Genomic DNA, 116,633 nt, shown 5'->3' on the forward strand with positions numbered 1-116,633 from the left:
CCACCTCCCTCAACAACAACAACAATAATAAATACAAAGTGAAATTTAAAGCACTCTAAAACATGTGTAGGGGGAATAAAGAAATAGAGTAAGTGCAGAACTACAAAAGTAGTTGGTAAAATTGCTTAAATGTCCTCGCAAGAAGGAAAAACAATAAACAATTCACAGTTTCACATAAATACAGATGCGTGCACACAAATGCCAGAAGGTAAATCACCTTTAAAGACAGAATACAACTGAAATCCAGAATTATTTGCTCTAGGTACATTGTTAACCAAGTCGTATGTGCTACATGAGCATAGAAATATATCTTTCTTAAATGCGAAATACTTTACAGAGAATTTTTGTCACTTATTACACCAACTCAAGATTTTTCCTAACACATTTCCCCAGCTCTTCACAGTCGATGGCTTCTGGCAGGGGTGTGGGGAAAGACTCAATTACCTTAAGGGCTTCATTCACCATACCCTGACAAGTGCATACATGGCACAGATTGGACTTGGTGTATTTTGGATGGGGGATTATGCTGGAGTGAAAGGGTGAACCTGGGAAGAGTGGGAGGTGAGTGTGATAGCAGGGCCTTTCATGAAATTCCCAATTAATCAATAAAAATATTACATTGGAAAAATCTGTATCACCTGACATATTTTTGTTTAGAAAAATGGAAGCCTTATTACCACATGATGGATTGACTGTACTTTTTATTGAATAATTCCGTGCAATTGGACAATATGAAAATGCACAATGGAAGATGAACTGCTTAGCTCAGCAATAGCTGAGAATCCATACTTAATTAAGTCTGCTTAGTGGTACAGTACATTTCCCTCCTATAGCAATAAGGCAACCTGTACCTTCCCTTTATTCATCTGGCTAGTCATTTCTAACTTCTTTGCAACCTAGCACAATTGTGTGAATAACACAAACTTAGAGTACATTTTTACTTATTTTCATTAGCAACATATAAAGTAATAATTGAAGAAGGAATAAATAGTCAAGATTGAATGAAAATTTTGGTGTCATATCACAGTATCTATGCTAGAGAAAGTAGTTTAAACAGCAAAAGGTTCTCAAGATTTGACCTTCTATAACTACAACTAGAATTTTCATTCTCATAGCATAGTCCGCAAAGTAGAACATGGGAAAGAAAGAATCCAACAGAACAGTATTTCTTTTGCTCAATACTCAGATTATAAAGTTGGATGGGAGATTTAATTATCAGGTTTGATATATGAAAAAGATTTCTACGGTGCTCTACAATGTAAAACTTGAGAATTATTAAAAAATATACCAACTTGATAATAATGCACAGGAAGTAAGAAAGGATTTTTTTATTTTTAAAGCAATCTTTTTTATTTTATTTTTCTTGTTTTTTTTCTTTTTTGTTAAATTATATGATTTTACAAATTTTCACCTCCTCCCCTCCTCCCATTTTCCTTCCCCTTCTCCTTCCCCCTCCTCCTCCCCAGCTCTTTCCAGTCCAAGGAGCAGTCAGGGTTCCCTGCCCTGTGGGAAGTCCAAGTTCCTCCCTGATCCATCCAGGTCTAGAAAGGTGAGGATCCAAACAGACTAGGTTCCCATAAAGCCAGTACATATAGTAGAATCAACACCCAGTGCCATTATCCTTGGCTTCTCAGTCAGCCCTCCTCATCAGCCACGTTCAGAGAGTCTGGCTTGATCACATGCTCCATCAGTCCTAGTCCAGTTGGCCTTGGTGAGCTCCCATTAGATCAGTCCCATTGTCTCAGTGAGTGGACGCACCCCTCGTGGTCCTGACTTCCTTGCTCATGTTCTCCCTCCTTTTGCTCCTCATTTGGCCCTTGGGAGCTCAGTCCAGTGCTCCAATGTGAGTCTCTGTCTCTATCTCCATCCAAGGTCAGATGAAGGTTCTATGGTGATATACAAGATAATCATCAGTGTGGCTATAGTAAATGGACAGTTCAGGCCCCCTCTCATCAGCTGCTCAAGGAGCAAGCTAGGGACATCTCCTTGGACACCTGGGAACCCCTCTTGAGTCCAATCTCTTGCCTACCTTCAAATGTCTCCCTTAATTAAGATATATACTTCCCTGATTCCATATCCATTCTTCCTCTATCCCTACTGTCCTATTCCCCCAAGCTCTCCCCATCCTCCCCTTCTCACTTCTCTCTCCCCATCTCCCCCTATCCCTATCCTGCCCCCACCCCCAAGCTCTCAATTTTTGCCTTGCAATCTTGTCTACTTCCAATATCTGGGAGGATAACTACATGTTTTTCTTTGGGTTTACCTTCCTATCTAGCTTCTCTAGGATCATGAAATATAGGCTCAGTTCTATGGCTAGATTCCACTAATGAGTGAGTACATACAATATTCATCTTTTTGGGTCTGGGTTACCTCACTCAGGATGGTGTTTTTTATTTCCATCCATTTGCATGCAAAATTCAAGATGTCATTGTTTTTTACCGCTGAGTAGTACTCTAATGCATATATATTCCACACTTTCTTTATCCATTCTTCCACTGAGGGGCATCTAGGTTTTTTACAGGATCTGGCTATTACAAATAATGCTGCTATGAACATAGCTGAACAATTGCTTTTGTAGTATGACAGGGCATCTCTTGGGTCTATTCCCAGGAGTAATATTGCAGGATCCTGAGGTAGGTTGATCCCAAATTTCCTGAGAAACTGCCACACTGATTTCCAAAGTGTTTGCACAAGTTTGCATTCCCAACAGCAATGAATGAGTGTTCCCCTTACTCCACATACCCTCCAGCAAAGGCTATCGTTGGTGTTTTTTATTTTAGCCATTCTGACAGGTGTAAGATGGTATCTCAAAGTTGTTTTGATTTGCATTTCCCTGATCGCTAAGGAGGTTGAGCATGACCTTAAGTGTCTTTTGGCCATTTGAACTTCAGTTGAGAATTCTCTGTTCAGATCAGTACCCCATTTTTAATTGGGTTAATTAGCATTTTAAAGTCTAGTTTCTTGAGCTCTTTATATATTTTGGAGATCAGACCTTTGTCTGTTGTGGGGTTGGTGAAGATCTTCTCCCAATCAGTAGGTTGCCTTTTTGTCTTTTTATTTTATATACCAATCTCAGATCCCTCTCTCTCCCCTCTTCCTGTTACCCCTATTTTCCCTCAGTCCCACCCCAACCACTGCTCAGAGCAAGTGAGGTCTCCCATGGGAAGTCAACAAACTCTGTCACATCAATTGAGGCAGAACCAATGCCATCTCCCCTCCCCAGTATCTAGGCTGAGCAATGTGTCCCTCTATAGGGAATGGGCTCCAGAAAGCCAGTTCATGCACTAGGGATAAATACTGAATCTACTGCCAGTGGCAGCACAAACTTCCCAAGGCACACAAATGACCTCAAAATATAAGAAAATCAATTACATACAACCTTCTTGTAATCGCTGTGAAAAATAAAAGTTGAAGGAAAATCAATATTTACAGGGCAAATTAAAGTTAAATGGTGCTCTTTGCCATTGCTTTGAGAAAGAGACAGAGCATGGAAATCTCTGCTTACAGCAGTCCATAATAATCTTTGTTCCACATGTTTTATAATTCACCTCAACCTTCCCAATGCTATGACCCTTTAATACAGTTTTTATGTTGTAGCGACTACAACCGTAATTCATGCTACTCATTAACTGTAATTTTGCTACTGTTATTAGTCATAATGTAAATATCTGATGGAGGAGAGTTATCTGTCTATGTTACTTTCATTGGTTAATTAATAAAGAAAACTGCCTTGGCCCTTTAAGAGACAGAAAATTAGGTAGGTGGAGTAGACAGAACAGAATTCTGGGAAAGAGAGGGGAGAAGCTTCAGGCAGTCACCATGATTCTCCTCTCTGAGATGGATGCAGGTTAAGATCTCTCCTGGTAAGCCACACCTCGTGGTGCTACATGGATTACTAAATATGGGTTAAAGGAAGATGTGAGAATTAACCAATAAGAGGCTACAGATAATGGGCCAGGCAGTGTTTAAAAGAATACAGTTTCCGTGTAATTATTTTGGGTAAAGCTAGGCGGGTGACGGGACACAGACTGCCGCTTCCTTCACCGATTGGCGCTCCAACGTGATGGACTAAATCCACTTAAAAACCTGAAAAAGCTTTAAATAAAGGAGAGAGAGAGTTTAACACAGCTTTTTGCTGTTTGCCTGGACATGCTGTAGAGAGATTTCCTGTTTCGGCAATAGCGGCAGAGATAAAGCTGAGTCATTTTAAAACGTGGTTTCCTGGTGCTGTGCCGCCAGTGCAAACTCTGGCTATAAAGCATTTCAATGGCTTTTATGGACTGGATGTTTGTGTGCCTGCTCGGGATCGGAAAGAAAGTACTCTGAGACTGGGCCAATGGCTCACTGCTCCCTGCCTGCACCTGGGCTAATGGCGGAATCAGGCTTAGGCGAGGGAAAGAGCATGGCAGATTTCTACCGCCATACAGAGAGATATTTTCAGACTGCACCGTTCTCTGCGGGCGTCAGATTTGGCTGTAACTTGGATGAAAAGAGTTTCTGTGCTGCACGCTCAGTCTCAGAATTAAACTGCTGAGTGCGGCTCCAATGTGGACTGCTGTGTGCCTGGAACTGTGTGCGGCTCAGGGGCACCAAATGACTGAGGCAGGAGCGGCTCTGGCTCTGCTCTGCCATGCTGAACTGTGCTGACCTCAGGCAGGAACTATCGGAATTACCATAATAACAGAGCAGTTAAGGTTTAGACTGGGCAGGACACAGACGGTACCGTATTACCTCTACGTGGCGCAACTTAAGTTTTTAAGAAATGCTTAACCTTTTAAGAAGTGCTCTGGATAGTAAAAAAATTACAGATTCACAATAGGAAAGATTCAGACATAGAAGGCCTTTAAATGGCTCACAATGTTGGATGAATATACGTAGGCTTGAGAGAGAGAAGAAAAAATATAGAGAATAAAGTTAATGCTTTAAAAAAAAGGTAAAGTCTTTAAAGAGACAGAATAAAGTAAACTGATAAGAGTAAAAATAATCCACGTAAAAATGGAAAATTCACAGAGTCTGGATTATGTATTTTATTGTGTTTTCTTTGAAATTTTTGACTGTAAAGGAGCTAAATACAGAGAGACATTTCATTATATGGGCTGCCAGTCTAGACCAGAATGGACATCTTAACGGTATGACTTCAGTATTTTGATCTAAGAACATGATGCTTTGGAAAAGAGTTTCTTCTTTTGTTTTCACAGAGGACAAGACTCTGTGGATTGCTTCTATCCCAATATGGTATGATAGACCACGCCCTCCTGAAAGGTTGCTGTGAACATCTTCAAAAAATTACTTCACTCAACTGCCAACTGAGAAGAACCTAGCACACAGGTTACACCATGAAAGACCTAAATAACAGCGCCCCCATTCAGCAGGAAGCAGTTTGGAGAGAAATAACTGCACCCATTTTCCCAAATATTGTTTATAAATGTTCTTTTACATTTAAAGGGGGATATGATATAGAGATGAATAATTTGCAATGGTATGGATTTTAAGGTCAATTTGTTATATGTATATGTATTTCTGATCTTGATTAAGGTATTGTGATTGTGTAGTTCATTTAAAAATGTAATGTATAATTAGGAAATATAGGTTGTTAGTGGATAATCATTGATAATAGTTAAGCTTGTAGTCATGTTATTAGATTTTCTAGATATGTAGAGATATATTTCAGTTAGATAGACATTCTTCATATCTTTCAAAGACTGCAGAATATGGCATTTAATGTTTTAATAACTTAGGGTTTTTCATGACAATGAGACACGTCTGCTCCTGGCAGCACCAATCTACTTCTCATTTTCTGTGGAAACAAAAGCAAAACCTCTTCTCCAAAGTAAAATATCTTTTGAAGTCAACGTATTTTGAAAATACCTATCTTGGATTAATTTATAAACAAATATCTTTTAGCGGCTCTTGATTCTTCCTCAGCATTCAAACAATTCAAAGAGAGCATAATAACACACAGTATCCAGATTCTCTGTGTATTTTTCATTTTTATGTGGCTTTATTTTAACCTCTATTTCTTTAATTTTTACTTTTAATTTTTGGCTTTTTGGGACAGGTTCTCTGTGTATCTTTGGCTGTCCTGAAACTCCCTCTGTATACCAGGCAGTCCTTGAGCTCATGGAGATCTACCTGCCTCTGCCTCCCAAGGGCTGGTATTAAAGGTGTGTGCCACCACACCTTGAATTCACAGAGATCTGCCTGCCTCTGTCTCTCAAGTATAGGATTAAAGACATTTGCCACCACATCTTGAACTCACAGAGGCCTGATTGCCTCTGTCTCCCAAGTGTTGGGAATAAGGCATGTACCACCAAACCCAATTACTTTCTTTCTTTTTTATTTTAAGGACTTTAACCTCTTTCTCTATTTTCCCAAGCTTGCATATATTTTTTAATATTTTTTATTAAAGATTTCCATCTCCTTCCCTCCTCCTCCCCCTTCCCTCTCCTCCCCTCCACCCATACCCTCACTCCACCCCTCTCCAAGACAAAGAGCTGAGGAGAGGGTGCCAGAAATGTACAGATCCTATTGCCATACTCATGAATATCTTGCATATCACCATAGAACCTTCACCTGGCATTAGATGGAGAAAATGACAGAGCCCCACATAGGAGCACCGGACTGAGCTCCCAAGGTCCCGATGAGGAGCAAAAGGAGGGAGATCATGAGCAAGGAAGTCAGGACCGTGAGGAGTGCATTTACCCATTGAGACGGTGGGACAGATCTAACGGGAAACCACCAAGTCCAGTTGGAATGGGACTGATGGAACAGGGGACCAAACCGGACTCTCTGAATGTGGCTTGCATATATTTTTAAAAACACTGTAAACCATTTAAAGGTTTCCTTCATCTTTGAATCTCTCTTTACTGTATCTCTCTCTCTTTTTCTGACATGAGTCTTTTATTTGCTAAGCAATATGGGTATGATTAAAGCCATGGCTTTGACAGCTGGATTAAAGCTGAATTAGGAAGCTTCACTTAAATGAAAGCACTTGCCTCATGCAAGCAGAGTCCATCTGAGAAAAGGTTGCTATCAATAAGCCATGCTTATATCTATTCTTTTCATCTAGAATTACTTCCCAAGCTCTGTCAGGTTTTATGTGGATGCAGTTGTCCACGTTGTCACCATTTGTTGTCTGAGGTTTTCTGTCCTGCCCGGTTCCCACAATTGCTAAGTCCCAAAGAAATCACACAGAGTTCTACATTAGTTATAAACTGATTGGCCCATTAGCTCAGGCTTCCTAATAACTCTTATAATGTATATTAGCCCATATTTCTTATGTTTTAGCCACGTGGCTTGGTACCTTTTTCAGCAAGGAAGTCACATCTTGCTTCTTCTGTGGCTGGGCCGGACTTCCAAAGAATGGCCTTCCTTCTTCCCAGAATTCTCCTGTCCTCATTGACCTGCCTCTACTTCCTGTCTGGTTGTCCTGCCTATACTTCCTGTCTAAATAATGGCAAATCAGCATTTATTTAATTTATAATTGACTGAATATAGATGATTCTTCACACCAAGGTGCTCCTTACTCCAGATTCTGATGAAAAAGACTTCTGAATAGGACACAGAGTTGGATAAATGTACATGGGCTTGAGAGAGAAGAAAAGTACAGATAGTCATAGATTAAATGAGTAAATATAATAAAAAATAAATATTAAGAGGTAATAGAGTATAAAAGCCATGTAAAGATGGAGTATACACAGAGAATCTGGATTATGTATATTATTATATTTCCTTTGAATTTTTTGACTGCAGAGAGATATTTGATGGGGTCTGCTAAGTTAAACCAACATAAATGTATCTTGCCTTCAAAATTTGGTTCCAAGGATATACAGCTTTGGAAAAGAGGTTCTGCTTTTGTTTCCACAGACACAAGAACCTGCGGATTCTTTTCAGGCTAATGTAGTTTAATGGGACAAAATCCTTTGAAAGGACTCTGTGAACCCTAAAAATACTTTACCCAACAAACAGCAGCAAACATTTTAGAGAAAACTATGCCTAAATTCCCAAAATATAGTTTATAAATATTTGTTTTCATTTAAAGGAGGTTGATTATAAATTGTTACTGGTCATAGTCAATCTCTTTTTAAAATAAATACGGGGATATAATATAGATATGAATACTTTGTGTTGGTATGGATTTTGGTCTATTGATACAAATTTAAGGTCGATTTTGTTACACTTTGTATGTGTATTCCTTTTCTTGTTTAAGGTATTGTGTTTGTGCAAAACATTTAAAAAATGTAATGTAGTCCAAATTTCCTGCTTCATAGAAAAATCTGCCATATACTATAGGCATATAGGCTGAGGATAGATGCACCAATGTTACAGAAGAACTTTGGGTGACTGTCTAGGCAGCAATATGTCTCTGTCAATTCTAGAACTTTGGAAGTTGCTTACAATACACTTCCTGTTTACTGAGGTATATCCTTCTGAGGTCAGAGAGATATTATATAGCAGCCAAAGGAGACAGATGCTAGAACTAGAAACTTACCCAGTAAGCCACAGTTTCATGGTGATACACAGATTAATAGAAATGGGTTAATTTAACATGTAAGAGATAGTTAATGAGAAGCCTGAACTAATAAGTCAATCAGTGCTCTAATTAATATAGTTTCTATGTTATTATTCATGTCTGGGTGGCCAGGAAATGAAGGAGCAGTCTCTGTTCATAAGCATAAATTTACTAAGAGTCATTCTCTTGATACTGTTTTGTCTTTAGAAAATACCTATTTGGTTTTACTCTAGGTCTCTGGGCTATCAAGACTCTTGTTCTTGGTCACCAAAAAGTGTTGGGTATGGTTTCTGTCCTGTGGAATGGACCTTAAGTCAAATAAAACATTAGTTGGCTACTCCACATGTTGTGTGCTACTTTACTAGGAGAAGTAGGTCTATCTACTTCTTGCTTGTCTGATTTTGATGTAAGTTTGCTGAGTACCTATCAAGAAAGTTATCCATTTCTTTAAAATTTTCCAATTTGGTAGAGTCATAGTGCATTTTGTTTAATTGGTTAGTTTGGTTTGTTTTTTGGGGAGGTTGGAAGGGGTGGGGTGTATTTATGTATTTTTGTATTTATTTATTTATTTATTTATTTTTTATTTATTATTTTCCTCTCATACAGTACATCTCAAGCACAGTTTCTCATTCCACCGCACCTTCCAGTTTGTTTTTAAAGTATATACTTATGATTCTCTGCATTTTCTCAGTGTCTGTTGTTATGTTGTTGGAAGTTTTGATTGGTATAACAGTCTGGGATGCCAGCTTTGATCTCTTAGAACCTGTAGCACATGAGGTCAGGCCTTTTTGGCCTTCAGACAATAATCATCGTTATTAATTAATCATTCCCAGGTTTCACCATATAAGACCAAAAATTTGTAGTTAATTATTACCCTTTTATCAACTGCTAAAAGACCTCATTTCTCTGAGTGTGACGATGAATAGTGTCATCATGATTCAGCAGTTTGAGAAAAGCCAAGGTTCTTCTAATTTCACTAAAAGAGATCCAACAGAAAAATCCCACAGAATGTGAGTGCAGGATGTAAACAGAGTACATGAAGGTATCGTACACTTAGAGTGATGATTATCCAGATTATTAAATATTGATATTCACTTAAATCTCTGAAAGATTTTTATAAGTCTTGTATTTAGAAAAATAGATACTATAGCAGAGGCAGCTAATATTTGGCCACCAAAGTAATGGCTTGTGAGTATACACAGAAAATTACTTTTTCCTTCATAGCTACAAGAAGCCAAAGTTCAAAGTTCTATTATGCTTTGTTCTTTCTGGTCATTATTAAAAGCAGAAAATCACAGTACTATATGAATAAATACATTTATACCTCTACCCTTAAAGTCCATTGATCATTTAGATTCTAAGAAAAACCCATTTTTAATAATACAATCACAGAATACTCTAGCATGCTAAGAACCAGTAGATATTACCTGTTCCTTATAGAGCTGAGTGAGTGTGTTGGTCATTGTGGATTCCCCTCAGGATGTGCATGTGTTTGCAGAAGTGGGAAAGGGTGGCAGCCATCTTGACCATCTCACTCTATTACACCAATGAGGCTGCAAATAATGTGTTTAGAATAAGTGGGAATCCCTATATTTTTCTCATCAATCTCTTGATTTCATTTCCCTACAGATTTATATCATGCAAGCATTTGTCATGATTTCTTCTATAATCTTTCCAGAGGCTAATTAAGCAAAATATATCATGTGCCCCTGAAATTATGCATGTACTCCCATACATTCCTCTGTATCTTTGACAGACAAATTGTGCTCCTTGGGTTTAATGTACTTAAGTCAAATTACCCACTTTTGCCTAAATGGCATAAAATTACAGCTATTTTCTGCTTTTATTTTAATCAACATCTCATGGAATGTATATGAGATTAGAATTTCAGCCACATCAATCTTATTATTGCACTGAGATATGAAAAGACTTTGTTTTCACTAATTGATCTTCTATTTCAACACAGCCTTTGAAAATGTTATTCAGTTCATTTTATACATTTGGAGACTGCATCTCAGTCTGTAACTCAGTCTACAGGCACAAGCATGAAAGATCTACTGATTCACACAACCACAAGTTGTATAAAAATACAAATGTGAAATTATAATGTATGTGGAAAGGAAGTGATTCAGATCTGTATTGGCCCTGTGTTTGGCGCTTCACTCTCTGTGAATTGATATCATCGTTGTTCAGTTGATTCAGAGGGCCTTGCTCTCCTAGTGTCCTCCATTCTCTCTGATTGTTACACTCTTTCCTCCTTTTCTTCCTTTGAGTCTCCTCAGCTCTAAGGGGAAGTATGTATTGGAGGCATCCTCTTTAGAACTGTCTGTTTCAAGGACTCTCTCTCTCTCTCTCTCTCTCTCTCTCTCTCTCTCTCTCTCTCTCCCCTCTATACCCCATCTCTCTGCATAATGTCTGGCTGTGAGTCTGTTCCTATCTGCTGCAGAAAGAAGCATCTCTGACAATGACTAAATAGGCACTGACCTATGAATACAGAAAAATATTACTGCGAGTCATTGTGTTTCTCTAGACAGTGCTATTGGGTTTTACCCTAGCTCTCTGGGCTATCAAGTTTCTGGTTCTTGCTCACCAAAGAGTGTTGGGTATGATTTCTGTCTTGGTGGATGGACCTTTTTATTGGCATTTCAATTACATATTAATAAATAAAGACTGCCTGAAGATCTGAGAATAAAATAGTCCCACTGATCAGCCTTATAGACTAGGTTATGATAACACCTTCAATCCCAGTAGCCTCAATGACATGCATCTTTAATTCCAGTAGTCACAATGACATGCACCTTTAATTCCAGTAGTCACAATGGCTCTCACTTTTAATCACAGTAGCCACACTAGTTGCCATAGAAATCGGGGGGTATATGCCTTTAATCCCAGTGGTGCACACCTTTAATCCCAGCCCTATAGAAGAATATAAAACATGGAGACACAGTTCACAGACACAGTCTTATTCTGTGATTCCTGAATGCAGGATTGCCATTTCAGGCTGATTTCAGGCTGAGATCAAGATAAGAGGCAGTGGCTGGCTGTTTTGCTTTTTGGATCTTTAGGTTGAACCCCAATTTCTGACCCTGAGCTTTTATTAATAGTGCTTCAGACCTTAAGTTAAATAAAACATTGGCTGGCTACGCCCACAGGTTATGTGCCACCAATGCCCTGGCATATCATGCAGGAAGGACAGATAGTTGGTCAAATGTTTTGTAGCTATGTTAGTATTTATATTTCTCTTTTGGCATCATGCATAATATTTCCCATACCATCCCATACCAAAGCCATTACAATGTAGGGATGAATGATCCATGTAAGCACTATCTTGACTACTCCAGTTCAATGAGTTGTGTGGGTGTTGTTCTCAGCTATGGAGCCAGGCAGTCAGTTTGCAAAGAACAGAACATTGTCCAAGCAATGGTCTGGGTTGTTTTGGCATTTCGATGGGACCCCTACCTTCTTCCAACAACTCAATTTAATGCAACCCAGTTCAGATACTGTAAGCTTCTTTTGGTGACAAGAGATGGCCAGGTTGGACTATGTCACACTCATTAGGAGACCTCATTAGGAACACCTTCATATTAGAAGTTTGGGGGTGGAGTGGGACTTGTAGCTTTCAGGGTTTGATCAATGGAGTGGGGGTATTGGAGCAGCCTACCTCTTGGTCCTCTCTGAATCTGCAGCCTGTTTTCAGAGTTCTGCTGCAGTGAAGGGGGATATGAGGGTTTGGTGGCAGAGTGGGATTTGTATCTTACAGGATCTGATTGATGGAATGGAGTATTGGAGCAGTCTAGCTGCAAAAAAAAAATATGCCTGCTGGATAGCTAGAGGAGCTGATGCAGGTGAGGGAGGGGCCCGGGGTTTTGCTATGGTATAGAGGGCCTAAATAGTAGGGTTTCCCACCTGGTGAATGGTCACTCACCTCTTCATCTTCTCTGTGAATTTGCAGCCTGTCCAGCATTTGCTTCTTCAAAGCCAGGAAAAAAAAATATTATTACCAGGAAACATGAGTAAAGGCCAAATCACTACCCCCCTGATGCCTGATGGGTAGTAAATCAAACTGAAATTCATATTGTACTTTGTTTCACAATCAGCATAGGTAGAATGGTATTGTTAGTCCCAAGGAACCATCTCTTCTAGCTACTCCTGTGGGCTAATGCTCTTGTACATTGTAAAGATTTATCACTCGCATTGGTTTAATAAAACACTGATTGGGTAGTAGTCAGGCAGGAACTATAGGTGGGCCACCCAGACTAGGAGAATTATGGGAAGAGGAGAGGCTGAGATGTAATCATCAGTCAGATGCATAGGAAGCAAGATGAGAATGCTTTACTGGGAAAAGGTACCAAGCCACATGGCTAAATATAGATAAGAATGATGGTCTAATTTAAGTTGTAAGAGGTAGTTAGTAATAAGCCTGAACAATAGACCAAACATTTTATAATTAATATAAGTCTCTGTTTATTGGGGACTGAACAGCTGTGGGACTGGGTGGGACAAACACTTTCACCTACAAGCTCCCTACGAAGGACGATGTCCACCAAATAATAGGCTGCTATCAGGCATGGGGTTACACACTTTTTTTAAAAAAAATACCCAATCAACCTCTATGTTTCAATTAGCTTCAAATTGGGTTTCTAATTAACCTTAGGAAATTTTCATTATGAACCAAATAGGACAAATTCTAAATTTCAATACAGATTTTTATTAGGTTATAACAATTAAGATTAGAGAAGCAAATATTTTACGTTGGTTCCTGACTACAAGGAGTAGAGGAAAGGATTGAGGTGCCCTGAGTCTCTTACTTCAGTGGCTATTATATATTGCTACACCCACGGCTGTCACGCCCGTGTAGCTGAAAAATGCCGCTAAGGTGGAACGACACTGAAGGGCTGGGGTCTGTGCTCCCAGGAGCTGAGCCCCAGGCGGTTCCCTGGCAATCAGCCACAGTCATGATTCCGGATCAGCAAACTCGCCTTCGCTGGCCCTGGCGCTGTATTGAGCTTTCTGTTCTTTGTTTCTGTATTCTGTGTAGTCCTTTTATCTTGCCAGCAGATCAAGATGTCTTAAGACATTACCAATAATAACCAAACTACTGAGGACATATTGGACTCTGGCTCGCTCTCTAGGGGAACTTATGGATACCCTAGAACAGAAAGAGCTCATGATAGGAGAAGATGAGTAAATGATGAAGGAAAACGTATGGAGTGACATGAGTTACCATCTATGGAGAGGCTAGCCAGAATGAGAAACCCCTGGTGCATTTTAGATAGGAAAGAAAGGCAGGCTATTCTTGACAATATGAAACCAGCCATTCTTTATTGAAGCAAGCCTTGGGAGTGAAATCCTAAAGAATGGTGTTTGGGTTACCATGGGAACAGATATGATTTAGGGCCATGAGAAAGCAGTTGGTTAATGGTGTGAGATGAGTTTCAAAGGAAAACTCTGCCCATCTGGTCCTAAACACAGAACATACTGAAAACAATCAATTGCCTGTAATCATTCTTTTCATGAAAAGAATTTTGTTTGCCAACTTCCTTCTGTAATCCCATAAAAGCGATGCTTGAATTTTAGTAAATTTGCAGCAGCATATTCAACATTATTGAGTGTGTCTGTCTGTCATTTCCTCGCCGATTCCTGATTTCTCCTAGCCTTCATCCCTGTTCTCCCTCAGTCTGTGGTCTCCACGAGAGACAGTCCGCGGCAATATATAGCCTTTTACTTTTTTTATTTTGAGGTTAGGCAGGTGGTGGTGTCTTCCTTTAATACCAGCAATAGGAGGCAGAGGGAGCTTCTCTGTGAGTCTGCGGACAACCTGGCCTACAAAGTGAGTTCCAGGCCAACCAGAGGTACAAAGACGGACCCTGTTAATGAGCCCACCATCCTTTAAGTTCATGAGGCAGTCTTTTCTTTTTCAGCGGCTACACTGACCTCTTGTGGACAGTTTGTGCTAGTGTCCCAGGTCAGAATAAAACCAACTTGGCTCCCCAGCAATGATAGATGAGACTCAGAGAAACTGACAAATGAAGGAACGAATCAATCAATGACATAAAAAGATAATAATTAACTAACAATTCTAGGTATAAACAGCAAAATTTATAAGTCAAAATCCAATCGTAAGTACATGCAAAAGTAATGATATGATATCAAAATGGACATAAACATGGTGAATCACAATATTTTTTTAAAAAACAAGATCAGAAACAAGCTGTTAGAGTATAAATCGTGGATGAAGACGGACCTAAAATAAGGTGATATCAATCCTTTGTGTCTGTTTACTGACAATTCAGGGCCACTTAGCTCACTATTGGAAGCTGTGAAAGTTGAAGATCAGCGAGGTAGAGAATTAGTATTCTACTAATGATCGTCATTCTTTTCCTTTAAGTTTTATTTTATTTTAAATTATGTGTTTGGGTTTGTAAGTGCATGTGAATACAGGCATCCAGAGAGGCCAGAGGCATCAGGTTCCCTGAAGCCAGAGTTACAGGCAGTTATAAACAGCTCAGTGTGGGTATGGGAATCAAACTTGGTCCATGCAATGAGTGCATGCTCTTGATTACTAAGATATCTTTCCAGCCCTTGTTTATTGTCTTTTATTATTCTTTCTCTTACTTTTAAATTCATATCATTAGCTATATTCCCAGCAAATAGTGAATGCACTTCTATAGTAATTTCTTTTACCATTTATTTAAAAATAGAACTAGGGGGTAGATATTAAAGATAAAAACCTGAGATAACTGTGAGACTGCAACTCACCACGTCCACCTACTTCTCAGCACAAAAAGCTGTGCAAACCGAAGACCCTGCCTTTTTCTCTTCTGAGAAACTTTCTTTCACTTGTCCAGCATCTGCCAGGGAACTCCATGATAAATTTTGGCCAGCTGAATATGAACCCCACATCTCAACCCAATGCTCTACTCTAATTGGACACCAGAACCCAACATAGACAAAATTCCCATAACATTACCCTTTTCTGTCAAAGGAAAAAGGCACAGTTATAACACAGAAAAACTATATACAATAAGCATGATTATCAGGTAAAGTCTAAATAGAAAGAAAGGCTATTAACCTTAACAAAAATGAAACTACATACAACAAGAACAATTATCATGTAAGAAATATATTCAAAATGTCCAGTCCATTTGTAATTGGCAAATTGAGAGAAATTACTCCATTAGCTGTCCTCTCCTAAAGAATCCAAAGATTCTGACCTAAATACCTTCAGACATTATTAAGAAAAATGGTAACTGCAGCAATCCAGCCTTCAGCCTCATCACAGACCTGAGAAGGATAGAATCTTACTGAGTAACCAGAAGTGCAGAGCAAGCAACTTCCAACAATGCAAGAAATGACAGAAACAGCTGGCTGCCTGGACAGTCATCCAAGTTTTCCTTTGCAACGTCGGGGCATCCAGCTTTGAACTAAAAGCCTAGAATATCTGACAGACTTTTCTAAGGAGTAGGAAATTTTAAAGACTGTACTAGCCTGTCCTAGCAGTCACTTTTTTTGTATTCAACTTTGACAGTTTGGACACCATATTATCATCAGTCGAGGCAAAAAATATGGCTATATTTTTCCACAAATAAACAAACTTCAATATGGAAGTTCTTTGATGCCCATCATATTTTCTGATGTAGATCAGTCCTGCCAGGAGCAGACATATCTCATTGTCATGAAAATCCTTAGGCTATTAAAGCATCTGTAGATCTCTGAAGTGTTGGATGATCACCTATCAATCTAAAATATATCTCTGTATGATCTTGAAAAACATATCCAAAATGACTATAAATTTGATAGTTATGAGTTATTAAGTATTAACCTATATTTATTTATTATCCTAAATAGCTTTCAAGGACTAAACATTTTAATTTCATAATTATATGAGCTGCATAGGTACAATACTTTAAACAAAAATAAAGACATATGTACAGTATAACAAAAATAATCTTAAATTTATATCAGTATACAAAAATATATCAAACAAAATCAGAAACAGATACACAGTTAACAAAAATAATTTTAAATTTGTATCAATATACAAAAATCCATACCATTGTAGGGTTTTTTTAGATTAATAGTTATTTGGGAATTAAATTAGATTCAATAATTTGCAAAAATTTTCCTACCATTCCTATTCCCCCTTTTTCTTTTGGAAAGAGATCTCTGAGTCTAACCTTCTTTGAATAGTATTTTCTTGACCATGACCAGTAACAACCTGCAACCAACCCCTCTAAACAATGACAAACATTAATAATCCATTGAATGACCAAAACCATCCACCACACCTTTTGGAAATGTGTCATGTTTTCTGAACTGTTTCCTACTGGCATGGGGTACTGGCATCTTAGGGGACCCTGAGAAAATTGAGGTAATGGTCAATGTTGCACAAGGAGGGGGGCCTTTTGTTTGTCCTAGCCGCCCAGCTAGCTTACACCCAAAATAAAAACACAGAAACTGTATTCATTAAATCGGTGCTTGGCCAATAGCTCTAACTTCTCATTGGCTAACTCTTACATCTTAATTTATCCCATTTCTATTTTTCTGTGTAACGCCACATGACTGTGAACCTGCCTCTGTCTCAGACAGGAGATCCATGGCACCTCTCACTCTGCCCTTCTTCCCAGCATTCAGTTATGTCTACAACTTTTATACACATACAGTCAAAAAGTCTTTGGCAACAAAAAGGTTGCCAGGCAATTTTCTCATGTTCACAAAACATTCCTAGCAGACGGGTAAGAGCCAGGCAGCAACTTGACAGTTACTTTTATGGCTCAGGGAGGCTGCTGTGGCTGTGGGTTATCTCTTAGAGGAAAGTGGTCATAAAAAGGAAAAACTAACCAAGGAGAAAACTAAGGATTTAAGAGAATTTCGTATACTAGTCTATGTTTAAACAGATTGGTTAAATATATAAACTAAAAGTCTCTGATTAATAAAACGCAAATAAAGCAAGATGCAGGAGCACCTTTTGACTCCCAGCACTTCTGTGGAGCCCTACAGTGAGTAACCATAGCAACCCGAGGACGGTAGGAGGAAACACACAGTGCTGATTCGTATCAACACATTCGCCAAACGTAAACCGGCAATAAAACCGTTTTAAGTTTAAAGATGTGTCTTCTACCCTATGTAGTTAGACCAAAGGAAATATCCTGTAATTATTTGTACAAAATATAGGTCCTGACACCTCCTAGCAATTCTGGCCCCTGGCAGCACTCACTTCCCACCAAGCTTATGTGAGAAAACCATGCCAGCTCCTAGACATGTTAAATCACTTAATAACCTCTATCTGTTAGTTACACAAATCTTAGGGGTAAAGCATAAACAGTCTCCTAAGCTAAGATCTACTATCATTAAACTGAGGTGGACGTATATAGGAGGTGGTACTAGCCTTCCAGGTGGGAGCAGCAGAGTGCAGCATCTCCCACAAGGACAGGCAGGACAAGTTCAGGGCCCTTCTTGGACTCTTTAATCTCAGGAAGGCTTTGATACAACAAATCCAGATGTGCTGCAGTTTTGTCCTTGAGTATTATCTGTGGAAGTCCCGCTAGTCTATGTATACAGAGGCACCTTCTCTGCCCAAATCATCCTGTCTGTGAGTTAATTGTAGCAAACAGGCTTTGAAGTATTTTTATTGCATTGTAGGACAAAGGGTTTGACTGTTTTGAAAATTACTTCACCCAACTGATGACTGAGATGAATCTGGCACACAGGTTACACCATGAACGATCTGATTAACAGCGTCCCCATTCAGCAGGAAGCAGTTTGGAGAGAAATAACTACGTCCATATTCCCAGATATTGTTTATAAATGTTCTTTTACATTTAAAGGGGGAGATGATATAGATATGAATAATTTGCATTGGTATAGATTTTAAGGTCAATTTTGTTATATGTATATGTATTTCTGATCTTTAAGGTATTGTGATTGTGTAGTTCATTTGAAAATGTAATGTATAATTAGGAAATATAGGTTGTTAATGGATAATCATTGATAATAGTTAAGCTTGTAGTCATGTTATTAGATTTTCTAGATATGTAGAGATATATTTCAGTTAGATAGACATTCTTCATATCTTTCAAAGACTGCAGAATATGGCATTTAATGTTTTAATAACTTAGGGTTTTTCATGACAATGAGACACGTCTGCTCCTGGCAGCACCAATCTACTTCAAGAGGAAGATGGGCATCAAAGAGGCTCCTTATGGAGTTTGATAGCAATTTGCGCAAGACACTGCTCTTGCCGGGACTGTTGCAGAAACTGGACACAAAGAACCCACAGAGAGAGGACTGTTGAACTTGCCTAAATGTGAGATGATTCTTTGGGGTTCCTGATTCAAGAAAGAGTCTGCGAGACATTCTGAAGGACACAGCAGATAGTGACTGAACTGCCTTTGAAATTTCCTGCTGCATAGAAATGTCTCTGGATACTATGGGCCTGAAGGCTGAAGATGGATGCCCCAATGGTACAGAGGAACTTTGGGTGACTGTCCAGGCAGTGAGTTGTCTCTGTTATTTCTAGAGTTTGGAAGTTGTTTATTTCTTGTTTACTTAGGTAGTATTATATCCTTCTGGAGTCTTTGATGGAGTTGAAGAATAGATAGTTATAGTTTTCCTTAGTTATGATAAAAGATAAAGTAGATATAAATATTGTAACTGTAATTCTTACTTGATAACTGTTTTGTTATATGTAATTTTACTATGTTAAAGTTAAAGCCTTTCTTTTTTGTTTAAACAGAAAAGGGAGAAATGATGGAGGATTCTTATTGGCTAATAAACAAACTGCCTTGGCATTTTGATAGGGCAAGATTTAGATAGGTGGAGTAGACAGAACAGGAAGAAGGAAGTGAGGTAGATGGCCCAGTCAGATGCCACGCCTCTCCTAAGTTAGTCAGACTGCTGTGCCTCTCCCCAGGGAGAGAGATGCAATGAAGCCAGCCACCAGGTCAGACGTGCTGAATCTTTCCCGGTAAGACACCGCTCATGGTGTTACATAGATTATTAGATATGGGTTAGTCAAGATGTGAGTAAGAGGCTGAACCTAATGGGCCAGGCAGTATTTAAAAGAATACAGTTTCCGTGTAATTATTTCGGGTGTAAAGCTAGCTGTGCAGGAGCTGGGCGGCCAGGAGCCGGGCGGTGGGAAGCGGCCCGCAGCTCCTTGCTACAGTCCAGGAAGGTGATCAACCAAGCTGACAAGGCTCCCACAGAGCTTGTCCATGCAGAAGAATCAAAGCCCAGCGCCATTGTCCTTGGCTTCTCAGTCAGCCTCCACTGTGGCCACTTTCAGAGAGTCGGGTTTGGTCGCATGTTCCATCAGTCCCATTCCAACTGGAGTTGGTGATCTCCTGTTAGTTCTGTCCCACCCTCTCCATGGGTGAACGCACCTTTCACGGTCCTGACTTTCTTTCTCATGTTCTCCCTCCTTCTGCTTCTCATCAGGACCTTGGGAGCTCAGTCCGGTGCTCCAGTGTGGGGCTCAGTCATTTTCTTCATCTATCGCCAGGTAGAGGTTCTATGGTGATATGCAAGAAATTCATCAGTATGGCTATAAGAACTGGCCTTTTCGGGCTCCCTCTCCTCAGCTGCCCAAGGAACTAGCTGGGGGCATCTCCCTGGAAGCCCGGGAACCCCTCTAGAGTTTAACACCACCATTCTACATAGGCCTAGAGATAATTCAATTTTTATTCTCATCATTTTTATGAATGTTTCATAAGTGGTTATTCTATAACTGTATTTTGTCATGAAGCAAATTCTTTTCACAGAAAAAGAAAGACTTTGTCCAGACCTCTAGAAAGCATAGTGTCATAGTGTTTTCTCTGTGTTCAATGGTCAGCAACATGTCAGAAGACAAAGCCAATGCAATCGCATGGGCCCTTGCCCAGATTCCACAAAAGGTGAGGGAAAGCATTCCATGGGAGGTGACTATATACGAAGTCTGTGAACGTCCTTGAAAGGTCTGATTCTAAAAATGATGGCATGAAAGTTAAAGCTTTAAGGAAGCTCTAACTTTCCTTAGTCAAACAGATATTAAAAATTTATATTCACAAAAAATGTTTCAATACTACAGAAGGTGTTCTTGACTGAGAGTGACTTGGATATAAACACAGTGACCACCGTGGGCACATTCTCAAATGCTGGCATGATGATAACATTGCTATCAAGAGTATGTAGACATAGCCAAATTCTTCAGAGTCACTTGTTCTATTTGTAGATTACTTAAAATCACTGTATACATTAGATTTTCAGGGGTGAGTGAATTTGTATTTAGTATTTCTATCAGAATAACAGTAAGCAGTTTTTGAAAAAGTTTGAAATGCAACATGACTTTGCATCCTAATTTTGGAATAGACTGGTTCAGTGTGCTTTTGACAGGGCCAATAAAATGAAGGGAGTCCAAGGTTCACCAAGTCTCAATCAAAATATACTATGGGATAATTGAGAGAAAAAGCATTGAAAAAAAACCTATGCTCTTGACTGGACTGCCAGTATTTGTAGGAGAAATATCCAAGGGAAAGGTAGAGACAGGTGCTTCCCTCACAATGATGTCTGCATCATAAAAAAATGGAACTCACGACTCTGCTCTTAACCCATTAGAGTGATAGTATTAATATTCAGGGAAGAAAGGGGGGAAAAAAGAAAGAGTCCAAAGGAACATAAGGTAAAAAATAATGTTTCAGATGACTCACTTCATAAAGCATACTACAAAGTAATTTTCTACAGTTCAAATTTGAATGTTTATGAGCATTTTAAATTTGTAGTGGAACAGTCACCCTTTATTCACCTACATTAATTTTTGATGTTATCCTGTATTTGATTTTATGAGTCACATAGCAAATCCATGTTAACCTTCAGGCTAATGCTCCATTTTATAAGCTCTGTATGAGAATTTCAACATTAGCACCTATTGTAGGCCTCAGATGGGGACTGATTTTTCTGTCACGGAACATTCTGACCTCTTCAGTAAAATCTTTTCAGTTTATTATAAGCACTGCATCCCTACCAGTATGCACAAGTCAGTAGGACATAATCAGTGTCATTAGATTTGGGAATATTTTTTAATAATAACACTTGTGAATAGCAAATTATATAGAAGAGACTGCTAATAATCTTTACAAAGTTTAATATGGTCAGCAATACCCAAATCCATTCTAATTCAAGCCCCAAATAAGTTCATAATTTTAAAACTCCCCAACAAACCTCATAAAATGGAGCCTTTACTGCTTCTTTAACATCTATTTTTTACATTTAATAAATTTCTGAGGAAGAGAAGTAACTCAGTATGTTAACTCTTTTTGGTGCAGAGTGATCAGCTCAGTCTGAATTCCCTAAACCCACATCAAGTCAGGCACAGTATTGTATGTGTCTGTAATGCCAACATTCCTATCAAAGACAGAAGGCAGAAACAGGAGAATTCCTGTGAACCAGTAGCAAAAAAAAAGTCAAATAAGATATTCTGTCATTAACAGGAGAGAAACCAGAAGGAATATTTGAAGAAGTCTTCTTCATTCCACATTCAGATTCATGTTGAATGAGGTTTTGTTCCTCCAGGTCCCACATCTGTTTAGTCCTTGGTCTGGGGCTTCTGTTCTGCCTGGTTCCTTTTCCAGCAAGGCAGTCACATCTTGTTCCCTCTGTGTCCTGATCACTGTATCTGCAGACTGAGAAGTTCCTCTTCCCAGAATTCTCATTGCCCTGCCTCTGCTTCCTGCCTGATTGCCAATGTTCTGCCTAGCTACTGGTCATTCCGAATTTTATTAAAATTAATACAAGTAACAGGATAAAAGACCATTGTTCCACAGTATTCTCCCCCTTTTTTAAAAAAAACCAAGAACTCTGAATCTAATATCCTTTGTTGAGCTTTTCTCCTGACCATTATCTATAAAAACTTGTAACCAACATTCTAAACAAAGAAAAATATACACAGTCCATTTTGGGGGGAGTATGAGTGTAGTTTTCCAGGCTATTTCCTGGTACTGATAATATTATGACTGGAGTATACTGTGAGGCTCGACTGTCTCAGCCAGCAGTCTTGAATGTGTTCTGGATGTAGAACTCAAACATCTGGGCCATCTGCTCCTATCAGAGATTTCTCAGGGGGTCTTCCTTGTTCATACATGATTTTTCTAAACCCAGAATGAATCCACAGCCTCTCATTTCCTGTGGAAACATAAGCAAAACCTCTTCTCCTAAGTAACATACTTTTTTACTTCAATTTTGAAGTCAAGGTATTTTCAAAATATCTATCTTGTTTTATTTCAGCAACATTTATAAAGAAATACCTTTTAGCAGCTGTTGCTTCTTCCCCAGCATTCAAACATTTCAAAAACATAATGACATACAGAACACCCAGGGAAGAAAAAAGAGAATGAGATACAGACAGGAAAGAATTTTCCAATCTCAGTGGCAATCTAAGAATGTTGATTCATGATCAGAACTCTTCATGAAATTTTTCCTGTCATTGGTATTTACACTAACATTCTTAGAGTCCTAAAGTAAAATTGATTTATTCTTAAAAGACAATGATTTCATAGATTTGAACTCATGTGAATCAAAAACAAGGACAATAACTGAACAACCAAAAACAGACCAAACCTGAGCATGCAGAGGGAAGATGGGTACATTATCCTACCCAAAACCATGGAACTATGGACAATTATTAGCTTGTGAGAGTGGAAGAGTATAAGCTCTGGTGAGTCAACATTTCTCTACCAGAAGAGCACATTCAAGAATATTTGTAGAGCACGAATTGGTCTTGAGAGATTCTTTTCTTAAGGACACTGACTAGAGTGAATAGAGAAGAGGTGATTTAAGTAAGATTGGGGTATGGGAATGAATATTACAAAAGTATATTATATAACCTCCCAAAGGAATAAAGAAAAAAATGTCTGTTTCACATCATGTGGTCATAGCCATTGTTTGGGCAACAGATGGAGTTCCAGTGTGCAAATATTGCAGGCATATTCTGATCCACTTAGTCTACAACAATAGCTCTACAAAGAACACAAGTCTTTTGGTGAATTGATACAGAGGGTTGAATATTTTATTTTAAAACCTATACTGTCACTGCTTCAGATGCAGTGATACTTGGGAGAATGGGCCAGAAAAAGAGGCAGAATAAAGGATCAAGCAATAGCCAACTTTATTCAGAGAATCAGACAATGTCTACTGTGAAGGTTAGGAAAGGATATATGAACAAATATCACAATAGTTGAAGCTATGTACAATCATAACAAGAAGCCCTGTGGAGCAAAAATATGTTTTTCCACAGAGTACCACAAAGGACAGTTTAAATATTACCTGGATAACAACAGCAAGCAGTAGTGGTTACTCTGAAGTAGATCCACTCTTATTTACTACATCTGGGAGAAGAACAAAAACACATTCCAAGAAATAATAGGATATTAAGATAAATGTAATAGGATATTAAGATAAATGAAAGCAGTTTTCTATCCTCCATAGTAATATATGAATAAAATTTGAAAATTCATACATTTCTGTAACTCTCTTTAAATCTGATTGTTAGTAAGGGGTAATATAGTACAGCAAAAATCAAAGTCATATGATTGTTGACATTGGGCCCTCTCCTGATTTACTGATTGAGCATGAAAAGGAAGTTAGTAAGCAGTTAGTATTTTATTGCCCTTATGGGGTAAATAAATCCATTCTAAAGTTGTATTCTTTGTTCTACACTACCTCTAGGAGACAATTAAGTGGTGAAAATAAGTTTAAAGGCAGCAAAGGATACACACTGTGGAGGCCACAGAAGTGGTTCCAGTCCACCTTGAGCAAAGTCAGAGAATTGAAGCCTATTTCTGCTCCTCCAAGGATAAGACAGGAGGTTTGACTCAGGGAATGGCTGCTTACAGGATACATAGTTAAGGTGTAGTCACTGCATGTCCTGCCTAAAACATCAGAATGCTTAACTCAGGAAATAGTGACTTGACATCTCAAGTATTGAAGCAAGTTATTGCTCTATTTGTTCTTTGTGTCATGTTAAATCGTTTTTTGCCTTCTTACCCCTTTTTTTGGATTAAGGTATTTAAGCATATGGAAAATAAACACAGACATATTCAGTATTCGCTGGATAACCCTCCTGTTTCTATCCTCTGTCTCTGAATTTCTTTCATATCTCTGTTCTTCCTGCTTACTTTTTCTAATTTACATGCTGCCCACTACCCTGAAACATGCAAGTTCCATCAAGGCTGAACCCCAAAAGATGCCATCCCAACAGATGTCACCCCAACTTGTGGCTATGACACCATACAATATACAAATGCATCTTTAAGTTTAAAATTAAATAGCTATAATTCTTCCTTTAAACTTAAGATAAAATTAAGAACTATATAATGTTGTCTTTCCTTTCAGAGTTTTAGATAAATTGGTTAGGTCATAATTAGGCATTCATAAAGTGGTATAATTATTTGTGAAAGGCATTGAATGTTTTTAAATTGTCTAATGGACATTTGTGTGGGAGGTGGGATGTTGCTTAGCAGTTGTTCTAGTAACTAGTTGCTATTACACAGTGTCTCATCTCTGTACTTTTTCAGGTGTAATAGTAAGCCCATATTTATGTAGTACATCCTGAGTCATGGCACTAGGATTTTTATAATTTTTGAATCATATTTAAAACCTCATTCATGTTCATTGCCGTTGTCCTTGGTTTCTCAGTCCTCCTCCACCGTCAGCCACAGTCAGAGAGTCCGGTTTGGTCCCCTGTTCCATCAGTCCCATTCCAACTGGGCTTGGTGGTCTCCCATTAGATCTGTCCCACCCTCTCAATGGGTAAACGCACTCCTCACGGTCCTGACTTCCTTGCTCATGATCTCCCTCCTTTTGCTCCTCATCGGGACCTTGGGAGCTCAGTCCGGTGCTCCTATGTGGGGCTCTGTCATTTTCGTGAACTCTACAGCATGGACGGGCTCACTGTGAGCCTTGTCAGTTTGGTTGCTCACCTTCCTGGACTTAGGGGGAGCTGGGAGGACCTTGGACTTAACATAGTGAAGGGAACCCTGATGGCTCTTTGTCTTGGAGAAGGGTGGAGTGGGGGTATGGGTGGAAGGGAGGGGAGGGAAGGGGGAGGAGGAGGGAAGGAGATGGAAATCTTTAATAAAAAAATGAGGAAAAAAAAGAATAAAAAAAAAACCTCATTCATACTTATGTACTTTTTCACATGGGAATATAGGTCTCATAATCCCTTGAAACTATTTTCCTAGTCCTTTTCCTTCTTGATAACCCAACCTTTCTATTATAATTTTGATTCTGATGAGTGGATATCATTAGATGTGGGAATATAGATCTCTGCGTGAGTCCATTGTAAAACGTCTTTCTATCAAAATTAATCACAACATGAGTAACATAAGGCTGGCGGATTTCCATTATGTCTTCTGGGCCTATGCATTGTAATTTTGTAGCATTTTGTTTAATCTTTTAGAACTCATAGTTCCCAACCCCATCAGGGTTGAATTTACCTCCCATAATAAACAATTTAGGTGGCCATTATTCCATGATTATAAGAGAAACATCAGTCCCATAATAACTAATTAATACTGTAAATATTTTCCCTTTATTTTAAAATCCAATAATGGTTTATCATTGTCCTTTTGTAGGGTGCCTAACTCTATATAGTATTTCTTGTATTGAGTCCTTACTCACAAAGCATGACTCTTTGTGAAGGGCTATATAGACAATACTAATAACTGCAATTTTTCTTCTGTCTTAAATGACCAATTTGTAGGCACTACAATGTCCCCTGTTTAATCTCCATCAATATCTCCTGCATGAACTATGATTGCGTTCATAGATAAACTATTGCAACCCCACAAATGTCCAACTGTTTGAGGCAGTATAAGTCCCCAGTATTGACACTGAAGAGAGGAAACAGCAATACTTTAGGGCAAGGACTACCAATAAATGACATCTTGTAAGAAAAGACTAGCTTGATTACAATCTGAAGTCTGACATCAATGTTGTTATTTCCACATCCAAAGCCTTTTATTTTGGAGGGCCTAAAGGGAACCCCTCAACATGTGTTCCTATTGTTGACTGGCATTTTTATTGTTGCCAGGCAATACATTTCCATTCTGATAATATTTAGTGCAACATTTATTAACCCAGTGTTTTCCTTCCTTGTATATAGGGCATAAACCTGGAGGTCATTGATTTTAAACTTTCAGTTTTAGGGGCCATTTACATTGCTTCTTCAAGTGACCACTTTGCTAACATGTTTTTGTATTGCATAGATTTCTATACCAGCTAATTTTGCTCTGTTTGTAGATCCATACATTTGTAATGAACTTCAGAAAATCCATCACCTACCAATACCTCCTCAGGTAGGCATGGGCACTATCCATTCTTGGATTATGGCTTGTTTAATCTTATGTAGGTCTTCTGAATCCAGCCACAGCCACTGCATGTCCAGAGAATATTGTTCTACACCAGCCGTCCACTAGTTCTGGCCTTTACACCTATGTTGTGCAATCTCGCCATGTCCTTTTATACCTAGTCCTTTCTGGAACACGGCAGTGGAATGGCTGGTTTCACTTTCCCAGGTTTTTTTGCTTTCCCAAATAAGAACTAAATAAGGATACTACATCTCATGACAACGCTTCCAAACTGGTAATCAAAGCGCTTATCCCTTATTACAAATATACTATAAAAATTTGGCACAGAGTTTAAGGTGGTGAATTTTATGCACATGAGAACATCAACATTATTACAAATATCTTTGATTTTTACTATGTGAGAAATAATGATCGGTTGTGTAAATTAATATGCTTTCAATTATGTTGAGAGGAAAATTCAGAGAGCAGCCACATGATTTCTCTCACTAAAATGTTTGGTGAAATATTTTAGACTATTCTAGTATCTATGTAGCATAGATGGTTGAACACACAGTCATCACCTCCTGGCTTTCTGAAAACACTTCGTCATAAAAGAGGCTTTAAACATACTCGTGTAAAAAAATAGCAATTAAATTAGCCTTCCCTCCTTTGTCCTTCCACATATTGATAGTGGTTCAATAACAGGTTTGAGCAATCCAAGTTATATTTTAACTTCTTGGCTAATTCCTTCTTAGTTAAAAGCACAAATAGTGACAGAAAGGGACACACTAAGAACAGAAGGACTTTGATCTCCGGGATGCCTGTGAAGTGGATGTCTGTTCTGCTGCTCCTGCAGATGAGTTGCTACTTCAGATCTGGGAGCTGTGGGAAGGTGTTGGTATGGCCATTGGAATACAGTCACTGGATGAATCTAAAGATAATTCTGGATGAACTTGTACAACGTGGCCATGAAGTGACAGTTCTGAGATCTTCATCTTATGTCTTTCTTGATCCCAAAAAACCATCTGGTCTTAAATATGAGACATTTCTGACAACCACCAATAATGACAAAGTAGAAAAGTTTTTTACTGAATGGGTCAATAGGTGGATATATGATGTTCCAAAAGATTCGTGTTGGAGATATTACCCATCGTTTAACATACTATTTGGGCAATTTTCTGATTTTATTTTAAACCTTTGTAGACAAGCAGTTTCAAACAAACAACTTATGGCAAAACTACGGGAATCCAAGTTTGATGTTGTTTTTTCAGATGCTATTGGTCCCTGTGGTGAGCTGATAGCTGAGGTACTGCAAGTACCCTTTATGTATAGTCTTCGCCATGCTGGTGGCTACGGATTAGAAAAGTTTAGTGCGGGACTTTCATTCCCTCCCTCTTATGTCCCTATAATTATGTCAAAGTTAAGTGGTCAAATGTCCTTCATGGAGAGAGTAGAAAATATGATATGTTTGTTATATTTTGACTTTTTCTTTGAGTCATTTCCTGCTAAGGATTGGGATCCATTTTTCAGCGAAATTTTAGGTAAGTTGTATTTTTCATCACAAGAGTGAGGGCCTAAATATCATTGCTCTGAAAAGTAATCTGAGGTACAAATATGTCTTTCATGCTGAAATTGTTAACTGAAATATGATATTGTGTAACAATCTCACTACAGCATCATTTCCAAACCTTCATTTTAAGAACTACCCAAATATGTTTGTTCTGTGTTGTTGGCAGTCATGGTCTCCTGATTTAAATAAGTTAAGTCACAATGAAGCAAGAGCAAAAATTGCTATTCTCAAACTTTCTGAGAACATTCCAGATAGAATTTGTAAATATTTCTACAAAGAAATACATATCATTGCACTGCTAATCCAAATGAGAAATAGAGACAGATGCAAGAAATTTGAACAGACATAACCCTCATAATTCTCTTAGAAAACCAAGAGTCAAGGAATAGCTTGTTTGTTGTAGAAACTAACATATGACTTCTGCAAAAGTTGTATCCATAATTATACTGGAATAGCTTGACTCTAGATATAGTGTTCCTTTATATATGAATGTGCTTTCTGAATCTTCAAAGAAGAACAAGATGCCTAGCAGGACATAGTGGTTTTATGGCTTCTATAATGAATAAAACTGCTAAATCATCTAGGTGGCACTAGCATGTCATCTCAACTGAACTTTAACATACATATATTTTGTAAACCACAGATAAATTACACTTTAATTGCAATTATGCAAAACTTAATGTATTTGTTTCATGAATATCTACTTTGATTTTTTGAGTATAATTACTACAATATTTTCAGACAATATTATTTTATTCATGTGACAACACTTTCATGATCATTGTGCTCTTCCATCCACAACCCTCATTTCTCCATTTAGGAAGACCTACGACTATGGTTGACACAATGAAGAAAGCAGAAATGTGGCTCATTCGCTCCTACTGGGATTTAGAGTTTCCTCATCCAACCTTACCAAACATTGAGTTTGTTGGAGGACTCCACTGCAAACCTGCCAAACCCTTGCCTGAGGTAAATGAATCCTTTTGGTTTAGTTTTGTTTTATTTTACTTCATTTCATTAAAAAATGGTTATGCTTCTTTTTTTAGTTTTATTCCAGTGTATAAAAAGTAGGGAAAAAGAAAATCTTGCCAAAAGATATTCAAGGTTAAAGCAGTCACAAATCTACACATTTCTTTCATTTATAGGCTGACATGAGAACCTTGGGGAAACATAATTCAATGCTATAATAAGGGATGCTTATTCATGCAAAATTTGTCAAGTGACTAACACACAGCTGAATAAGTTGTTTTGTTTTTAAGTAAATACATATTGCAGTGTGTGTGTGTGTATATATATATATACATATTAAAATTTGTAAGTATACCATTTGTAAGTACATGATGCAGCTTAAAATTTTTCAGAAGATAATACTTGGTGTATTTGTTGCTCAAATATATGAATATACATAATGCAGATCCCACGAGTACTGGGTGATTAAGATAGCAATGAGTGTCTTATGTGTGTTTGAACACATAACATTCTTTCCTATAATGCTGCATTTTTCTCCTATTTTAGTAACAATTTGAATAGCATTTCATCTGCTATTGATTTTCAATAATAAAATTATTCCTGTATCCACAGGAAATGGAAGAGTTTGCACAGAGCTCTGGGGAACATGGTGTTGTGGTGTTTTCTCTGGGATCAATGATCAAAAACACAACACGAGAAAGGGCCAACACAATTGCATCAGCACTTGCTCAGATTCCACAAAAGGTAAATCCCCATGGATTTTACAGACTTAGTTTACTAAAGTCTGGAAAGGGGTGACACTGGAAGGTCCCTTTATGTAAAATCAAGTATTATGATTGCCCTCAGTCAGTTTAGAAACAAAGATAAAGATGGCAGATGCTACAGAATGTGTTTTTGATGACAATAACCGTGACATGAACATTGTGATCACTGGGAAGCATGGTGAGTGATTGCAATCTAAACTTTTCTAGTCTGATGATACTAGGAACAAAACTACCCAAGAATAACTAAATTCTCAGAGGTCACTTAAACCTTTTTCTAAAGCCTTGTTTGAATATAGATATTCAGGGAAAAAATGAAGTTTTATTTAAAAACTTTCTTAGCAGATATTGAAAAATGTTCACAGTATAACGTTAGTAGACTTCGAGACCTGCTGTAGCCATCTAGACTTCCCAGGTTGCCCTTCGCTTTTTATGAGAATGCCAGACTAGGTTTCATTAGTTATCACTCAGGAGACTTTTCAAAAAAGGGAGAAAACCATTCACCATCTCAGTGTTTTTTTTACCATGTTCATTGAGAAAAAAAGAAGGAAGGATCGGCCATTCTAGAATCTGCCAAACCTAAAAGAGGACGATATAAAGGAGAAGGTGGAATGGTCCCTGTCCTTCTGGTGAACCACACACAGTCACACATTGTCTATGACACTTTGTCTCTAACGCAGAAGAGTAAAGTGAGTTTCATTTAGGAAGAAGTGGGAACTAAGAGATAATCCAGTAGAAATAGGACTGATGCCAGAAAAGGTCCAGCTGACTCTCTTCATAAGGTATTTGAAGATATTTTATCACATCTGAACATTAATCTGGAGTATGTAGGAACTAATTTCAATTTCCTATCCCATGATGTCTTCCTATAATAACTCATGCTGGTTTTCCCTGATATCCTGAAGAAAAGTTTAAATTTATTGTGGCAAACAGATATTGAACATGTAGGAGAAGCTCACATTTAGAAGGATGGTTTGTTATTTCAAAATGAGCACCATTTGTGTGGTCTGGCTGTGGAACTGCTTGGCATTTCACAAAGTATATTAACTCTGAAGTGTTTTGCATTCTATAATATGGGTCAGATGCAGCACCATTAGGATTTTGAATGCTTTCTACAGCTACTAGCACTTATGAGCAGCCCAGCAGGTTCCTTTCCCACATGAAAGGGATAGCCAGTCTCAGCGACAGAGATATGACTCGTGTGATGAAGTGCTCTGCATTCCTGTGATTCCTAAGTAAAACTGGTGCCTCAACCAAAGATGAGCAGTATTAGACTTAATTTTATTCATTCAAGAAATTGTGTCAGTCGCTGCCTGTGGTTGTTATTTCCATGGTGGAAGCAGCATGCAGAAGGGTGCAAGCAAGCATGGGGAGCTTTATGCCAGCAACCAAGTCACTGGTAGTGAAAAACATACACACATGCACTCTGTGAGATTATGGCCAGGATGGAATTGACTGATAACTCATTCTCTGATTATCCGTGGTGGTGCCTTTCCCAAAGAAGTAGTAAACAGAGAAAATTGTAAATATGAAATATTTGCTAAAAATAAATAATGAATAACAAAAATTAGTGTCAAACTCTTTAAGAACATAGGACAAATGAATATAAGTAAGATCTGCAATTGTTTTAAAGTGGCATAAAATTAAGAATGGAAAATTAGAAGTATAGTAAATATACATAAGTTTAATCATTCTTCCTTGCAGCTGATTTATGAACATAAAAACTTTTCTTAAATATATTCATATTTCATTAACTCTCTCATGTGTGCACATAACTACACATGGAAAGTCATGAGGTTTGACATGATTAAATATAAAGAGAAACATACATGGTGTTACATACTCTGCTTCATGTTTTGATAGTTCTTATTGCCTAATGTCGTTTACCTGGTTTCCACACCAGAGATAAGAATGGCATTTAGCTAAGCACTGTCTAATTTCTAAAATATTATATTTTAAGTTTTAAAATCTGGTATAAATTATTGTCTAACCTCTAACAGGTGTTTTGGAGATATGATGGTATGAAACCAGATACCTTAGGTCCCAATACCAGGATTTTCAAGTGGATCCCCCAGAATGACCTTCTAGGTGAGACACTGGGAAAAAAAGCACTGAAATATGAGTCACATGCTGAAGTGCAATAGGAAGCAAACTGATTCATTTTATAAAAATCAAAAAGAAAACCAATTTTTAAATATGTATTGCTTGAAAGAGGTTGGAATGTGAGCTGGCGTTGTATTTTGTATTGCAGGAACAAAGTGTGCATTGTGAAAGAAGCTGCCTCTCACAGGGAGTGTTCTGTACTTACCTTGGCTTTTACAAATTCAATTTTATACCTGTTACCTTTTCTAAAGTAGGAATTTTTCAAAAATAACTAAGAAACATTAATTATCAATGGCAAGATTGCCCATCACCAAAAATTTACACTGTTTATAATGCAAAAATACCACATTCTTTTTTTGGTTTTTTGAGACCAGGTTTCTCTGTAGATTTGGAGCATGTTATGTACACCAGGCTGGCCCTGAAGTCACAGGGATCCTCCTGCCTCTGCCTCCTGAGTGTGTGATTAAAGGTGTGGACAACCACTGCCTGGCTGCAATACAGTACTCTGATTGCCATGGTATTCCTGGATCAATACAGCACTCTGGTTGTCATGATTGTCCTGAATGCCCTAAAAAGCTTTGTATCAGATGTAGTACATGTGTTAGTTATCATTTTCTTTTGTGAAATAAATCATTTCTGAGAAAATCATATGTACTATATTATCATCATTTTCAACCTTCTTGCTCTTTTTGCTCTCTACCATTTTATTATCCTTCTAAGTCCATTTTTGTTGATTGTTATATACACATGTTTAGGGCTGACAATGGAATATTGGATAATAGATCAGGGAGGTCATACTGGAGAAACCTGGCTCTCCCCATCTTAACAGCCATTGATTTTCCACAGTTTTCCCTATAGGAATAGGACTTTGTGAAATTTTATCCATCTATGTTGGCAGGTCAACAGGAGATGTCATGATGTAGGTCTTATTTAGGCAATCACACTGGTGATATTTCATGGATGCAATATCCCCAGAATATATATGAAGTACCATCTTCCATCAGGCATCCTGGTCCCCTGCTCTTATGCTTTTCTGATATCTTTTCCAAAATATTTCCATAGCCTTTGATTTAGAAGTTGTGCTGCTCTAAGTGTACTTATTGGCCTTGGGCATCCAATGATCATTTATTCTCTTCCTTTTCTACCAGCTGTGGATCTCTGCAATATTCTCCACTTGCTATAATGGAAGATTTTTTGATGACTTGTGAGAGCTACAGTTACCTGTAGTTACAAGGATAAATGCTAATAATGTAGTTAGAAATTATACTTGTTTTAAATAGTTGACTTGCTTTTCAGTACCACACATGAATTTCTTACCACTGAGTTGGCCTCAAATCCAAGTAGACTTGGATTTATCTTGGTTATTCCCAAGATAAAAGTGCCACCATTTTGCTATTATGGAAATCTTGCCATGCCAGTCATTGTTATAAGCCATAGGTCTGACAGCTAATAGGACTATTGGTTACATTTCTCCCTAGAAATCTTATGTAGCCTCTTCCAATACTATGAAAATCCTTGGAGAGAAAATTTCCAAATCAATTGCTTCTCAATTGCTCCAGCTCCTATGTCTCGAGTGTATAATGTCTTCAGACATCTTATCTTCAAGTTCTGAGAAGCAATCACGGACAATGGCTAGAGTATGTGTTCTTTGAAAAGAGTCAAGGACACCCCATCCTCACCAAACCAACAACCAAAAGTGAAGTTTTCCATTCTTTACTGGATATATTGTTAACAGTCTATGATTCATGAACCTAACATCATTACATTTGGCAAAACTCTTTCAACCCCCAAGACATACACATGGACATATTACTATGCATCTACCAATAAGCAAGCCTGTATGACAGTGTTTCCCTGGAGATTCCTCAAGTGCCTTTGGTAGCATTTATTACACTGGGGAAGAGGATAATTAAGGAAAAAAGAAGCGAGAAAGAAATGGATGGTACTAACATATGATCTCTTTAAGTTGATGAGTTAAAACAAACACATGATATTCTTAGACATTCAATTTCTTTTATCCAGTATATGCTCTATGTGTTCAATTGAAAACCCCTTCTCATTGTTCCAGCGTCATCACAGGCCACACCTGTCATTCATCCATCACTGAACTAATTCTCCTTTAAACCCTAGCATCACCTTTAAAAGAAAACTAAAGGTGCAGCTCTCAGTTACACTTGGAGGATTCTTGCTGTGAGACCTAAGGCAATTTAACTAATTCAATTTAATTTTTCTTTTTTGTTAATAGAATTTTCTTTTTTATTGATTTGTATTGAGCTCTACATTTTTCTCTGCTCCCCTCCGTGCCTCCCCTCTCCCTTTCAATCCTCAACCAAGGTCCCCATGTTCCCAATTTACTCAGGAGATCTTGTCTTTTTCTACTTTCTACTTCCCATGCAGATTAGATTTATGTCTCTCTTAATGTCCTCACTGTTGGCTAAGTTCTCTGGGACTATGGTTTTTAGGCTGTTTTTTTTTTTTTGCTTTATGTTTAAAAACCACCTATGAGTGAATACATGTGATAATTGACTTTCTGGGTCTGTGTTACCTCTCTCAAAATAATATGTTCTAGCTATATCCATTTTCCTGCAAAATTCAAGATGTTATTTTTTCCTGCTATGTAGTATTCCATTGTGCAAATGTACCACATTTTGCTTATCCATTCTTAGGTCAAGGGGCATTTAGGTGGTTTCCAGGTTCTGGTTATGACAAACAAAGCTTCTATGAACATATATAAGCACATGTCCTTGTTGCACAATTGAGCATTCTTTGGATATATACCCCAAAGTGGTATTGTTCAATGTTAAGATACACTGACCCTTTGATCACTTGATTGCAGGTTTTTACTTATATCTAGGAGCTCTAATTAGTATATTTTCTGTTGTTCTTCTGATTCTAGGTCATCCAAAAACTAAAGTTTTTGTAACTCATGGTGGAGCTAATGGCATTTATGAGTCAATTCATCATGGGATCCCCATGGTTGGCATCCCTCTGTTTGCAGAACAATATGATAATATTGCTCACATGGTTGCCAAAGGAGCAGCTGTTGCAGTAGATTTTCATACAATGACAAGTTCAGATTTGCTTAATGCCATGAAGGAAGTCATTAACAATCCATCGTGAGTATAAACATATATTTATTTATTTTTGTTGTATTGGATCCTAGAACTTTACACATGCATGCTGAGCAAGTATTCTATCAGTGAGCTCTGTCACTGGTCTATTTATTAGGAATAATTTCTCACTAGAAGCTCCAGAGAGCAGCAATTATCCTAGACAAAGAAATGATGATAAGTACAAAGAGCTGCATTAGACAGTGAGGGAATATCAATGTGCTTCCTCATTATTTTTGTTTTAGACAATGTCTGAGTTTAACTTGACATCCTCCTCTTTCATCATAGAAAGCTGTAGAATAGAAAACATGTGCCAACACCCAAGACCAAAGTACTTTGGAGCTGTTTTAGTAAAACAAAAATTATCGGAGGTTTAATTTTAGAGTAAATACAGTTTTGTTCAAATAACTACTGATAATTGAAATTGTAGTTTAGTGAAGCAAATGAACATGTCCACCATTTTTTTCCTTTTACTTTAAAAAACAAAAACATCTCAAAATGGCTTTCTGTAAACCAGCAAGATAAAAATTAATCACTACTTCTTTTTTTTTTTTTTTTTGGTTTTTTCGAGACAGGGTTTCTCTGCAGCTTTAGAGCCTGTCCTGGAGCTAGCTCTTGTAGACCAGGCTGGTCTCGAACTTCCAGAGATCCGCCTGCCTCTGCATCCCAAGTGCTGGGATTAAAGGCGTGCGCCACCACCGCCCGGCTTTCACTACTTCTAATTATATTTAATCTTACAAATTTGTGCTTGGCAATATTTTGATCCATAGGTGATACATTTTGAAGGCTTATGACACACACAGAATTAGTCTTCAGTAAACTGTACAACAGCCATATTACAGGTCTCATCTCCTGCATAACAACTATATTACTACTTCTACCTTTGGCTGAAAAGCTCTTACTTCTCTCTGCTTTCTGGCTGGTATTCTCCAGGATATTATGAATTATAAAAAAGGGTTACCTCTATCGCCGTTGGTACTCGGTTATGATTCAGCATGCTAAACTGTACACTTGATGATCAATGTTCATATCTAGATTCCTTTCCCATATATTTTTGTCTGTAATCATATCACCACTAGAATCAAATATATCTTCAATGTTTCAGTGTAAAAATTGAATAGTATCAACATTAAAATAACACCTAAAAGAAAAACATAAACAGCAATTGCAAGAATTTACTCTAATTCGTGTTTACAGTAAGAATAATTCATAGTATTCCAAGTGTCAAAAGAATAATACATAGATCTAATCTACATGAGAAGTAGAAAAAGGCAAGATCTCCTTAGTAAAATGGGACTACTGGGACCTTGAGGGAGGGTTGAACAGGAGGGAAGAAGCAGTCAGCCTAGCAGAGAAAAATGTAGACCTCAATAAAAATCAATAAAAAATTATTTTCACCTGAATAAAGGAAATTTTTATTTTATTATTTCCAATTAACAGTTAAAAACTAGAAGGAGAAATTTATGAAAAGGCCAAGAATCCATTAAATGAACAATTACTATACAATCTACATTTATAACCCATAAGCACCAATAAGTGGTCAATACAAATTCCTCATTAATCCCAACTTCTTAACAGCATTGCCCAGATATGGACCACAGTGAAAATGACAGGCATCGTTGTGCATTTCCAAATTGTTCTACTGTTCTGTATCAGCTACACTAGCAATTGCTTTCTCAATTACTCCTGTTTCAAGACCCCAAAGGCTAGCTTCTTTTGACTTTGTTTATTTGGCTTTGGGGTCTTGAGTCTGATCTCTTATTTATGAATATTTGTCTTTTCCTAGCGTTTCTTATGATACACATAAATTTATACACATGTTTCTTCTTTCTGTAAATTAATGCCCATCGTATTTTCCTTTAGCTATAAAAAGAATGTCATGTGGTTATCAACCATTCACCATGACCAGCCCATGAAGCCCCTGGACAGAGCCGTCTTCTGGGTTGAGTATGTCATGCGCCACAAAGGGGCCAAGCACCTGAAGCCTCTTGCCTTTAACCTCACCTGGTACCAGTACTACTCTCTGGATGTGATTGGATTCCTACTGGCCTGTGTGGCAGCTATGATTTTCCTCATTATAAAATGTTGCTTGTTTGTTTACCGATTCTTTGTAAAGAAGGAAAAGAATAAAAAGGAATAGGACTCTTTAAGAAAGACAAGAATATTTCATTGAATTCTAGCACTGTGTACCAAGTGTTTGAACAGATATAGGATACTTGGTTGTCTATATATTTTCCTACTTAAAATTTAAAAATTAACCATTTTAAATATTGATTTCTTGATATAACTAATTTTTTACTGATTTATGGATATAATCATCCAGAGAACAGTGATAACTACTGAAATATCATCTTGTTTATGGGAGAAAAATAGGAAGCCTGAAGTTTCTACAGCGAATTTTTTTAGAGAGATCATCTTTAAAATCAAATGAACTATCACTGTCTGTCAAAAAAAATGACAAGGCAGATTTTATTCAAACTACCATGGTAGAGGAAAGATATTTCAGGATACAATGAACACAACTATATATGAAAAAGATGATTGTATTTTTTATAGAAAAAAATATGAAGGGTAGCAGGATATTTCAGCTGATAGAGGCAAGGTTTGCACAAGCCTGAGTACCCGAGTTCAAATGCCAGAGCCCACAGATTGTGAAAGGAGAGAATCAACATTACATAATTGTCCCGTGCCTACAACCTGTGTCTCTCCACCCACAAACACCCATATACACACAGCATACACATACATACACATGCATACCCCACCACCTCCCTCAACAACAACAACAATATTAACAAATACAAAATGAAGTTAAAAGCAGACCAAACCATGTGAAGGGGGAATAAAGAAATAGAGTAAGTGCAGAACTACAAATGTAGTTGGTGAAATTGCTTAAATGTCCTCGCAAGAAGGAAAAACAATAAACAATTCACAGTTTCACATAAATACAGATGCGTGCACACAAATGCCAGAAGGTAAATCACCTTTAAAGACAGAATACAACTGAAATCCAGAATTATTTGCTCTAGGTACATTGTTAACCAAGTCGTATGTGCTACATGAGCATAGAAATACATCTTTCTTAAATGCGAAATACTTCACAGAAATTTTTGTCACTTATTACACCAACTCAAGATTTTTCCTAACACATTTCCCCAGCTCTTCACAGTTGATGGTTTCTGACAGGGGTGTGGGGAAAGATTCAGTTACCTTAAGGGCTTCATTCACCATACCCTGACAAGTGCATACATGGCACAGATTGGACTTGTATTTTGGATGGGGGATTACGCTGGAGTGGAAGGGTGAACCTGGGAGGGGTGGGAGGTGAGTGTGATAGCAGGGCCTTTAGGGAAATTCCCAATTAATCAATAAAAATATTACGTTGGAAAAATCTGTATCACCTGACATATTTTTGGTTAGAAAAATGGAATCCTTATTATCACATGATGCATTGACTATACTTTTTATTGAATAATTCTGTGCAATTGGACATTATGAAAATGCACAATGGAAGATGGACTGCTTAGCCCAGAGCAATAGCTGAGAATCCATACTTAAGTCTGCTTAGTGGTACAGTACATTTCCCTTCTGTGGCAATAAGGCGACCTGTACCCTTTCCTTTATTCATCTGGCTAGTCATTTCTAACTGCTTTGCAACCCAGGACAATTGTGTGAAAAACACAAACTTAGAGTACACTTTTACTTATTTTCATTAGCAACATATAAAATAATAACTGAAGAAGGAATAGTCAAGATTGAATGAAAATTTTGGTGTCATATCACAATATCTATGCTAGAGAAAGTAGTTTAAACAGCAAAAGGTTCTCAAGATCTGACCTTCTATATCTACAATTAGAATTTTCATTCTCATAGCATAGTCTGCAAAATATAATACGGGGAAGAATGAATTCAACCGAACAGCGTTTCTTTTGCTCAATAAACATATTATAAAGTTGGATGGGAGATTTAATTATCACTTTTGATGTATAAAAAAGATTTCTACAGTGCTGTACAATGTAAAACTTGAGAATTATTAAAAATAGACCAACTGTGATAATAATGCACAGGAAGTAAAAAGAGATTTTATTTTATTTTTAAGGCAATCTTTTTTATTTTACATACCAATCCCAGATGCCTCTCCACCCCTTCCTGCTACCCTTATTTTCTCCCAGTCCCACCCCCACCCACTCCTCAGAGCAAGTGAGGTCTCCCATGGGAAGTCACCAAACCCTGTCACATAACTTGAGGCAGAACCAAGGAGCTCTCCCTTCCCCGGTGTCTAGGCTGAGCAAGGTGGCCCTCTATAGGGAATGGACTCCAGAAAGCCAGTTGATGCACTAGGGATAAATACTAGATCTACTGCCAGTGGCACCACAAACTCCCCAAGGCACACAAGTGACCTCAAAAAATAAGAGAATCAATTACATACAACCTTCTTGTAATCGCTGTGAAAAATAAAAGTTGAAGGAAAATCAATATTTACAGGGCAAATTAAAGTTAAATGGTGCTCTTTGCCATTGCTTTTAGAAAGAGACAGAGCATGGAAATCTTTGCTTATAGCAGTCCATAATAATCTTTGTTCCACATGTTTTATAATTCACCTCATCCTTCCCAATGCTGTGACCCTTTAATACAGGTTTTATGTTGTAGCAACCATAGCATAATTCATGCTACTCATTAACTGTAATTTTGCTACTGTTACAAGTCATAATGTAAATATCTGATATGCGGGATATTTAATATGCGATTGTGTGAAAGGGTCGGTTGATCCTCCGCACAAGTTGAAAACTGCCTCTGTAGACAAATAAACAGCAGTTAAATAACCCTTCACAACTCCTCATTTTGGATGCTTTTCAACAGCATAAATATTACCCACCAGCAGCTACTACCTTTTTCATCTATATCTCTACTATTAGAAAAATACTCAGTCTTGATTGCCTTTGGTAGTATTGCCATTTTTAATATGTTGATCCTCCCAGTCCAAGAGCAAGGGAGATCCTTCCATTTTCTGGTATCCTCTTCAATTTCTTTCTTCAAAGACTTAAAGTTCTTGTCAAATAGGTCTTTCACTTCCTTGGTTAGAGTTATCCCAAGATATTTTATGCTATTTGTGGCTATCGTGAAAGGTGACGCTTTTCTGATTTCTTTCTCTGCTTCCTTATCCTTTGTATATAGGAGGGCGACTGATTTTTTGGAGTTGATCTTGTAGCCTGCCACGATACTAAAGGAGTTTATCAGCTGTAGGAGTTCTTTGGTGGAGTTTTTCTGGTCGCTTATGTACACTATCATATCATCTGCAAATAATAAAAGTTTAACTTCTTCCTTTCCAATTTGAATACCCTTGATCCCCTTGTTTTGTCTTATTGCTATTGCTAGAACTTCAAACACTATATTGAAGAGATAAGGAGAGAGTGGACAGCCTAGTCGCGTTCCTGAATTTAGTGGGATGGCCTTGAGTTTCTCTCCATTTAATTTGATGTTAGCTGTCGGCTTGCTGTAAATAGCCTTTATTATATTTAGGAATGACCCCTGTATCCCTAATCTCTCCAAGACCTTTATCATAAAGGGGTGCTGAATTTTGTCAAATGCGTTTTCTGCATCTAATGAGATGATCATATGGTTTTTATCCTTCAGTTTATTTATATGATGGATTACATTGATAGATTTTCGTATGTTGAACCAGCCCTGCATCTCTGGGATGAAGCCTACTTGATCATAGTGGATAATTTTTCTAATGTGTTCTTGGATTCGGTTTGCCAGTATTTTATTGAGAATTTTTGCATCGATGTTCATAAGTGAGATTGGCCTGTAATTCTCTTTCTTCGTTGAGTCTTTGTGTGGTTTAGGTATCAGGGTAATTGTAGCTTCATAAAAGGAATTTGGCAATGGCTGTTCTGTTTCTATATTATGAAATACCTTAAGGAGTATAGGTATTAGGTCTTCTTGGAAGTTCTGGTAGAATTCTGCATTGAAACCATCAGGTCCTGGGCTCTTTTTGGTAGGGAGGTTTCTGATAACAGTTTCTAATTCTTCGCGACTAACAGGACTATTTAGAGCATTTACCTGGTCCTGGTTTAACTTTGGTATATGGTACTTATCTAAAAAAGTGTCCATTTCTTTTACATTTTCCAATTTTGTGGCATGCAGGCTTTTGTAGTAAGATCTAATGATTCTCTGAATTTCTTCTGTGTCTGTGGTTATGTCCCCTTTTTCATTTCTGATCTTATTAATTTGTGTGTTCTCTTTCTGCCGTTTGATTAGTTTGGCTAGGGGTTTGTAAATCTTGTTGATTTTCTCCAAGAACCAGCTTTTTGTTTCATTGATTCTTTGGATTGTTTTCTGTGTTTCTATTTTGTTGATTTCTGCCCTCAGTTTGATAATTTCCAGTCTTCTACTTCTCCTAAGTGAGTCTGCTTCTTTCTTTTCTAAAGCTTTCAGGTGTGCTGTTAAGTCTGCAATGTGTGCTTTCTCTGTTTTTTTTTTTTAAGTGGGCACTTAGTGCTATGAATTTTCCTCTTAGCACTGTTTTCATAGTGTCCCATAAGTTTGAGTATGTTGTGTCTTTATTTTCATTAAATTCAAGAAAGACTTAAATTTCTTTCTTTATTTCTTCCTTGACCCAGGTGTGGTTCAGTAGTTGACTGTTCAATTTCCATGAGTTTGTAGGCTTTCTGGGGGTAGCATTGTTGTTGAATTATAATTTTAATCCTTGGTGATCCGATAAGATACAGGTGGTTACTAATATGTTTTTGTAACTGTGGAAGTTTGCTTTGTTACCGAGTATGTGGTCAATTTTCGAAAAGGTTCCATGAGCCGCAGAGAAGAAGGTATATTCTTTCCTGCTAGGTCCTTGGGCAGATGAGGAGAGGGTGCCAGAAATGTCCAGATCCTATTGCCATACTCATGAATATCTTGATTATCACCATAGAACCTTCACCTGGCATTGGATGGAGAAAATGACAGAGCCCCACATGGGAGCACCGGACTGAGCTCACAAGGTCCTGATGAGGAGCAAAAGGAGGGAGATCATGAGCAAGGAAGTCAGGACCGTGAGGAGTGCGTGTACCCATTGAGACAGTGGGACAGATCTAACGGGAGACCACCAAGTCCAGTTGGAATGGGACTGATGGAACAGGGGACCAAACCGGACTCTCTGAATGTGGCTGACGGTGGAGGAGGACTGAGAAACCAAGGACAACGGCGATGAGCATGAAATATACAGCATGGACGGGCTCACTGTGAGCCTTGTCGGTTTGGTTGCTCACCTTCCTGGACTTGGGGGGAGCTGGGAGGACCTTGGACTTGGCATGCTGAGGGGAGCCCTGATGACTCTTTGTCTTGGAGACGGGTGGAGTGGGGGTATGGGTGGAGGGGAGGGGAGGAAGGGGGGAGGAGGGGGGGAGGAGATGGAAATTTTTAATAAAAAAAATGAGAGGAAAAATAATAATAATAATAATAATAATTAATAATAAAGGTAGTCATCAATCTGACTACAGGGCAAGGCCAGTTCAGACACCTTCCCCACTACTGCTTAGAGTCTTAGCTGGAATCATCCTTGTGGAGTCCTAGGAATTTCCCTATCGCAGCAAAAGTACGATGGCAGACTACAGACCAATGACTGACGAGAGTAAGGGCACAAGGAGAGGGCAATGGGATGACACTGCCTAGGTGTATCCCCTACAACATCTTGATTGCTGTGGCAGTTACATAAATCTATATATGTAAAATGAAGTGTTCAAACACATGTAAAATAAACATGTAAAACTGATAAAAAATAAAAATAAACCATTACCCCTTAAAAAAAAAAAAAGAAAAAAAGAAAAATAATCAGTCTTGCAAGCTACAAAGAAACTTTTCTAACTCGGTACACTTACAGGTAGAACAGTGTACCAGTTGTTAACATGTGCGATTACTGCCTCATGCAGGGTGAGAGACAGTTGTCTCTTGTGGTTAATATTTACATCTGATAGAGTCTGGGATCTCATGATTAATTCACCAGTCAAAGCTGGATCAATCCTTTCTACACTTTGTACTACTCTATCTCCTCTGGGGGAATACCAGGATTTTTCATTAATCCTGTAGGTAACACAACTTGGAAACTTACACTTAATAGTTGGCACTGTGTGTCCCTTGTTCTATCTCCATAACTTCTTGAGATACTGGCATAGGTAACTGTAATTTTCTATGTTTCTCGTCAATCCGTGTTCCTTGGATGTTCCCATTAACTCTTAATATGATCTATTTAAGAACAGTTTTCAAAAACTATTGTGGTTAAAATTATTCTTTCCAGTATAGTACAGCAAATATATAGTTTAAACTTTATGACCTACTGTGACTCTTTCAGACAGCAGTATGGCTAGCATGGTGAAAACAAGGAAATCACATGGTGCACACATTTCCAGGGTCATACCTGATGTGGAAGGTCCTTCCGTCTATGTGTTCCTTTATTGGTTAATGAATAAAGAATTGTTTTGAGCCTATAGCAGGAAAGAACAGAGCTAGGTGGGAAAAGCTAGGCTGTATGCTGGGAAGAAGAAGGATGGAGTCAGAAAGAAGCCATGTATCTGCCAGAAATGGACATGCTAAAACTTTGCTGGTAGTCTACGACCTCATGGTGATGCACAGATTACTTGAAATGGGTTAAATTAAGATGTAAGAGTTAGCCAATTAGAAGTTAGAGCTAATGGGCCAAGAAGTGTTTTAATTAGTACAGTTTGTGGGATTATTTCAGGTCTAAGCTAGCTGGGCAGCTGGAAAGAACAAGCACCCTCCTCCTACATATGCCCAGAATAATTCAGGAAGCTGTCCAGAGCTCTTCCCAACTGGGTCAGGGCCTCCAGAGTCTTAGCACAAGGAGGCCCATTCATGCTATTCTCAGGCCTTGCTCCCCAAGAAGTCACATGGCTCCTGACAATCTTGAGTTCATTTTTTTTTTTTTTGAGACTGTTTAGGTTTATTAGCAAAAGGAATAACCCCACACATACATTCACAAATACATTTAGGAAACTTAGAACTGACAATACTTATCTCTCCCAATACCCCCTTCTCTAGGACCCAGCCAGATGATGCATGAAGCTGAGACATCAATGTGAGGGTATATAACTGTTAAGTAAGAGCTTCCTGCACTAAGTTATAGACTGAATGTAATATGAATTAAAGAATGGATAATACAAATGTCCTAACTAGACATCTGCTTCCTAATACTCTTTAAGGACAAAAGCCAGCATTAAGCATATACCATAGAAAGCATATTTTGAAAACCAACAATAACTAGAAACACTACTGCAGAGCAATAAAGATTGATTATAACAATACATCTTCCACAGAGTCACTGGATGTCTCCTAGTGATGAAGCATTCAGTGACCAGAAAAAAAGATAAATGTCTGCATACCCAATTCAGTTCAACAAAATGGTACCCAGGACTAGAAGATGATACATGAAATATCATTATTTTACCTGTTAACTCCTTGGGTATTTGGGGATGTATATATATATATATATATATATATATATATATATATATATATATGTGTGTGTGTGTGTGTGTGTGTGTGTGTGTGTGTGTGTATGTATATGTATATTAGTGTGTATGTATTATATATATGTAATAATTATTATAATTGGGGGTAGTGTGTTCTTTGAAGATGAAGTCACAGATCAAGGGATCAAAGAGAGAATCTGTCAGAGGTGAGTTTAGTCAGCCATTGGTTCTGCATTTCTAATGGTGGTCCCTGAAGTCTTCACCTTATGCCCTTAGATCAACTGTAATGTTTGTCGGCAGATTTCATTGAAATTTGGCTCCAGTAGAAGTTGCCTCCAATGTGCTTAGAAAGGGACAATGCACATGAGCTCGTTTGTATCCTTTATGTATATCGATTCTCTGTGTACACTCTCAAGCCATCACTTTGGTGGCCAAGTATTAGCTACGTCTCCCATGCCATTTATTTTTCTAATTATAAGACTTATGAAAACCTTTCAGATATTTAAGTAGAAAATCTCTAGTTAATGATCTGAATAATCATTGTCCTAAGTTTATACTTTCATGTACTTTTGTTTACATTTAATACTCATAGTCTGTGGGACTTTACTGTTGGATCTGTTTGGGTGTGAAATTAGAATAACCTTGGCTTTGTTCAAGCTGCTGAGTCACAGTGACACTACTCATGGTCACACCCTGAGAGTGAGGTCAGTTAAGGTTTGATTTAAAAAAAAGGGCAATGTTTAAGTACAATCTTAGTCAGATAAGAGACCTAATTAGTGAGCCTAAATTCTATTATGCTCTGTTCTTTCTGATCATTGTTAAAAGCAGAAATCCACTTCCCTGTATGAGTAAGTACATTCATATCTCTGCTCTTAAAGTCCATCAATCATTTGGATTCCAAGCAAAATGCACTTTTTTAATAAAACAATCAAAGAATACTCTAATATGCTAAGAACTAGTATATAATCAGGTTGTATTACCCTTTTGCCTAAATGACATAAAATGACTATTTCTTCCCTCTTTCATTCTAATGAACATCTAGCAGAATGTATATGAAATTAGAATTACTGTCACTTTATTGCACTGAGCTATTATGAAAAGACTTTGTTAACACTAACTGGTTACTATTTCTCCACAGCCTTTGAAAATATTCTCCAGTCATTTTATACATTTGCTGGCAGCATCTCAGTCAGGAACTCAATCTACTGGGTCAAGAATCAAAGACCTACTCATCCACACAACCACAAGTCATATAAAAATACTCATCTGAAAGTTCTAATACATATGCAGAGGAAGTTGTGTAAGTCCATGTTGGCCCTGTGCTTGCTGCTTCACTCTCTTTGAATTCATATCATCCTTGATCAGTTTATTCAGAGGGCCTTGTTCTCCTGGTCTCCTCCATCCTCTCTGACTCTTACAGTCTTTTCTCCTCCTCTTCCTTAGAGGTCCCTGAGCTCTAAGTGGAGAGATGTAATGACGGCATCTTATTTAGAACTGTTTCAAAGTTTCAAGGACCTGCTGTCTCTCTGTCTCTCTCTCTGTCTCTCTCTGTCTCTCTCTGTCTCTGTCTCTCTGTCTGTCTCTGTCTCTCTCTCTCTCTCCTCTCTCTCTCTCTCTCTCTCTCTCTCTCTCTCTCTCTCTCTCTCTCTCTCTCCCAATCCCCCTTCTCTGAATCTTATCAGCCTATTCCTATATGCTGCAGAAGGAAGCATGTCTGATGATGACTGAATAGACACAGACCCATGAGTACAGCAGATGATGTGGGATTCCCCTCTGTATGCTATGAATATGCTTTGTTACCATTTGTTAATAAAGATTCTGCTTGGGCCTATGGGAGGGCAGAATAGTGAATGGTGGAAAATCCAAACAGAGATACATAGAGCGAGTAGGTAGAGCCAGAGAGATGCCATGTAACTGCCAAGGAAGACAGATGCTGGAGCCGAAATTTTACCCGGTAAGTCACAGCCTCATGGTGATACACATATTAATAGAAATTGGCTAATTTAAGATGTAAAAGATAAATATGGAAGCCTGAGCGAATAGGCCAAGCAGTGTAGCAATTAATATAGTTTCTGTGTGATTATTTGTGTCTGGATATCTGGGAAACAAACAAACAGTCTCTGTTTATATAACGATGCCCATGCTGGCCAACTTCATCCGCATAAAGCCTAAGAAATCTAACAAGTACAGCTTCTTGGCAGCCATATATTTTCAGATAGATTCTGTTTGGTGTCCATGAGCAGAGGACAGCTCCTTTAAGAGAAGGCTTCCTGACTCAGCATTAGTAGCAAAAAGCATGGCTTCATTAAGAGACAACTTCCTGGCTTATGCTGGTAGCAAGAACTCTGGCTCTTTCAGGAGAACCTACACTGAAATAGAGACTGTGAGCATTGTGTTACAAATTACTTAGTAGCAACATAGATCTGCTGCATCCTGGAGCTGGGGCAGTAAACATGGCTTACAGAGGCAGCGAACATACCTCCACCATGTTGGACAGGGGGAGCAAATAGGCAGTGCTGCAGAGTTGGCCCTAGCCAAGACCACTTAGCATTAAAAAAATAAGGTGCTCCTTACTCCAGATTCTGATGAAAAAGACCCCTGAATAGGTCACAGAGTTGGATAAATGTACATGGGCTTGAGAGAGAAGAAAGAGTACATACACTCATAGGTTAAATGAATGAAAATAATTAAATATTAAAAAGTAATAGAGTAAAAAAACCCATGTAAAGATGGATTATACAGAGAGAGTCTTGATTGTGTATATTATTATATTTTCTTTGAAATTTTTGACTACAGAGAGACATTTGATGGGGTCTGCTAAGTTAAACCAACATAAATGTATCTAGGCTTCACAATTTGGTTCCAAGCATAAATAGCTTTGGAAAAGAGGTTCTACTTTTGTTTCCACAGATGCAAAACCCTGCGGATTCCTTATATGCTAATGGGGTTAAATGGGACAAATCCTTTGAAAGGTCTCTCTGTGAACCCTAAAAATACTTTACCCAACAAACAGCAGGAAACAGTTTGGAGAAAACTATGCCCAGATTCCCTAAATATTGTTTAGAAATATTTGTTTTCCTTACTATGAAAAATGGTAAATTAGATATAGAACTTTAGACTCACAAAGATAAGATAGATTATAGAGCATTTTCCTTAATTTGCCAAATGTGAATGGACCAAATATTGTAACTGTAATTCTTGTTTGATACCTATTTTTCTATACATAATTTTACTATGTTAAACTTAAAACCCTATTTTTTAATTGGACAGAAAAAGGGAGATTATGTGGGATTCCCCCCTGTATGCTATGAATATGCTTTATTACCATTGCTTAATAAAGATGCCACTTGGACCTATGGAAGGACAGAATAGACCAAGGCAGGAAATACCAACAGTGAAAGAGAGAGAGAGAGAGAGAGAGAGAGAGAGAGAGAGAGAGAGAGAGAGAGAGAGAGAATGCTGAATCAGAGAGACATTATGTAGCTGCCAAAGGAGACAGATGCCAGAGCCAGAAACTTACCCAGTAAACCACAGTTTCATGGTGATACACAGATTAATAGAAATGGGTGATTATGTAAGAGATAGTGAAAAGCCTGAGCGAATAAGTCAATCAGTGTTCTAATTAATATAGTTTCTGTGTTATTATTCATGTCTGGGTGGCCAGGAAATGAAGGAGCAGTCTCTGTTCATAAGCATAAACTTACTAAGAGTCATTCTATTGATACAGTTTTGTCTTTAGACAATACTTGTTTGATTTTACTCTAGATCTCTGGGCTATCAAGTTTCTGGTTCTTGGTCACCAAAAAGTGTTAGGTATGGTTTCTGTCTTGTAGAATGGACCTTAAGTCAAATAAAATATTAGTTGGCTACTCCACAGGTTGTGTGCTACTTCACTAAGAGAAGTAGGTCTATCTAAATTGCTTGTCTGATTTTGATGTCCGTTTGGTGAGTACCTATCAAAAAAATTACCCATTTCTTTAAAACTTTCCAATTTGGTAGAGTCATAAGGCATTTTGTTTAATTGGTTGGTTTGGTTTGGTTTTTGGGGAGATTGGCTGGGGGTGCATGTATTTATTCATTCATTCATTCATTCATTCATTCATTTTCTTCTCATACAATATATCTCAAGCACAGTTTCTCCTCCCTCCACACCTTCTAGTTGGTTTTAAAGAATATACTTATGATTCTCTGAATTTTCTCAGTGTCTGTTGTTATGTAATTGAAAGGTATAAACAGTCTGTGCTGCCAGCTTTGATCTCTTAGAATATGCAGTACATTAGTTCAGGCCTTTTTGGCCTTTAGACAATATTTATTGTTATTAATTAATCATTCTCAGGTTTCACCTTATTTGACCCAGACTTTGTAGTTAATGATTACCCTTTTATCAACCGCTAAAAGACCTCATTTCTCCGAGTGTAATGATGAATAGTGTCATTGTGATTCAGCAATTTGAGAAAAACCAAGATTATTCTAACTTTACCAAAACAGATCCAACAGAAAAATCTCACAGATATAAGTGCAGGATGTAAACAAAGTACATGAAGGTATCATACACTTAGGGTGATGATTATCCAGATTATTAAGTAATGATTTTCACTTAAATCTCTGAAAGATTTTTATAAGTCTTATATTTAGAAAAATAGATACTATAGCAGAGGCAGCTAATATTTGGCCACCAAAGTAATGGCTTGTGAGTATACACAGAAAATCACTTTTTCCTTCATTGCTACAAGAAGCCAAAGTTCAAAGTTCTATTATGCTTTGTTCTTTCTGGTCATTGTTAAAAGCAGAAAATCACAGTACTATATGAATAAATACATTTATACCTCTACCCTTAAAGTCCATTGATCATTGAGATTCTAAGAAAAACCCACTTTTTAATAATACCATCATAGAATATTCTAGCATGCTAAGAACCAGTAGATATTACCTGTTCCTTATAGAGTTGAGTGAGTGTGTTGGTCATTGTTGATTCCCCTCAGGATGTGCATGTGTTTGCAGAAGTGGGAAAGGGTGGCAGCCATCTTGACCATCTCACTCTATCACACCAATGAGGCTGCAAAATATGTGTTTAGAATAAGTTGTAATCCCTATATTTTCTCATCAATCTCTTGATTTTATTCCCCTGCAGATTTATATCATGTAAATATATTAATATTTGCCATCTATAATCTTTCCAGAGGCTAATTAAGCAAAATATATCATGTGCCCCTAAAATGATGCATGTACTCCCATACATTCCTCTGTATCTTTGACAGACAAATTGTGCTCCTTGGGTTTAATGTACTTAAGTCATATTACCCACTTTTGCCTAAGTGGCATAAAATTACAGCTATTTTCTGCTTTCATTTTAATCAACATCTCATAGAATATATATGAGATTAGAATTACAGCCATATCAATCTTATTATTGCACTGAGATATGAAAAGACTTTGTTTTTACTAATTGGTCTTCTATTTCAGCACAGCCTTTGAAAATATTATTCAGTTCATTTTATACATTTGGAGACTGCATCTCAGTCTGTAACTCAGTCTACAGGCACAAGCATGAAAGACCTACTGATTCACACAACCACAATCTTATAAAAATACTAGTCTGAGCCGGGCAGCGGTGGCGCACGCCTTTAATCCCAGCACTCGGGAGGCAGAGGCAAGCAGATCTCTGTGAGTTCGAGACCAGCCTGGTCGACAAGAGCTAGTTCCAGGACAGGCTCCAAAGCTACAGAGAAACCCTGTCTCGAAAAACAAACAAACAAACAAACAAAAACTAGTCTGAAAATTATAATGTATGTGCAAAGTAAGTGTTTCAGATCTCTATTGACCCTGTGCTTGCTCCTTTACTCTCTGCGAATTGATATCATCCTTGCTCAATTGATTCAGGGGGCCTTGCTCTCCTAGTATCCCCCATTCTCTCTGACTCTTATACTCTTTCCTCCTCCTCTACCTTCAAGTTCCCTGAGCTCTAAGGGGAAGCATGTATTGGAGGCATCCTCTAGAACTGTCTGTTTCAAGAACTCTCTCTCTCTCTCTCTCTCTCTCTCTCTCTCTCTCTCTCTCTCTCTCTCTCTCTCTCTCTCTCTCTCTCTCTCTCTCTCTCTCCCATCTCTACAACCATACCCCATCTCTCTGCATAATGTCTGGCTGTGGGTCTGTTCCTATCTGCTGCATAAAGAAGCATCTCTGATGATGACTAAATAGGCACTGACCTATGAGTACGGCAGAATATTACTGAGAGTCATTGTGTTTCTCTAGACAGTGCTATTGGGTTTTACCCTAGCTTCTCTGTGAGTTTGAGGACAACCTGGCCTTCAAAGTGAGTTCCAGGCCAACCAGAGATGCAAAGACGGACCCTGTTGATGAGCCAGCCATCCTTTAAGTTCATGAGGCAGTCTTTTCTTTTTCAGCGGCTACACTGACCTCTTGTGGACAGTTTGTGCTAATGTCCCAGGTCAGAGAAAAACCAACTTGGTTCCCCAGCAATGATAGATGTGACTCAGAGAAACTGAAAAACGAAGGAACTGAATCAATCAATGAAATAAAAAGATAATAATTATCTAGCAATTCTAGGTATAAACAGCAAAATTCATAAGTCAAAAGCCAATCATAACTATATGCATTGTGCAAAAGTAATGATATGATATCAAAATGGACACAAACATGGTGAATCACAATATTTTAAAAAACAAGATAGGTGATTATGACTAGAAAATCATCAAAACAAAGGAATTAGAGTATAAATCGTGGATGAAGATGGGCCTAAAGTAAGGTGGTATCAATCCCTTGAGAACGTTTATTGACAGTTTGGGGCCACTTAGCTGACTATTGTGAGCTGTGGAAGTTGAAGATCAGGGAGGTAGAGAATTAGTATTTCCGACTATGATAGTCATTCTTTTCCTTTACGATTTATTTTATTTTAAATTATGTGTTTGGGTTTGTAAGTGCATTTGAATGCAGGCATCCAGAGAGGCCAGAGGCATCAGGCTCCCTGAAGACAGAGTTACAGGCAGTTATAAATAGCTCAATGTAGGTATGGGAATCAAACTTGGTCCATGCAATAAGTGCATGCTCTTAATTACTAAGATATCTTTCAGGCCTTGTTTATTATGTATTATTATTCTTTCTCTTCCTTTTAAATTCATATTATTAGTTATATTTCCTGCAACTAGTGGATGCACTTCTATAGTAATCTTTTACCATTTATTAAAAAAAAAAAGTAAGGGATATATATTAAAGATTAAAACCGGACATGACTGTGAGACTGCAACTCACGACCTCCACCTACTTCTCAGCCCAAAAAGCTGCGCAAACCCAAGGCCCTGCCTTTTTCTCTTCTAAGGGCCTTTCTTTCCTTGTCTAGTATCTGCCAGGGAACTCCATGATAAATTTTGGCCATGTGAATATGAACCCCACATCTCAACTCAATGCTCTACTCCAATTGGACACCAGACCCCAACATAGTCAAAATTTTCATAACCTTTCTCCCTTCCTGTCTTAAAAAAAGGCATGGCTATAACATAGAAAAACTATATACAATAAGCATGATTATGAAGTAAAGTCTAAATAGAAAGGAAGGCTATTAACATTAATAAAAATGAAACTACATAGAATAAGAACAATTATTGAGTAAGAAATATATTCAAAATGTCTAGTCCATTTGTAATTGGCAAATTGAGAGAAATTGTTCCATTAGCTGTCCTCTCCTAAAGAATCCAAAGTTTCTAACCTAAATACCTTCAGACATTATTAAGAAAAATAGTAACTGCAGCAATCCAGCCTTCAGTCTCAACAAAGACCTGAGAAGAATACAATCTTACCTGAGTAAGCAGGAAGTGCAGAGCAAGCAACTTCCAACAATGCAAGAAATGACAGAAACAGCTGGCTGCCTGGACAGTCATCCAGGTTTCCTTTGTAACGTCGGGCATCCAGCTTTGACCTAAAAGCCTAGAATATCTGACACACTTTTCTAAGAAGCAGGAAATTTTAAAGACTGTCCCAGCCTGTCATGGCAGTCACTTTTTTGTGTCCTACCCTGCCAATTTGGACATCATATTATCAGCAGTCAGGGCAATGTCAATTTCTTGCTTAAATGGCTAGATTTTGCCACAAAGAAACAAACTTCAATATGGAGGTTCTTTGATGCCCATCATATTTTCTGAAGTAGATCAGTCCTGCCAGGAGCAGATGTCTCATTGTCATGAAAATCTTTAGGCTATTAAAGCATCTTAAATGCCATATTCTGTAGCTTTCTGAAGTGTTTGATTATCACCTATCAATCTAAAATATATCTGTATGATCTTGAAAACATTCCTAATATGACTATAAATTTGATAGTTATGAGTGATTAACTATTAACCTATATTTATTATCGTAAATAGCTTTCAAGGACTAAACCTTTTAATTACATAATTAATTGAACTGCATAGGTTCAATACTTTAAACAAAAATAGAAACATATGTACAGTATAACAAAAATAACCTTAAATTTGTATCAATGTATCAAAATATATCAAACAAAAGCAGAAGCAGTTAACAAAAATCACTTAAATTTGTATCAGTATACAAAACTCCATACCAATGTAAAATTTTTTGAGATTAATAGTTATGTTGGGAATTAAATTAGATCCAATAATCTGCATTTTTCCCACCGTTCCTATCACTCCTTTTTCTTTTGGAAAGAGATCCCTGAGTCTAACCTCCTTTGAATTCTACATTCTTGACCATGACCAGTAACAAACATTAATCCATTGAATGACCAAAAACTATCCACCACTCCTTTTGGGAATGTGGGTGTCATGTTTTCTAAACTGTTTCCTACTAACATGGGTACTGGCATTGAAAAGACCCTCGTTTTCAAGGGTGGCGATTTCCCCCTTAACTCGATGACCCGAACCAACAGATGCAATTAGCATGAGGTTATTTTATTAATTTCACAGGCGTCTGTGGGTGAATCAGCAGGTCTCGCCAACTGATCACACCGATCCGACTTTTTGTTCAGCTTTTATAGGTTTACAGGTTACATGTGCGGGGGGCTTAGTAACAGTAATTCTATTGGTAGGGGCTTGGGTCATCTTGGGGACAGTCCCATTTGTCTGTTCCCAGGTTTTCTCACAAGGTATACTTCATCAATTTGACAGCTGTGATAAGGAGGTCTGAGATCTTAGTCCCGTCAGCTAGTCTCTTGACCAGATGTATCCCATAAAATACCCTGCTGTGGTGCCAGTTGTCCATAACAGAGACAGTATCTGACCCAAAGGTCACCTTATCTCTGTCTCCTAAAGGTTGCTCAATTCACCTCTGTCATTTATCAGGACTGGCCAGGACACCATTCTAAATTTATAGGGGGGGCGTTCTGGTCTTAATGAAACAGCCAGTCGTAAAATGACCTAAGCTTCCCAAACATCTGAGAAAACAGCTCCCTGTGAGTGAATGATCCTTGATCTGCTGGAAAAGCTGCTGATGGTCTGTTCTCATTCTCCCAGACTTGCAACTATATATATATATATATATATATATATATATATATATATATATATTCCTCATTTTTGGAATCCATATTTATTTCTTGGACTCTTCAGCATCTTTAAGGGACCCTGAGAAAACTGAGATAATGGTCAAGTCCCAGGGAGTCCAGCTGTTGTTCAGTTTTGGTATTATGGGACAATGCAAGGTGATGTGGGATTCCCCTCTCTATGCTATGAGTATTTTTTATTGCCATTGGTTAACAAAGAAGCTGCTTTTGGCCAGTGGCTTCACAGAATTTAGTCAGGCTGGAAAATATAGAGAGAGTGTAGGCAGTTTCAGAGAGACACCATGTAGCCACAGGCAGAGAAAGACACCCATGCTCCAGTACTGGTAAACCACCAGCCTTGTAATAAAATATGAAATAATAGAAATGGGTTAATTTTAGATGTAAGAACTAGGTAGTGTCGGGGACGGTAGGCCCCAACATAGAAACTATCTTTTCCTGTCTGGACTGGTATGGAGGCGCGAGAAATAACCAGACACAGTTTACACAGTCATCATGGAAGGGCATCTTAGGCTTCTCTACAGCTGAAGATCTACCCGCATTTATTATGCAAAACTTCTTTTATCCCCCTGGTGAACCAAGGTGGAAGCTCATTAATATTCTCTTTCCGGGAGCCTTGGGGCTATGGAAACACCTGCAACTTAGTCACTGGCTTTAGCAAACACCTCTCCCCAGGCGATCTACATTTTTAACAAAGGAGAAAGGAGCGATACATCCTGGCTTTTGTTAGTTGGCTGTCTTACTTGTTTGGCAGGGTTTTATCTGCTTAGTGGCCAGTGTGCCTGCCTGTAAATTATTTTATATAAAATATGGGCCCACAAGATAGAAATACACTTAAGCTATTGACCAAATAATATTGAAATTAACATAGATCCTGTGATATTTAAATATTTAATTATTAAAACCTTTTCGCAACAAAAAGAGACAGGTTGGCTCCTAGCGGCAGACTCTTATTCCCTCCAAAGAAGACAGAAGACAGACAGGTGCAGAACAACGTCCCTCTGCGGTTCGCTTCGACTGCTGAGTGCTGACCATTGGACCTAAAGACCTCCAGACGTGGACAGAATCGCTGGAATTGAGAGCCTGGCTGCTCAAGTCAAGGTAGGCCTGTCTTCCTACAGATTTCTTAGCCCACAGGGTCTTCTGGAGCCTGGCAGGCCTGGCGCTAACCAGCAAAGGTCAAGTGCAAACTTCAGTGACCATGGAAGACCCAAAAAGAGTAGCTCTGGGTGCCAACCAAGTAAGTTCTCTGTCATTTTTTTAATCAGAAACTTAAGTAAAATCTTATCCTTCTCAAAGATCTCTGAGCAGTTGAGGGCTGTTTATCAGGTATAACTATAGTACTGAATCTGTTTGGAGAGCTGGGTCTGAGCTTGACCGCACTGGCTCTCAACTTCATAGGTAAGATTTACACTTGTAAAAAGGCAGAAAGCAGAAAAAAAACCTGCTTGTAATATAAGATTAGTGGCAGAACTGACAATGGCTAGGATTAAAGCTGTACCTTGATGACTGGATCCAGGCCTTTTCTTAGCTTTCTGAAATTCCAGCCTCATGGCAGAGGTACCATCTGGAGTTATGCTTATTGCCACAACTCTATGGCATTTCAAGTTCCCTGCCATGACCAAAAAGCATGCAGTCAGCTTTTCATCAACACCGTTTAAGTGTTTTGTGGCAGAACCTCTTAAAAGAGCTGCAAGATTTTGCAGCCAAAGCTGAGTAAGGAAGCCTCTCTTAAATGTGACACATTTGCCTCTAACAATCAGAGCCCACCTGAGAAAATGCTGCTGTCAATAAGCTGTGCTTAACTCTATTCTTTTCTTCCTAGAATTACTTCCAAAGCTCTCTCAGGCTTTCAGTGGATGCAGTTGTCTGCACGTTTGGCACCATTTGTTGACTGTGGTTTTTGTTCCAACAGGTCCCACATCTGTTTGGTCCTTGTTCTGGGGTTTTTGTTCTGCCTGGTTCCTTTTCCAGTGAGGCAGTCACATCTTGCTTCCTTTTTGTCTGGATCACAACTACAGACTGAAACTGCCCTCTTCCCAGAGTACTCATTGGCCTGCCTATTAACTGCCTGGTTGCCATCACCTCGCCCATACTTCCTGCCTGGATACTGGTCAATCAGCATTTTATTAAAAATAATACAAGTAACAGGATAAAAGACCATTGGCCCAGAGCACCTTGGAATGTTTAAACATATATCTTTACACATGAATTGGCTCAAATATACTCCATCACATACAGAACACCCAGGGAGGAAAAGAGGGAATGAGATACAGACAAGAAAGAATTTTCCAATCTCAGTGACAATCCAAGAATGTAGATTCATGTTCAGAACTCTACATGCAATTTTTCCTGCCATCGGTGTTTAATATTACATTAAGATTCTTACATTACATTAAGATTCTTAGAGTCCTAAAGTAAAATTGACTTATCATTAAAAGACAATGATTGCATAGATTTGAACTCATGTGAATCAAAAACAAGAACAATAACTGAACAACCAAAAACAGACAAAACCTGAGCATGCAGTGGGAAGGTAGGTACATTATACTACCCAAAGCCATGGAACTATGGACAATTATTGGCTTGTGAGAGAGAAAGGCCCAGGTAAGTCTACCTTTCTTTACCGGAAGACCATATATTCAAGAATATTTGTAGAGCACAAATTGGTCTTGAAAGATTCTTTTTTAAGGACACTGATTAGAGTGAATAGAGAAGGGCATGATTTATGCAAGATTGGGGTATAGGAATGAATATTACAAAAGTATATTATATGACCCCACAAAGGAATAAAGAAAAAAATGTCTGTTTCAATTGGTGTGGTCATAGTCATCATTTGGGCAACAGATGGAGTTCCAATGTGCAAATATTGCAGGCATATTCTGATCTACTTAGTCTACAACAATAGCTCTACAAAGAACACAAGTCTTTTTGTGAGTTGATACAGCAGGTTGAGTATTTTATTTTAAAACCTATACTGTCACTGCTTCAGATGCAGTGATACTTGGGAGAATGGGCCAGAAAATGAGGCAGAATAAAGGATCAAGCAATAGCCAACTTTATTCAGAGAATCAGACAACGTCTACTGTAAAGGTTAGGAAAGGTCATATGAGCAAATATCACAATAGTTGAAGCTAAGTACAATCATAACAAGAAGCTGTGGGGCAAAAATATGTTTTTCCACAGAGTACCACAAAGGACAGTTTAAATATTACCTGGATAACAACAACAAGCAGTAGTGGTTACTCTGAAGTAGATTCACTCCTATTTACCACACCTGAGAGAAGGGCAAAAACACATTCCAAGAAATAATAGGATATTAAGATAAATGTATTAGGATATTAAGATAAATGTAAAGCAGTTTTCTATCCTCCATAGTAATTTATTAATAAAATTTGAAAATCCATACAGTTCTGTAACTCTCTTTAAAACTGATTGTTAGTCAGAGATAATATACAGCAAGGATCAAAGCCATCTGATTTTTGACATTGAGCATGAAAAGGAAGGTAAGCAGTTAGTATTTTATGGCCCTTATGGGGTAAATAAATCCATTCTAAAGGTGTATTCTTTGTGCTACACTACATCTAGGAGACAATTAAGTGGTGAAAATAAGTTTAAAGGCAGCAAAGGATACACACTGTGGAGGCCACAGAAGTGGTTCCACTCCACCTTGAGCAAAGTCAGAGAATTCAAGCCTAGGATAAGACAGGAGGTTTGACCCAGGGAGTGGCTGCTTACAGGATACTTGGTCTAAGGTGTAGTCACTGCATGCCCTACCTAAAATATCTGAATGCTTAACTCAGGAAATAGTGTCTTGACATGCGACATACTGAAGCAAGTAATTCTTATAGTTGCTCTTTGTGTCATATTAAATCAGTCTTTTGCCTTCTTCCCCCTTTTTTGGCTTAAGGTATATAAGCATATGGAAAATAAACATGTACATATTCAGTATTCACTGGATAACCCTCCTGCTTCTATCCCCCATCTCTGTATTTCTTTCATATCTCTGTTCCTCCTGCCTAATTTTTCTAATCCACATACTGCTCACTACCCTGGAACATGCAAGTTCCATCCAGGCTGAACCCCAAAAGATGTCACCCCAACAAATGTCACCCCAACTTGTGGCTATGACACCACACAATATACAATACATCTTTAAGTTTAAAATTAAATAGCTATAATTCTTCCTTTAAACTTAGGATAAAATTAAGAAATATATAATGTTGTCTCTCCTTACAGAGTTTTAGATAGATTGGTTAGATCCTAATTAGGCATTTATAAGTTGGTATATAGAAAATTAACATGCCCTAATAATTTGTGAAAGGCATTGAATGTTTTTATTTTTTGATGAATATGTATAACCATTTATTAGGATGTATCTAACATTAAATGGAGTTGAATTTTCCTCACGTATGAAGAGGCTATGTCAGTAGGACTGGTAATCCACTCCTGGAATACTACAACATAGTATACACTTCACTAGTGAATTTCTCATATGCTTTCCCGGGTGTCTCTGTTAAGTTTTTTTTTTATTTTATTTAATATTTTAAAAATTTCCATCTCCTCCCCTCCTCTTCCCCCTTCCCTCCCCTCCCTTCCACCCATACCCCCACTCCTTCCCTCTCCAGGCCAAAGAGCAAACAGGGTTCCCTACCCTATGTTAAGTCCAAGTTCCTCCCAACTCCCCCCAGGTCCAGGAAGGTGCTCAACCAAACTGACAAGGCTCACACAGAGCCCATCCATGCCGTAGAGTTCAAGCCCATCGCCATTGTCCTTGGTTTCTCAGTCAGCCTCCACTGTCTAATGGACATTTGTGTGGGAGGTGGGATGTTGCTTAGCAGTTGTTCTAGTAACTAGTTGCCCCAGATATTACACAGTGTCTCATTGCTGTACTTTTTCAGGTGTAATAGTAAGCCCATATTTATGTAGTACATCCTGAGTCATGGCACTAGGATTTTATTTAATTTTTGAATTTTATTTAAAACCTAATTCATACTTATGTACTTTTCCACATGGGAATATAGGTCTCATAATCCCTTGCAACTATTTTCCTAGTCCTTTTCCTTCTTGATAACCCAACCTTTCTATTATAATTTTGATTCTGAAAAATGGGTATCATTAGATTTGGGACTATAGATCACTGCATGAGTTCATTGTAGGAAGTCTTTCCATCAGAATTAATCACAACATGAGTAACATAAGTCTGTAGGATTTCTTCTGGGCCTATACATTGTAATTTTGTAACATTCTGTTTAACCTTTTAGAACTCATAGTTCCCAACCCTATCAGGGTTGAATTTACTCCCCATAACAAGCCACTTAGGTGCCCATTATTCCATGGTTATAATAGAAACATCAGTCCCATCATAACTAATTAATACTGTAAACATTTTTCCTTTATTTTAAAATCCAATAATGGTTTATCATTTTCCTTTTGTAGAGTGCTTAACTCTATAGTATTACTTGTACTGAGTCCTTGCTCAAAAAGCATATCTCTTTGTGAAGGGCTATATAGACAATACTAATAACTGCAATTTTTCTTCTGTCTTAAATGACCAATTTGTAGGCACTGCAATGTCCCCTGTTTAATCTCCATCAATAATTCCTGCACGAACTATTATTGCATTCATGGATAAACTGCTGCAACTCCATAAAAGTCCATCTGTTTGAGGTAGTATAAGTCCCCAGTATTCTGGGTGTAACCTAAAAGGACACTGAAGAGAGGAAACAGCAATACTTTAGTGCAAGGACTACAAATAGCAGCACTTCCTTGAATGACATCTTGTGACAAAAGACTAGATTGATTACAATCTGAAGTCTGACATCAATGTTGTTATTTCCGCATCCAAAGCCTTTTATTTTGGGGGTCTTTAAGGAACCCCTCAACATATTTCCCTATTGTTGACTGGTATTTTTATTGTTTCCAGGCAATACATTTTCATTATGATAATAATTAGTGCAACATTTCTTAACCCAGTGTTTTCCTTTCTTGTATAAAGAGCATAAGTCTGGAGCTCATTGATTCTAAACTTTCAATTGTAGGGGCAATTTACATTGCTTCTTCAAGTGACCACTTTGCTAACATATGTTTTGTATTGCATAGATTTCTATACCAGCTAATTTTCTCTGTTCATAGATCCATACATTTCTAATGAGCTTGAGAAAATCCATAACATTTTATATCTCTCTTTGAGGTTTGATTAATCCTTGGCAATCTTCATCACCATTATCAAAAGCTTAGTGTGTTAATAATAACTCTTGAATTTGTTCCCCTTTGCTTGATTTTCAAAAGCATCTTTGAGTCTCTCTATGAAATAAACATAACGCTCAGAGGAACTTTGCATATTTTTTATCTACCTAGACCTAAAGTCAGATTCCGTATCACTTTTCATTCTGGCAGCCATGAGGAGAGCTGCCAGAGACATATGATACAGCTGCTAATCTGTTGATACCCATTTACCACTCCCTGTCAGCATTTCATATGAAACATTTAGGATTAACCCTCAGTCCTAGCTGTGGAATTACTCATGGGCTTTATCTGCAAACCATACTTGCCACTGAAGAAGTTTGAAAGGGCTTAGAAGTTTTTTAGCAATTATATGAAAATCATACAGCAACCACTGTGCACTATTGTTCAAACCAAAAGAATTCATAACTACATGGAGCAGTAGATCCACAGGAAGCAAAAGCCTTCCTAAAATCTTTCATTTCATCCATGACTAGTCCCTGATAAACATTTGGATTTTTTTAAATTTCACTGGAAACACCACGCTGAGCTCATGAGGCCAGGGAGGAATTGGTAAATTAACTCTTTCTTCTTGCCATGCCCAAGCTCTTCTAGATTGAAAAGTTAGATTTTTGATAGGCTCTCTGAAATCCTTGTCAAAAAGTAGAAAGAATGCAAGATTCAGTTGATTATCAGATTCCTTACCCCATGCTTCAGGATCGTCTTTAGGCAATACAGGAAACATTTTTTTTTTTTTGTTTTTGTTTTTTTTTTTTTTTGGTTTTTCGAGACAGGGTTTCCCTGTAGTTTCTAGAGCCTGTTCTGGAACTAGCTCTTGTAGACCAGGCTGGCCTCGAACTCAGAGATCTGCCTGCCTCTGCCACCCGAGTGCTGGGATTAAAGGCGTGCGCCACTACCACCCGGCTAGGAAGCGTTTTTAAAGGAGACTCCAAAAAGTGAGCTGAGAGAGCCATCACCAGGATCGTTAACAGTGGTGTCATATTTACTTTTGATTTTACCCACACTGGGAATTTTTTCTCTTTTTACCTCCTTTACTAATTTTAAGATGTTATCATCCAGTTTATATTCATGCAAGGAATTAGCCATCTCTTCCTCATGATTAATAACCTCCTTATCTTCCTTTAGTATTTTAATAATAGTCCAAATCAATCCCTAACTGACCCCCAAATTGAATGGGGATCTCTTCCCATTATTTATATGCCTTTCCAATTTTCATTCAAACAGATTCTTCTTCATCTAAAGTGCCTTCTCTTGGAAACTTGTGGTTATAATCACAAGTAATAGTCAACTCTATTCAGAGAATCAGACAATGTATACTCTGAGGGTTTAGAAAGGTCATATGAGTAAAGATCACATGAGTTGAAGTTGTATATGATCACTACGACAAGTCATATGTGATGAAAATAAATGTTTTTCCATAGAGTCTTACTTTGGTTTTTATTGTTGTGAAGAGTCATTTTGACCATGGCAGCTCTTATAAAAAATACATGTAATTGTGATAGCTCACTTAACCATTATCGTTATGAAGGGTTGTGTGGCCCTGTGCAGATAAACATGGTGCTGGAGCTGAGAATATTACATTTTGCAGGAAACAGGAAGTCCCAGGATTGAATTTTACAAATATAGGCCTGAGGAAAGCCATTCCTCACAGGCTCTAAAATGTTTCCTGCATACTATTGACACATAATAGGGGATTTTGTCATGCCTTGAAGGTAATACAGTTCATTGATAGCAGAGTTGAGGTCCTTAATGGTTGAATGAAAGAACAGAAAACCTAAAATACACCTTATTGTCGAAATGAATATGTAAAATATAAAAGCAATCTTTTAAATGTAAAACTCTTAAAGGCCAATCTTTAACAATTGCTGTCTGTAGGTAAACACAGAAAGGAGAGTTTAACATTATCTGGAAAACAATAGCAAGCAGTAATGGTTAACTTGAAATAGATCCACTCATATCTGTTACACCTGGGTTGAAGATGAAAAACACATACCGAGAACAAACTTTCATTTCCAAGAAATTGAGGTCACAAGACACTTTTCCTGTTTTCTTAGAGAGTTCTCTCAAGCACTCAGAATTCTTTTCATGTGACTACATTCCTGGATCATGTTCCAAAAACTACTCATTTTCTCTTATCTACCATGTACTGCATGTGTTCAACTGGAAATCAGTATTTCATAGTTCAAGTCTCAAGTCAAAACGAATCTAAAAAATATCTCTCTGTGAATTTAGTTTCTTCTTGCTCTGAGACAGGAAAATATTTTACCAAGGTTATGACTATAAGAATCTTCACATAGGTTTTCTTGGAATGAGGAGGGAGGGGAAACGGCACTGTGATGTAAACTAAACTAATAAATTTAATTAAGTAAAAAAGAATCTTCATGTAGAAAATCTCCTTTCAGTTCCTTATAGTTCATGTCTAAGACTGCTAATTAATGTCAACCTGCATTCTAGGTCATCCAAAAACCAATGCCTTTGAAACTCATGGCGGAGCCAATGAAATCTATGAGGCGATCCATTTTGGAATCCCTATGATTGGTATTCCTTTGTTTGTAGAGCAGCATGATAACATTGCCTACATAGTAGCCAAAGGAGCAGCTGTTTCATTAGATTTCAGAACACTGTCAAGTTCAGATTTGCTCAATGCACTGGAGGCCATCATAGATATTCCTTCATGAGTATGACCTTTTAAAAATGTGTATATGTTATTTATTTATCATTTATTGTGCTTTTTTTACTGAAGGCCAAAGGAGCAAAAATTATCCTGAAGGCAAAAATAATGGACGATACAGAGACAAATTAGGGTATGATTCAAAGCCATAGGATTTTCCCTCTTTTTGTTATTACTTTTTATTTCCATGTTGTGCCATATATTTTTTCCTATGTAAATCAGACGGGTCCTAATTGTGTAATCCTTCTACTTCATCCTTCAAACTGCTTGGCCAATAGGCATACGCCACTAGCTCTGGCCAATTTTTATTTTCAATTCTTTTAGTAAAGTAATTGGTCAGAGTTTTAAGAATAGCATAAAATTTAAATAGCCAATAAGTGAAGTGAAATGAAATGTTAGGGGTGGTGCCAGATGTATTACACCTAGAAGCCATAGGAAAATATTGCAACAGAGAAGCTTGAATATTATAAAAGAGATATGTAGCTTTTATGGAAGTTGAAACTTTCTACATCGAAATAACATAGGTATTAACATAAAAGTAAATGTATGGTTAAATATTTAAATATGCAACCTGTTTTAGGATAAATCAAATAATGAAAACATTATTGTGAAGCAAATTAACATGTTGATCATTATTTTTGTTTGACTAACAAAACCCATTTGGAAGCTATTTCCTGGAAAAAGGCTGTATCTCTCCAACGTTCAGCATTACTTCAGTGCCTATAAAAATGTTGGGTGGATTTAGAACCAGAGTGAAATCTACCTGTTTTCATGTTAGCATGGCTACTGGTGTCATCCTTATTCAGATCTTTTGGAAGAAGCTGCTTGTTTATTCCCAGTCACTCCGACTCGAAATAACCAATCAGAAACTATATTAATTACAACACGGCTTAGCCTATTTATGTATGCATATTTCTTGCTAGCTCTTATATCTTAAATTAACCCATTTCTATTAATCTGTGTATCACCAAATGATTTTGACCTACCAGTAAGGGTCTGCCATCTATCTTCTCTGGGGGCTGCATGACTTCTCTCTGACTCCACCTTCTTTTGCCCAGAATTCAGTTTAGTTTTTCCTGCCTAATTCAGTTCAGCCCTGTCATAGGCCCAAAATACTTCTTTATTAACTAATCTTATTGGCAGAATACTGTGGGTAATCCCATATCAAGATCTATTTTAGGGACCCATGTTGTTGAGAATGACTATTGATGCCATACTTATTCAGATTTTGTTAGGGACCTATGGTGTAGGAGGTCCTTCTGTTTTTGCTTGCTTTCATTGGTTAATAAAGAAACTGCTTTGGGCCCTTGATAGGGCAGAACTTAAGTAGGCAGAGAAGACAGAACTGAATTCTGGGAGGAAGAAAGCAGAGTCAGGAGAGACACCATGGAGCTGCCAGAATCAGACATGCCGAATTCCTGGTAAGCAACTGCCATGTGGCGATACATAGATTAATAGAAATGGGCTAAATCAAGGTGTAAGAGTTAGCCAATAAGATGTTAGAGCTAATAAGCCAAGCAGTGATTTAATTAATACAATTTCTGTGTGGTTATTTCTAGGCTAAGCTAGCTGTGCAGCTGGGACAAACAAGTGGCTCTTCCTCACTACAACAGGCCTATGTTGTTAAAAAATGACTGTTGGTGTCACCATTATTCGGATCTTGTTTAAGTACTCATGTTGTTGAGACTTCATGAGTGTAGTTTATCAAAGAAGCAACTTGACAGCAGTTATCTTGTCCCTTGGGTTTTTTTTTTTTTACAATTGCACTGCTTTTATTATTATTATATTATAAATAATACCAATCAAAATTCCCACTTCCTCTCCCTCCCACTCCCCCACACACCCTCCTCTCCACCTCCCTCCAGTCCTAAAAGAGGGCAAGGCACCCTGCCCTGTGGGAAGTCCAAGGCCCTCCCCGCTACATCCAGTCTTAGGAAGGTATGCATCCAAAAAGAATAGGATCCCAAAAAGCCACTACATGAAGTAGAGACACATCCCAGTGCCATTATAATTGGCCCCTCAGTCTGCCCCAATTGTCAACCACATTCTGAGAGTCCAGTTTGATCTCATGTTCATTCATTCCCAGTCCAGCTGGAGTTGGTGAGCTCCCATTAGCTCAGGCACACTGTCTCAGTGGGTGGACCAACCCCTCATGATCCTGACTTCCTTGATCATATTCTCCCCCCTTCTGCTCTTCATCTGGACCTTGGGAGTTCAGTCCAGTGCTCCGATGTGGGTCTCTGTCTCTGTCTCCATCTGTCCCTGGACGAAGTTTCCATGGTGATAGATAGTCATCAGTCTGACTACGGGATCAGGTCAATTCAGGCACCCTCTCCACTACTGCCCAGGGTCCTAGCTGGGGTCATCCCTGTGGTCTCCTGGGCATAGAAGAAGGAGAAGAACTTCAGCGCAAAAGTCCCTTTGGTTTTTAAAACCACTTGCACACAACCTTACCTCGTACCAGTGCCACTCTCTGGATGTGATTGGATTCCTCCTGGCCTATGTGGCAGCCATAGCTTTTCTTTCCATAAAATCCTTCTTATTCATTTATAGAAAGTTTGTAAAGATCGGAAAGAAAACAAAGAGTGAGTAGAGAAGGCACAGGAACTACATTGTGAAGGCGTAAATCACAAACAATCCCACACCAGTTTGGAATTATGATTAATAGAATGGTTATTTATTTAAAGGGGAAACACTTACAGATCACTGTCCCAGACAACAGCCCTCTGTGCAATCAGGAAGGGAGCCTAGTCGCTGGAAGCAGAGCCAGAAGCCAGAGAGCAAGTGGAGGGAAATGGCTGCATTTTTAAAGAGAGAGACCATGCCCCAATGGGCTGGTATCTCAGCAGCTATTTGCTGAAAGAGCAGAAGGAGCTCCCGCAACAACATTTCAACATCGTTCTAGTTTATGAACAGCCTTCTGAACATTCAGTGATTACTCTGTCAAGGCATATCTTCATTAGAAGGGCTGGGAAGGGAAGGGACAAATAGTGAAACTATATTAATCTTACAAAATAAAATACATAATGAAAAGAAAAAGTTGATCAAATGATAAAAAACAACTTAGTAAGCAGATTTCCTCCATGGTATCTGCTTCAGTTCTGCTTCCTGAGTCCTGCCTTTAACCCCTGGCCTACTTTTCCTCAGTAATGGATAGGGACCAATGAAATAAATCCTCTTCTTCAACAAATAACAATGAAAAATTTAAAAATTCAAACAAAGGAGAAGCCTGGGACAGGGACAGACCAGACACCACTATGATGAGCAAATATGTGGTGGAGAGGTGAGACAGAAAGGGAAGTGGGAGCAGTTTGTTCTCTGAAGTGAGGTGGAATTGTAGATGTGAAGAGAGCAAGGAATGGCCAAACGATGGCCCTGTTCCTTTCCTGGGCAGTGTGGGAGACCTGGCCCCAACGATGTGGGAATAGGAGAGCTAACCCCACTAATTGCTGGCCACACGACTAGGGTGAGCTCACCCTGAATGAAGGTGTGGATAAGCATGGCTTACTGTGGGAGAGTTGTTCCTGCCTGCTCATCTTGGCAGTGCCAGAAAGTTGGCACTAGTGGCATGGGTGTGGAACAGCTAGCCCTGATTGTGTGGGTACAGGAAACTCAGCCTCACCCCTCCCCTGGGCATCATGTGAGAGGTAGCCTTGGTGACCAACTCAGCTAACACTCAAGCCCAAATCCAGGGATTTGAGCTGGTCCCTCCAGCACCTGCCACATCTATGAACTATTGGAGTTCAAGGGGCAGGTCTTGTAGAACCAAAATTGCAGGATCTCCATGACACAGAGCAGCAATAAAGTAGCTCAGGGAAGTCTCAGTGAGGATCCAGGCCTGATAGTGAAGCAGAACCCAGAGGTTTTGAACCAGTCCAATGACTCATTGCAGTGAACATTCACAAGTAAAGCTGTTTGTTTAAAGAGTACACCATGTGACACACCATGAGACAATGCACATCTATCAGGAGACTTGTAATTTTTATTTTCTATTGTCTTTTGGGGAGGGAAGTTACAAGGGCAGAAGGCAGATATGAAGGACTGGAAAATGAGTAGGATTGGAATATATAATGAAATTCACAAACAATCAATAAAAATGTGGGAAATATATTTACAAATAAATAACCTTTATTCTTTTATAAAATATTAATGTGAAAAAACTTTACACAAGGAATGATCACATCCTGAAAGCCCTTCTCATAGTCATACAAGTAGTGATTACAGCTTGGTGTTGTGTAATTAAGTGTATATGAAGGAGTTAGTTCAATAATTAATTAAAACAAAATCTGAAAAAATTAATGCATCTTATCATAATATACTACTGGTGAATACCTCAGAACAGGAAAGACAGACAATATTAAGAGGAGTTGAAGTAAAAAAAATGAAATTGTTTTGTAAATGATGGTATGGGAAGTCCTTCTGTCTATGTGTTGCTTTTATTGGTAAATAAAGAAACTGCCTTGGCCTTTTGATAGGGCAGAACTTAGGTAGGTGGGGAAAACTGGATTAAATGCTGGTAGAAGGAAGGGAGAGACAGAGGAACCACCACCAGAGTAAGAAATGCCAAAACTTTGCTAGTAAGGCACTGCCACCTGGCGATTCACAGATTAATGGAGATGGAATAAATTAAGATGGAAGAGTTACCCAATAAAAAGCTAGAGATAATTGGCCAAACAGTGATATAATTAATACAGTTTGTGTGTGAGTATTTTGGGTCTAAGCTAGCCAGGCAGCCAGGATGAACAACTCCTCCTACAAAAGGTGGTAAAAGATGTAAATGTAGCCTTTTATTTTTGTTTTACCTGTTAATTTTACTCTAATTTTTGTTTGCTTTTATTAATTTTTTTCATTTATTTTCCATACAAACCACAGTTTCCCCTCACTCCTGTTGTCCCATTTCCTCTATTCACCTCCCAATGACCATCCATCTGTGCCTCCTTCCATTAAAAGTGGCAGGTCCCCCATGGGAATCAACATAGCATGGCATGTCAAGTTGAAACAGGACCAACATTCTCCCCTGACATCAAAGCTGGGCAAGGCATTCCAATTAGGAAATAGGTTTCAACAAGACAGCTCATGCATCAGGGACAGGTCCTTGTCCCACTACTAGGCAACCCCAAAACAGAACAAGCTACACAATAGTCAAACACATGCAGAGGACCTAGGTTGTTCCAATGCAGGCTCCCTAGCTGTTGCTCCAGAGTCATGAGCACCCACTAGCTCATGTCTGCTATCTCTGTGGATTTCCCTGCCATGATCTTGATCCCCCTGTCTCCTATGAAAATGCTGAATGAGACAAAGAAACTTCTATGTTTTCTTAATTTGGAAATACACTATCTGGCAAAAATCCTTCCTCAGTTACCATTTATTCAAAGATCAAAATTTAGGGTTAAGTTTTAATGTTGCTCTCAAAATTGCACTTTGCTTTTCAGCTGTACCATTTTGAATTAGGCAGACAAGCAGAGTGAGGATGTAGAGAGCATGGCCAATGGGCTGTGAGGAGCTCAGCAATTAGGATGTCCACACAAGATATGTCTTTTGAAAATACTCAGTTTATCCACAACAAATGTTTCTCATAATATCATGTTAATAAGAGTTTAACAGACACCTCACCAAGCAGGGAACGGTTCACAGTTGGAAAATGCTGCTGCAGGGTTCCAATGGAAAAATCTCCTCCCATGAGGATACTTAGGAAACTATCTATGGTCTGGACCCATGCCATGGTGAAGTCCTTCAGCTGTGTCAGGCTGCCATAGGAAGGGGTCCAAAAAGTCCCTGAGAGCCAAGGGAGAACATGTGAGCTTAGTCACAGTGCTGGAAGTTCGATGGTGACCAAAGCTATGTAGATGGAGCGGCGGGGCTGCGTCCCACTACCCAGCTAGCTTTACACCTGAAATAATTACATGGAAACTGTATTCATTTAAACATTGCCTGGCCCATTAGTTCTAGCCTCTTATTGACTAATTCTCACATCTTGCTTTAATCCATATTTAATAATCTGTGTAGCACCATGAGGGGTGACTTACCAGGAGAGATCTTAACCTGAGTCCATCACTGAGAGGAGAGGCATGGCAACTGACTATGGAAACTGCCTGAAGCGTCTGCCTTCTTTCTCCCACAATTCTGTTCTGTCTACTCTGCCTACTTAATTTTCTGTCCTATTAAAAGGGTCAAGGCAGTTTCTTTATTAACCAATGAAAGTAACACATAGACACTCCTCCATCATTTCCCCCTTTTCTGTTTAAACAAAAAGAAAGGCTTTAACTTTAACATAGTAAAATTACATATAACAAAACAGCTATCAAGCAAGAATTACAGTTACAATATTTAAATCTATTTTATCTTTTATCATAACTAAGGAAAGCTATAACTATCTATTTATCCTTCAGTTCCATCAAAGACTCCAGAAGGATATAATACTACCTAAGTAAACAAGAAATATGCAACTTTCAAACTCTAGAAATGACAGAGACAACTTGCTGCCTGGACATTCACCCAAAGTTCCTCTGTACCGTTGGGGCATCCATCTTCGGCCTTTAGGCCCGTAGTATCCAGCAGACATTTCCATGAAGCAGGAAATTCCAAAGACAGTTCAGTCACTTTCTGCTGTGTCCTGCAGAATGTCTTGCAGACTCCCTCACAAATCAGGAACCCCGAAAGATCATCTCACCCTTAGGCAAGTTCAGCAGTCCTCTCTCTGAGGGTTCTTTGTGTCCAGTTTATGCAACAGTCCAGGCAAGAGCAGTTTCTTGCCCAAATGGCTATCAAACTCCATAAGGAGCCTCTTCAATGCCCATCTTCCTCTTGAAGTAGATTGGTGCTGCCAGGAGCAGATGTGTTTCATTGCCATGAAAAACCCTAAGTTATTAAAACATTAAATGCCATGTTCTGCAGTCTTTGAAAGATATGAAGAATGTCTATCTAACTGAAATATATCTCTATCTAGAAAATCTAACTAACATGACTACAAGCTTGACTATTATTGATGATTATCCATTAACAACCTATATTTCCTAATTATACATTGCATTTTTAAATGAAATACACAATCACAATACCTTAATCAATATCAGAAATACATATATATAACAAAATTGACCTTAAATTCATACCAGTGCAAATTATTCATATCTATATCATCTCCCCCTTTAAATGTAAAAGAACATTTATAAACAATATTTGGGAATATGGGTGCAGTTATTTCTCTCCAAACTGCTTCCTGCTAAATGGGGGCACTGTAAATAAGATCTTTCATGGTATAACCTGTGTGCCAGGTTCATCTCAGTTGGCAGTTGAGTGAAGTGATTTTTTTTTTGAGGGTGTTCACAGCAACCTTTCAGGAGGGCGTGGTCTATCATACCATACTGGGATAGAAGCAATCCACAAAGTCTCATCCCCTGTGAAAATGAAAGAAACTCTTTCCCAAAGCATGATATCCTTAGATCCAAATTCTGAAGTCAAGACACCTTTAGAACATTTATGCAGGTTCGGCTTGGCAGCCCATTTAATGAAATGGTTTTTTGAACTTAGTTCCTTCAAAGTCAAAAAATTCAAAGAAAACACAATAATACACAGAATCCAGACTTTCTATGAATTTTCCATTTTTATGTGACTTATTTTTCTTTATTTCCTTTAATCTATAGCTATCTGTACTCTGTCTCTTTAAAGACTTTACCCTTTTTTAAAGCATTAACTTTATTCTCTATATCTTTTTCTTCTCTCTCTCAAGCCTACGTACATTCATCCAACATTGTGACCCATTTTATGTCTGAATCTGTCCTATTGTGAATCTGTAATTCTTTACTATCCAGGAGCACTTTTGTTTTTGCAGTTTTAAATCACTAAGCACTTAAGAATCTAAGCTGTGACATTCCTAGGTCAAAAATGGGTACTGTGAGCTTGCCACACCCAGTCCAACATGGCAGAGCTGCTTGTGACTGAATCAGTTGCGAGCTGATCTGGGTGTTGGCTCCACCTCTCTCCAATTTCAAAATGGAGGATGTACCATTTTGTGCTAGCTCTGGGGCCGCCACATAGGAGCTGCACTCAGCACTTTAACTCTGAGACTGAGTGTGCAGCATAGAAACTCTTTTCATCCAAGTTACAGCCAAATCTGACACGCAGAACACTGCACAGTCTGAAAACATCTCTCTGTATGGTGGCAGGAATTCGCCATGTTCTTCCACCTGCCTAAGCCTGATTCTGCCGTCTGCCCAGGTGCAGGCGAGGTGTTGAGCCATTGGCATGGTCTCAGCGCACTCTTCTTCTGATCCCAAGTGGGAACACAAACATCCAGTCCCATAAAAGCCATTGAAATGCTTTAAAGCCAGAGTTTGCACTGGCGGCACAGCCCCAGGAAACCGCGTTTTAAAATGACTCAGCTTTTTTTCTGCTGCTATTGCGGAAACAGGAAATCTCTGTACGGCACGTCCTAACAAACAGCAAAAAGCTGTGTTAAACTCTCTCTCCCTTTTTTAAACTCTCTCAGATTTTTAAGTGGATTTAGTCCATCATGTTGGGTGCCATTCTGTAGTGAGGAGCTGCGGTCTATGTTCATGCTTTTTATCCAGCCCGGCTCATAGACTGAACAGAATTGTGGGAGATAGAAGGCAGATGCTTCAGGCAGTCGCCATGCCTCTCCTCTCTGTGATGGATGCAGGTTAAGATCTCTCCTGGTAAGCCACCCCTCATGGTGCTACACAGATTATTAAATATGGGTTAAAGCAAGATGTGAGAATTAGTCAATAAGAGGCTAGAACTAATGGGCCAGGCAGTGTTTAAATGAATACAGTTTCCATGTAATTATTTCAGGGCATAAGTTACCCAAGTGGCCGGGAGCCGGGCTGAACAAAAAGCAGGAACACAGCCTGCAGCTCCTCACTACAAAGCTAGGGTCATACATAGAGTCTAGTTTCAAAGTCTTCAACACAAAGCCTGAGGAACTGCTTCTCAGGAGGAGCACGGCATGTGATCCACAATCTGACCATATTTGTACTGCTTGCATATTGGAACAGTCAGGTCTCTATGCTTCTTAAAGAACTATTCAAAGAGAAATGTGGACAGAATATACTCTGAGTCCAGGTACCTATGCAGCCAAGTGTCTTTAAGGCACCAAAATCAGCTGAATAGGAAAGTATACCTGTATCTTTGTCTGATGTTGGAATATGTAAGAGAAAGAGTAAAAGAAAAAGTAAAATCAAAGCAAGTCATAAAGTCATAAAGTAGCAAAGTACAGACAATACTTTAGGAAACTATAATAACATGTATCACAAAACCTCAGTCTCTGACAGTTATAATGAAGTTTGTACATTATAAATGATAAAACATGTTTTGACTTAATATTGGACATTCATTTTAACATAGATTTAGAAAGTAAACATGTTTTGAGATGGTGTGTCTAGAGCTGACTGAGAAAATTTTGTTGAGTCATGTTACTAGATACTAACCTTTAGATAACTGCCCTAGTGATGTATTAAGATTTAATACCTGCATCACAACTCCATGTTTATTGCTTTGTGTTTGTGATTAGAGCTCACAGTTCTGAGAAGTCAAGTGGAATTCATGCATTACTACATGAGTATGAGAAGTTGACCTGAGGATATTTTAAATCCATTGATTCTGTTTTATGCTCTTATGTATATACAAATTTCCTGTCTTGTAATTTACTCAACTGAGCTAAAAATTTAACACTACTGAGGATTATTTTCAGATATACTTCTTGCTCCCTTCCTCCCCTCTCTCTCTTTCTCTTTCTTTATCTCTCTTTCTCTCATTCTCTCTCTCATTGTCTCCCTCTCTGTCTCTCTTTCTCTATCTCTCTCTCTGTCATTACAGACATCCACAAATCACAAAGTAGAATTTTAGTGGCTTCCTTTCTATTAGCTCTTGTATGTGCAGTATTGACTATTCAATATTCATGAAGACCCTCCGTCCCATTAGTGACTTCTAACAAGATCTTGACATTCTGTATCACCTTAAAGGTAAATTTAAGCTAGCTGCATGCCAAGGGCTGATTGTGGTTCCATTCTGGTATTAGTAAATGTAATCACCTGCTTACTTGTCTGATAATTTAGGATTTAGTTTTCAACTTCCTGACCTATGCCAGAACTTGTAGACTGCTCATTCACTTCCTGGGCGTGCATATCCGAAACAATCACACAGAAATTATATTAATTGCAATACTGTGACTAATCGCTTAAGTGTATTTCTAGCTAGTTCTTACATATTAAATTAACCCATTTCTATTATTTTATATTTTGACCGATGCTCATGGTTTACAGTTAAAATTCAGGTGTCTGTCTTTTTTGGTGTCTTCATGGTGTCTCTCTGACTCTGCCTCGTTTTCTCTTCTAAATCTGCTTGGAATTTGTGCCTTGCTCTATTCTGCCATGTCAAAGGCCCAAGAAGCTTCTTTATTCATTAACCAATAAAAGCAACACATATACAGAAGGACTTCCCACATCAAGAACTGGATTCTTTTATTAATGTAAGATTATGTACATGTAGCTTTTTTGATTCTTTGAGTTTTTATTGTTCTATTACTACTCTAAACAAATGGTCAAGAGTGCTTTCCATATTTGAATTCAGAGTCAATCCTACACATATCAGCTACCATTTATTCATTATCAAAATAAAAAATTCAATTTTAAAAGTTTCTCTTTTTTGTTGAGGATCATGGTAAGTGATCCACACAATATGACCATATTTGTACTGCTTTCATATTGGAACAGTCATGTCCATATGCTTCTTAAAGAACTGTACAGAGAGAAATATGGACAGAACATACTGTGAGTCCAGGTAGCTATCCAGCCAAATGCTTTTAAGGCACCAAATATCAGCTGCATAGGGAAGGATAGCTGTATGTTTATCTGAAGTTAGAAGATGTAAGAGAAAGAATAAAAGCAAAAAGTAAAATAAAAGCAAGTCATAAAGTCTATTACAGTAGCAAAGTACAGTCAATACTTTAGAAAACTGTAAGATAGTGTATCATAAAACCTCATGGTACAATGTTCGCTTTGAGTATCAGGAGACATTTTGGACTTTGATCTTTGAAACATTGTTGGGACTGTTAGCCGTGGCAGATTTTCAATGTCTCAATGAATGCATTTCAGTTTATGACCCTATGATATCACAGAGTAAAGTGTTTTCTTGGAAATGACTTGTAAGAATTTTAAGTTAGTGTGAAAAGGTGCACATAGAATAGAAAATATTGACTGTCTATTTGACAGGATCTAAAATAGCTTAGTAGTTAAGTTTCCAAGCACTTACTAGATTAAGAAGTTAATTGAGGTAGGAAAACTGTTGCTTTGACTTTGCTATTAAAAATTATTTTTTTATTTGTTTGCTTATTTATTTTGGTCTTCACAGGATAAATCTTGCACAGTTCTAATGCAGGCAGTTGCAGCTCCCGGGAGGTAGTGACTACATAGACTGAGTTAAGGCCAAAAGCAATTTATAGCCTTCCTCCCTATGTATGGGATCACAGTATTTGTATTTCTTCTTCTATGATGTTACTTCAGCTACAGATGTGGTTGTATAAATTCACTGTCTTGAGATGACCATTCAACTGCTAATCATTCTCAGCATATTGAGCAGACATGTTTCATTTATAGTTGTTCATTGCAAAGAGGGGCTTCTCTGACTAAGGTTGAGAGTAACATTTGCCCATGTACTGAGGGCAGTAAGCAGTCATTCTTTGCTATGATAAGCAGAGTATGAAGAAAGGTAAATTTTTTTTCACTGTGGAGCATGATATATTCTATGTAAAAAATTGTGGGCTTCATTGCTTTGTAGTAAGCATTTTTGTAGGCTACCAGACCCAAATAATGACAGAGAGAAATCTTATTAGTTTTGAAAGCTTGGACTTTAGCTCAGGCTTGTCTCAACTAGCTCATAACTTAAATCAATCCATTTATATTAGTCTATACTCTATCACAAGGCATTACCTCTCTTCCATCTTGCACCTTTTATTTCCTCTCCATCTCTCCTAATCTTTCCCTTGCACCTTATTTATCTCTTCCTGCTTCCTCTCTCTGCCTGGAAGTCCCATCTATACCTCCTGCCTAGCTATTGGCCATCAGCACTTTATTAAATCATTCACAGCAATATATCTTAACACAATGTATAAATACCCCAAAATTCCCTATAAGCATCAGCAATACGTGAATGGTAGGAAATACATCATATGTGCACTTCTACATTTCAAGTAGTTACTTATCAAACTTTAGGGGAGGGAATTACAGCACTTTGTATGTTAGAAGAAATTAGGGTATATGTTGTATATGTACATACCAAAAAAATAATACTAATGTCAAGTGCTTACTACCTGACTCAATTTCTGTATGTACTGCTTAATCCTTGCTTGATTTTCTAACTTAAAGGGTTGATACAAGCTACCACACAGGCTAGATGGTTTGCTTATACACAATTCCAAGAGGTCTCAAATTATGGATTGAAGATTATTAGGTAAGGATAGGAAAGCAGGGGCTCAAGAGAAGGTCCAAAGTTGAATAATCCTTTAGCAAGAGTTTTAAAAGTGGCAGACAGTTGAGTATCAGAAAACAGTTGGGTCTATTCAGTGAGATGATTCAGTCCCACAAGGCAAAGGGATGAATCTACTCATCAATGTTTATGAGACAGAGTTTCTTCACTAACAAACTTATTAATATGTGAGCAGTACAATGTGGAAGAGATAGCGGAGAGGATCATATGTAACAGAGGCTATGGGGCACAGCTTGCTCTTTGGGTAGGGCATTGGGAATGGTTGTAGTGTGGCCTGTAAGGCATAAATATAATAAGACTTGTGTGGAAACTCCGTCAGCCAATAGATTTGACTATTTTATTTTCATCTGCAACATAGGTTGTCCTTGGAGCTGGGCAATAAGGAGAACAGTGTTGATTACTGCCCTATTTTGAGTCTTCTTGGTTTAGGTCTTGAAGGGGCTATACACCCTCACAATGTCCATTTAAGGATGATATACTAATTTAGAGCAAATAAACAACTTAAACTTTAACTAAAGTTTAAACTTTAAACTGTACTAAGTCTCTCAACAATATTAAAGATTCCTTTACAATGCAGAACAGTTGTGGTGCATGCCTTTAATCCCAGCACCCAGAGGGCAGAGGTACATGAATCTCTGTGCATTCAAGGACAGCCTGGCCTGCAGAGTGAGTTCCAGGCCAGCCTCCAAAGATACATAGAGGAACCCTGTCTCAAAAGCAAAACAAAAAATTTCCTTTTTAAGACATAGCTCATCTTTTCACTTTTTATATCAATTATAGTTTCTACTACATATGCATATTCCAAGTTATTTGCAATGTTTTGTTCACGATTTTGTGACTTTAGAAGCAAAAGATGAAGCTGAAAGTAGTTTTTATTCAAATTAGCCCAGCACACAGTTAGTATAAGCAGGAAGATCAGAATTTTAAAGTCAGGATGTCTACATAGCTAGAGGAACTAGAAAAGATGGGTTCAAAACAATGTTCAAAGTTTTATCATCCTTCTGGCAAAAAAAAATAACTTTATTAACAATGGCTTACAGACATCACAGTCAAATAGGGTCCTCAGTAAGATGATTCGGTTTCAAGTAAAGAGAGATTTCTTCTCCTAAAAGGCTATAAGGTTTATGAGGTTATCTTGGATGATCTACATGGGACATTGTCTCAAAAGAAGGACGAGGTGGAGGAGAGGAGAAGGAAGCAGAGGAAGAGGAGGCCCATTATCAGTTTGAATAGAGTTTGCTAGTCCAAACATGAGAATAATTTTCTTGAGGGACAGTTTAAATACCTCTATTATTTTCTCAGTTATTGTAGGGAATGTCTCTGATTAGCTTGAGAACATGTCTCTGAATACTAATAAAATTGAAAATAACTTCTTGTTTTAAACATTTGAGTAGTTTATTTGCCACCCTTAAATGAAAGTTACCTTCTAATATTTTACATCTTTTTATGTATTCTGTTCTCATCCTATAACCCTTTATTATCACATGACTGATATCAGATATAATCCTTTAAACAGTCAAACCTTTGTGGCTCTTTCTAATAGCCCAATATTAGATATGCTAGTGAAGCCATATGTTGATATGTCTCTTTATGTCGGTGTTTAAACACTGTTATCAACATATTTTACTATACTAAAACAATTCTGTGGTTGTTCTGCTTCAATTAGATGTTAAAGTCCATATTATCAGACTCATGGAATCTTGAAAATTAGAGCTCACTGCACAACTTGAAGGCAGCTTGACAGGTTTGAAAATGTCTCTACAAAGCAGCTCAGTTGTCCTAAAACTCTTCCAGACCGCTTGGATGGTCTCTTCCACTTCCAGGTTATTCATCTTGTAAGAGAGTATATCGTAGCAGTTCTTACTGCTTATACGCATATATACATATAGAGGGTCAAGAGAATCTAGTTGGTCTCAGGGAGCTGTTCAAATGTTTTTGAGTTGTTTACTTTCTAAAAGGTGTCTTACAGGATAGGATGTTTCAGTATCCCTCAGAACATCCTGATTCTTAGAGAGCTTTCCTGTAGAATAGAATGCTTTTCCTCTCTTAAGGCATTCTAGATCTCCAGGAACTTCCCTAAAAGATGGAAGGTTTTATCTCAAAGAAAATTGCCACATAAAGGTTTCACAATTACCCTTCATTAAAACAGGATGACAAGTGAAAGTGGGGCACAAATGGTCATGGTAAAATGCAGGAAGATGAGCATGATAGAGGCCCATCCCTGGAAGTCTGTTTTCTTCTGATAAGTTATACAGGTCTATTATCATAAATTCACTTTATTTCAAAGAGCATCCATATGTCTGTATAACCTAAAACAAGAAGCAGTGTGTCAAAAAAGACTTGCCAAAGGAAAAAAATTATAGCAGTCCCTCTCACAAATTTCACAAATACAATTTGTGGATTGAAAATAAATGAACAATCTAACTCAAATTATTCTCTGTTAGCTTGGTTTTTAACCTTTAATATCTGTCTGAATAACTATGGCTTGGAGCTTTGTACTAATAACATTTGCTGTTCCTTGTATATTGTCAGCTAGCAAGATAAGGTGATGGTTTATTGCACAAGAGAGAAGTCACACCTTTGGAACCAGAGTGCTTCTGGTCAGAATCCAAGGTCTGTAACAGTTGCTTGGTGGTGAATACATGCTTATTAATGACTAGTCCAGCTGCTCTCTGGGGAATGTGAATTATGAAAATACTAACATTTTGTTTCTCATGTTATTAGGGAGTGTTTCTGAGAAAGAACTGTTCAACCTGAGGCTTTTACATGACAGTGAGACTCATCTGCTTCTGGCAGCACCAATCTACTTCAAGAGAAAGATGGGCATTGAAGATGCTCCTTATGGAGTTGGTCTTGCCATCTGGGCAAGAACCTGCTCTTGCCTGGACTGCTTGATATTATGCTGTACATGCAGGACCCACAGAGAAATGACTGCTGAAGTTGCCTAAATAAGGTGAGACAGTCCTTCCGGGTTCCTGCTTCATCAAAGAGTCTGCCATACATTCTGCAGGAAACAGAAGAAAGTGACTGACAAACTGCCAATATAGCTAGAACTATCTTTGGAATTTCCTGATTCTTGAGAAAGTCTACCAGATACTATGGGCCTGTAGGATGAAGATGGATGCTCCAATGATGCAGAAGAACTTTGGGCGACTGTCAGGCAGTGAGATGTCTCTGTCAATTCTAGAGTTTTAGAAGTTGCTTAAAATGCACTTCCTGTTAACTTATGTTATATGAAATCCTTCTGGAGTCCTTGCTGAAGTTAAAGAATAGATAGTTATAATTATAGGTTTCCTTAGTTATGATGAAATATAACACAGATATAAATATTGTAACTATAATTCTTCCTTGGTACCTGTTTATTATATGTAGATTTACTATGTTAAGTTAAAACCTTCCTTTCCATTTAAACAGAAAAGGGGAAATGGTGTGGAAAGTCCTTCTGTATATGTGTTGCTTTTATTGGTTAAAGAATAAAAAGGCTGCTCCTGGACAATGATTTAACAGAATATAGCCAGGTTAGAAGAGATATATAAAGGAAGAAGGCAGAGAGAAAGAGAGAAGCCATGTAACCTCCCCTGGGGACAGATATGCTGGGATCTTGCCAGTAAGCCACAACCAATGGAGATACACAAATTAACAGAATTGGGCTAACCAGTGATATAAGAACTAGATAGCAATATGGTTAAGTTATTGGCCTAGCAGTGATTAAAATAATATAGTTTCTGAGTGATTATTTTGGGAGTCAGGGTGGCCAGCTGAAAAACAAACAAGCAGCCTCCTACAACAAAACTCTTTTGGGGGTTCAAATGAGTAAGGCTACCTGAGTGCTTTATGAGAGTATAAGAGTTTCAACAGAGGCCACACCAATCAGGCTAGCACTTTTGACAGCTACCTAGCATAAGTAATGGGTGGATGGGAGTACTTTTCTGCTTCTTGGGACCTTTCTGGGAAAAGACCCTCATGCCAGACTTCCTGACAATTTTCTTGTGGTTGGAGCTATAGTATTGCTTCATCAGTCCTCAGATAAATAAGCAGAAACTTAAAACTGATACCTGGGCAACAGTGGGATGAAACGGCATACTGGTTTACTCCTGAAGGCTCTCTGCAGTTTGAGACAATCGGGATACAAAGTGTTACTTCCTATGGCAATATGGTGGTGGCAGAGCCCATTGCCTTGTAGTAAGACTGGATAAACAGAGTTGCTAATGCAGTTACCAGGCTACTTCACAGGAACCCTCCAAGGCAGAGTCCCAAGATGGTGATATGGAACAGGAACTGAGTGGGTATATGCTCTTGAGTGGATTTTTCTTGGCAAATCTTTAATGTGATAACCTAATCATTCTTATAAATTGATTCAGAACTGGTCTTAGCCTATTGCTATTTCTATTGTTGTGAAGAGACACCATGACCATGAAACTCTTATATAGAAAAACACTCATTTACTGTTCAGTCCATCATCATCATGGTAGGACAAGGTCGCATGCAGGCAGACATGGTGCTGAGAAGTAACTGAGAGTCCTACATCTTGCAGTCAACAGGACCACTGCACATATGTAATCCGAAGATTATATCATATTACATTTCTTAATTAAGTCAACTTAATAAATGAAACTAGCCACCATGATTATAAAATCAATACATTGGACTTGCTCTGTGGACAATTCACAACATGCTGATACAAAATTTCTGAAACAGTAAGACAACATATGACTCTAAATGAAAAATAAACATATAATAAACTATAATTAACATATTTTTATATATAATATAATAAATTTGAAATGAGAAATTGAATTAATCATATCAGCAAAGAAAGTCAACAGATGCAATATGGGATTAAGCTATTATCATAACCCAGCTGACATAATCAATGCTGATAACAGATGTCACAAATAGTTGTAGGATATCTATTCTATCATCAGAGCGTGGCACATACTCCAGAATTTATCAGTCATAAATTAGGCTCGCAAAACAATCCTCAGCAAGTTTTGAAAAACCTACACATTTAGTCTCTCTCTATGTAAACTCTGTTGCAGTTTCAGCAAAATGACCACTCTCACTTTCTTTTGTGAAACCTTGGTGGATTGACAGCCAGAAGAAAGATGATAGATTAAACTAAAACCTTGTGAGGTTGGAAGTATTCTATGTGGCCTCCACAGATCCAGTACAGGCTGTATAGCTTCTCAAGCAAATATTAGAAGTTTGGAGCTCAGGTCTTCTGTATACTAATCTCTGTTGCAGGTAGAGGGTTTCTGGTGTTGCAAAACATTGTCTTTCCTTGTGTAGCAATTCAAGTTATGAATATCTCTCCATATAAAATTTTTTCTCCATCTTCACTTACTTCCTTCAGTGTGGTATAGTGGGTGGATACGTGTTTGACATTAGGCTGCCATATAATCCTCAGAGGAGGACCGTAAACAGACCATTCTTTAATGATTGCTGTAACTAACTAAAACTGAACATTATAGAGACTTTGGTCCTTCCTTCCTTCCCTCACTTTCTTCCTCCCTCTGCCGCTCCTTTCTTCCTTTCTTCCTTCCCTTCTCCTTTTAATTGTGATTTCTATTTCCTCATCTTTATTTTCTTACAATGCTGCTCTACTGGAGAGAGAGATACATTGGTGAGGCAACACAAATTGTAGCCTCTGAAAAACACTTAATGCTGATTTTCTAGGAGGCAAAAGTCCTCTAAAGATAATGCATAAACAATTAGCCCCACAAAATAAAGATGGTATGAGTGTGTCTGTTCCTTGGAACTGCCACGTTCTTTGTGTTCACAGACATTGGTGCTATTTAAATGAATAAGTTGATTTCAGAGTTCAGATTCCTTATTTGCATTTAAAAGCTGGTCAGATGTGAAGCAGTATCTAAATTTCTTCCACCAAATGACATATTCCATTACTTTTGTATTTAGTGATACTCAAGTTCTCACAACACAGATAAAAAACTGTCAGATTCTTCACTAGAATACAACACAAAGGCCACTAACACCGACCCTGATGAAATCTTTATTATCTGCAAAAACTTCATGAAGCCAGCCTACGCTTTCCACACTTTGTTTTTTCAATTTCTGATCTTCTAGGCTCCAATCCAAATGGCCCACAGAATTTGCATACAGAATTCTAGAGTCTTACATTCTCATCTGTCCATATTTTCCATTTTTCTTTGAAAAATTATTAGAAAAAGACTCTGTCCTAGGTTTTGCTCTTCCATCACAAGCTACTATTCAAGATTCTAACACTACTAGTCTTAGTGTGGCATAACCAGCTCTGCATATGCGAGAATTATCATTTTCTACAGGTTATATAGCATGGGGTCACCATGTTAGGTTTAGGAAGGTTCATTCATGAATGTAATGTAGTAGATGTCAAATGGGAAACTTCAGGGATTTCTGGGCCATATCAGGAGTGTAAGGTAGAACTTGTGTCAGTATCCAAGGACTGCTGTACATTTATAGCAGTTGAAACTCTCAGGAATGGCAGGTATACTACTTCCAGGAGTGAATGGTATAAAGATGGATTCATTTAAAACTTCTGTATTATTTTCATTATTAAAACTGTATTATTTTCATTTTTATTTATTATATTTTTAAAAAATAACAATCCAAGTTCCCACTTCTTCCCCTCCTTCCATTCACATACCCTCCCATCCAATCCTCAGAGAGGGTAAGACACATTGCTTTGTGGAAAGTCCAAGACCCTCTCTACTATATGTTGGGACTAATGAGTCATTGCCTTCAGCTGCTCTTCCCTGCTAGAACCTTCTAGTTGAAGTTACTAGAAGCTGTGCCTAGCTTAGAGGATCAGATGATGGGATTTTCACCTGTTGGCCATTGACTGCAGTGTATTTAAGTCTCCATGGTGCTATTAAAGATGGGCTTTTGGTACCAGTGTTAGAAGGTCTGTGTGTCAGTCTGTCTCTGCATGTGTATTCTCAACCTCCAGTCCCTTGCCCGAAGCTCGCAAACTGGGGTCTAGCGCATAGAAAACAGACCAGAGCCAAGGTGTGCGACAACTTTATCTTGTCTGAGCAAGGTAAACATCCAAAGAGAATAGGTTCCCAAAAATCCATAACATGCAGTAGGGATAAATCCTGGTGCCACTGCAAGTGGCCTCTCAGTCTGCCCAAGCCATGCACCATCAAACCCATTTAGAGGGACTAGTTTGGTGCTATGCTTTTTCTTTCACAATCCGGCTGGAGTTGGTGAGCTCTCATTAGCTCATGTAAACTGTTTCAGTGGATGAACCCTTCATGGTCTTGCTCTCTTTGCTCATATTCATATTCCTCACACTCTTCAACTGACTTAGTAGCTCAGTCAGTACTCTGATGTGGGTCTCTGCCTCTGTTTCCATCTGTTGCTGGATGAAGATTCTATGGTGATGTTTAAGATATTCATCTCCCATCCAGAGCATGAGAAGAAGCTGCTAGGAGCCTCCTGCTTACTTTTTCCATGCCAGGTTAAGTTCTCTATGGTTCAGAGTTGTTTTCTGGGCCAAGACTGTAGATACCTTGTGTTCAGTTTTATCAGACCATTATTTCATTTTTTTGAGAGTATGAGACATGTATGTAACATTTATTGATCAAATACCAGCTCTCCCCTCCCATCCATTTTCCCCATTATTCTGTTCTCCTTTTCACTCCTAACTTTAGAAGCTCATTTTTGAAACCTACTTGAGTTCACTTACTTATATTGCCATTATTTGGAGGGTATAAAGTCATCTGCTAGAGCATGCCTACCCCTCTGAAGTCTGGAACTATGACTCTTCCTCCTCAGGAGCCATTACCTACAATACTTTTTCAGGTAGGCAACGGACTTCAAGTGCCCCCAATCTATTCTGGGTTTATGGCTAGTTTAGTCTTGTGTAGGTTTTGTGAATCCAGCCATAGCCACTGTGATTCATATGTGCAATGGTTCTGGATGTCCAGAGAATATTGTTCTGCACCAGCCGTCCACTACTTCTGGCCCTACACCTATGTTGTGCAATCTTGCCATGTCCTTCCACACTTAGTCCTTTCCGGAACATGCCAGTGGAATGGCTAGTTTCACTTTCCCAGGCTTTTTGGCATTCCCAAAATAATAATAAGGTGACAACTTCTCATGAAATGCTTGCAAAACGGTAGTAAAGGTGTTTATGCCTTATTGCAAATATACTATAAAAATTTGGCACAGAGTTTAAGTTGATGGATTTTTATGCACATGAGTACATTTATGAACATTATACAAAAATCTTTGATTCATTATAAGAGAGAAATAATGATCAATAGTGTAAATAAATATGCTTTCCATTTTGTTGAGAGGAAAATTCAGAGAGCAGCCACATGATTCATCTCACTAAAATGTTTGATGAAACATTTTGGACTATTCTAGAATCTAGGTGGCATAAATGATTGAAGACACAGTCATCATTTCCTGGCTTATTGAAAACAATTCATCATAAAAGAGGCATTAAACACACTTATGTAAATAGCAATTGAATTAACCTTTCATCTTTTGTCCTTCTACATGTTGATTGTGACTCAATATCAAGTTTGAGCAGTGCAAGTTATATTTTAACTTCTAGGCTAATTCCTTCTTAGATAAAAGCACAAGTAATGACAGAAGTGGAAGCACTTTAAACAGAAGGACTTTTTGATTCTTCAGGATGCCTGTGAAGTGGATGTCTGTTCTGCTGCTCCTGCAGATGAGTTGCTACTTGAGATCTGGGAGCTGTGGGAAGGTGTTGGTATGGCCATTGGAGTACAGTCACTGGATGAATCTGAAGATAATTCTGGATGAACTTGTACAACGTGGACATGAAGTGATAGTTCTGAGACCTTCATCTTCTGTCTTTTTTGATCAAAAAAGAGCATCTGGACTTAAATATGAGACATTTCCTTCAACTATCGATAATGACAAAGTAGAAAAGTTTTTTGGTGAATGGGTCAATGGGTGGATATACGATGTTCCAAAAGATTCATGTTGGAAATATTACCCATCATTTAACATACTCTTTGGGAGATATTCGGATTATATTTTAAACCTTTGTAGAGAAGTAGTTACAAACAAACAATTTATGGCAAAACTACAGGAATACAAGTTTGATGTTGTTTTTTCAGATGCTATTGGTCCCTGTGGTGAGCTGATAGCTGAGGTACTGCAAGTACCCTTTATGTACAGTCTTCGCTATGCTGGTGGCTATGGATTAGAAAAGTTTAGTGCGGGACTTTCATTCCCTCCCTCTTATGTCCCTATAATTATGTCAAGGTTAGGTGGTCAAATGTCATTCATGGAGAGAGTAGAAAATATGATATGTTTGTTATATTTTGACTTTTTCTTTGAGTCATTTCCTGCTAAGGATTGGGATCCATTTTTCAGTGAAATTTTAGGTAAGTTTTATTTTTCCATCATAATGGTGAGGGCCTAAATATCATTGCTCTGAAAAGTAATCTTAGGTACAAATATGCCTTTCATGCTGAAATTGTTAACTGAAATATAATATTGTGTAACAATCTCACTACAGTGTCATTTCCAAACCTTCATTTTAAGAACTACTGCAGTTTGCACCCAAATATGTTTGTTCTGTGTTGTTGGCAGTCATGGTCTCCTGGTTTAAATAAGTTAAGTCACAATGAAACAAGAGCAAAAATTGCTATTGTCAAACTTTCTGAGAACATTCCAGATAGTATTTGTAAATACTTCTACAAAGAAATACATATCATTGCACTGCTAACCCAAATGAAAAGTAGAAACAGATTCAAGAAATTCTTCCAGACATAACCCTCATAATTCTTTTAGAAAACCAAGAGTCAAGGAATAGCCTGTTTGTTGTAGAAACTAACATGACTCCTGCAAAAGTTGTATCCATAATTATACTGGAATAGCTTGACTCTAGATATAGCTTTCTTTTATTTTTGCATGTGTTTTCTGAAGCTTCAAAGAAGAACATGATGCATAGCAGTACATAAGGGCATTATGGCTTCTAAATGAACAGAACTGCTAAATCATCGAGGTGGCAGTAGCATTTCATCTCAGCTCACCTTTAACTTACATATATTTTGTAAACCACAGATAAATTACACTTTAATTGCATTTATGCAAAACTTAATCTATTTGTTTCATGAATGTCTACTTTGCTTCTTTGAGTATAATTATTCCAATACTTTTCAGACAATATTATTTTATTCATGTGACAACACTTTCATGATCATTGTGCTCTTCCACCCACAACCCTCATTGATGGAGTAGTGTCTATGTGTTAATTTCATTGGCTAATAAAGAAACTGCCTCGGCCCTTTAATAGGATAGAAAATTAGGTAGGTGGAGTAGACAGAACAGAATTGTGGGAAGAAGGAGTGGGCAGACGCTTCAGGCAGTCACCATAGGCAGTCGCCATGCTTCTCCTCTCTGAGATGGAGGCAGGTTAAGATCTCTCCTGGTAAGCTACCCCTCATGGTGCTATATAAATTACTAAATATGGGTTAAAGCAAGATATGAGAATCAACCAATAAGAATCTACAGATAACGGGCCAGGGGCCAGGCAGTGTTTTAAAAGAATACAGTTTCTGTGTAATTATTTTGGGTAAAGCTAGCCAGGTGGCAGGACGCAGCCCCACCGTTCCTTCTACACCTCATTTCTCCATTTAGGAAGACCTACTACTATGGTTGACACAATGAAGAAAGCAGAAATGTGGTTCATTCGCTCCTACTGGGATTTAGAGTTTCCTCGCCCAACCTTACCAAACATTGAGTTTGTTGGAGGACTCCACTGCAAACCTGCCAAACCCTTGCCTGAGGTAAATAAATCCTTTTAGTTTTGTTTTGTTTTATTTTACTTCATTTCATTAAAAAATGGTTCTGCTTCTTTTTTTAGTTTTATTCCAGTGAATAAAAAGTGGGGAAAAAGAAAATCTTGCCAAAATATGCTCAAGGTTAAAGTAGTCACAAACCTTTGCATTTCTTTTATTTATTGACTAACAGGAGAACCTTGAGGAAACATTATAATTCAATGCTATAATAAGGGATGCTTACTCTTGTAAAATTTGTCAAGTGACTAACATACAGCAAAATAAGTTCTGTTTTGTTTTGTTTTTTAACTAAATAAATATTTTAGTATATATATGTATATATATATTAAAATTTGTAAGTATACCACACATGTAGATTATTGCTGCATTCATTATTACCACTGAATAAGATCTTGACTTGCAGAGAAACAACAAACAGAAATTTCTGCCTGAACCAAATCCATACTAAAATTTATATTCCCTTAATAAAAATTGAATGAAATATATTTAATAGAAGTGACTATAATATAAAGAGACTATTGAATCAAAATAATAAAACGTATATTAAAGTCATTGATTTAAAGCAAAAACCTAAGGTGTAAAAGAGAGGTCAAGGAATAAGGCTAAGATGATATAAGAAGATAAGCAGCTAGAATTGCAGGTGTTGCTTAGCAAGAAGGTATAGAATGTTGGGGCAGCTGGCCCAATCCCTGCATTCAGGGGCGTGGCTGCCCCAGGGGAGAGAGGTACCTTTAAAAAGAACAGAGTTGGGGAATTCTTGCCTAGCTTATGAGAGTTCCCTGATTTGATTTCCCTACAGCACCATGTGATTGCTGGGAATTGAACTCAGGACCTTTGGAAAAGCAGGCAATGCTCTTAACCTCATGTCTATGTGTTACTTTCATTATTAATAAAGATACTGCCTTGGCCCTTTAAGAGACAGAAAATTAGGTAGGCGGAGTAGACAGAACAGAATTCTGGGAAAGAGAGGGGAGACGCTTCAGGCAGTCACCATGCTTCTCCTCTCTGAGATGGAGGCAGGTTAAGATCTCTCCTGGTAAGCCACTCCTCGTGGTGCTATATAAATTACTAAATATGGGTTAAAGCAAGATATGAGAATCAATCAATAAGAAGCTACAGATAATGGGCCAGGGGCCAGGCAGTATTTAAATGAATACAGTTTCCGTGTAATTATTTTGGGTAAAGCTAGCCAGGTGGCGGGACACAACCCGCCGTTCCTTCTACAATAGACAGCAGAGATTTAGACAAACTGATCATTTAAACCTAACAATAGAAAAGTGGTTAAACTGTTAATTATGTCACTAAGAACACAGAGAAAAGGAATAAACTGAGGAGCGTTAATATCATATTTCCTTCTAAATTAAAAAAAATCACCTCCAAGAAGCAGCCCTTGAGTTAGATGGCACAGGGGCAAGACTAGAAAGAACTTATGGAAGGCTGGTGTTTGATGTTACAGTCTAGATAACAAAAGGGTGAGATTAGAATAAAATACACATAGATCTCAGCACATCTAATCATAGTCAAGCAGTACAAAGATCATATGGAGATCAGGAGAAAGATTGAAACCAGGAGAACCAGGTATCTCAGATTCTTAGTGGGTAAAGCCAAGTTAATGCTGAGAATTTCTGTCACTGGTATTTTTGTTGTTACTGTGAGAGTGAGACAACATTGTGAGAGAACAAGCTACAGTGCTCAATGATTTATATTGGTCATAGACTCAGCAGTTTCAGAACTTGGCTCTGTTCGTGCCCATCATATGCACACATTTTAAGGAGCAGATCTCTTGGAAATAGATAACAAGTTTGGCACTCGTCCTTTGAGAAGTTGGGTCATGTTTTTCTGTCTTATGCCAAACTACAGGAGACCACTAAAGTGTCATTGGGGAACAGATGTCCTGTCATCATAGCTGCCTCCCAGGATAACTGCAGAAAAAAAATATATGCATATGAACACCTAATTATTTTTACCACTTGTTTATGAAAACAGTAATTAGATCAAATTATTCAATTATTCTGCCATGATATCTGTTATGAAATGAACATCACAGTTTTAAAATAGTTATAGAGAATAAGCTTTCTTTGATGGCATATAATATGATATCCAAAGAATTTGTGGGTTTTTATATCACTACCAACCACATAACATTAAAATTTTTTTCATTTGTTTTTAATTTGTGTGATGTATGTGTATGCATATAAACTACTATGTGTGCATGTGGGGAAAGGGACATCATGGCTTATGAATGAATGTTAGAGGCAAATTCCATGAGTCTGTTCTTTTTTTACAGCATGTGGATTACAGGGATCAAATTCAGGTTATCGGGCTTGGTAACATGAATCCTCCCAACCAAACTGATCATTGAAATAATTTTAAATGGCTAACAACACCCAACAATGGTTTTGAATCATTTAGACTACACCCATTGGTTTTCCATACAAAGGCTGATTCCATACTTCTGTAGGTTTTACACATTTTGTACAATACTTGAGGGATTCCTCAATTTCCATCATGAGAAACGGATAGTGTTCTTAGCGTCGCAACAAGGGAAAGACAGCAATAAAAACAACATGCAACAATGCAATGATCATAATTGATTATAGCAATTGTTGTTATATTTCACAGACAGGATTTTTAACCTAAGTTATGTATTATGAAGGTTGTCTTATTGTGTATTAACATTTCTGTATTTAGTCTGGAAAGACTGTTCAGCAAAAAAAAAAAAAAAAAAAAAAAAAAGACTAGACTAAAGGCCTGATAATTTGAGTTTCATCCCATAGCAATAAGCACGAATGGTAGAAGGGGAAAACTTCTACACCTTGCTTATCATCTGGCCTTCTTATATTACTGTTACACACACACACCAAATAAAAATAAATGCTAAAATTCTTATTTTTATCATCCATAATTGTGTGCTTTTCCATTAGTTATGAAATGTTCCTGTGGCTTCTTTGCATAAAAAAGAAATCAAAAATCTGTAAAATATATTTAGTGTCTTAGCATTATTTGTATATGAATACTACATAGATTTGTATCTGAACTATATATACAAAGTAACATCAATTAGTGTAATCAATGTGTATCATAGTTTTATAGCCAGTAAAAACACCTTCTTCAAACATAGCTTCAAAAAATAATTATATACATTGCATATGTAAATATTACATTTTAATTGTCTTACCAGAATGAAACCCTACATCAAGAAGAATGAAAGGTTTATACTAAGTAACATATATAGATATGTGTGTGTGTGTCAGAGTAATAGAATGTTATATAATAATGTCCTTATTTACATTAAATGACTAGTCATAGGAAGTTTAAATGGAAATGAAGAAAGGGGAAAATGACATGTTCTGTAGATCAAGAAATGAATGTAAATAAGAATTACAACTTTCTAAGCCTCTCATAAGATGTACATGATACATCTTAAAATTTTTCAGAAGATAATGCTTGGTATATTTGTTGCTCAAAGATATGAATATACATAGTGCAGATCCCACGAGCACGGGGTGATTAAGACAGCAATGAGTGTCTTATGTGTGCTTGATCAGTGGCACTTATCTTTCCTATAATGCTGCATTTTTCTCCTACTTTAGTACAATTTGAATAGATAGCATTTCTGCTATCAATTTTCAATAATAAAATTATTTTTGTATTCACAGGAAATGGAAGAGTTTGCACAGAGCTCTGGGGAACATGGAGTTGTGGTGTTTTCTCTGGGGTCAATGATCAATAACACAACACGAGAAAGGGCCAACGCAATTGCATCAGCCCTTGCACAGATTCCACAAAAGGTAAAATAGTGTCCCCATGGGAGGCAATTATCTACTTAGTTTACTAAAGTCTGGAAAGGGGTGACACTGGAAGGTCCCTTTATGTAAAATCAAGTATTATGATTGCCTTCAGTCAGTTTAGAAACAAAGATAAAGATGGCAGATTCTACAGAATGTGTTTTCAATGAGAATAACAGTGACATAAACATCGTGATCACAGGGAAGCATGCAGTCTAAACTTCTCTAGTCTGATGAAACTGGGAGCAAAACTACCCAAGAATAACTAAATTCTCAGTGGTCACTTAAACCTTTTTCTTGAGCCTTGTTTGAATCTAGACATTCAGGGAATGAAAGTTTATTTAAAAACTTTGTTAGCAGATATGGAAAAATGTCTGTAGTATAGCATTAATAGTCTTCCAGACCTGCAGCAGCATTGAGACTTCCCAGGTTTTCCTCCCCTCTCTATGAGGATGCTGAGCTAAGGTTGCTAAGTTACCTCTCAGGAGACTTTTCAGAGAAAGGAAGAAGAGAGTTCACCATCTCAGTGCTTTTTTGCCATGTTCACTGAGTGAAAAGAAGGAAGGACCGGCCATTCTAGAATCTGCCAAACCTAAAGGAGGACGATGTAAAGGAGAAGGTGGAATGGTCCCTGTCCTTCTGGTGAACCACACACAGTCACACATTGTCTATGGCACTTTGTCTCTTACCCAGAAGAGTAAAGTGAGTTCCATTTAGGAAGAAGTGGGAACCAAGAGATAATCCAGTAGAAATAAGACTGATAACAGAAAAGGTCCAGCTGACTCTCTTCATAAGGTATATGAAGATAATTTATCACATCTGGACTTTAATCTGGAATATGTAGGAACCAGATTTTAGTTTCCTATCCCATAAATCTCCCAGTAAAAACTCATGCTGGTTTTTGCTGAGATCCTGAAGAAAAGTTTAAATTTATTGTGCCAAACAGATATTGAACATGTAGCTGAAGCTTGCATTTAGAAGGATGGTTTGGGGTTTCTAAAATGAGCACCATTTGTGTGGTCTGGCTGTGGAACTGCTTTGCATTTCACAAAGTATATGAACCCTGAAGTGTTTTGCCATCTATCATATGAGTCAGATGCAGCACCATTAGGATTTTGAATGCTTTCTACAGCTACTAGCACTCATGAGCAGCCCAGCAGGTTCCTTTCCCACATGAAAGGAATAGCCAGTCTCAGCGACAGAGATATGACTCGTGTGATGAAGTGCTCTGCATTCCTGTGATTCCTAAGTAAAACTGGTGCTTCAACCAAAGATGAGCAATATTAGACTTAATTTTTTGTTGGTTAAAAGAAATTATGTCAGTCGCTCCCTGTGGTTGTTATTTCCACAGTAGAAGCAGCATGCAGAAGGGTGCAAGCAAGCATGGGGAGCTTTATGCCAGCAACCGAGTCACTGGTAGTTAGTGGACAACATACACACATACACTCTGTGAGATTATGGCCAGGATGGAATTGACTGATAACTCATTCTCTGATTATCCGTGATGGTGCCTTTTCCAAAGAACTAATAAACAGAGAAAATTGTAAATATGGATTATTTGCTGAAAATAAATAATGAATAACAAAAAATAAGTGTCAAACTCTATTAAAAGAACATAGGACAAATATAAGTAAGATCTGCGGTTGTGTTAAACTGGCATAAAACTCAGAATGGATTATTAGAAGTATTATAGTAAATATACATAAAGTTTAATCATTCTGTCTTGCAGCTGATTTATGATAACATAAACTTTTCTTAAATATATTCATATTTCATTAACTTTCTCATGTGTACACATCGAAAATCATGATGACATTCGACCTGATTAAATGTAACGAGAAACATAGATGGTGTTGCCATACTCTGCCTCATGTTTTGATAGTTCTTATTGTTTAAGGTCTCTTTACTTGATTTCCACACCAGAGATAAGAATAGCATTTAGCTAAGCACTGCCTAATTTCTAAAATATTATATTTTAAGTTTTAAAATCTGTTATAAATTATTGTCTAACCTTTAACAGGTGTTTTGGAGATATGATGGTATGGAACCAGATACCTTAGGTCCGAATACCAGAATTTTCAAGTGGATCCCCCAGAATGACCTTCTAGGTGAGACCCTGGGAAACAAGCGCTGAAATATGAGTTACAAGCTGAAATGCAATAGGAAGCAAACTGATTGGTTATAGAAAAATCAAAAATAAAACCAATTTTTAAGTATGTTTTGCTTGAAAGGGATTGAAATGTGAGCTGGCATTTGTATTCCGGGAACAAAGTGTGCATTGTAAAAGAAGCTGCCTCTCACAGGGAGTATTCTGTACTTACCTTGGTTTTACAGATTCAATTTTATACCTGTTACTTTTACTAAAGCAGGAAATTTTCAAAAATCACTAAGAAACATTAATGATCAATGACAATATTGCACATCACAAAAAGTTCACACTGATTATCATGCAACAATACCACACTCTATTTTTGTTTTGTCGAGACAGGGTTTCTCTGTATCTTTGGAGCCAGTCTTGGAAGTAGCTCTTATAGACTAGGCTGGCCCTGGACTCACAGGGATCCTCCTGCCTCTGCCTCCCGAGTGCTGGGATAAAGGTGTGCACCACCACTGCACGGGTACAATACAGCACTCTGACTGCCACTGTTGTCCTGGCACAATATAATACTCTGGTTGTCATGGTTGTCCTGAATGCCCTAAAAAGCATTGTGTCAGACTTAGTACATGTGTTAGTTATCATTTTCCCTTGTGAAATACATAATTTTTGAGAAAATCATATGTAAGTACTGTATTATCATCATTTTCAGCCTTCTTTCTCCTTTTGACCTCTACCATATCACCATCGCACTAGGTCCAATTTTTGATGCTTGCTATATACACATGTTTAGGACTGACAATGGAGGATTGGATAATAGATCAGCGAGGTCATACTGGAGAAACATGGCACTCCCATCTTTAAAGCCATTGACTGTCCACAGTTTTCCCTATAGGAATAGGACTTTGTGAAATTTTCCCATCAATGGTGACAGGTCAACTTGTGCTGTCATTATGCAGGTCTTATTTAGGCAATCACACTGATGAGATTTCATGGATGCAATATCCCTATAATATATCACCATCTTCCATCAGGCATTCTGGTCCCCTGACTCTTATGCTCTTCTGACATCTTTTCCAAAATGATTCCATAGCCTTTGATTTAGAAGTTGTGCTGCTCTAAGTGTACTTATTGACCTTGGGCATCCAATGATCATTTATTCTCTTCCTTTTCCACCAACTGTGGATCTCTGCAATATTCTCCACTTGCAGTAATGGAAGTTTTTTGATGACTTGTGAGAGCTACAGTTACCTGTAGTTACAAGGATAAATGCTAATAATGTAGTTAGAGATTATACTTGTTTTGAATAGTTGACTCGCTTTACAGTACCACACATGAATTTCTTACCACTGAGTTGGCCTCAAATCCAAGTAGACTTGGATTTATCTTGATTACACCTAAGATAATAGTGCCACCACTTTGCTGTTATGGATATCTTGCCAGTCATTGTTATAAGTCACGGCTAATAGGACTACTGATTACATTTCTCTCTAGAGATCTTATGTAGCCTCTTCCAATACTATGAAAGTCCTCAGAGAGGATCTTAATTGCTCTAGCTCCTATGTCTGGAGTGTATAATGTCTTCAGACAACTTATCTGCAAGTTCTGGGAAGCAATCAACGACAATGGCTAGAGTGTGTATTCTTTGAGAAGAGTCAAGGTCACACCACCCCCATCAAACTAACAACTAAAAGTAAAGTTTTCCATTCCTTGCACTGGATAATTTGTTAACAGTCTATGATTCATGAGGCTAACACATCACTACATTATCAAAACTCTTCCAAGCCTCTAGACCCACACATACACATATTACTATGCATGTACTAATAAGCAAACCTGTATGACAGTGTTTCCCTATTGATTCCTCAAATGCCTTTGGTAGCATTTATTACACTGGGGAAGAGGATAATGGAAAAAAAGAAGCAAGAAAGAAATAGATGGCAATAACATATGCACTCTTTAAATTGATTAGTTATAACAAACACATGGTGTTCTGAGACATTCATTTTCTTCCATCCACAATGTACTCTACGTGTTCAATTGAAAACCCCTTCTCATTGTTCCAGCGTCATCACAGGCCACACCTGTCATTCATCCATCACTGAAGTAATTCTCCTGTAAACCCTAGCATCACCTTTAAAAGAAAACTAAAGGTGCAGCTCTCTCTGTTACACTACTTAGAACTTGGAATAATCTTACTGTGAAACCTAAAGCAATTTAAGTAATTCAATTTAATTTTTCTTTTTTTGTTAATAGAATTTTCTTTTTTATTGAGCTGTACATTTTTCTCTGCTCCCCTCCCTGCCTCTAACATCTCTCCTTCAACCCTCTCCCAAGGTCCCCATGTTACCAATTTACTCAGGAGATCTTGTCTTTTTCTACTTTCTACTTCCCATGTAGATTAGATTTATGTAAGTCTCTCTTAGTGCCCTCCTTGTTGGCTAAGTTCTCTTGGATTGTGATTTGTAGGCTGGTTGTCTTTGCTTTAAATTTATTGACCGCCTATGAATGAGTATATGTGGTAATTGCCTTTCTGTGTCTGTGTTACCTCACTCAAAATAATGTTTGCTAGCTTCATCCATTTTCCTGTAACATTCAAGATGTTATTTTTTTCTGCCATGTAGTACTCCATTATGCAAATGTCCCACATTTTCCTTATCCATTCTTCAGTCAAGGGGCATTTACGTCTTTTCCAGGTCCTGGCAATGACAAACAATGCTGCTCAGAACATATTTGAGCACATGTCCTGGTGGCACGATTGAGCATCCTTTGGATATATACCCAAAAGTTGTATTATTCAGTGTTAAAAATACCCTGACCCTTTGATCACTTGACTACAGATTTTTACTTATATCTAAGAGCTCTAATTAATGTATTTTCTGTTGTTCTTCTGATTCTAGGTCATCCAAAAACTAGAGTTTTTGTAACTCATGGTGGAGCTAATGGCATTTATGAGTCAATTCATCATGGAGTCCCAATGGTTGGCATCCCTATGTTTGCAGAACAATATGATAACATTGCTCACATAGTGGCCAAAGGAGCAGCTGCTTCCGTAAATTTTCATACAATGACAAGTTCAGATTTGCTTAATGCCCTGAAGGAAGTCATTAATAATCCATCGTGAGTATAAACATATATTTATTTATTTCTGTTGTATTGGAACCCAGAACTTTACTCATGCATGCTGAGCAAGTATTCTATCAGTGAGCTCTGTCACTGGTCTATTTATTAGGAATAATTTCTCACTAGAAGTTCCAGAGAGCAGCAATTATCCTAGACAAAGAAATAATGAAAAGTACAAAGAGCTACATTAGACAGTGAGGGAATATCAATGTGCTTCCTCATTATTTTTGTTTTAGACAATGTCTGAGTTTAACTTGACATCCTCCTCTTTCATCATAGAAAGCTGTAGAATAGAAAACATGTGCCACCACCCAAGACCAAAGTACTTTGGAGCTGTTTTAGTAAAACAAAAATTATCGGAGGTTTAATTTTAGAGTAAATACAATTTTGTTCAAATAACTACTGATAATTGAAATTGTAGTTTAGTGAATCAAATGAGCATGGCCACCATGTTTTTCTTTTACTTTAAAAAAATCACATCAAAATGGCTTTTTGTAAACCAGCAAGACAAAAATTAATCTCTACTTCCAATTATATTTAATCTTACAAAATTTTGTTTGGCAATATTTTGATCCATAGGTGATACATTTTGAAAGCTTATGACATACACAGAATTAGTCTTCAATAAACTCTACAACATCCATATTATAGATCTCATCTCCTGCATAACAACTATATTACTACTTCTACCTTTGGCTGAAAAGCTCTTACTTCTCTCTGCATTTCTGGCTAGTATTCTCCAGTATATTATAAATAATAAGAAGGGGAGTAGCCTCTATCGCCATTGGTACTCGGTTATGATTCAGCATGCTAAACTGTACACTTGATGCTCAGTGTCCTTAGCTAGATTCCTTTCCCATATATCTTTGTCTGTAATCATATCACCACTAGAATCAAATAAAACTTCAATGCTTCAGTACAAAATATTTAATAATCTCAACAGTAAAAAAAAAACACATAAAAGAAAAACATGAACAGCAATTGCAAGAATTTACTCTAATTCGTGTTTACAGTAAGAATAATTCACAGTATTCCAAGAATCAAGAGAATCATACATAGATCTAATCTACATGGGAAGTAGAAAAAGACAAGATCTCCTTAGTAAAATGGGAGCATGGGAACCTTGGGGGAGGGTTGAAGGGGAAGGAAGAAGCAGGCAGTGTGTCAGAGAAAAATGTAGAGCTCAATAAAAATCAATAAAAAATATTTTCACCTGAATAGAGAAATTTTCATTTTATTATTTCCAATTAACAGTTAAAAACTAGAAGGAGAAATTTATGAAAAGACCAAGAATCCACTAAATGTACAATCACTGCACATCTACAGTTATAATCCATAAGCACTAATAAGTGGTCAATACAAATTCCTAATTAAACCCAACTTCTTAACAGCTTTGCCCAGATATGGACCACTGTAAAAATGACAGGCATCGTTGTGCATTTCCAAATTGTTCTACTGTTCTGTACCAGCTACACTAGAAATTGCTTTCTCAATTACTCGTGTTTCAAGACCCCAAAGGCTAGCTTCTTTTGACTTTGTTTATTTGGCTTTGGGGTGCTAATTGATTCTGATCTCTTACTTATAAATATTTGTCTTTTCCTAGCATTTCTTATATATTTATATCCTGTGTGTTGAAGAAGTTCTAGATGATACATTATTTAAGAAGATCTTTACTATGATAAACACACAATTTTCTTTATATTTTCATGTAATCATCGTTATGATACACATAAATTTATAAACATATGTTTCTTCTTTCTGTAAATTAATGCCCATCGTATTTTCCTTTAGCTATAAAAAGAATGTGATGTGGTTATCAACCATTCACCATGACCAGCCCATGAAGCCCCTGGACAGAGCCGTCTTCTGGGTTGAGTATGTCATGCGCCACAAAGGAGCCAAGCACCTGAAGCCTCTTGCCTTTAACCTCACCTGGTACCAGTACTACTCTCTGGATGTGATTGGATTCCTCCTGGCCTGTGTGGCAGCTACAATTTTCCTCACTATAAAATGTTGCTTGTTTGTTTACCAATTCTTCGTAAAGAAACAAAAGAATAAAAAGGAATAGGACTCTTTAAGAAAGAAAAGATTATTTCATTGAATTCTAGCACTGTGTATCAAGTGTTTTAAATAATATACAATACTTGATTATCTATCTATTTTCCTTCTTAAAAATTAGCCATTTTAAATATTGATTTCCTGATATAACTATTTTTTTTTACTTATTTATGGATGTAATCACCCCGAACACAATGATAACTCCATAATGTTTATGGGAGAAAAATAGGAAGCCTGAAGTTTCTATAGTGAATTTTTTTAGAGAGATCATCTTTAAAATCATATGAACTATCACTGTCTGTCAAAAAAAATGACAAGACAGATTTTATTCAAACTACCAAAGTAGAGGAAAGATGTTTCAGGATACAATGAACGCAACTATATATTAAAAAGATGAATGTATTTTTTATAGAAACAAATATGAAAGGCAGCAGGATGTTTCAGCTGATAGGGGCATGGGTTGCACAAGCCAGAGTACTCGAGTTCAAACCCCAGAACCGACAGATTGTGAAAGGAGAGAATCAGCATCACAGAATTGTCCTGTGCCTACAACCTGTGTCTCTGCACCCACACACACAGCATACACACACATACACACTCATACACCACCACCCTCAAGAACAACAACAATAATAACAAATACAAAGTGAAGTTTAAAGCAGACTGAACCATGTGAAGGGGGAATAAAGAAATAGAGTAAGTGCAGAACTTCAAAAGTAGATGGTAAAATTGCTTAAATGTCCTGGCAAGAAGGAAAAACGATAAACAATTCACAGTTTCACATAAATACAGATGTGTGCACAGAAGGTAAATCACCTTTAAAGACAGAATACAACTGAAATCCAGAATTATTTGCTCTAGGTACATTGTTATCCAAGTCGTATGTGCTACATGAGCATAGAAATATATCTTTCTTAAATGCGAAATACTTTACAGAGAATTTTTGTCACTTATTACACCAACTCAAGATTTTTCCTAACACATTTCCCCAGCTCTTCACAGTTGATGGCTTCTGGCAGGGGTGTGGGGAAAGACTCAGTTACCTTAAGGGCTTCATTCACCATGGCCTGACAAGTGCATACATGGCACAGATTGGATTTGGTGTATTTTGGATGGGGGATTAAGCTGGAGTGGAAGGGTGAACCTGGGAAGAGTGGGAGGTGAGTGTGATAGCAGGGCCCTTCATGAAATTCCCAGTTAATCAATAAAAATATTACATTGGAAAAAAATCTATATCACCTGACATATTTTAGTTAGAAGAACGGAAGCCTAATTACCACATGACGTCTTGACTATTCTTTTTATTGAATAATTCTGTGCAATTGGACAATATGAAAATGCACAATGGAAGATGAACTGCCTAGCTCAGAGCAATAGCTGAGAATCCATCCTTAATTAAGTCTGCTTAGTGTTACAGTACATTTCCCTCCTATGTCAATAAGGTGGCCTGTACTTTTCCTTTATTCATCTAGCTAGTCATTTCTAACTGCTTTGCAACCTAGGAAAATTGTGTGAAAAACACAAACTTAGAGTACACTTTTACTTATTTTCATTAGCAACATATAAAATAATAATTGAAGAAGGAATAAATAGTCAAGCTTGAATAAAAAATTTTGGTGTCATATCACAGTATCTATGCTAGAGAAAGTAGTTTAAACAGCAGAAGTTTCTCAGGATTTGACCTGAAATATCTACAGTTAGAATTTTCATTCTCAGAGCATAGCCTCCAAAGTAGAACTCGGGAAGAAAGAATCCAACTGAACAGCATTTCTTTTGCTTAATACATAGATTCTAAAGTTGTATGGGAGATTTAATTAACACATTTGATATGTGAAAAAGATTTCTACAGTACTCTACAATGTAAAACTTGAGAATTATTTTTTAAGTATTTATTTATTTATTATGTATACAATGTTCTGCCTATATGATGCCTGCAGGCCAGAAGAGGGCACCAGACCTCATTACAGATGGCGGTGAGCTACCATGTGTTTGCTGGGAATTGAACTCAGGACCTTTGGAAGAGCAGGCAATGCTCTTCACCACTGAGCCATCTCTGCAGCCCCCAAAGTTGAGAATTATAAAAGTATAGCAACTGTGATAATAATGCACAGGAAGTAAGAAAGGATTTTTTATTTTTTAAAGCAATCTTTTTTATTTTACATACCAATCCCAGATCCCTCTCCCTCTCCTCTTCTATTTTCCCTATTTTCCCCCAGTCGCACCCTCAACTGCTCCTCAGAGCAAGTGAGGTCTCCCATGAAAATCAACAAACCCTGTCACATCACTTGAGGCAGAACCAAGGAGCTCTCTTTTCCCCAGTATCTAGGCTGAGCAAGGTGTCCCTCTATAGGCAATGGGCTCCAGAAAGCCAGTTCATGTACTAGGGATAAATACGAGATCTACTGCCAGTGGCACCACAAACTCCCCAAGGCACACAAATGACCTCAAAATATAAGAGAATCAATTACATACAACCTTCTTGTAATCGCTGTGAAAAATAAAGTGTAAGGAAAATCAAAATTTACAGGATAAATTAAAGTTAAATGGTGCTCTTCGCCATTGCTTTGAGAAAGAGAGCACAGAAATATTTGCTTATAGCAGTCCATAATAATCTTTGTTCTACATGTTTTATAATTCACCTCAACCTTCCCAATGCTATGACCCTTTAATACAGTTTTTATGTTGTAGCGACTACAACTGTAATTCATGCTACTCATTAACTGTAATTTTGCTACTGTTATTAGTCATAATGTAAATATCTGATATGCGGGATATTTAATATGCAATCGTGTGAAAGGGCCAGTTGATCCTCTGCAGTCCACAGGTTGAGAACTACCTCTGTAGACAAATAAACAGCCAGTTAAATAACCCTTCACAACTCCTCATTTTGGATGCTTTTCAACAGCATAAATATTTCCCATCATAGCAACATGAGTAATGTTAAAAATTTCACTCCACAGGTCTTCTAGTAGTGCTTACATAGTTGTTATTAATTTGTTATTAATACTTATTTAATTTGATCTTATCATTATCTCATGTGTGTTATTGAATAAATTTAAGGAGATAACATTTCAACTATTCTGGTGAAAGGAGAGATATTCTAAAGGCAGACACTCCTGCTCCTTCTTTTTGGTATTAAAACTCTTCAAGCAACAGACTCCAAAAATGTCTGGTTCCCCCCCCCCACCCCTGAAATCTCATGCTGCCAGAAAAAAAAAAAAGGATGAGTTTTTGATGCCAGCTAGTGGGCAATGTTTTCTCTCAGGAAGAAACTTCACAAAATTCTGGCAAGTTTCAGGTGACCTAATAAAAGAGACTAGAGCCAGAGAGATGATGACCACAGATGAGAGAGCCCACTCCATCGGGAGATTCATTTGGGATGCTTCTTTCTTGCCCTATATATACCTAACTCTCTTAAGCACTCCAAGATGAACTGGGCAAGTACAGTAGAGGCTTCTAGAACTATATGTTTATCTTTCCAGTGCGACCACATCAAATAATGGTTTTTTTTTTCTCCTCTCATCATTACTGTTCTTTTCTGTTGGCTTATATGGGACAGATAGTTAAGTTTAGATGTTTAAGACAGAAGGGATCCAGGCTTTGTCCCTAACCACTTTTGCAACAGTTTCTGAAACTCAGTGAAATTAAAAAGTGCTGCAGTTGAAATCATAAAAATATGCACTTTCAATACTTAGTGGGTTTTATAGAAACTTGAGGATAAGAAACTAAACAAATTAAGTCCCAGTAACTGGATATATAAATGGATGGTCCAGAAAGTAAGATACAGAAGAACAAATGATGATAAGATTGATAAGACTCAGTGGGTATTATAGATTCATGTATTAAACCACAATAATTGTAAAAAAAGAGATTATGAATTCCAGATGGATTGAGAGTAGGGAGAAAAGGTGGATGGGGAAGAGGAAGGGCTGGAGATGATTCCACACACTATGTACATAAATAAAGTTTCCAAAAATTTCCCTGAAAACAAGTAGAAAAAATTAATTGAAGAATTTTGACTCAAGAATTTTGTTATATTTTATTGCATTTTTAAAATAATGTGTAATTACATTTTTTCGGTTTCCTCTCCTCCCACAAAGTCCTCCTATAGAACTTTCCCTTCTCTTCTTCAAATTCATGGCCTCTTTATTACTGTGTGTGTGTGTGTGTGTGTGTGTGTGTGTGTGCGTGTGTGTGTGTGTTTACATATTTCTAAATATAACCAGCTCAGTCCATAAAATGCTCTTTATATCTATGTTTTCAGGATTAACCATCTGGCACTGAACAACCAGTTGGTGTGCTCTTCCTTGGAAATATCACCCTCTCCCACTCCCAACTTTCTTTACTTGCCTATACTTCTTTGTGTTGAATATGGACTTTTCTGCACCCACTGTGGCATGTCTATGGGTATCCTTGTTCAGCTCACATTTGAGAAGTCATGTTGGTCAAACTTTTTGGGTGTAGCTTCTGATATTTCTAGGTAACAAAATCTCATAGCAAACTCCCTTCCCCACATGTAATACTGTTTAGGCTTTAAGGGATAGAGTGTTAAAATCTTAAAATTTTGCCATATCTTCAAATACCTGAAGCCATTACTTCATAACTGAGAATACTTTACAAAATAAATGAAGAAAACTGAAACTAAATTAAAAGGACTTCTTCTGCAGGAAGTGGTACATTTTAATAACTCAAGAAAGATTTAAGTATCACTATTTACAAATTGAAAGGAGATTCAAATAAGCAAATAATATTTAAAAAATAATTGATGTTAGAATTCATAACAATAATAACATGGAAAAAGCAACAATGTTGATTTATTTGTATTATGTACTGATATATTAATATTCATAAATGCACACACAGATATGTGTGTTTTTGTGTGTGTGTACCCACTAATCATAATTGCGTTGAATTTCCCATGCCATCATCTTTTATGATCTAAGGTAAAGTGTAGCTGTGATTTTTTTGTTATGTACTATTACATGACCTGTTCTAAGGTATATACATGTGTCATGACAGTAAATGCTGGAAACCACAAATAGGTTGAAAGAAACCAAATAAAGCAAACATCTACCATAAGTGCTAGAACGGAGTATTCAGATAATACTCAACAGTGTTTACATGTTATATGGGGTTAGTTTGAGAAAGAAGATACGTAGATACACACACAGACAAACACACATACACACAAGACCAAATACAGAGACAGATTCACAAGAGAACATTCTTATAGTCACAGTATTTCATTACATATGATAAAGCAATTCTTACAATTCTTAGAATTTTGAAGTCTTTACACACACACACACACACAGTCTGGATTATGTATACTGTCATGTTTTCTATCAATTTTTGACTGCAGAGAGACATTTGAATCTGGGGACTGCTTTATTTATATATAATAAAGGTATCTTGACTTAAAAATTGGGTCTAAGTTTATGTTGATTTGAAAAAGTGGTTCTGCTTTTGTTTCCACAGAGGATAATAACCTGTGTATTCCTTCTAGACTAATGTGGTTTAATGGACCAAGACCACCAAAAAGCTCTCCATGAACTCCCAAAAATATTTTGCTCAACAAAAAGCAGTAAGCAGTTAGGAAAGAACTATGCCAAAATTCCCAAATATTGTTCATAAATGTTTGTTTTCATTTAAACAGGGATATGCTAAAGAGATGAAGGCTTTGTACTGGTATGGATCTTCATTTATTGATACAAATTAAATGTCAATTTTTGTATTATATATTTCTATTCTTGTTTAAGGTATTATGTTTAAACACCTCATTTAAAAATTTAATGTTAAATTAAATTAAAAATTGCAGATTAATAGTGACCTATAATAGTCATTTGTAGTCATGTTAGATAGGTTTTCTAGATGTACAGAGATATATTTCAGATGGATAGGTATTCTTCAAACCTTTCAAAGACTAACAGAATATGGCATTTGAAACTTTATTAGAACTTAGGAGTGTTCATGACAATGAGATGCATCTTGTCCTAGCAGCACCAATCTACTTCAAGGGGATGTTGGGCATTGAAAAGTCTCCTTATGAAGTTTGTTAGCCATTTGGGCAAGAAACTGCTCTTTACTGGACTGCTTGATTGTGTGCTGTATGAACTGCACATGTAGGACCCACAGAAAAATGACTTCTGAACTTGCCTAAAGATGAGACATTCAGGGTTCCTGCTTCATAAAAGAACTGCCAAATGTTTTGCAAAACACAGAAGAAAGTAACTGATGAACTTTGCCATTAAAAGGTGAAACATATCTTCAAATTTCCTGCTTCATGAAAATGTCTGCCAGATACTATAAGCCTGTAGGCCGAAGATGAATGCCCCAATGTTACAGAACTTTTCATGACTATCCTGGCAGAAAATTTCTCTGCCTAATCTAGAATTTTTGAAGTTGCTTACAATGCACTTCTTGTTAACTTAGGTAATATTATATCCTTCTAGGATCTTTGATGGAGTTGAAGAATAGACAGTTATAATTATAGTTTTCCTTAGTTATACTAAAAGATAAATTAGATATGAAACATTAGACTCCCCCAAAATATTGTATTTGTAATTCTTGCCTGATACCTGCTTTGTTATATGTGATTTTACTATGTTAAACTTCAAACCTTCCCTTTTTTTTAGACAGAAAATGGGAGATGATGTAGGATTCCCCTCTTTGTGCTATGAATATGTATTATTACCACTGGTTATTAAAGAAGATGTTTCAGCCAATGGCTTAGTAGAGTAAAGCCAGGAGGGAAATCTGAACAGATATATAGAGACAAAGTAGATGGAGTCAGATAGATGACATATAGCTACAGAAAGAGAAAGACACCAGCAGCAAATATATAATATTAAACTTCATGACCTACTGTGACTCTTTCAGACAGCAGTATGGCTAGCATGGAGAAAACAAGGAAATCACATGGCACATACATTCCCAGGGTTATACATGATGTGGGAGGTCCTTCTGTCTATGTGTTGCTTTATTGGTTAATGAATAAAGAACTGCTTTGAGCCTATGGCAGGAAAGAACAGTACTAGGTGGGAAAAGCTAGTCTATATGCTGGGAGGAAAATAGACAGAGTCATAGAGTAGCCATGTATCTGCTGGAGACAGATGTGCTGAAACATTGCTGGTAGGCCACAACCTTGTGGTGATGCACAGATTACTTTAAAAGGGTTAAATTAAGATATAAGCATTAGCCAATAAGAAGATAGAGCTAATGGGCCAAGCAGTGTTTTTAATTAATACAGTTTGTGGGATTATTTAGGGTCTAAGGTAGCTAGGCAGCTGGGAAGAACAAGCACCCTCCTCCTACCCATGACCAGAATAATTCAGGAAGCTGTCCAGAGCTCTTGCCAACTGGGTCAGGGCCTCCAGTGTCTTAGCACAAGGAGATCCATTCATGCTATTCTCAGGCCTTGTTCCCCAAGAAGTCACATGGCTCCTGACAATCTTGAGTTCATTTTTTTGAGATTGCTCATATTTATTAGCAAAAGGGATAACCCCACACATCCATCCACAGTATATTTAGGAAACTTAGAACTGACAGTAGTCATCCCTCCTAATACCCCATTCTCTAGGAACCACCCAGATGACACATGAAGCTGAGATATCAACGTGAGGGTATACAACTGTTAAGTAAGAGCTTCAGGCACTACGTTATGGACTGAACATAATATGAATTAAAGAATGGATAATACAAATGTCCTAACTGGATGTCTGCTTCCTAATAGTCTTTAAGCACAAAATTCAGTATTAAGCATATTTTAAAAACCAATAATAACTAGAAACACTACTGCAGAGCAATAAAGATTGATCATTATAACAAATACATCTTCCACAGTCACTGGATGTCTCCTAGTGATGAAACATTCAGTGGTCAGAAAAAAAAGATAAATGTCTGCATACCAAATTCAGTTCAAGAAAATGGTACCCAGGACTAGAAGATGATACATAAAATATTATTATTTCACCTCTTAGGACCTTAAGTATTGTTATAATTGTTGTATCCTTGGGTATTTGGGAATGTATGGAATATATATATATATATTTATATATGTGTGTGTGCCTATGTATTATATATACATATATACATATATATAAAATTATTATAAGTGGGGGTAGTGTGTTCTTGGAAGATGAAGTCACAGAACAAGGGATCAAATAGAGAATCTGTCAGAGGTGAGTTTAGTCAGCCATTGGTTCTGCATTTCTAATGGTGGTCCCTGAAGACTTCACCTGATGCCCTGAGATCAACTGTAATGTTTGTCGGCAGATTTCATTGAAATTTGGCTCCAGTAGAAGTTGCCTCCATTGTGTTTAGAAAGGGACAATGCACATGAGTTCATTTGTATCCTTTATGTACAGCGATTCTCTGTGTACACTCACAAGCCATCACTTTGGTGGCCAAGTATTAGCTACGTCTCCCGTGCCATTTATTTTTCTAATTATAAGACTTATGAAAACCTTTCAGATATTTAAGTAGAAAATCTCTAGTTAATGATCTGAATAATCATTGTCCTAAGTTTATACCTTCATGTACTTTTGTTTACATTTTATACTCATAGTCTGTGGGACTTTACTGTTGGATCTGTTTGGGTATGAAATTAGAATAACCTTGGCTTTGTTCAAACTGCTGAGTCACAGTGACACTACTCATGGTCACAACCTGAGAGTGAGGTCAGTTAAGGTTTGATAGAAAGGGCAATGTTTAACTACAATCTTAGTCAGATAAAAGACCTAATCAGTAAGCTTAAGTTCTATTATGCTCTGCTCTTTCTGATTGTTAAAAGCAGAAATCCACTTCCCTGTATGAGTAAGTACATTCATATCTCTGCCCTTAAAGTCCATCAATCATTTGGATTCCAAGAAAAACACACTTTTTTAATAAAACAATCACAGAATACTCTAGTATGCTAAGAACTAGTAGATACCATCTGTTCTTAATAGAGTTGACTGAGTGTGATGTTCATTGTTGAATTCTCTTTAGAATGTGTATATGTTTGAAGAAGAGGGAAAGGGTGGAATTCATACTGGTTATCTCACTCCATTTTAAAAATGAGACTGGAAAATATGTTTTCAGAATAAGTGATAATCCCACTCTTTTCTCACCAATCTCTTGACTTTAGTTCCTTGCAGATTTATATCATGTAAACATTTGCCAAGGTATCTTCTATGATCATTCCAGAAGCTAATTATGCAAAATAGATTATGCACCCCTGTATAAATGGAGACTTCTGTAGTGGCTGGGCTGTTTTGCTTTTCTGATCTTCAGGCAAGCTTTATTTACTGAAGCATAAATAAAATATCATTAATGCCTGATAGTATGCATGTACCATAGCATCTCTCTGTATCTTTGATAGACAACTTATGCTTCTAGGATGTATATATTCAGGTTGTATTACCCCTGTTTTGCCTAAATGGCATAAAATGACTATTTCTTCCCTTTTTCATTCTAATGAACATCTAGTAGAATGTACATGAAATTAGAATTACTGTCACTTTGATCTTGTTATTGCACTGAGCTATTATGAAAAGACTTTGTTGTGTGGATGAGTAGGTCTTTGATTCTTGACCCAGTAGGCTGAGTTCCTGACTGAAATGCTGCTAGCAAATGTATAAAATGAACTGGAGAATATTTTCAAAGGCTGTGGAGAAATAGTAAACCAGTTAGTGTTAACAAAGTCTTGCAAGGAAGTCAGAACCTAAGGTGATGATTATTCAGATTATTAAGTAATGATTTTCACTTAAATCTCTGAAAGATTTTTATTTCTTATATTTAGAAAAATAGATATTATAGCAGAGGCAGCTAACACTTGGCCACGAAAGTAATGGCTTGTGAGTATACACAGAAAATCACTTTTTCCTTCATTGTTACAAGAAGCCAAAGTTCTGTTATGCTTTGTTCTTTCTGATCATTGTTAAAAGCAGAAATTCACAGTACTTCATGAATAAATAAATTTATACCTCTACCCTAAGAAAAACCCACTTTTTAATAATACCATCACAGAACATGCTAGCATGCTAAGAACCAGTAGATATTTCCTGTTCCTTATAGAGCTGAGTGAGTGTGTTGGTCACTGTGGATTCCCCTCAGGATGTGCATGTGTTTGCAGAAGTGGGAAAGGGTGGCAGCCATCTTGACCATCTTACTCTATCACACCAATGAGGCTGCAAAATATGTGTTTAGAATAAGTGGGAATCCCTATATTTTTCTCATCAATCTCTTGATTTTATTTCCCTGCAGATTTATATCATGTAAGCATGTTAATATTTGCCAAGGTTTCTTCAATAATCTTTCCAGAGGCTAATTAAGCAAAATATATTATGTGCCCCTGAAATTATGCACGTACTCCCATACATTCCTCTGTATCTTTGACAGACAAATTGTGCTCCTTGTCTGTAATGTACTTAAGTCATATTACCCACTTTTTCCTAAATGGCATAAAATTACAGCTATTTTCTGCTTTCATTTTAATCAACATCTCGTAGAATGTATATGAGATTAGAATTTCAGCCACATCAATCTTATTATTGCACTGAGATATGAAAAGACTTTGTTTTTACTAATTGGTCTTCTATTTTAGCACAGCCTTTGAAAATATTATTCAGTTCATTTTATACATTTGGAGACTGCATCTCAGTCTGTAACTCAGTCTACAGGCACAAGCATGAAAGATCTACTGATTCACACAACCACAAGTCTTATAAAAATACTAGTCTGAAAATTATAATGTATGTGGAAAGAAAGTTGTTTAGATCTCTATTGACCCTGTGCTTGCTCCTTTACTCTCTGCGAATTGGTATCATCCTTGCTCGGTTGATTCAGGGGGCCTTGCTCTCCTAGTGTCCCCCATTCTCTCTGACTCTTATACTCTTTCCTCCTCCTCTACCTTCAAGTTCCCTGAGCTCTAAGGGGAAGCATGTATTGGAGGCATCCTCTAGAACTGTCTGTTTCAAGAACTCTCTCTCTCTCTCTCTCTCTCTCTCTCTCTCTCTCTCTCTCTCTCTCTCTCTCTCTCTCTCTCACTCTCTCTCTCTCTCTCTCTCTCTCTCTCTCTCTCTCTCTCTCTCTCTCTCTCCCATCTCTACAACCATACCCCATCTCTCTGCATAATGTCTGGCTGTGGGTCTGTTCCTATCTGCTGCATAAAGAAGCATCTCTGATGATGACTAAATAGGCACTGACCTATGAGTACGGCAGAATATTACTGAGAGTCATTGTGTTTCTCTAGACAGTGCTATTGGGTTTTACCCTAGCTTCTCTGTGAGTTTGAGGACAACCTGGCCTTCAAAGTGAGTTCCAGGCCAACCAGAGATGCAAAGACGGACCCTGTTGATGAGCCAGCCATCCTTTAAGTTCATGAGGCAGTCTTTTCTTTTTCAGCGGCTACACTGACCTCTTGTGGACAGTTTGTGCTAATGTCCCAGCTCAGAGGAAAAAGAAAACAACTCGGTTCCCCAGCAATGATAGATGAGACTCAGAGAAACTGACAAATGAAGGAACCGAATCAATCAATGACATAAAAAGATAATAATTAACTAGCAATTCTAGGTATAAACAGCAAAATTTATAAGTCAAAAGCCAATCGTAACGATATGCAGTTTGCAAAAGTAATGATATAATATCAAAATGGACATAAACATGGTAAATCACAATAGTTTTAAAAACAAGATGGGTGATTATAACTAGAAAATCATCAAAACAAAGGAGTTAGAGTATAAATCGTTGACGAGGACGGGCCTAAAGTAGGGTGGTGTCAATCCCTTGAATCCGTTTACTGACAATTCGGGGCCACTTAGCTGACTATTGGGAGCTATGGGAGTTGAAGATCAGCAAGGTGGAGAATTATTATTTCCAACTATGATCTTCGTTCTTTTCCTTTAAGATTTATTTTATTTTAAATTATGTGTTTGGGTTTGTAAGTGCATGTGAATGTAGGCATCCAGAGAGGCCAGAGGCATCAGGTTCCCTGAAGCCAGAGTTACAGGCAGTTATAAACAGCTCAGTGTGGTTATGGAAATCAAACTTGGTCCATGCAAAGAGTGCATGCTCTTAATTACTAAGATATCTTTCCAGCCCTTGTTTATTTTTTATTATTCTTTCTGTTTTTCTAAAATTCATATCATTAGCTATATCCCCAGCAAATAGTGAATGTACTTCTATAATAATTTCTTATACCATTTATTAAAAAAAAACAAACTAGGGGATAGATATTAAAGATAAAAACCTGAGATGACTATGAGACTGTAATTCACCACCTCCATCTTCTCAGCTGCGCAAACCTAAGGCCCTGCCTTTTTCTCTTCTTAGGGCCTTTCTTTCCTTGTCCCGTATCTGCCAGGGAACTCCATGATAAATTTTGGCCACGTGAATATGAACCCCACATCTCAAACCAATACTCTACTCCAATTGGTCACCCCAAATAGACAAAATTCCTATAACATTTCCCCTTTCTGTCTAAAGAAAAAGGCACCATTATAACATAGAAAAACTATATACAATAAGCATGATCATCAGGTAAAGTCTAAACAGAAAGAAAGGCTGTTAACATTAACAAAAATGAAACTACATAGAATAAGAACAATTATCATGTAAGAAATATATTCAAAATGTCCAGTCCATTTGTAATTGGCAAATTGAGAGAAATTACTCCATTAGCTGTCTTCTCTTAAAGAATCCAAAGATTCTGACCTAAATACTTTCAGACACTATTTAAAAAATGGTAACTGTAGCAATCCAGCTTTCAGCCTCATCACAGACCTGAGAAGAATACAATCTTACCTGAATAAGCAGGAAGTGCAGAGCAAGCAACTTCCAACAATGCAAGAAATGACAGAAACAGCTGGCTGCCTGGACAGTCATCCAAGTTTCCTTTGCAACATTGGGGCATCCACCTTTGAGCTAAAAGCCTAGGATATCTGGCAGACTTTTCTAAGAAACAAGAAATTTTAAAGACTGTCCTAGCCTGTCCTGGCAGTAACTTTTTTTGTGTCATACCCTGCCAGTTTAGACACCATATTATCAGTAGTCAAGGCAATGTCAACTTTTTGCTTAAATGGCTAGATTTTTCCACAAAGAAACAAACGTCAATATGGAGGTTTTTTGATACCCATCATATTCTCTGAAGTAGATCATTCCTGCCAGGAGCAGATGTATCTCATTGTTATGAAAATCCTTAGGCAATTAAAGCATCTTAAATGCCATGTTCTGTAGATCTCTGAAGTATTGGGTGATCACCTATCAATCTAAAATATATCTCTGTATGATCTTGAGCTAATATGACTATAAATTTGATAGTTATGAGTGATTAACTACTAACCTATATTTATTTATTATCCTAAATAGCTTTCAAAGACTAAACCTTTAATTTACACAATTAAATGTACTGCATAGGTACAATACTTTAAACAAAAATAGAAATATATGTACAGTATAAGTAAACTAACCTTAAATTTGTATCAATATTCCAAAATATATCAAACAAAAGCAGAAACAGATACACAGTTAACAAAAATAACTTTAAATTTGTATCAATATACAAAAATCCATACCAATGTAAATTTTTTTGAGATTAATAGTTATGTTGGGAATTAAAATTAGATTCAGTAATCTGCATGTTCCCCCCCCCCATTTTCTTGTGGAAAGAGATCCCTGAGTCTAACCTCCTTTGAATAGTATTTTCTTGACTATGACCAGTAACAACTTGCAACCAACCTTTCTAAACAATTACAACCATTAATAGTCCATTGAATGACCAAAAAACCTCCACCACACCTTTTGGAAATGTGGGTGTCATGCTTTCTAAACTGTTTCCTACTAACATGGATACTGGCATCTTTTGGGGACTCTTGAGAAAATTGAGATAATGATCAAGTCCCAGGGAGTCCAGCTGTTGTCCAGTTTTGTATGATGGGACAATTCAAGGTGATGTAGGATTCCCCTCTGTATGCTATGAGTATGTTTAATTGCCATTGGTTAATAATGATGCAGGGCTGGTTCAACATATGAAAATCTATCAATGTAATGCATCATATAAATAAACTGAAAGAAAAACCCATATGATCATTTCATTAGATGCTAAAAAACAATTTGACAAAATTCAATACCCCTTTATGATAAAAGTCTTAGAGAGATTAGGGATACAAGGATCATATCTAAATATAATAAGAGCAATATACAGCAAGCCAACAGCTACCACCAAATTAAATGGAGAGAAACTTAAAGCCATTCCACTAAAATCAAGAACAAGACAAGGCTGTCCACTCTCTCCATATCTCTTCAACATAGTGCTTGAAGTTCTAGCAATAGCAATAAGACAACATAAGGAGATCAGGGGATTCAAATGGAAAAGAATAAGTCAAACTTTTGTTATTTGCAAATGATATGATAGTGTACATAAGCGACCCCAAAAACTCTACCAAAGAACTCCTACAGCTGATAAATACCTTTTGTAATGTGGCAGGATACAAGATCAACTCAAAAAAATCAGTAGCCCTCCTATACACAAAGAACAAAGAAGCAGAGAGGAAAATTAGAGAAACTTCACCTTTCATGATAGCCACAAATAGCATAAAGTATCTTGAGGTAACTCTAACCAAGGAAGTGAAAGATCTATTTGACAAGAACTTTAAGTCTTTCAAGAAAGAAATTGAAGAGGATATCAGAAAATGGAAGGATCTCCCATGCTCTTGGATTGGGAGGATCAACATATTAAAAATGGCAATTCTACCAAAAGCAATCTGTAGATTCAATGCAATCCCCATCAAAGTCCCTACAAAATTCTTCACAGACCTTGAGAGAACAATAATCACCTTTATATGGAAAAACAGAAAACCCAGGATAGCCAAAACAATCTTATACAATAAAAGTACTTCCAGAGGCATTACCGTCCCTGACTTCAAACTCTATTACAGAGCTACAGTAATGAAAACAGCTTGGTATAGGCTTAAAAAGAGAGATGTAGACCAATGGAATTGAATTGAAGACCTGGATATTAATCCACAAACCTATGAACACCTGATTTTCCACAAAGAAGCTAAAATTATACAATGGAAGAAAGAAAGCATATTTAACAAATGATTTTGGCATAACTAGATGTCAACCTGTAGAAGAATGAAAATAGATCCTTATCACCATGCACAAAACTCAAGTCAAAATGGATTAAAGACCTCAATACAAATCTGACCACACTGAACCTGATAGAAGAGAAAGTGGGAAGTAGTCTGTAACACATGGGCACAGGAGACCACTTCCTACATATAACCCCAGTAGCAAAGACAATAAAAGAAACAATGAATAAATGGAACCTCCTAAAACTGAGAAGCTTCTGTAATGAAAAGGATACTACAATTAAGACAAAAAGGCAACTTACAGAATTGGAGAATATCATCACCAACTCTGCATCAGACAAAGGTCTGATCTCCAAAATATATAAAGAACTAAAGAAACTAGACATTAAAACTCTAATTAACCCAATTAAAAAATGGAGTACTGAACTAAACAGAGAATTCTCAACTGAAGAAGTTCAAATGGCCAAAAGACACTTAAGGTCATGCTCAACCTTAGAGCACAGGGAAATGCAAATCAAAACAACTTTGAGATACCATCTTACACCTGTCAGAATGACTAAAATCAAAAACACCAATAATAGCCTACGCTGGAGAGGATGTGGAGTAAGGGGAACACTCATCCATTGTTGGTGGGAATGCAAACTTGTACAACCACTTTGGAAATCAGTGTGGTGGTTTCTCAGGAAACTGGGAGTCAACTTACCTCAGCATCCAGCAATTCCACTCTTGGGAATATACCCAAGAGATGCCCAACCATTCTACAAAAGCATTTGTTCTCCTATGTTCATAGCAGCTCTATTTGTAATAGCCAGAACCTGGAAACAACCTAGGTGCCCCGCAATAGAAGAATGGATAAAGAAGGTGTGGCACATATATACTTTAGAGTTCTACTCAGTGGTTAAAAAAATGACATTTTGAATTTTTATGCAAATGGATGGAAATAGAAAACACTTTATTGAGTGAGATAACCCAGATCCAAAAAGATGAATATGGTATGTACTCACTCATAAGTGATTTCTAGCCATAAACAAAGGACATTGAGACTATAATTCGTGATCCTAGAGAAGCTAAATAAGAAGGTGAACTCAAAGAAAAACATATAGTTATCCTCCTGGATATTGGAAGTGGACAAGATTGCCGGGCAAAAGTTGGGAGCATGGGGGTGTAGGTGGAGTGGGAAGAAGGGAAGATGGGGAGAGAGAAGGGAGAAGGGGAGGATTGGGGAGAGCTTGGGGGAATGGGATGGTTGAGATGGAGGAAAGGTGGATATGGGGGCAGGGAAGAAGGTATCTTAATTAAGAGAGCCATCTAAGGGCTGGCAAGAGACTTGACTCTAGGGGTTTCCAGGTGTCCAAGGAGATGTCCCCAGCTAGGTCCTTGGGCAGCAGAGGAGAGGGTACCTGAACTGGCCTTCTCCCATAGCAACGCTGATGAATATCTTGCATATCACCAAAGAACCTTCATCTAGTGATGGATGGAGATAGAGACAGAAACCCACTTTGGAGCACTGGACTGAGCTCCCAAGGTCCATATGAAGAGCAGAAAGAGGGAAAATATGAGCAAGGAAGTCAGGACTGTGAGGGGTGCGTCCACCCACGGAGATGGTGGGACTGATCTAATGGGAGCTCACCAAGGCCAGCTGGACTGGGACTGAAAGAGCATGTGATCAAACCAGACTCTCTGAATGAGGGCTGACAGAGAGGCCAATGATAATGACCCTTGGTTTTTATTCTATTGTGTGTATTGGCTTTTTGGGAGCCTAGTCTGTTTGGATGCACACTTTACTTGACTTGGATGGAGAGGGGGGAGGGCCTTGGACTTCCCACAGGGCAGGGAACCCTGACTTCTTTTAAGACTGGAGAGGGAGGTAGAAGGAGAGTGGGGGGGTGGGATGGAAATGGGAATATGGGAGGAGGTAGAAATTTCTAATAAATCAATTTTTAAAATGTCCATTTCTTTTACATTTTCCAATTTTGTGGCATACAGGCTCTTGTAGTAAGACCTAATGATTCTCTGAATTTCCTCAGTCTCTGTTGTTATGTCCCCCTTTTCATTTCTGATCTTGTCGATTTGCATGTTCTCTCTGCTGTTTGATTAGTTTGGATAGGGGTTTGTCAATCTTGTTGATTTTCTCAAAGAACAAGCTCTTTATTTCATTGATTCTTTGGATTGTTGTTTGTGTTTCTATTTTGTTGATTTCAGCCCTCAGTTTGATTATTCCAAGTCTTCTACTCCTCCTGGGTGAGTCTGCTTCTTTTTTTTAAAACCAAGGTGAACGTATATAGGAGTTGGTACTAGCCTTCCAGGTGGAAGCAGCAGAGTGCAGCATCTCCCACAAGGACAGGCAGGACAAGTTCAGGGCACTTCTTGTACTCTTTAATCTCAGGAAGGCTTTGATATTACAAATCCAGATTGCTACAATTTTGTCCTTGAGTATTTTCTGTGGAAGTCCCGCTAGTCTATCTATACAGAGGCACCTCGTCTGCCCAAATCATCCTGTCTGTGAATTAACTGTAGCAAACAAGCTCTGAAGTATTTTTATTTCAGTGTGGGACAAAAGATTTGACTGTCTTATTTTATTCACCAGAATTACACAGTTTGGGGGTAAGTCTTCCTACTATCAGTACACAGGAATAATTTTGCCTGACATATGAGGAACACACGGCTAAGGCTGTAGACAAGTCCCAAAGTTTTCCAGAAGGAAAGCACAGGAGAATTGCACTTAGAAATCTGTAATTTCTCTGATGTTAAAGGTCATTATTCAATCCAGATAGGTTTGTCAGCTAACCATTTTAAACTAGGGCTGTCGGTACTGCTGAAAGAACAGCAACTGCTGTGTCCTGTTTATGTATAAGTGGAGCAGTCTGACCACTCTTGAAAATATCTTCTAATACTGCTCTCAGAAGCATTCTCTACTTTATGGGTTGTTTCTGAGATTTGAGAAGTATTGATCTGTGTTTTCCATTGTTGCAATAAATCATGTCTCCATAAATTTATTACTATGTTAGCCACATATTGCTTTAATTTTCCTATCTATCCTTCTGGTTCTCTACATTTGACCCATCTGGAACTTTTTTTTAACCTGAGATAAAGTTATAATCCAAAGAATTTGAACATTTACTTCCTAAAGAGGCCAATCTGGATCCCAGGATTTTGGCAAGATTATGATTACATCCATGCCTGTGTCGACCAGACCTTCAATTACAATGCCATCTATTCATATTTTTAGCTTTGGTCTTTGGTCATGTGTAGAAGTTTGCCAAAATGCTTGTTTTATGGTCTCTTCTGAAAATTTAAGTTTATCTACTGAAGCTTTTCTGTCATCCAGAGCATTACAGTTTTTAACAACAGGCATTAGCTCACTTAATTAACTACTGTGGAGTAGTTTCCCCTATGATGACAGGGAATGGTTGAACCAAATTTGACATGGGGGCCTGTGAAAGGCCCCCAAGGTGTTTCCCAATGGCAAAGGGTTACCTTGCCTGTTCGTTGTTGATCTGCATTCATTAGTTCAATGTCAGCTTTCGCTGTATCTTTGCATACCCCAGAAGTCTGGGCCTTCTGTTTAGGTTATCTCTAGTAAAAACATTGTTTCTAAGAACAGCTAGGCTATATTCCCTCTTTTGATGACCTTGTCTACCACAATTAAAACACCTGACATTTAGTTTTTCTTAAGGTTTTTGGAAATCACCTCTCCTATCCAAGTATCATCATGAGCATGAAATTCAAAATCGATGATATTTCAGATCCCTTCATCTATGGGCACTGATTGCATCTTTAAAGGCCTGATTATCCCTTTGCAATGTCAATTAGCATGTTCAAAAGTGAAAGATTCAATTAATATTTATCTAACTTCTGGATCGGATATCATTCTATTTACAACTGGAGTCAATCTTTGCAAAAAAAAAAAATCAGGTAAGCCTTCTTTTGGGCCCTGTAT

The 116,633-nt window shown here is 37.6% G+C and overlaps 2 protein-coding genes and 2 long non-coding RNA genes across 12 annotated transcripts; 2 read left to right on the forward strand and 2 right to left on the reverse strand.

Annotated features, from left to right (window-relative positions):
- Positions 1-9,895: 9,895 nt before the first annotated feature.
- LOC119822930 lies at positions 9,896-19,938 on the reverse strand. The gene is made up of 3 exons (XR_005286871.1): positions 19,897-19,938; positions 12,438-12,482; positions 9,896-10,065 (listed from the first exon to the last, which is right to left on the reverse strand). It is a non-coding gene; the product is annotated as an uncharacterized LOC119822930 (long non-coding RNA).
- Positions 19,939-19,966: 28 nt separating this feature from the next.
- Positions 19,967-51,364, reverse strand: LOC119822933. Of its 3 annotated transcripts, none has more exons than XR_005286872.1 (4): positions 51,245-51,364; positions 49,758-49,883; positions 23,810-23,871; positions 19,967-20,024 (listed from the first exon to the last, which is right to left on the reverse strand). It is a non-coding gene; the product is annotated as an uncharacterized LOC119822933 (long non-coding RNA). The 3 variants fall into 3 exon arrangements; XR_005286876.1 differs by lacking the exon at positions 19,967-20,024 and adding an exon at positions 22,370-22,669; XR_005286873.1 differs by lacking the exons at positions 19,967-20,024; positions 23,810-23,871 and adding an exon at positions 35,998-36,486.
- Positions 27,610-37,499, forward strand: LOC119822847 (UDP-glucuronosyltransferase 2B7-like). Of its 3 annotated transcripts, none has more exons than XM_038342455.2 (6): positions 27,610-28,373; positions 29,223-29,371; positions 29,984-30,115; positions 32,133-32,220; positions 35,132-35,351; positions 37,209-37,499. In XM_038342455.2, exons 1-6 carry the CDS (start codon positions 27,650-27,652, stop codon positions 37,483-37,485), a joined length of 1,590 nt encoding a protein of 529 aa, XP_038198383.1. In that variant the 5' UTR covers positions 27,610-27,649; the 3' UTR covers positions 37,486-37,499. The 3 variants fall into 3 exon arrangements, with proteins under 3 accessions (XP_038198383.1, XP_038198392.1, XP_038198401.1); XM_038342473.2 differs by having other exon boundaries at positions 27,706-27,730; XM_038342464.2 differs by lacking the exons at positions 35,132-35,351; positions 37,209-37,499 and adding an exon at positions 32,384-32,883.
- Positions 27,622-100,490, forward strand: LOC119822892 (UDP-glucuronosyltransferase 2B7-like). 5 transcript variants are annotated; one of them, XM_038342566.2, is made up of 7 exons: positions 27,622-27,730; positions 85,129-85,139; positions 86,398-86,546; positions 90,218-90,349; positions 92,367-92,454; positions 95,342-95,561; positions 97,356-100,490. In XM_038342566.2, exons 3-7 carry the CDS (start codon positions 86,412-86,414, stop codon positions 97,630-97,632), a joined length of 852 nt encoding a protein of 283 aa, XP_038198494.1. In that variant the 5' UTR covers positions 27,622-27,730; positions 85,129-85,139; positions 86,398-86,411; the 3' UTR covers positions 97,633-100,490. The 5 variants fall into 5 exon arrangements, with proteins under 5 accessions (XP_038198494.1, XP_038198476.1, XP_038198460.1 ...); XM_038342548.2 differs by lacking the exon at positions 27,622-27,730 and adding an exon at positions 84,401-84,492; XM_038342558.2 differs by lacking the exon at positions 27,622-27,730 and adding an exon at positions 84,409-84,496.
- The last annotated feature ends 16,143 nt before the right edge of the window (positions 100,491-116,633 follow it).

This window comes from Arvicola amphibius, chromosome 1, assembly GCF_903992535.2.
Source record: "Arvicola amphibius chromosome 1, mArvAmp1.2, whole genome shotgun sequence".
NCBI classification, from domain to species: Eukaryota; Metazoa; Chordata; class Mammalia; order Rodentia; family Cricetidae; genus Arvicola; species Arvicola amphibius.

Coding starts and splice junctions, on each gene's coding strand:
- LOC119822847 (XM_038342455.2), top strand. CDS start 27,650: ATGCCTGTGAAGTGGATGTCTGTTCTGCTGCTCCTGCAGATGAGTTGC. Junction 28,374..29,222: donor ATTTTTCAGCGAAATTTTAG/GTAAGTTGTATT, acceptor TTCTCCATTTAG/GAAGACCTACGACTATGGTT. Junction 29,372..29,983: donor CTGCCAAACCCTTGCCTGAG/GTAAATGAATCC, acceptor CTGTATCCACAG/GAAATGGAAGAGTTTGCACA.
- LOC119822892 (XM_038342532.2), top strand. CDS start 84,416: ATGCCTGTGAAGTGGATGTCTGTTCTGCTGCTCCTGCAGATGAGTTGC. Junction 85,140..86,397: donor ATTTTTCAGTGAAATTTTAG/GTAAGTTTTATT, acceptor TTCTCCATTTAG/GAAGACCTACTACTATGGTT. Junction 95,562..97,355: donor GAAGTCATTAATAATCCATC/GTGAGTATAAAC, acceptor ATTTTCCTTTAG/CTATAAAAAGAATGTGATGT.